The following is a 142339-nucleotide window of genomic DNA, read 5'->3' as shown; positions in this document are numbered from 1 at the left end:
GTGTCCTGTGCCCAGTGGAGTTTGAGAAGCACTGCCACCAAAAATTCCTGCCGCCCAGGGGCCAGAGAGCATTTGCAGGGACAGCTGTGGACAGAGAAAACAGTACAAGGTCAGCATAAAGGCAGAAAACTAGAGGGAGAAGCCCTGAACACCACGTCCCCGTCCGGAGTGCGTGCCACCTTCGGGATGACACTGTGCGCACAGACTCCTGAAGTTCCTGCCCAGCACCGGGAGTGCTCTTGACTAATGGGGTCTTGGTATGTCGGCCATCAGCTGCGACAACAGAGCTCACTCCCCGTCCCCCAGCGCACACCATGTTTAGCTTGGCTGCCCGGAGCCCCTTGGCCGCCAACAGAAGCCACCACGGTGCCCCTGAGCTGTGCGGCAGAAGAAATTAATTCCTCCAGAGCTGAAGGAGCTGGGCGGGCGGAGGGGCCAGCGCTGGGCTGGTGGCGCACACTGCTTTGGCAGCAGCTGTTCCATTTGGGGAACTAATGAGACTCGAGGAAAAACATGCCGAGAGATGCCAAGTACTTGTTTGCTTGTGGAGCTTGATAGAGCCTTGGCCAAATTGGACAGTGATGCAAAAATGTCCATCATTTTTTGTTCAAATTTGCGGCTCTGTCTTGCATTTCGGAAGAAGGATTAAAACTGCTTCTGTCCCCAGGTGACCCCTTGGCTCCACAAAGACTCAGGGAAGACAGACACCTTACAATGTGGGGGATTCCAGAAGATCATTTGTCTGGCCTCCCTACTGACCACGAACTCACCCCCACCACGCCCTGACCTTATCTCCTAAATGTTTCTTCAAAATTGCTTGGCTCTATGCCACCTTTGGCCACCAAAGCGTGTCTCTTTGCAGCAGGTATAACATTTTAAACACCACAGACCCAGGCAGGCAAAAATATAATCTCTTTTACTTCCTTATAACTGAATTTTATTATTTTCCAGAGCCCCCACTCTACCTGGCTGCAGGATAAACTTGGACAATTCAGGAAGAACTCAGCAAATTCAAGGTTTCATTGGTTATTTCATGGTCTGCTCCCTTCTGCCTTCTCCTCTAAGTTGCATCTAATTTCTGGGAGGCTCACATAGCATCATGGCATTGCCGGGGGCACTCTCTGGCCTTTGGTTGTCCCTTTGGTATCCACTTTGTCTTGCCTTGAATCAATATCGTCGTTACTCCTTGTTGACATCACGAGGACTTAATGCTTTCTGGTTACCAGTGAGTGATGACCATTTCCCCTCATTCCGCCTGCAAGGCTCTCAGTGCCCTGATCATGCTGAGGTTGGACATAGCGGAGCATATTCTCCTCAACCTGAAAGATCTGAGGGATGCTGACGGCTCAGTGAGCCTGCCCCGACTAATCTGCTCAGACAACACCTGTGGCCACCTCTTATGCACCAGTCCAAGCCAGGCTGGGTAGGAGCTTCCTTGTGAGGCCTGACAGCTGAGGCACAGGTCCTCTCTGCTCTTGGCCCCTCGACCTACCTGGAGTTTATTTATTCAACCTCTACCCTACCCTACCCTAAGAGTCAGGGAAGACGGGAGAAGACAAGGCCTCTTCTAAAATATACATATGGCAGATTGGATTTCCCAAAGATGGAGGCAACAACGTCTCTCATCCCACATCCTCTCCTTATAATGTAATCTTGATATTCCATCCATAGAGTGGTGGGGTCTATGTCCCCTTTTCTTGAAGCTAAGCAGAATTTTATGACAGCCTCCACCAATAGAGTAATGCAGTAGAGACACTATGTGACTTCCAAGGTTAGATCATTTCAATGTTATGTATTTTCACCCTCTTCTCTTGGGACACTTGCTCTTGGAACCCAGACCCCATGCTCTGAAAAAGTCCAAGCAGCCTATGGAGAGGCACGTGGAGAACAAGGTCCTGTTCAGCCATAGCCCAGCAGAGCTTCCCCACAACAGCCAGCACCAACTTGCCAGCCACATGAACGCACCATCTTGAAAGTGGATCCTCCCCCCAGCCCCCACCCCATCAAGCCATAACCCAGCTGATGCCACCAGAGCAGAGAGAGGCCTTCCACACCAAACCATGCCCAAATTGCAGAATAGTGAGCAAATTAAATGAGCGTTGTTGTTTCAAGCCACTAAGTTTTGGGGTGGTTTGTTATGTAGCAATAAATAACTGACACAATATTTACCAGCACCTAATTCTGTGGCCTCTGCTGTTTCTGTCTCTTCCCAGGGAGATGTTAGCACTTCTGTAGTGATGAAGCTGCCTCTTCATCCACCGTTTCCAATTTTTTGATTTGGGCATAAACCTTACACCCCAATCTCTTTAGGACTTAAGCTTTTGAAACCATTAAAAAAAACACTGGCTCTTATAAAGCAAAAGCCTTGCCTTTCAAAATTATTATCAGATGCCAAGAGTTTCAAAAACCTGTTTTGAAACTCAAAAGCTGAGCCTGGTCTTTTTTCTTTCTCTGTGCATTTCTGCTGTCACAGCCTTCCCGGATAGTGGTAAGTGCGGAATCCTGCAGTCTTGGGGGCAGGGATGGTGGTATAAGGAATTTCCCGAAGTGGTGGAATGTACTGGATAATGTCCTGATGATATTATCATGCTATTTTTTACCAAAACAGATACAAATCTCCAGTGTGCAAGATTACCCTGTTCCTTTATTTTCTTTACATCCACTTAAATCCAACTCTGGGTCCCCATCCAACTGTCCTAGTGGGAAAGTAGACCTAAGTCATTATCAGAACATCTTCTCTGAGTACCACCCACTAGCCCTGAGGGGCACATAAAAGTATGGTGGTCTTGGCCCAATCTCAAGGCAATACTGGTTAGATTTTGGCCCATGCAATCTCTACTGCGATGTATGATACATTGTCCAAGCCAGTCAGCAAATATTCTTTTGTAAAGGGCTAGATAATAAATATTTTCAACTTTGCAGACCATGCAATCTCTGTTGCAATTCCTCAGTTCTGCCGTTGTATTGCAAAAGCAGCCAAAGGCAAATTCGTAAATGCATGGTGGTGTCTGTGTTGCAATAAACTTTTATTTATACAAACAGGCGGCAGCATAGTTTGCCAAGTCTGGATCCAAGCCCACACAAGTCCTTTGAATTCTTGTGTTTCTCTGAATCTGCCTCAGGGAGGGGGATCAAAATCTTTGCCAAGGCTGAAAACCCTGCTTCTTGTGGTTCAGAATCACAGATTAATTGTACATCTACAAGATGTCGCTTTTGAGGGAGGTGGGAGTACCAACACATCAAGTGACCTACCGACCTTCACCCTTCCCAGACTCTAAGATTATGTCCTCTCTCTGACCTTGCCTTTCAGCGCTCTCCTTGCTCCCCATCTTCCTCCTCCTCCTCTCTCATATCTTCAGTGAGTATAAGCATTTTACACTAGACAGAAAGACTACTGACTTTAAGCAGATTCTTCTTTCAATCCTGTAAACCCCACTCCAAGGGGTTAGGAAATGCAAGACTTAGCAATCCACTTGACTTGGGAAAAGGGAAAAATAAAGGTTTTATACAATTATCACAAATTAACATATCAATCCATTATCCTGCCAAATATTGTAGTACACTTAATCTGTTTCTTCAACTTTCTCTCACACAGGCTGTGAGTTCCTGGAGGACAGAGACCAAATTTTACTAACGCTGCCACTCAGCTCAGTGCTTGGCACACTGTAAGTGCTCCGTAAATATCTCCTGAATTAAATAAAGTACATCCTGCAGGACTATCTGGTGGTTGAGTTCCCAGAATCATTCTCAACAGCATATTTAACACTAAAATAACTGAAGGCCTCCATATTTTTGCAATTTTTAAAATAGTAGAAAGAAATTCTGGTGAGTGCTCGTAACTGAAGTATTAAGTAAATACAAGACAATCTTAGCTTGAAGGCAGATGCCCTGCACACAGTAGGAAATGCATCTGCAAAATAGAGGAGGATAAAAAAAGTAAATTTAATCAACACGATGATAGACATATCAAGGAAGGCATTCATGTGGATTGTGAATGCAACCCTGGGCCCTTTCAAAGACCTTTGAGGTTAAAAAGATGGTTCTCTGTGACATCAGTACTGCCAGTTCAAAACTAGAGTTTTTTCTTCACCTTAATGCAGATACATCACCTGAACTGCTCTGCCACTTGGCTGGCCTACTTATGACCCTCTGGGGCTTTTATGTGAATTGGAGAGAATAAAAGGAAAAAAAGGAAAAGATTTACTTAAAGGAGGCCAAGTGTGGTGGCTCATGCCTGTAATTCCAGCACTCTGAGAGGCCAAGGTGGGAGGATCTCTTGAGGTTGGGAATTTGAGACCATCCTGAGCAAGTGCGAGATCTCATCTCTACTAAAAATAGGAAACATTAGCTGGGCATGGGGCACACCTGTAGTCCCAGCTACTTGGGACGCTGAGGCAGGGAGATCCCTTTAGCCCAGGAGTTGGAGGTTACTGTGAACTAGGCTGATGCCGTGTCAGTCTAGCCCAGGGGACAGAGCAAGACTCTGTCTCAAAAAAAAAAAAAAAAAAAGAAAAGAAAAGAAAAGAAACAATTTGCTCAAAAGAATTGAGAAAGAGATGGAGGAGAGAGTGCAACATAAGAAAGCACATGTATGTGGTGTGTGCAACAGTGAAATTCCTGAAGTCGCACCAACTAAGGCTTGTGTTCAAAGACAGAGGACAAGAGGAAGCATCCAGTGCAAATAATCCTCTTGCAAAAGGGGAAAAGGAGAGAGTAAGGGAGAAAATGAGTCAGACAATCTCAGGGCAGCCACTAGGAGGTGCTGTGGGACTAATACAGCTTGGCAACTGTCTGGAGTTTTGTTGGGAACCAGGGGAAAATGACAAATGACGGTTAGTGTCATCCAGACACCTGCTGTATCACATCTCTGTTCTCGCCTGGTGCACTATCTTGTCTTACTGATGCCCATTTTGCATCCAGTTGTGGCCCTAATTGGGAAATCTATTATGAGCCTCCAGCACTGAAGAACAGTCTTAAGGTCAATCCTCATTATTAGTGTCCCCTGCCTGCTTCTTGGTCTCTTACCTCAGGCTCTCACTGGAAGCTTGCTCCTTTGGTTGGCAGTCTGTCTACTCTCACACCAGTGCTTTGGGCCCTGGGTCACATACTGGCTGTGAGAATCCTGCCAACATCCCCATCTCCCTGGTCCAGTTTGCTGCCTCCTCTTGCAGGGGGAATTGCCACAGCCTGTTTATTGATCTCTCCATCTTCACTCTGGCTCTTCATCTTCCAAATCTTGGCCACAGTAGTTCTTTTTAAATGAGCATTAGATGGTTAAAACCCTCCAACGGCTTCCTACTGCAATTGGAATGAAATTGAACATCTTTGCCATGGTCCACGGATGCCCAGATTGCCTGGATCCTGATCACATCTCTAACCACATGGCCCTTCTTTCTGTTCTTTATTTATGCCAAGTTAGTTCCCATCTCAAGGCCTTTTCATCTGTTGTTTCCTCTGCCTGGGAGGTTCTTGCCCAGATTAATTCATAACTGACTTCTCTTCATTCAGCCTGAGCTCAAATATGATCCCACTACCTTGTCTGTAGCTACTTCTTGGGTCAATTTCTAGCCCTTTATCATATTTTATATTCCTCATAACACTTATCACTCTCTGAAAATATCTCTTTTCTTTATTTGCTTATTTGGTTATTCTCTGACTCCAAGAATGTGAGCTCCAAGAGGGCAGAGACCTTGTCTCTCTTGTTCAATGCTATATCTCCAGCCCTGGAGCAGTACCTGGCCCTCAGAAATGATGTCAAATGAATGAATTGGTGCTGAAGGGTCTGACGTGTGTGGTGATTTAGTTACCTAGAACATCTGAAAGCAACAGAATCAAACTCACCTATGTATTCAGTAAGCACATACTAGGTACATACTGGATACCCAGCTCCTTAGGCAGTGCAGGCCACCATCATGCCACAAGTTGGCCCTGGACCTTACTTGACTCTCGTGGGACACATCTTTGGCCCAATAATATCTATAGCTTTGCTGGCTAATGGTCTCTGTATTAACTTAATATCCTGCCCCGAGGACGCTGGAGGAGTTACTGGAAGACACAGTGTCCTTGGGAATGGGGACTGATCTGGTAACCAAATCACACACCCAGCTGAGTGATCACGCACCTTTGGGGTTGCACGATGGGCTGTTTCCATCACTGCGCCTCTACCCTCAGCTCTCATGAGACATAAATCAGTGGCCTGAATCCACCACCTCCTCTGACTTTTCTGAGTATGTTCATCACATTGATATGCGTCAAACCTTTCAGCCCCACTCAGTAGAAAGGGGAGAAGGCAAGAAATTGGATGGTAGGAACAAGGAGCAGCAGTGAATCAAGGAAAGACGAAAGCACAGGGACTGTTCACAGAGCTCTTTCTCCTGTGCTCCAGGAAAGGTCTATGAGCTCGTCTTGCCAGGCTGTGTCTTTGTGTTATCTGGGCACAGACACCTTTCCAGGGAGGGGCCTGAAGTGGAGGATGGCGGGGAGAGAGAGAGAGAGAGACCCTTGCAATAAAGGTCCAGAGAATGTACTATTTGACCTTCTGCCCTTTGGATGGATGGATGGATGTCTGAGCTCACTGCTCTGGTCTGTGGGCTGGACAGAAGTGAGCACCTACTGCTGTCTGCCCAGCCCTCCTCTTCTTTCAGAAACAACCACCTCATCTTTTGAGAAACTGTTCCTCCTCATAAAACTCATTTCTTTCATGAGAACCCCCCTAAAGCCATGGTCTCAAAAATGTACTATTGCACACCTCATCAATAAAATGTTTTGAGTATGAAACCCCAGCACATACATACATGTGTATATAAATTATACGCATGTCATACTGCATGGATATATCGAATGATTATAAAACATCCACAAAAGTAGCATTTTTTAACGATGAAATGAAAAATGAAGAAAAAGGAGTTTAATTTTTCTCCCCACACCCTAAAGAATGTCCCTACTTAGAAGTCCGTTGCCCTAAACAATGAAAGTCCTCTAAAAAAAATCTGAATATATGTAATTTATGCAAAACAATATTCCTTAAGGGCATTCTTAATTACCTAACCCCCAATAAACAATCTATGCAAACTAGCATTTTCCTAAGTCCCTAAGCCCCAATAAACCACTTTTGCCAACAAATATATTCTTAAATATCCAACAGTTTAGCAGCTGAGGGTCCCTAAGTGTAGTCATGGAACACAGCATCACCTGGGAGCACATCTGAAATGCAGAATCTCAGGTCCCGTCCTAGACCTGCCAAATTAGAATCTTTATTTGGATTAGATCCTCAGGTGAGTTCTGGGTACATTAAGTTTGGCCATCACTGACCTAAGATATCATTTCCCAAAGTTTCCTAATTATACGACTCACCTGCAATGCATGAACAAATCTACAACCTCCACTCCCACCTTAGATTCACTGAACCAGAACCTTCTGTGGCAGGGCCTCGAACTAGCCATCCTTCCTCCCTTCATCTCACTCCATCACCCAGGCTAGAGTATAGCAGTGCCATCATAGCTCACTGCAGCCTCAAACTCCTGGACTCAAGCAATCCTCCCACCTCAGCCTTCCGATTAGCTGGGACTACAGGTATGCGCCATGGCACCCAGCTGGAATCTGTATTTTAGAAGAGACTCAGTGATTCTCAGATCAGGCAAGTTGAGAACTGCTGTTCTAAGGAGGTTCTAACCATGGCAAAGCTTCTTCCTTCCTTTTTCGTCAATGAGTCTAAAGAGGCAGATGCAAAAAGGAAAGTATCAAGCCAGACAGGTAACAACCACCTTCCTACCTGTGCACTCACCTGGCACAGCCCAAGACTACGAAGTAGGAGATGATCACAGGTCATGGACACTCTCTAACCTCCATGTTCACTGCAGACAGGTCAAGGCTCCCAAGCTCCCTGAAACCACATTTATTTCAATGATTACCTCCACTTGCAAAGGTGGGAATGGTTTTCTCTTGTAATCATTGATTCATTGAAGTTAAAATGGATATGACATGAGCTTTATGTAAAGCATCTGCCCTATCTTAAATATAATGAAATCACAAATCAGGGCTTGCAAGGAATAAATTATTGGAAGGAATAAATTATTCACAAGGGAAGCTTCAGCTTTAGAAGTTTGACCTGGGGTCTATCGTTTAGTGGGCGGGATTGGTGAGCATATGTTGCTTGTTTGCTCTAATTGGATGAATCTGATCTCCCCAGACACACCTGCTATTTAGACCAGAATAATTTAAGTGGATAAAGTGAAATCCAGCTAAGCCACTGTCTGAAATAGCACTCAGCTGCTGCTGCACCAAGGAACGTTAAGATTCCCAACTTGTAAGCTTTGGAGTTATGAAGAACGTTTCCTCTGAAGATTTTCCTTTCCTGATCTATTGTCTCAATTTTACTAGACCAGCGGTCCCCAACCTTTTTGGCACCAGGCACAATGTTTCCATGGATGGTGCGGGGTGCGTGCACTGAGCTTGGGCAGTGATGCGAGTGATGGGGAGCGGCTGTAAATACAGAAGAAGCTTTGCTCGCTCGCCCGCCACTCACCTCCTGCTGTGCAGCCCAGTTCCTAACAGGCCACGAACCAGCACCAGTCCATGGCTGGGGATTGCAGTACTGGACAGTAGCATCCCCACTTCAAAGGAAAGGAAAAATGAGGACAGGCTAACCACCTTACAATAATAACAGCTATCACTATTGAGTGCCTACTATGTGCCAGGCATTGTGCTAAATGTTGCTTGAAATATATACTAGTATTATACCCCCATTTTAACCTCTGAGCCTCAGAGGGGTTAGGTAACTTGCTCAAGATCATGTAGCCAGGAAATGGCAGAGTCAGAACTGGAATCCACATCTGCTGATTCCAAAGTTTGGGTTTCTAACCTCTCTTTTATGCTGCATCCTTTTCCCAAAACTCACACAACTGGAAATTCCAAGTGCTGTTCTCATGTGATAATAACTTTCTGGAAGCCCACCCTTCGGTCAGCAAAAATGGCAATTATCGAGTGCTTACTATATGCTGTGCACAATGCCAGCTGTGAGTACGTAATCTCCACCTTCAAAGTGTTCACAGAGGAGAGGAGATGCTATGTGAGCACACAAGTGTAAATTAAATGTTAAGGCACAAAGAAGAAAGCAGACAATGCTCTCTGGATTGGAGGTAACTGAGACAGCTTCTTGGAGGAGACAATGCCTGAAAGATGAGAAAGCAAGTTCTGGGGAGAGCACAGGCTACATCTGGTGGTCAGCTGTGCCAAAGCCTGGGGCTCACAGGAGTCCAAGCAGCTCTTTGTGCTGCCACGTCTGGGTAGGAGAAGCAGGACCGAGCACGGCTGCTAAGCCCACTATAGTGGCATCTGTTGTTTTGCCTCCCCAGAACTCCCTGCTTATTCTGGGAATTAGTCCCATCCCAGCTCCATCCATAAGATTTCCCTAAGAGCTGCCAATTTCTTTGACCTCAGGCCACAATTGATTGGTTCTGGGATGGCCATTTGCCCCAAGCTGGGCCAATCAAAGGCCAAGGATTTTTTCTTGTAATTTGAAGCCACAGAGCAAAAGGTGATTGCTGTCTGGTTAATACGACCACAATTTGAATAATTCAACACCAAAGGCCACAGTGTTTCCTGCCACATACAGTCGACCTGTACATCTCGAGAGAACTAAGTTAACACTTGGAGAGGGGCAAAAATAAGGAAGCAATTGCCCAGCTTCCAATGGTTCACTAGGGCCAGCTGCGTCACAGCCCTTCCCGCAATGTGGCTGCTCCACCCTTGCTTGGATTCCACGTGCCGGTAAATCTCCTATTGGCCTAGGCAACTTTGAGTTGGGTCTCTGTTACTTTCAACCAAACGTGAATATATATTCATGCTTCTTAGTTTCCAAAAAGATTGATCAGTATCAATTCTGGCTTCTTCTGTTCCTTCTCATTTGATTCCATTGAGCACAAAGCACGTGTCAGACTGAGCTATAACTTGGATAAGATGATTAAGACTTGCTCCAGGGCACTAAAATTTAGATTTTAATATCAATGGATTGAGAGCGCCTTGGAAAGTTGGGGAAGCTCTCAAACTTAGCACAAAACAAACAACTCTTCATGGCGATGCTGTCAGTCAAACATGAGGTGAAGGATGACACATCATGCTGTCACTTAATTTTGGTGGAAAAATATGTGCCAAAAGAAGTGACTCATTTTTTGTTTGTCCTAAGATTGAGTGCAGAGTTGTGAATATAATCAAAATTATGTTAAGTACATCAAATGTAATGGAAAACTTAGCTTTTTCAATTTTATAACTCCATCTTTCATCTTTTTCCTTCACTTTTTCCCCACTGTCTACAATGAAATTTTGGTCCCCTTTTAAAGGAGATTCACTTTTTAGTGGGCTGACCCTAACTCAAATTATCTCTGGGTAACAAGGACCTCCTGTCATTAAAATCAGCAGGTACCAGACGGTACATGAGGGGAACTTTTTTTTTTTTTTTTTGGTGAGACAGAGTCTTACTCTGTTGCCCAGGCTAGAGTGCTGTGGCGTCAGCCTAGCTCACAGCAACCTCAAACTCCTGGACTCAAGCAATCCTCCTGCCTCAGCCTCCCAAGTAGCTGAGACTATAGGCATGAGCCACCATGCCCGGCTAATTTTTTCTATATATATTTTTAGTTGGCTAATTTTTTCTATATATATTTTTAGTTGTCCGGCTAATTTCTTTCTATTTTTTTAGTAGATACAGGGTCTTGCTTTTGCTCAGGCTGGTCTCGAACTCCTGACCTCAAGCAATCCTCCCGCCTCAGTCTCCCAGAGTGCTAGGATTACAGGCGTGAGCCACCGTGCCTGGCTGAGGGGAACATTTTGTGATATTTCCCCTAGAGGACAAATGGACAGTTCAGCCAGTACTAATCAATCCTAGAAATCCACAATCCCTATCCTCACAAAGCTCTCAGTCTAGCTAGAAGATTCAATCTTCTTCGAATCAAATTACTTCTTCTGTGGCCAGAGCCAGCAAAGAAGGAAGAGATTCTCCCAGGACTCCCACTGCATTTCTGATCCCCTCTGCCTTCTCCCACAGGACCCCAGGTAGAAAGGCCTGACAGCTCCTAGAAAACACCCTCCGTGGGGAGGCATTTTTCCCCCATAGATACCTTCCTCTAGAGCAGGGATTGGCAAAGTTTTCTGTAAAAGGAGCAGATGGCAAATACTTTAGACTTTGCAAACCACACGGTCTCCACTGCAACTACTCAACTCTGCTGTTGTCCCTGCACATGCAGCCATGGACAATACTGTGTTTCAATAAAACTTTATTTACAAAAACAGACAGCAGGCTGGATTTTGCCCTGGGGCCGTATTTTGCCAACTCCTGTGCTAGGACATTTTGGGAACAGGGATGTAGTGGCCTAGGCCTGTTTGCTCTCGGAGACTCCTCCCCCACTCCCTTCCCCTACTCACAGGGGCACTACCCCTGCAGCCTATGTTTCCTGGGCTCCTGACTCAGTTAGTGTCTGGCCATGGTTGGAGGAAGGAAGAACAAAGCAAAGCCATTTCTTCCTCCTGCACCCCAGACTCGGATGGCTTCTCCAGCAGCAGCTCTGTCTTCTCTGAGACTCCAGCCCCAACAAAACAAAGTGCCATTGTTCCAGCTTCTTGCAGAAAACTCCAAGTCCTGGGATCTGCCAACCCGACCACCTTCCTCTGTCCCTCCAGCCCTACCAAGGGTGGCAACTTCCTGCATGGCTTCTCCGGCTCTTCCTTCCCCTGTGTTACCAACCTCCTGTGCATCTACATTCCCTTGATTTTTTAAAAACTTAGAGTAGTTTCTCCTCCACCCCCACCCCGCTTGGACCCTGGCTGATCCAGGAAGCAACAATTATGCCCTTGCTCTCCAAAAGCAAACAGTTTTGAAAAACATTGCAGGCTGGGGCCCTGAGAAGGTTTTAGAGATGATATCCTTTCCTGGCTCTATTGGAAGAAATAATGAGTTTAGCAGAGAAAACACTTTGCTTTGAGAGTGAACCTTTCAGCAGTACTCGACCTGAGCTGATGGATGGTGCGTGCATGGAAGATTGCTCCTCCACTCAGCCGCCCTTGAAGGAGGCAGCAAGGGAGTGGGAATGTGAGAGGAGGGGGTGGCGAGGGTACCTGTCCACAGGTGACTGTGTGGACACTCCACCACAGCCAGCTTCTTTGCAATGCAAAAAATAATAATTCTGATAATGCTCTATGGCACGCACTATAATTAATAAGATAATAATACATATATAGAGACTAAGTGCTTTGCATACTTACCTTGGTGTTTCCTGAACTTGCTTATTAAAATGACCAATTCCTGGGCCCACCTCAGTTCTATTCACTCAGAGATGAAGCTGAGAAGCTGCATTTTCATAAACACCCATGTGATGCCGTGGATCAGGTAAGTCCAGGTGAGCTGTGTCATCTTATTTTACCTCACATCGTACTTGTGAAGTAGCAAATGCTCTTACTCTCATTTTACAGATGAGAAAACAAAAGCACAGAGAAGCAAAGGGCTTCAGAAGGGTCACACAGCCAGGAAATGGCAGAGCTGGACTCAAATCCAGATATGTTGGGCTGCAAAGCCCAGAGCACATGTCCCGGTTTATCAGCCACCTCCGACAAGCCAAGTTCCTTTTGGACATCTCAGTCCTCACAACAGCCCCCTGAGATAGGGATTATTATCCTAGGAAGGACCAGAGAGTGGAACAGGGGTTTGAACCCGGCTCCACCCACCTCTTGCCCAGGCCCTCTCCCACCCTCCTGTCAGTCCTTGCGTCTCACCTGCAGCCCTTGCTTCTCTGGACTTTCAGGTATATTTCCAGCATTTGTTGGAACATGGGCTAGTGGGACGTTGTGGGCGCCCCTCCCGCTCTGCGTCTAGGTCCTGGGGCAGGAGAGGAAGGGAGGACTGTGTATCAGGTGGAAACCTTTAACCAGCACGTGATGGGCACATCTGATCCTCACAAGCCCATGAAGGAAACATCATCAGGAGTCCACCTGGGTCAGTTTGGGCTGCTAGAACAGGATACCATAAAGTAGATGGTTTAAATAACAAACAACTGGTGGGGCAAAGGAGATATATATATAACCTAAACATTTGTACCCTCATAATATGCTGCAATTAAAAAAAAACAACTATTTCTCACAGTTCTGGAGGGTGGAAGTGTGAGATCAGGGTGCCAACATGGTCAGGCTCTGGAGGGGGCTTTCTGTCTGGCCACCTTCTTGCTGTGACCTCAAACAGCAAAGGTGAGGAGAGGGGAGGGGAAGAGGAGCGGGGGAGAGAGAGATATCATCTCTCATGTGTCACTTTTTATAAGGGGACTAATCCTATTCATGGGAGCCCCACCCTCATGGTCTAATCACCTCCCAAAGGCCTCACCTCCTCATACCGTCACGTTGTGGATTAGGCTTCAACGTATGAATTCTGGGGGGGACACAAACATTCAGTCCATTGCAGATTCTCATTTCCCAGACGAGGCAGCAGAGGCACAATCTGTTAGGGCACTTGCCCGAGGTGACACAGCCGGAATCCAAACCCAGACAGACTGGCTCCCAAGCCCACTCTTAACACTGTGTTATAATATAATGCCTGGAGGGAGGGAAAGAGGGCTCGGGCCAAGTCTTAGTACCAGGCTCAAATAAAGGAAGCCAAGGTCAGTCTCAAGCTCCCCCCATGTCTCTCTCTGTCTTTATGGTGGTTTCTGAGCCTTTCATAAAATCTTTCCCAAATATTCCAGCCTCGTCTCAGCCACACTACCGAGGGCATTAGGATTAGTGTCTCCTAGGCATTAACTCAAAAGAAATGAAAACATATCTCCCTTCAAAGACTTCCCATGAGTGTTCATACCAGCATTATTCATGATAGCCAAGAATTATAAATAATCTAAATGTTCATCACGTGGTGCATAGGTAAACAAACTGAGCTACATACACTCAATGGAAAACAACTAGTCATAAAAAGAACAAGCTACTGATACATGCTACTACACGGATGGATCTCAAACTCATTATGCTAAATGAAAGAAGCCAGATGCAAAAAACCCACATATTGTATGATCTTATTTATATGAAATGTCCAGAAAGAGCAGATCTATGCAGATAGGAAGTACATTAGCAGTGGCTGGAGCCAGGGGTGAGGATGGGAAGTAACTGTAAATGGGCATGAGGGACCTTTCTGGAATTCTAGAATGATATAAAACTGAATGGTGATGATGATTAGCAATTCCATAAATTTATTAAAAATCATTGAATTGTACACTTAAGATGGGTGAACTTTATGGCATATAGATGATGCCTCAATAAAGCTGTTGTTTTAAAAAACAAAAGAATAGGATCTGAAACTAAAAGGAGAATCACTGTCACCCTTGAATCCAGCCATGTGGCTGCACCTTCCAGAAGACACCAAGGGGAAGACAAACCTCCAAGGACAAGCGTTGGGGACAGCAAAGGCTGATTCTCTCCATGCAGAGATGTTCGCACCAGTGGGGGGCCCAGGCTTGATTTTCCTGATGAAGGTTAACACATCCTCCTGTCTTCTCTTCCCCCTTCCTGGTGGACTCCCCAGTGGCCCAACTGAGCAATGTCTTCCAAGTCTCCCCACTGGTGAATCGGTTGGTCCCTCAGAAAGCAAGGCCCCGGAAAATACTTGCAGTGTGTGTCCAGATGCCGCTCTGCTCACTAGGAGCAGGTGGCCAGCCCGGCAGGTAGACATCCGAGGGCTCAGGGCTGGTGCTGCAGGTTTCTCGTGCAAGGTCAAGCAGAAAACAGACTGAAAAGTGTCCACTGGGTTTCAGACACTAAGATCACTGGCAACCTTAACAAGGGTGCAGAGCTTACATCCTAAAAGGGGAGTGTGTTAGTTATCTATTGCCATATAACAAGTGACCGCAGAATTTAGCAGCTTAAAACATCTACATTTATTATCTCATAGTTTCTATGGCTCATAGAGTCTGGGCCTGGATCAGCTGGGTCCTCTGCTTACGGGTCTCTCCCAAGCCACGGTCAAGGTTAAATCTGAGGTCACATCCGAAGGCTTGACTGGGGAATGATCCACTTGCAACCTCACATGGTCATCAGTAGGATTCAGCTCCTCAAAGGTTGTTGAACTCAGAGAACTCAGGCTGCTCTCAATTCCTTGCCACCTGGGTCTCTCCATACTGCTGCTTGCTTCACCAAAGCACGACAGCTGAGAAGGCAATACTAAGAGCTGGCTTCCGAGGCACAGTCTAATCACACAAGTGACCTCCCTTCAATGTCATCATATTCTGTTGGCTAAAAGCAAGTTACTCAGTGGGAGGGGATGTCACAAGGGCATGAATACTGGGAGTGGGGACCATTGGGGGCCCTTATGGAGGCTGCCTGCCACAAAGACAAAGTCAGTAAGCCAGAAAAATAAGTAAACTACATTGTATATTAGATATATATGAGGAAAATATAATAGCAAGGAATAGGGAATATGGGAATAAAATGTTAAAGAGTGGTCAGTGAAGACCTGAGCAAGTAACATTTCAGCAAAGAGAAGAAGGAGATGATGGCATGATCCTGGCCAAACTCTGGGGACAGAGCCTTCCAAGCAGAGGGAACAGCAAGTGCAAAGGCCCTGGGGTGGCAGGAGGGTTGGAGTGGTGAAGACCAGCAACGAGGCTGGACTGGAGCCAGGGGAGGGTGATAAGAGATAATTCCAGAAAAGCAATAGGAGGCCAGAGCATACCTGCCTTGCGGGGCTCTGCAAGGACGCTGTCCTTCACTCTGGGTAAGACAGGGTTTGGAATAGAGGAGTGAGCACCTGTCACGGGGTGGAGAGGCCCCCCCCTGAATTCTCCTGCTGCACTCCACCTCCTGCTTCTGCTGGAAAGGGCAACAGGAAAGGCTGGCCAGGGTCCAGACAACCAGCTGGGATGGGGCAGGCAGGAGCACATGCAGGACAATACACTTCCAGAGGGTGCCTGGGTTGCCTTGGCAACAGGGGCTTCCAAAAACCTCCCCAGGGACTCCCTGGGCAGCAGCAGGCCTGGCTCATTTCTTGTAACCCAGCAGCAGGAGGACATGAAAAAATCAATTTATTGGCACAAACGGTCCTTCGGGTTCTTGCTCTTATTCTCTTTAGAATTCCATTCAACACAGAGCTTACCAGCTCTCAGTGTGGAGTGGATTCACGAGCATTGCTCTTGGTGAGAATGGGCCTCTCGTGAAAGGGACTGGGTGGCCTCCCCCACACTTCATGGAGTAAAGAGCCAAGGCTCCACGGTCACAGCTATGGGTGCAAAGGGTTTGGAAATGTATCTGGGCCATCTCTGTCTGAGGCCTTGTGGGTTCTCCTGATTTGTACAGAAATAATGCACTTAGGAGGAGCAGGGAGCAACAAGTTTAGGGGCACCCCCTTATTCTAGGCTTTGTGGTGGGGGGTATCATGGGAGAGAGAGATTATTATCTCCTTGTGCAGAACATTGAAGCAGAGAGAAGTTAAGTAACTTGCCCAAAGTGACTTAGCCAGATTTGAACCCAGTTTAGATCCTGTCTTTTCCATAGCCCTCTATAGCAGAGTGAAATTTAAACCCAACAGATGCTTCACAAAGAATCTCTTGCCTAGTCCAAAGTGAAAGTCACATGAGGGTCATAAGCAAACTCATCTGGGACCACCCAAACTCTGTTTCCTGCTCGTGCCCCTCCCCCATGCACACAAACACAACCCTACATGCAGCCAAACGTCTCCAGGTGGGGGAAGACACCCCAGACCTCCTCCCGCTGGGCTCACGGCTGATCAGACACCTCGGCTGAGCTTCATAAATCATCACTGTTGCCGCCTGATTGGATGTCTATCAGACAGCTCCTCACAAATGCTCACAGACAGCGAGACAATGCATCACACCGTTCCCAGCTGGCGTCTCCTCGGGGCTGTCATGCCCCTGGGCCCCACTTACCTGTGTGTTCCCCTCTGAACCCCGCACAGCTCTTCCCCCTGCCCCCGTGTCTTATAACAGAGGAAACAGATCACACATTAATCCCAGAAGCTGAAGACAACCTCTCATTCAGCAAACAGTTACACCCAACAGACCCAGGAAGGGTACTAGGACCCCAGAATGAACCAGACACAGGCCCTGTGCCTCAGTTTCTCTGTATGAAAGTGGGGCTAGTGATAGCACCTACCTCACAGAGTCACAGCAAACATTAACTGAGATAATGCGCTTCGCACATAGCACCGGCATGTAGTAGGTGCTCAATAACCTGAAGTTCTGGTGTACCTCCTTAGAGGGGACACCTTCGCACCATTTATACTTTTTCATAGGGTCCCACCTGAGGCTAAAGGTGCACATGAGCAGCAGAGCTGAGGTTGTGGATGTAGGACTTTGGCAAACCTCATCACCTCTGCAAAAAGGGCTCCTACCAGGTTCAAATGCAGTAATACATACCAAATGCATCACACAGGGTCTGTCACTAATTATGTTTTACTCTTGCTATGACTTTTTTTTTTTTTGAGACAGAGTCTCGTTCTGTCATCCCAGCTAGAGTGAAGTGACATCATCATAGCTCACTATAACCTCAAACTCCTGGGTTCAAGCGATCCTCCTGCTTCAGCCTCCCAAGTAGCTGGGGCAATAGGTACACATTCCACCATGCCTGGCTAATTTTTTCTACTTTTAATAGAGACGGGGGTCTCACTCTTGCTCAGGCTGGTCTTGAACTCCTGACCTCAAGGGATCCTCTAGCTTCAACCTCCCAGAGTGTTAGGATTACAGGTGTGAGCCACCACACCCGGCCTTGCTGTGACTTTTGACTAGTATTTATTAGTCACTGTCCTAAGCACTTTATGTGCATTAACCCACTTAATCCTGAAACAACCCTATGAAATGAGTATTATTATTTTTATTATTTTATTATTACTTTTATTATTACCAGAATCTTTTGTGCTCACAGATATGAAAATGAAGATGCAAAGAGATTGATTTGTCTATGGCATCTCCTGGAGTAAGTGACAGAGAAGGGATTTGAACCCAGGCAACCTGATTCCCAAGCTCTCAGTCTGCACCACCATGCTCAGTTATCTGATTATTTTTACACACCCTGCCTACCTCACTACATTGCACAAGGATCAAATAGAACATGATAAAGCCCAAGATCAGTTGAAAATTTGAAAAATCAATATTTCCAGCAAAAACCATATACAGTCCAAAATTCACCTTGAAAATCACTTATACTATCCACAGAGTAAGGATGGTTCTGAGTATTACTGTAACCAACTCTCCGAGCCAGTTTTTCTTCCAGCAGTGAAACAGAATGCTGATGCTTCAGTTAAACACCCTAAAAAAATGCCTGGTGGAAGGCTGTTTTGTTTGATTGCTTTGCTAGGTGATATACTGGCCAAGCTTGCATAGCTTAATTCCCACTAAGTTAAACAAGTGTGTGACTCGGCTCCACCACGTTATGTGAGGACGTGCCGAGTAAACTGTCCAGTGTGATATCAACACTGGCTGACACTTACCTACAGCCGTTATCACATGCCAAGCGCTATTCTGTGTGTTTTACTTAGATGTGTGGGTGCATTTAATCCTCCCAACAGCCGTAGGAGGTAGGTACTGTTGTTATCATCCTCATCTTACAGGTAGGTAAACTGAGGCACAGAGTTTCAAGCATTTGCCTGACATCACCCAGCTGCATCTGACCCCAGATGCTCTGGCTCCAGGGTCTGTGCTCCCAATCTCCCTCCAAGGGTCCCAAAATGAAACGTGATTATGACTCCCCTCTCCTCCTTCCAAGCCCCCAGCCACCTTCTTCTAAGATCCAGCTGCCTCTGAAGAGCCTGTTGGGTCTCTGGGAAGAAACAGTCTTGCTGAATCCTCTCTGAAAGCTAATTCAGCCATTTACTCTCAATTTGTAGCGGATGCTGTCGTCTCTCAGATTTCAAAGAAGATGAATGCATGGGTCAAATTGGATTAAAAAATTTAATTGAATAAGACAGAACCAGACAGCTTGATGGAAGACTTTGATCCGATAAAGGGAGAGGAGAAATGTGTGCTCCTAATGCCAGGGTGTGATGGGGAGCTGTCTGGACCTTGTCTAGCCTATTCTCATCAGCACGAAAACCAGTTATGCCAATTATGGGTGAGATTGCCCTGGGGTGGTGTGGGGAAGACTGTTCTGAGGCACTTTCCAGATCACCATGTCCCCAAAACAGGCCGGCAGCCGACGCACCTTCCAGTCCATCCCTGCCTCCAGACTGCACCGCATCTGAGTCCCTGAAAGTCATGGATTTTGTCTTAGACTTCACAAAATCCCTGTGTCCTGGCCATAATGGGAAACCTACAAAAGAGATATAAAGGGAGAGAGAGAGAGAGAGAGAGAGAGACACACACACACATGCACACATACACACACGCGCTGGCGCACATTAGAACAGTAGCCCACAGGGAGATCCAGCCTGCAGAAATGTTTAGTGTACACAATGGTTTGTTTGTTTTCTAATTAGGAGATTTCCCATTTTAAAATCCACATTTGCAGTTTCTCTTTAAACACTGCTGCCCAAAGTGAGGTCCACAGACCAGTAGCATTGGCAGCAACTGGGAGTTTATCAGCAATGTGGAATCTCAGGTCCCACCCCAGATGTTCTGAACCAGAATTTACATTTTAACATTCACGTTTATGAAGCATTTGCTGTAAAGCAGTGGTTCCCACCCCCGACTGCACATAAGAGTCACCTGAAGAGCTTTTAAAAATTCAGGTGCTCAGGCCGCATGTCATCCCTTAAATTCGGACTCCCTGGGGGTCGGACTCAAGCATCAGCATTTTTTTTTAAAGCTCCTGGGTGATTCCAATGGGAGGCCAAGGTTGAAAACCAATAGATTAAAATCAGAATATCTGGCAACCCGTGGGAAGAGCAGTCAGAGCTGAGGAACTGTGCTTCAATCCCACCGCACTCTCCTCATGCACTCTCTTAACCCGCCAGGTGCCACGTGCCTGTGATCTCGCGCTTATTTAAATACTTGAAGTCCCTGAAGCTTCTCTCTTCCTGGACCCTCTCCCTAATTCTCCCTCTCGACTTCTTTTAGTAGGACATTATCAAGAGGCAGCCAGGCCATTTCTAACAAAGCAAATATGCATCCAACACATGACCAGCAATTCCTCTGCTAGGCTCACATCCGACAGAAACAAATGCCCACGCCCACAAAAAAGACTTGAACAAGAACGTTCAATGGCAGCTTTATTCATAATAGCCAAAACTGGAAACAATCCAAATAACCATCAACAGAAGACAAAGATAAACACACTGTGGTATATCCATTCAATGGAATGCATCTCTACAATAAAAGGGAACTATTGATCCATGAAAAAACATGGATGAATCTTAAAAACCTAATGTTGAGGGAAGAGTGTACACCAAAGCATACATGTTTTAGGATTTGGTTTATACAAAATTCTTTTAAAATGCAAAACAAAGAGATGGTGATAGAAATCAGTAGTGGTTTCATCGGCGTGGAAAGGTAAGGTTTAACTGGAAAGGGTCACGAGAGAACTTTCTGGAATGATGTAAATGCTCTGTATCTTAATCTGGGTGACCACTACATGGGTGTACACATTTGTCAAAACTCATCAAATTGTACTTTTAATATCTGTGCATTTTACTCTATGTAAATTATACTCAGTAAAGAAACAGATTTTACCACTAATTTTTTTAAAGCTGTGGGGCAGTAGAATGTGTGTGAGTTTAAAAGTTTGAGTTTTGACTCCTCCACTTTCAACCTGTGAGACCTCAGGCAAGGGAGGTAAAGAGGTCTTTACCTGTAACAATGGGAATAATTTTCCCATGGTAAACACAATTGCTTAGCTGCCTAATTCTTTTACCAACCCCCTTTCTCCCTTGCCAGCTCTGACTAAAGAGGGATAAAAACAAAAATTCACTTTTCCAGCCTCCCTTGCAGCTAGGAGTGATCATATGCCCAAATATTATAATATATAGATAAACATCTGCAGGACAGGGAGAATTCTGAAATAGATTTTACATTTCTGATTTAAAATAAATAAATAAAAGGAACAATTGAAGCTGGTGCCATCCTTCCCTCTCTCCACGTCTTGCATTGAAAACAGACATGGTGCCTGGAGCAGGGGCAGCCGTCTTGTGACCGTGAGGTAGCAAGTAGTTAGAAAAAGCAGAGAGAACTCAGAGATATTGTCCCTGACACTGCTGAAATGCTGACCCAAGATCAACAGCTGTTTGCCTCCAGACTTCTTACATAAGAGAAATAACCCCAGTTTGCTGAAGCCACCATGAGCCAGGCTAAGCTCCCTACAGCTGAAAGCATCCCTAACTATTCACCACCAATTTTCAGGAGTGATATCATCTCTGTGAAACTCTAATACTATGTACCAGGCACACATTAGGAGCTTAATACATGCAAACTCTCTCCTCTCAACCCCCTCCCCAGGAATATGGACAGTTTAACAGTGAAAACATTATAATGAGTTGAGGTGAGGGGGCTTTGTTCCTTAACGAGTGTACATGTAATATATGTATGTGTAGCAGCCAGAATAATGCCCCCCAAAGACATATATATCCTAATCCCCAGAACCTATGAATATATTGTGTTACATGGCAAGAGAGAATTGAGTACAGATGAAATTAAAGTTGCTAATCAGCTGACCTCGAGATGGGGGTTTATTCTAGACTATCTAATGCAGCATAATCACAATGTTCTACACATTTGGAAGAGGGAGGCAGAAAAGAGAGTTCAGAGTGAAACAATATTGAAAAGTCAGCTGGACATTGCTCTTTGTAGAAGGAAGGAACTTCGAGCCGAGGAGTGTAGACTGCCTCTAGAAGCTGGGAAAGGCAAGAAAATAGATTCTCTCCAAGACACTCAAGGAACACAACCTTGCTGACACTTTGGTTTTAGCTCAGTGAGATGCATTTTAGATTTCTGAGCTCCAGAACTGTCAGATGATACATTTGTGTTGTTTTAAGCCACTCAATGTGTGGTCATTGTTATAGCAGCCATAGGAAACACACACAGCATGATTTGGAAGCTGATGTAAACACAATAAACAACCCCCTTTCCCACTAGGATGAAAGAAATTAAAATATTCCAGCCAGAAAAACATTCTAAATCCTGATCCAGCTGGTGGTTACACAGGAGTACACATATGTAAGTTTTCTTTACTACAGGTATATTATTCTGTATCAATTAAAAGGCAAAAAGCCATGGTGAATGCCATGACTATACCTTTTTAGGCAATTCCCCCCTAAATCCAGCCAAGTAGAAGTGGTCAAAGTGCTGCTTATAGCAGAGGGGTTGCCAAGCCCCTCTGCAGACGTGGGGCAGAAGGCAGCACGTTTAAGAAGCGCCTGCCCTTGGACTCCCCTCTCTGCGTGCCTCTCACTTCTTGCTTTCACACCAATTCCTCTAATATCTTTTCACAAGCATGTCTGCACTCTGACCTTGGATGACGATACAACTTTGTTTCACCAGCAAAATCTTCATTTTCACCTGTTGCCCCAGTGTAATTATTCACAGCATGTCCTGGTTTGGATGATAAATTACACAGCCCCATACCTTGAACAAATTGTTGAAAACGTGGCGTTTGGGGAGGTTAGTACCCAGAGGAAGAACTCACTGCCCCTGTTACACCACACCTCAGTGCTTCTGAGTTACAGCAAAACAAACAAGACCAAGAAATCCCACACACTCTCTGGGTCTGACCACACTCACCCTCTCTGCCCCACTGACCGCACTGGCCCCCTCTACACAAGGATGAGCTCAGAACAGCCCGGGGGGTGGATCTATAAAACCTCACTTACGTCCTGCTCCAGGCCCAAACCAAACTGCCCACTCCATCCTCCCTGGGCAAAATCTGTGTGCTTAAAAGCATCACGTGGGACCCATTCAAGGTAATTAACAACCTCTTCGAGGTCAAAAACCAGCCCCGCCCTCCGGATCTTGCCCCAACCTTGAGACTTAGATGAGAGGCGGACAAATTTGGTCTCCACTTATCTTTGGGCTGAACTTTTTTCTCCAACTGGCTGAATGACATCCTGCCTTTTTGGGGATCAGAAAATACAATCTATTTTGCGTTCACCAACTCTGGAGTCCATGTGAAAGTCACCTTGCAGGAGCAGTCTGGTGAACTTGGCCCAGGGCTGCCCCATGAGGACTGGTTTTCCAGTGCTATGAGGGTGAGTAGACTCTGGCCTGTGGCTCAGCCACCTGCTGAGGCTAGAGACACACAATAGTATCTCCATGTGGCTCAGTTGACAACCTGCATCAACAACCAACCTTATGTGTGGAGGCGTCTTCAGATGAATCCAGTCTCCAGCCTTAAAGTCTTCCATTGGAGAACCCAGACATCATAGAACAGGGACAATCTATCCCACTGTGCGCTGTCTGGAGTCCTGGCTTGCAGAAACTGAGAGACAATAAAATATTATTGTTGTATAAGCCACTATGTTCTGGGGTAACTCATTATGCAGCAGTTGATAACTGATACATAAAGACCCTAAATGATGCCATCTCACGCAGCATCCAGACACACCTCTTACGAGAGAACTGTGATTGGTACTGTTTGAGGTGTGTAACCACTTCTGAACCAATCGCTGAATGCAGGAGAAATCTGTACTATGATTGGCCCAGCCAATGGCCAAAGTGAGACACCATGATTGACAACTCCACTTGCAAGGGAAAGAGGGAGAAAGGGGTTCTCCCAAGGAAACAATGCTGTGTGTCAATGTCAAGTACAGTGACTCATTGCTTGGCCATCTCCCTGCCTTTCCAGCTCCTAATAGCTGTGGTAATGTCTTCTGCTGATGCCAGAACTGTTATCCCACTACTATTAAAGTTATCTCCACTGATGCCTCCTGTTGATAACTGTGCTGGAACTTCTGATGCCAAGGCTAGTCTCCCATTAAAGCTGGAACCCTCAACCCACTGATGCCTTGAGCTACATTGTATAGTTATTTTGTTTCACTCCCAGCCTTAGGAATCAAGTATTATCCTCAATGAGATGCATGGCAGACCCTGGGCTATATCACCAAAACACTCAACTCCTGCACCAATTCCTGTGTTTGAAACCAACACAAGCTCTGCAGTGCACCCTTTTATTTAAAAAAGTGATTCTTAGCCTTGGATGCACGTTACAACAACCTGGGAGCTTTTAGAAACAATACAAATGTCCATGCCCCACCCAACAAGCCAATTACATGAGATTCTCAAGGGATGAGGCCTGAGCACTTGTGTATTTTAAGGCTCGCACAGAAAATTCCAGCGTTACAGCCAGAGTTGAGACCACTGGTTTGGAGTGAGGTCTGTCTGTGAATCAGTTACACTTTCTGAAGGTCCCTGAGGCCACCCTCGTGGCCACCATAGCTCCCGCCCTGTGCTCACCCACCGCAAGTTCTACCCACTCCTAAACATCTCCAGTATCTGTCCACTTCCACCCAGTTCCAGTGCCACAGCTCAGCACAAACCACCATCATGTCACCACTTGCCCCAACCACTGTGCAAACCTTCTAGCCAGCCCTCCCCCTTCTTTCCCTGGCCCTCCTCCCCACTCCCATTTCTGCCTCCTTGCAACGTGTCTCCATAACAACCAGAGTGCTCCTCTTAAAACAGAAATTGGGCAATGCCATGCCCTTGCTTAAAAACCATTAAGACTTCCAGTTGGACTTAAAATCTAACTCCTTGCCCAGACCTTCGTGGGTCTGCCTGATTCAGTCCCTGCCCCTGCTCCAGCCTCTCCAGCTCATACCCTCTCCCCACCGGATCACTGTCTCCAGTTATCTCAGACCACCTGACCCAACGGAACTTTCTGTGATAACGGAAATATTCTCAATCGGTACTCTCCCACACGGTGACACTTAGCCACATGCACCTACGGATCACTTGAATTGTGGATAGTGCAAGTGAGAAACAGAATTCTAATAGCATGTCATTTTACCTCATTTAAACTTAAATAGCCACATGTGGCTTCTGGCTACCATATCGGATGGTGCAGTACCTACATTTCAAGCATGCCAAGTTTTTTACTTCCTTAGGGTTTTGGAACTGGGCATGAGAGAGACGTGGTTCCTTAAAGGAAAATCAGGGGGAAAATTCACTAAGACTAGGAAATGGTAGAGAGGCTAATGCAACAGGTGCCGACATCAAGGAGGGAGAAATCAGGGGTGTCTCTGAGAGCAAATGATAGGAAATGGTGAGAGGATGGCTCTGAAATGCTGAGCCCTGGTTACAGTGGCGCTCAAATGGGACTGTGCTGCAGGGTGACATGGAAAAGCAAGTTGCAGAGAAATCCAAGCTCTCTTAGTCTCTTTAGTGTTGCTGTAACAGAATACCCAAGACTGGATAATTTAAAAGGAAAAGAAACTGTGAGCTAATGAATAGATGGATTTTTTTACTGTGGTAAAATATGCATAACATAAAATTTACCAGTTTAACCATTTTTAAGTGTAAAGTTCAGTGCCATTAAGTACATTCACACTGTGGTGCAACCATCACCACCATCCATCTCTGGAACTCTTTCATCATCCCAAACTGAAGGTCTGTCCCCATTAAAAATAACTCCCCATCCCCCCACCCCCAGCCCCTGGCAATCACCCATTCTCTGTCTCTATGGATTGGACTACTCTAGGTGCCTCAAATGAATGGAATCCCACAGTATTTGTCCTTTTGTGTCTGGCTTATTTCACTTAGCATAATGTTTTCAAGGTTGATCCATGTTACAGTATATACCAGTATTTTTTTCCTTTTTAAATCTGTATAATGTTCTATTGTATGTATACACCACATTTTGTTTATCCATATATTCATTGATGAACATTTGGCTCACTTCCACCTATTGACTATTGTGAATAATATTGCTCTGAACTTGCGTGTACAGGTATCTGTCTGAGTCCTTGCTTTCAATTCTTTTGGGCATATACCCACAATCGGAATTGCTGGGACCATATGGTAATTTTATTTTTATTTTATTTTATTTTATTTTTGAGGAACCACCATACTGTTTATTCATGGCAGCTGAATAGGTATTGTTTTAAACTCCTAAATTTGTGACTCAACAATAAAAACTAATACATTTAGCTACTTTCAGCCCTAGAGGCAGTAACTGCTTCCTACTTGTTATTCCCATATTGTGTAGTTTTCTTTGCCTCTCTTAGTAGTTAATCCCTGCTACTAGTTAATTATTCTTTATAAAATTTTCCCTGTTCAAATTACTGGTGTGATTTATATCTCCTGAGTGGTTACTAACTGATACAACCTTCAATAAACATTGTGTTCTGTGTAGAAATTAATTTGGAGAACTAGTTCTGCAATTAGCCCCTGACATACACAACTGACTCGGTGTTGTGGTTTGGATATTTGATGCCTCCAAACTCCACTTTGAAATTTGGTTGCCAGTGTTGGAGGTGGGACCTAATGGGAGGTGTTTTGGTCATGGGGGCAGATCCCTCATGAATAGATTAATGCCCTCCCTGGGAAGAGGGATTGTCAGTGCATTCTTGCCTATTAGTTCCCAAGAGAGCTGGCTGTTAAAAATAAGGTGGCATCTCCCTCCCTCTCTTGCTTCCTCTGTCATCATGTGACCTCTGCACACACTGTCTCCCCTTCCCCTTCCAACATGAGTGGCAGCAGCCCAGAGCCCTCACCAGAAGCAGACGCTGGTGCCCTGCTCCTTGTACAGCCTGCAGAACCATGAGCCAAACAGAGCTCTTTTCTTTATAAAGTACCCAGCCTTGGGTACTCCTTTATAGCAACGCAGAATAGACTCTCCAACATCCACTCCTTTTCAGTTGCAAGTTCACAACAGTTTTCATTTGTTTGGGTGTTTTTTGGATACAATTCATATTTCTAACCCCTGCAACCTTCAATATTCCTGTGTTTAAAGAGTATATTGGAAATAAACAATAGTAGCAGGGTGATCTAAATGAAAAGAAAGAGATTTTTGTCATGGAGTGAGTAAACTTAAAGTTTCATTTGGGTTTACAAAAAGAAAAAGAAATAGACCCTGAGTGTTGTCACTTCCATCATTCTGTTTGACCAGTCGGAGTTCTGATTTGTGTTGAAAATTTAAAACAGCAAAATGGTGTGAGTCACAAGGTGTAATTGGTTTTCGGAACATCCAAATTTTGATTCACATACGAAATATTTTTTTCAAGGTTGTTTCTCAGTGTGAAGATTCACATATTAAATATTTTATTGAATTTAAATAATATGTTTAAAATAGTAATTCATACTTCTTTTTAAACCAATCATTTATATCAAATCTAAGTATGAATCAAGAAAATAATGAGTATTACTGATTATTAATGATCCTTACTGAAAATAATTTTGTCACATAAAGGAGAGAGGTGTTAAAAAAATAATCTACCCTGCGTTTGAAATACCAAGTGTATCACTGGGGAGGGGGACCCTCTAACGGCAACATGAGGTTTGTACTGCTATTGTTATAAATACTACCTTGTCTTTATTGAATATACTAAAGCAATTTTAAATCAAACAGAGATTCAGAAGAGGTCTAATTCTACCTTCCAAATCCCTTTCTCTAATACTGTCTTCCCTAACTTAATTTCCCAGCAGACTCTTCGTTTCAAGCTTTGTGGGGATTTTACAATTCCTAAACTCTTTTCTTCCTGTCTGTTTCCTCTAAAATAAAATGGACGCCCTGAATTCTCCCAGAAAGGAAGAGATGTAAGAGTAGGGGACCTTTTCCTTGACAAGGAGTTTCTAGCCCTGGTCCCTTTGGGCAATGGTCTGTCCCTGCCGAGACCCTCCTCCTGCTCTCTGTGCCTGTCTGAAGACCCTGAGGCCATCAGCCCGGTGCCCTAGCAGGCCGTGAACTTCAGGGCCACCACACGTGAACCCTAGAGCGCAATTCCCAGACCACGCCCCCATGTATTGGCCGGCTACCATGGCAACCAGCCACATTAGCCCCTTTGCTGCTCCCTCTGCAAACCCCACAGGACCCCAAGGAGGGTTATCGATCCTCTTCCTACTTAACCCCTCTCCTTCCTGCCAGCGCTGCGTGTTTACTCCGCAGGAATCCGAGCCGAAAGGGGCCCGTGGGTCACCGACGCCCCCAACTCTTAACCAAGGGAACACGGCAGAGTCAGCTTGGGGCTTTTTGGAAACGGCCTGACCCGCTGAACTGGCATCTTCAGGCCTGGGGTCCGCGTCGTGCATTGCAAAGCTGTCCCACCACGTGACACTCGCACACAGCCCTGGCGAGAACCGCGCCTTTGCAGAGCAAGCCCAGGGAGTTTGCAGAGGGAAATGCCAGGGGACTTCAGGCTCCAGATGGTCGACCCCACCTGTGCACAGGGGCACCACCATGTGATACTCTTCTTCACCTATCAGATCGGCAAAGGTCAAAAGTTTGATGATCATAGACACTGGGCTCATCCCCTTCTATGAAGTTTTTTTTTAAGTTTATAAAGTGTTTCTACGAACGGATAACGAAATACTATTAGATGGGACCAATACTCCCATCTAATAGAAAAAATGGCAGAGGAGATGAACAGAGAGTTGACAGAAAAGGAAATCCCATCAGTCCTGGCCCCGCCTATCCTGGGGCTCTGCGACCACGAATTCAACCAACCAGGCATCAAAAATATCACAGGGAGGGGGAAAAAAACAGTAAAAATATACAAATAAAAGGCAAAACAGTAAACAGCTATTTACGTAGCATTTACATTGTATTAGGTGCTGTAAGTAACCTAGAGACTAAAGTACATGGGAGGATGTGCGTAGGTAATATGCAAATACTATGCCATTTTATATGAGGGACTTTAGCATCTGCAGATTTTGGTGTCCTGGGAGGCGCAGACGAGTCCTGGAACCGATCCTCCAGCAGATACCAAGGGACAACTGTACAAATGATTCTTAACCCTATGAAAAGATGATTATTTAATTCACACCAAAAAAAAAAAAATCTAAGTAAAACAACCCATCCAAAGGCTTGGTAACGCACTGATAAAGTGGTGGGGAAACAGGCTGGATAGAAGGCAAATTGGTACAACCGCATGCGGAGGAATTTGATAGCATCTACAAAAATTACAAATTCTTTTCATCTTTGAGCTATCAATTTCACTTCTAGGAACTTAACCAACCAATATAATTGCACACAAGTGGAAAGACTGAAGGACGAGTATTTTCACTGCGGCATTGTCTGCATTAGCAAAAGTTCGGGGAAAAACCCATTTCCCAACAAGACAGCAGTTAAATGAATTATAGCACAGCTGTACAGTGGACTCCTACTCGACTAGGCAACCATCTAAATAAAAGGAGGGGTCAGATCAATGACACAATCCCAAGGCACTTTATTAAATGAAAAATAATAATAAGATGTGAGACAGTGTGTGTGATTAATGACAAAATTATTTTCAGTAATGATCATCTATTAATAGTTAATCATCATTATTTTCTTGACTCAAAGTTCAGATTTAAAATAAATAATTAACAATTTTAAAAGAATAGATTTCTATTTTAAAGATATTCAAATTTGACACACATATGTAGCATATATTATACACTTATATGTTACAGCTAACTCTAGAAAGACACACACATACACACACAAAAAAAAAATGGTTATAGTGGTAACCAGTAGTTTTGTTTTTTCATTGGGAGAGGAGGAGTAAGGTTCCAGGCGTTAGGCGTGAAGAAGAAACTTGGTTTTCAAAAGTCTGTGCCTTGTTGTACTGTTTGATTCTTTTACCATGCAAACATTACCTACTCAAAGCAAACAAGATGCAAAATTAAATAAGAGGAAATAAAGGTTAAACAGAACCACTTGTCTGCAACAATGTTCTCGCTTTACAGGTGGAAAACTGAGACCACATAAGAGAAAGGCCCCCACAGTGCACAGTTTCCAGCCCCCAGGGCAGTGGGGACACTTCCCTCTGAGCTCCCAGAATCCTTTGTTTTTCCTGGGTTGGAGCACTGACCCCACCATGTCACCATCATTTCCATGCTTTGCCCATCTCGCTGCCTTCAGTACTGAGCCCAAGGCATCACTAAACCTCTGTCATTTTTGTAACAGTATTTGCAACCAATATTCTGCAACCAATATTTGTTGGGGACTGAGCATGGTCCAATACACTGGAAAACCTCATGGTCAAGGTCCTAACCAGGGGCTTTGATAGGGCTGCCACATGCAGCCACACAGAGTGTGCACTACATAATTTAAGGCAGTGCCATCATTAACATAGACTATTATTTAACTGGTGCCCCCTGGATTTGCACAGTGCACAACTTATCTATTAAACACATATAGTGCCCCTGCCCTTATGTCCAATAGTTCAGTAGGGAGGATAAATTAAACGAAGCAGCATATATTTCTTTTAATTGGAATCAAAACAATGCAGGAAAAGAACCGGTGTTAGGAGAGAGAACAAAAAGAGGGACCTATTTTGGGTTTCATATAAGCCATTTTGAGAAAGTGATATTTAAACCAAGACTTTGTATTAGCTAGGAATTTTATTTAGTTGTTAGTAACAAAAAACTGACTTAGTAGCTTTAATAAAACAGAGTTTCCTTTTTCTCTCATTCCACAGAAAATTAGAAGGTAGGCAGCCCAGGCCAGATTTGGGAGCTCCACCAGTTATCAGGAGCCCCGCCTCCTTCTGTCTTTCTGCTCCATACTCCTTAGCATGTAGCTTTCATCCTCAAGGTTGTCTCACAGGCCAAGATGGCTGCTAGAGCTCCAGCCACTGCATCTGCATCACAGATAACAAATCAGGGCAAGGACATCAGAGAAATAAGGGAACCCTCTCCCACCCACTTCAGGAGCTGACCATAAGCGGCACAGAATAGTCCACTCCCATCTTATTGGCCAGAAATTGGTCACATGAGCAGAACACCCTGCTAGAGAGGCTGGGACATGTAGTCTCTAAAGAGTTGCCCAGGGTCAACAGTCAAGGTTGTATCCCCAGACTTCAACAAATAGTTAGAGTTAATGCTCAAAAACCGGGCACAAGCACAATTCACGTTCACAAAGATGTGAAAACATCTGTGGAAACAATGTTTGCATGGTAAAAGAATCAAACAGTACAATAAGGCATAGTGCCCATCAATACATGAGTGGATTCATAAAGTGTGATATATGTATACCATAGAGCACTACTCAGCCATAAAAAAAAAAAAATGGTGATCTAGTATCTTTTGTAACAACCTGGATGGAACTGGAGACCATTCTTCTTAGTGAAGTATTGCAAGAATGGAAAAACAAACACCACATGTACTCAGTACTAAATTGGAAACTAGTCGATCAACATTTACTGTGCACGTATGGAAACAAAACTCAGGGGAAATCAAGTAGGTGGGAGGGGGGTGAGGGGAAGGGTAAATTCACACCTAACGGGTACAATGCACACTGTCTGGGTAAAAGGCACACTTATAACTTTGACTCAAACTGTACAAAAGCAAATTATATAACCAAAACATGCATACACCCATAAAATTCTGAAATTAAAAAAAAGAAGGCTAGGCACGGGGACTCACGCCTGTAGTCCCAGTTACTTGAGAGGCTAAGGTGGGAGGATCACTTGAGCCCAGCAGTTTGAGCACAGCCTGGACAACATAAGTAAGACTCCATATCACACACAAAAAAATTTAAATAATACAAAACATCTTTTTTAAAAATGGTAGCTATTACAATTGTGGCTATTGCCAAAGACAGTGGATGGCTCATCGGGAATTGCTCCTAGTATCCTAACTGACACCACCCCACGACACCAGCCAACCACAGACACATCCCTACCCCAACCACAAACTAGAAATGGGAGTTCTAGGGTGGGAAGAGCCACCCCAGGGAGCTAACAGACCTCCCGGGTGCCTGGCGAGAGCCTCACACACTCTTTCTGCTTTGCTCTCTTTGCTCAAAGAGTGAATCAGCTCGACCCCAAGGCAGAAATGCTTACTGTTCTGAACTTTAATAAAACCCACGCTAAGGCTCCAGGAACCACCACCATTTAGCTCCCCATCGATTTCTAAGCCTATTTTTATGATTCCTCTTCCCGATGAGTGTCATATATATTTTTGGGCCGTGTTCCTCCCATAAATAAGTAAATACGTAGGTAAATACTAACAAGAGCTAGCAGTTATTAAGTGCTTGGCCTGGTGCCAGGGACGGTGCTGAGGGGCTCTGCCTCCATTCCTTTATCTCACTTTCACCTTGACCCCATGAGGCTGGCACCATCACTGTCCCCATTTTACAAAGGAGGAAACTGAGGCTCAGAGAGATGAGGTCACTTCCCCGCAAAAGGGGCAGAGCAGGGATATAACCTCAAGTCTCAAGGCTCAACCGGAGCCTCGACTGCTGAGTTCTGAGCAGCCCACGTGGACGTGAACCCAAACTTCATTTCACATCCCAAGTACCTGTCTTCCTTTGGTCGCCACTAATTAAGTTTATGGACCGGATGCCAGGCCGGACAGAGAATGTTAAGTGCCCAAACTGAACCCATTGGTTTGAAAATGCCAATAGTCCTTCATTTCTGCCAACCACCACCACCAGCCCGGGGCCAGCTCACTCCCAGGCCTGGGAGCCAGAAGAACATAACGGATGTACTGTATTAAGCGATGCGTTATGGCATTTGGGAGTGACTTGGGCTGGGAAGAGCTCAGCAGTCAGCGTGTGAATTACAACTGCCTGAACGAGGCCCCACTCATCCATTAATACCAACGAGCCAGTTCCAGAAGGAAGAGGCCAGATGACCGGCCCTCGCAAATCTTGCTCATCATAGATTTGATGACTGGTGTGCTGCGGCCGTCACGGCTACATCATCACTGATATAAAATAGTTTGTACTTCTGCATAGTCTCCCTGAGTTCCACCCCATCCCTTGCCCAATGAAGACCCCACATGCAAAAGCCAACACACCTGGCACAAAAGACACAGCCTTCAGAGCTTGAGAGACTCTGGGTCAAATCCTGGCTCCGCCACTTACCAACACAGTGACCCCAGTGGATCATCTCATTTCTCTGGGCTTCAGTTTCCTCGTCTGTCAACTGGGGCTCATAACTTCTACTTCTCTTTCATGGTTATACTGGGAAACAGAAGATGCCGTGTGTGACTATCCCAGCTTGCATCAGGGCTCAGCACTTGTTAGCTGTTGCTATTAATTGTATCATTAGATGACCTGGGTCATTTCCACATCGTTTCTCCCAGGGCACTGGGGTTTGCAGGATGGCAGCAACCATGTGGCCAGAGAGTGATGCTCAAATTTCAGTGGGCCAGGGTTGCTTGTTTAAAATGCAAGGATCCACAGCCTCAGTTGTGATTCAAGAGTGGGGCTAAAGGCTCTGCACGTTTGATAACCAGCTCGGAGTTTAAGATAATGGTGCTTATTGGAATCACCGGGGAAAGGGGTTTTGGTTGTTTGGGGGTTTTCTTTGTTTGTTTGTTTTTAATGCCTGGATCATAACCCCAGCAGCTCTGATGTACTGGGGCCCTGGCAACCAGGGTTGAGAACCGCAGCTATTAGCCAGTGGTTCTCAGGGTGTGGTCCAGGAACCCACAGCACCAGCATCACTGGGAACTTGTGAGAAAAGCAAATTCTCCTTCCTCCCTGCCTCAACCTGCTGAATCAGAAACCCCGGGGATGGGGACCCAACATACCGGTTTAATAAACCCTGCAGGTGATTCTGATGCACACTCACGTGTAAAAGCCCCTCCCCGCAAGGCCCGGTAACCCTAAATCGCATGATGGGAAGAATCTTTTGGGGAAGGGGATTCCGAAGGGCTGGAAGGGGGCCTGGGAGTGTGCGTTTTTAACAAGGGTCCCAAATGAGTCTTATCTTCAGGAAAAGCGGGGACAACACGGACTTGAAGAAACACCACCTAGGGAATGAAAACCCACCCACCTCTTACCACCAGCAAACTCAAACCTCATGGTTTGTACTCATCCGTTACAGAAGCAGCTAGAAAAACCCCATGAATTGCACACATTTCCCCTGAAGAGCCTCTCTAACTCATTACTTTTGCATCTAAACCACCATTACCGCCATCTTAACCTAAACCAGAGATTTTAACATGTATATAACATACGCTGAAGTCCAGGCTGCACCCCAGAACAATTTAATGAGAACCTCTCAGCATGGAACCAGAGATCAGCGTTTTTAAAGCTCCCTCAAGAGTCTAATGAGCAGCCAGCTGAGGTCCCTGCATCACCTCTCCCCAGCTTTTCCTGCTCTTGTTCCCTTCCAGTTGCTTCCACACCTGGTCTTACTGAAATCCAAAGCCAATATCCTTACTCACCTGCTCAAACCTGTCAATGGCTCCCTATTGCCCCAAGATGGAATCCAAAATCTGCTCCTCAGCCCACCCCTTCGGAGCCTGCCTGCCTTCACAGACTCATCTCCCAGCCTCCTCCTCCTCCGGCCACCCCCCACCTCCCGCCACCTCCAACAGGAATGCCAAGTCCTCACACATGCACTCTCTTGTCCTTTGTGTTGGAAAAGTGGTAAAGTCCGACACGAAGCAGGTGATGAATATATATCACACTGTACCCGACAGTTAATTAATTAAATCACTATTATGTGCCTAATATGTCCTGGGAGATAGAAATACAATGATAAATTATACACAATCCTTGTCCTTGAAAATTGTCAGGTGCTGTCACAGGAGACAGACATGCAGACAGGTAAGGGCAGCGTGGCGCAGAGGGTAGAACCCTGGCTCTGGAACAGCCAGGTCTGAGTGCAAATATCACCTCCCCAATCTACAAGCGGGGTGATCTTGGCCAGTTACTGCACCTTATGCACCTTATCTCCTCATCTGCATACAAAGGAGCTTTCAATTGTACATACTTTACAGACTGGTTCTGAGAAGTAAAGAGAGAAAATGTACACACAATACAACACAATGCCCAGAATAGATTAAATACTCCATAAAAGGACAACGTCAGTATTTTTACTATCGGCTCAGTTACAGTGGATCCTGGAGGAGGAAGGGGTCAGTTCTGTTTGGAGGAATCAGGAAAGGCTTCATGAAGGTGGGGAGCCTCTTGCAAAATCTTGGAAGAATGGCTGTTTGCCAGGCCGTCTGGGAGAGGCAGGTCATTTAAGGCAAAGGATAGGGCTGGAGCAAAGGCATGAGACAGCCCGGTGTGTGTGTGTGAGGAAGGGCACGCTCTGTGCATAGCAATAGATAGCATTTATGGAGCATTTACCATGTGCCTGGCATTGCTTTAGGTCGGTGGCTCTCTGTCCTGGCTGCCCATTAGAAAAACCTGCAGAGATTTGTGTTTGATCTGTTTTAATACGAATGCTGGCCTTCATCCCTGGAGATTCTTATTTAATTGGTTTGGGGTAGCCCAGCCATCAGTATGCTTTGCAAGCTCCTCAGGTGATGCTTATATAGATCCAGGCTTGTAAAACTCTGGGCTAGGTGTTTCAGAAGTATTAACTCATTTAATCTCCATGACAACTCTGTGAAGTCGGTGCCAAGGCTCAGACTCAAAGATCACACAGCAAGAAGTTGTAAGGTTGAATTAAGGCAAATCTAACTTTAGGATGCTCTCTCTTAACTACTAGGCTACAGATGGAGAGGAAGGTGTTTGGGGCAGTTTGGAGGGGAGGGGGAGAGGAGACAGCAAAACAGAGAAGGCAGGCGGGGGGTGGGGAAGGTAGATGGGCAAGTCACAGGTGCCCTGTGGCAGCTCCTCTGATTGTCAGCTTTGCATTCCCATCTCCTTTGTCCGGTACCAGTGTGGGTGCAATTTTCTCACAAGCATCTCATGTATGTCATTCTAGGGATTGGGACCTAAACCGCCTTGTCACTATCCCCTGTCTTCATTGAGAGGACACCGAAATTTTAATGTAGTATGGACCACCTAGAGATTGTATCAAAATGCAGATTTTGATTCAGTAGGCCTGGGGTCGGGCCTGGGATTCTGCATTTCCTACAAACTGGGTGAAGCCAATGCTCCTGGCCTGCAGACCACACTCAGAGTAGCAGCGAATAAAAACGCAAGTATAATGTGCCCGGTCTGCCTGTGGGAGCCCATGCATTCTTGAACTTAGACAGAGCTCCCTCCTTTCTGCCCTAGGAGTGGCATCTGCACCCTCTGCCTCCTCACCAGGCTGCAGAAATGGCTGGTTTAATTTGTGCTCCCCTTAGGTGATACTACAGTATTACCTCAGTAGCAATTCTCAGATTTTAGCTTGCATTAGAATCATCTGGAAAGCTTGTGAAAAAATTCAGATTTCTTGGCTCTATCCCAGAGTTTCTATTTAGTAGATCTGCATGGGGTCTGAGAACCTGCATGCCCACCAAGCTCCCAGGTGATGGTGGTGCTGCTGTTCTGGGGACAATAATATCCCCAGTATTACAGTAATATCCCCAGGACAGCATTTTTTAAATCATGTCCATTGTGGTTAGATGCACTAGCTTACTTGCCATCCCAATGAAAGGGGCATTTGGTACGGAGTCCCTGGCTTCAAGTCCTGGCTGTGCCACTAGCTCCTTTCATGACCAGACAGTTATGGACTGAGTTGGCTGAATATAATGGACAATCCAAATAACAATGGCTTATTCAAGACAGGGGGTTATTTTTGCCTCATGTGACATAAAATGCAGAGGAAGGTGATCTAGGGCTATTGTGGTAGATCCCATATGTCAGCGATATTCCAGACTCCTGACTTTGTGCTCTACTCTAACATGTAGCTTCCACCATCAAGATCGCCTCATGGGCACAGAATGGTCACCTCAGCTCTGGCCTTCAAGCTTCAATTCCAGAAGAAGAAAGGGGGAGAAGGCAACAGGTTAGACTCTCCTGTAAGATTTTCTGGAAGCCACACCTAACAGCTCCCACTTATATCTCATTGGCCAGAACTCAGTCACATGGCCAGCCTTCTCTGAAAGGGAGGTTGGGGAAAAGCAGTTTTTAAAAACCTGGACGGACATATTATCATTAATAACAAAAGCTGGGTTCTACTCGTAAGGACAAAGAAGAAAATGACTGTTGCTAGTTCTAACTATAGGTAACTAGTAGTCCTTAGCACAGTGACCCTGGGCAAAGTGGGAAGGAAAGAGGCCTGGCCATTGTCCTCATGCAGCACCCCAAGTGTGCTCAACCTGCGGAAATGTCAGAACATACCCTGTGTTTATCCATCTCTTCTCCATACACCTATTAAAAATATTTCTGAGTACCTGCTATTGCTAAGAATTAGGGATACAGCCATGAGTTAGACAGCCGTCCCTGCTCTGCCTACACTCTTGAGCTTATGGTTTAGCCAGGAAGACAGTAACCATTAATGCTGCAAATGTTCAACAAAGTGCTGTAATGAATGTGGACGTGCTACGTGTTATAAAGAAAATGTAGGGGGTGTAATTTAGACAGGAGGAGGGAGAAGAAAATTTCTCCAAGAATTTATTATGAAACTAAGTCCTGAAGGAGGAGTCAGCTATGCAAAGTGTCGGAGGGAGTGCATTTCAGGCAGAGAGAACAACAAGTTCAGACATGGGCCCTGAGGCAGGAGAGAACTGGGCTCATTCTAGGAAATGAAAGGTGGCCAGGCTGTCCAGACATCATCAATGAGGACAAGGCTGACGTGAAATGAGGCTGGAGAGGTCAACAGATACCACAGCTTACAGGGCCACGTAAAGCCTGGGAAGGAATCTGGATCCTATTCTAAGGGCAGTAGGAAGATATTGGCACGTTTTAGGCAGAGATGGGGCAAGGTCGACATGATGCCATATACATCTTTACAAAGATTTCTCTAGATGCTTTACGAATAACAGATTTTAGGGGGCCCAGAGTAGAGGTAAAGAGCCCTGTAGGAGGCTGTTACATCTGTCTGAATAGGAGCTGAACAGGGTTTGGACTGGGATGGTAGTGAAAAGTAGTCACATTGAGAGTTATCTGGGACAGTCACCCATCCATCCATCCATCCATTCATCTATTAACCTATCTATCCACCCACCTACTCATCCATCCATCCATTCATTATTCTATCCATCCATTCATCCATCCATCCACCAACCCATCCAACAAACATTTATAAAGTATCTTTAAGCACCAGCTTTAAATATGTTGGGTAAATAAGATGGTTCATTCTCTCAAGGAGTTTACAAGTTAGAGATGGAAAAAGAGACACACAAACCAATCATCACAGTTCAGTGCAGGCCATAACAGCAGTGAATTCCAAGAGATGTGGGAAGAGACTCTCACCAGTGATGATCTGTTTGCCTAGTGCCAGTGAGAGGTGAAAAACCACCACGTGATTCACCATTCTGCCTGCCAAGGGTGAGGACTTTTCTGGGCCACAGAGAAATAAACACATCTGGGGGCAATAGCAAGACAAGGGAAATAGCCCTGAAATTCAGCTTGGGGATAAAATAAAAATCCCAGGAGATGCTAGGAAGTAGACACATCCAGAATGGATGGAGTTATCTCGTGGATCTATCCTATGGGATCCTTCAGCATGAGTGTAAAGACTCCTTGCTGGCAGCCCATTGGATCTATTGGCTGGATTCCAGCTGCTCCCAGAGAGAAGGATTGGCTGCTCCAGACACAAACCACAGAGGAACAAGCTTGGGTTTTGGAGTCAGACTTGTTTCAAACTCTGCTCAGCTGTGTGCAAAACACTTAACTTCTTTGAGCCTCAGCTGTTTCAACTCTAAAATGGTAAATAGTGCTGAGAAACCCTGGAATAAAATAATTGATGCCCAAATTCCGTGACTAGCCCATTGCTAGTGGACCAGAGAAACTGAGAGGGTAGATGCACCTAGAGTCAAAAAGGCACATGGCATAATGGTCAATGGGATAGACTCTGGAACCTCACCTCCTGGGATCAAATCTTCCAACTTTCCCTTCTTTTTTGTTCCATTTCCATCTGGAAAAACACATCCAGTCATGGCCCCATAGCTGAAGCAATACCAGTATATTCTCCTTTGACCATAGCTCCAAGACCTTCAGAACATCTTGCCAGGCTCTTCTACAGATGAAGGGTTATCATCCTCCTGTAGATTTGGTAACTTAGGCCCAAAGGAATTCAGAACCTTGGCCAAGCATGAATCCGCATTTTACAAAGGGAAAAACAACCTCCAAGGGTGTCCACGTCTAATGTAAGGCCACAGTGCTAGTAAGTAGATGAGCTGGGATTTGAACCTAGGCCTGTCTAGCTCCAGAATCCTTCTTTCATGGAGTTCAGAGTCTACTGGAAGGAAGGGAGGAGTTGAAGCAGACAATAGATAAGTAGATGAGCAAGTCAGCAAAGTGATTATGAAAATAATTATAAGAGCTGTGAAGAAAATAAACAGGGTGATACGACAGAGAGGAAATGGGAAGAGAGTCTCTTTCAATGGGGAGATCAGGAACAGCCTTCCAGAAGAGAGGTAGTAATTGAACCCTAAAACCATTCCTGCTAATGCATGTAATGCATGCAGCATAATATTTGGCACCTGGAAGTTCCCAATAATTGGTAGCTGTTAGTAAGGAAAGTAAAATGCTTTCCCAAAGATCACTGTAGAATCAAAGGGGTAGTGTGTGCTTTGTGCTACCTCCAATATCTAGAGCCTCTCTCTCATTATATGTGGGGAGGAAGGAGAAAACTCGGGGAAGTAGGGACTTGACAAACAAGAGACCTTGGCAGGCTCAGAGCTACAGCACCTGGGAGTAGCTGTCTCATTCAGGGCTTGGCAACGCCCCCGCAGAGTGGAGAATGCCAAGGGGCTAAGAGTCATCTCTGCCTGCCACGCATTAGCTGTGTGACCTTGGGCAAGTCACATCTTCTGTCTGGGCATCTGTTTGCTCATCTGCAAAATGAAGTTTTTGGTCTAGATGGGTTTTTAGGGTCCCTTCAGGCTCTAACTGTGTGTCACCCCAGCTCTGACCAACTCCTCCCTCCTTCTGCAGACGTGGTCCCACAGTGCCCTCTATTGGCCATCCAGTAGAGAACAGGGACAACACAGACCTCAGATGTTTGCAGCGGGAGGTGGGGGGCGGGGGTATAGGACAAACCAGGCCTGCCAGCTGCCCCTCATCTGTGGGGGACTTAGAACCCTTGGCAGTACAACCGGATCAGCACACAGGATAAAAGCCAGGAAATCTGACTCCCAAGAATCACAGAATTTTGGAAAGAGAGACTTGAAGAGTATTTATTGCAACGACAGCAATATTCACTAACATTTGTTAGGGCTAACCATTTACCAGGCATGAGCTAGATGTTGTACATAAAGTCGTTAAGCATCACAGGTGCACAGGCCTAAATGATGAGGGCTTCCCCCGTGAAGATCAGTTGGAAAGATTATGACAGCCAAGAGGACAGCATGTACAAAGGAGGTGGAGGAGGAAAGCACGTTGGTGAGTTCAAGGAAGCAAAGGAAGTGGAGTCAATAGTTACTAGATACTGGAGGCTAAAGAATTCTAGAATGTTAAAACCATTATACCGGATGGAGGTACAACCACCTTGAAACACTGCTAAGCAGAATCTGTTAAAGCTGAATACACACACCCCAAGAGAAATGGGTCCATGTGCTCACCAAAAGGCATGTACAAGAAAGCAGCGTGCTTTCCAATAGCTGAGAGCTGGAAACAACCCACACGTCCATCAACAGTGGAATGGATCAATAGATTAGGCTCTATTCTTCCAATGGAATAATGTCAGCAATTAGAATGATCAAAGTGTAATTAAACACAACATCGATCAAGTTCACAAAGATAATGTTGAATGTAAGAAACCGGGCTCAGGAGATATATGATTTCCTTTATACAAAATTTAAAAACAGACAAAACCACTCCACGGCACTGGAAGTCAGGATAATGATCGCTCTCAGGAGGGGTAGGAACTGGAGAGGCAAGAGGGGGCTTCTGGGGAGCAGCTACTGTTCATGTTTTATTAGCTGGATGCTGGTTAGGTGGGAGGGTTCATCTTGTTAAAATTCATAGAGTTGTACATGTAAAATATTAATATGGGCATGGTCTGTGTATTATAAGCCAAGAAAATATAGTAAAAGCATTATGTGGCCACAAAGTGGCATCACCTTGTTCATCACCGTCACACTTTCTGTCACCACCAGCAGGAGCAACGCAGACATGACTATTTTGAGAACAAGACCCTAAGTGCTACTTTTCCCCCTGAGGGGCTCCATCTGGAGAGGGACACTTGACAAGGTACAGCAGTTCCATGGAGCCCCTGCAGAGTGGACAGTGACTGCCACAGGAGCTGGCTCGCTGGGATCTTCAGAAGGAGACCAAAGGAGGAGTTTTCTCCCAAGTCATCTGTGAGTTCTGAACCTGCTCGGCATGTCAACAACAGAGAGATGCTCTCCCAGGTTCAGCGGCCAAGTTTACCAGTGAGGATTTGTCTTGAAATCCATAAACTGGATGAGAGAGGGCAGTGCTGGGGCTGGGAGGTTTGACATCCACAGCCTGTCAACAGCAGAGTCATAGGTCATCAAGTACCGCAGAGAAGGCGTCATTATGTTAATATACAGATGACCCGAGGGAAGCTAAGTGGAGTTCTTGAACTCTCACATCAGCCGCAGTCAGACTGAAATATGAATTTCTTAATTCTGGGTTCAGTGCTCTCTGGGTGTCAGTTTCCTCGTGGACACAAAGAGGAAGTTGGATTACACCATCCGTAAAGCTCCTCCATGTCTCCCAGGGCCGAAGATTCTTCCAAGTTCCTGTGGAGGGTGAAAGAATCTTAACAATGTCTCAGGAAGAATGGATTTACTATCATTGAGCCTTGTCAGAGTTAACCAGTGGCTGCCACCACACACATACACAGACACGTGCATACACAGACACACAGGGACATGCACGCACACCCATACACACACGCGGGCACACACATCTTGCTACAATTCAGAGGTAGGTTTTTATTTGTCATTGCGGAGCATCAGGGGTCATGCAAAGAGGCAGTGTGGCAAAAAGAAACAGCACTCGAATTACATTTAAGCCAACCTGAGTTCCAATCTTGGATTCTGCCACTTCCTAACTGGGCACCCTTGAGCGAGCTACCTAACATTCCTGAATCTTCCTTCCTCGACTGTTACATGGGAAATTCAAAGTGCTGGCTCACCTATAGGCACTAAATACATGGTAAAACGTGTTATCTGTATGACATTAAGGAGCTCTCTAAATCTCTCTGTGTCTCAGTTTCTTCCTCTGTAAAATGGAAAGACAGCTCCTATCTCAAAGGACTATTGTGAGGATTAAGTTAGATAAATTTTAAACGTTGGGCAACTGGTTTCTACATAGTAAGTGTCCATAAAGTATTATTCTATGTGCTGGGGGAGGGGGCGGTCCCTTCCACATGCTCCCATGAGCCCTATTTCTGGCAAACACAAAGATTTTTTAAAATGGCCTGCTTGTGGTGGGGAGGCATGGTAAGAAAGAAAAATAATTAAAAATGGGAATAACAGTAATAGTAATGAGGATGGCAATACTGCTGCAATTGTCACCTGTATCAAAGTGGCTCCACCTTCTCATCTCTATTTCTACAGCAACCCCCTGAGCTGTTAGGGCAGGAACTACTCCCATTTTACATATAAGGAGTGGGGACACTTTCAGGGGTCACAGAGTAGGGGGTGATCAGTTTTAGACTGGACAGGGGGTGGGGAGCAGGAAGGCTTCATAGGAGAAATGGGCTCAAAGTCAAGACCTGAAGTTAGCACCCCCAGTGAGGAGAAGGGCCTTCCGGGGAGCAAGAACAGCATGTGCAGAAGTAAAGCAGGGTGAGCTGGAACAGCTCAGGGTGCCGTGAGAAATTCAGTGGTGCCGGAACGCAGGTGATGAAGGGCATAAGGATAAGAGCTAAGGCTGGACGGTCAGGCAATGCCTCAGGGGGCGGGGGACGTGGTCTATTCACTAAGTATTTAAGAAAGAGCCACTGTCGGGATTTAAAGAAGGAAGAGACTTTTGCTTCAAACCCTCACTAGCTGCAGAATGGATTGGGAGAGAGGAGCCTGGAGAGAAACCACTTAAAAAGCTATTACAGTGGCCCAGGTGAGAGATGATGTAGCCTGAAAAAGATCAGAGCCAATGGGGTTGAAGAAAGTGGATGGATCTGATAAAGCTTTAGAAGAGAGACTCTAATATGATGAGGAAGGAAAACGCAAGGGTGATTTCCAGCCCTTCACAGGAGAAAGAGGCTGGAGGGGAGATTATGAAATCAGTTAGGTCGGATAGAATTCATCATCTGGGGTCCCCATTCCAAATTTCCTTCAGGTGACCAGCTCCACCTTTCTTCCCGCCCCGTCATGCCCACCTGGTCACAACACGCCTCATAAGGGATTAAGGATGGACATGCCACTTCTCTTTTCAGGACTTCAGTTTCCATGTGTAAAATGAAGGGATTAAACTGACGGGGATCAAGCCCTTCCCTCTCCTCCCAGGCTGGGCTGAGGTCGCCCTTCTCTGGGTCTCGCAGTGTCTGTCTCTGCCTTACACCGTGTTGCTTTCGCTGCCTGCAATCTGCACGCCCTGCTTTCCCAAGCAGACCTGAAGTTCCTAGAGGGCAGGGCTGCCCCATGCCCTTTGCATCCCCCACCAGCTGCTTGCAGGTGCTCCCTGAGGACTCGGGGGCCAGTCTTCCTGGAAGTGAGTCATGTTTCTTCTTTCTGCCTCCGCATCCTTCCCCAGAACTTTCAGGTGCTGGGTTCAGGGCCCCCAGGCTGGACTTTATCTTGCCCCAGTGCCCAGCTGGGCAGCACCAAGGATGCAGGGAAAGCAGGCTGATGGGAGAGGAAACATGGCTGGAGTCCTGGCTGTTAGGGAGTTGGATCCAGGTCCTATGTCTTGCAGGTATGCGTGTGTGTTTATGTACATACATGTGTGTGCATGTGCACACAGGTACACACATGAGTATTGGATGTGTCTCTGTGAGTTTTCCTCTGTATTAAGGTGTATACGAGGTCTGCCTCTAGACGACCATGCATAAGTCAGTGTACACAGGTTAGCCTCTGTATGTCCCTGAAAGTCAATGCCTGTGTATGTGTGAGGGCATCTTTGTTGGAAAATTGGTGTCTGTCCAAATGTGAGTATCAGTGAGTATGTATATGCTGTGAGTGGGCGTGTATGTTATACACATATACATATGCATATCTACGGATGCTGCTGTGCATGTGTTGTGTTGTGTGTAAACGGAGGCAGAATACAGTGTCTAGTTATAAGCATATGCTCCAATGTCTGGCTACCTGGGCTCAAGCCCTGAATCCAGCATTTAAAAGCTATAAGGTCTTGGGTAATTGTCTTTTTAAAGCCTTGATTTACTCATCTCTAAATTGGGGATAAGACTAGTAGCTACCTTCAATGTCTAATGTGAGGGTGGAATGATACAGTGCCCATGATGCACTTAAAATAATGGCTAATAAAGAGGGCATGTTTAAAAATGTTAGTTGTTACAAAGTTCTTCATAGAAATAAATATCCAAGTGGCTGGGCTTGAGGGTCCAGGTGAGGCTCTCTGTGTGTGCTAATGTGCCTTTGAGCACATGAGGTTGACATGTGTGTGTGTTAGAATGTGTGCACTGGTGTGGACGGAAGGCTCAGAGTGTACAGGGCCTGAGTCTGGGGGTCGGTAGGTGTGTGTGTCTGAGTGTGGTCTGCCCGTGAGTGCCTCTGTGTGAGTTTGTGCTCTACCAGGATTGTGACCTTCTAAGGGAAGAGGTTGTGTCTCATTCATTATTGTACCCAGGTTCCTGGACCTGGGACATAGAAGTTGCTCAGCAAATTTGTGTTGACTGAATGAATGATATGAACTGGACATTCAGAGATTGTCACTCAGATACCATGCCCATTTGTAGAAAACAAAAGATGTAACTAGCTAGCTGGCCAGCTAGATGACAGTTGGATAGGTAGATAGATAGACAATATTTAGATGGGAGATAGATGGATGGATAGATAGATAATATGTAGGTAGCTAGACAATCAGACAGATAGATAGTTGAAGTTGGCTCTGGTTAAGTAGAATCCCATGTACTGTACTCAGGAAGTTCCCATGTCCCACGGATTGCCAAAACTCTGCCACGGGGTAGCCCTGTGGATTAGCATTGAGTTGCTTTGAAGGCCTACAGAGGAGGGAATCCCAGAATGAGAGAGCTAAGCCCCTAGCTGACATCAGCAAGAGTTTATTTCCTTCTAATCTCTCTATGTGCACGTAGAATTGTATTTAAAGGAAGAGTTCCACTACCCAAAATGTCTGAAAACCTTGTGATAGCCCAACCCCTTTTCTTCTACAGAAGGGAGAAGCTGAGCCTCAGAGAAGGGAGAAAGTTAGAACTTCCTGACCCCTCAGGCCTGTTCCTACCACGCCACCTGCCTTGGAATAATGCAGTAGGTATGAATCCTCCAACCTACTATGGAATCATCAGAAACAGGAAGCAGTTCCTCCCAGGAACCCTTCTTTTTTAGATAAGCCACTATCATAGTGGCTCTCTGGGCTATGTGTCCAAAAGTCAGCCCCGTTTGTTTGAGACTTGTCCCACCAGGTCAGCCCCACTGGCTGTGGGCTAGATGGTCCCACTCATTTGGCCCAAACGACTGTATCAAGGGAAGGACTCTGACCCAAGGAGTGAAATTAGATCCCCCAATGCACTTTGGCTGTGGGATAGCAAGATGCTAGTCAGTCTCTGGTGGCCCCAAATTAGGAAGGGATGTGAAGCTGGAATGTCCATATTTAATCAAGGGATGAGTGAACAGGGAAAACCGGCTTCCGACAAGGGAACATGAAGGAGACATCCACAGATAAGCACGCGCAAAAGGCTATGTGGCATCAGGAAGAGTGACAGATGAAAAGACAAACTTTGGTGCCTTGTGGCTTTCCAGCACCCCCTCCCAGAGCTTGTGCAGCCAGGATGTATCTCCTGCCCTTGGACTTTGTGCTCTTATAGCCTTATAATTAATTCTCCTTTTGCCTGAACTAGCTGGAGCGGATTTCTGTTGCTTGCAACCACACCATCTCTGAACAAGGCAGCACATTGGAAAGTCTCCTCCCAGCAGACACACAGGCTCAGCACCCACTGGTCCAACCCTGGCCCCTGAAGCTTCCCAAAGGTCAGCTTGGCGAGGCCTGCTGTGTAGCTGTGGGAACGGGAGGTGTTCTCTACTTGTGGCATCTTTGTGGAGGGCCTTGTGAGGGCTCCTTAAAGGTTTGCAGAAAGGGACTTCACCCCTCTCCCAGGCTTCGTGGCTACTTTCCCATAGCAGAATGGGTGCGTCATTTGCTGCTGGGACTCCCTGCTTATTCCTTGAGAGGAAGCACATTACTCTTTCTCTGTGGTGGCGGTGTCTCCGGGTCAAAATCAAGCTGTCCCTCCAGCATCCAGCATTCAAGGGTAGGAGTATGTGTTGTTCTAGGCAAGTCACAGCATGCCTGGAATGTAGTGGGGGACAGGGGAGTGATGGGGACCAGTCTGCCCTGGAGAATAGTCTCCAACAGTGACCCCTTTACATGTTCCCGTGGCGATTGCTGAGACCATGATGGAAACATCGGAGGAAGCAGAATGAACGCAAAGGTCAGTCTGTTCAATTCATCAGCAGTCAGAACAGGAGATGCTTGGGAAGGAGGCATGGGAGGGACCCCTTTTACATGCTCACCCCACCTCCAATGGCAGGACAGCCTTTCCCTGGATTTATAACCATGCACTACATTTCCATTAAAGGCTGGAGCCACAGAGGTACCCAGCAAGTTTGCTTTGGAGGTGCCACTAACAAATGAGGAAGCCAGCCCAGGACAGGCTGACGGGTGCCCCATTATGAGAAAAAGAAGATTACAAAGGCAATGAGAGTGTTAAAGAAAGTAAAACCTCTTCCCTTTCCCTAAATCTAGCCTGGCCTTGAGTTTGTTAATACCAAGACTGCATGATTGGAGAGGGAACCAGCAGTGCTGAAGGGTGACTGGGAGCCATTGCCAGAGGGAGGGTCACAATCATCAAGGCCAGATGCTCAGCTGAGCCCTCAGAACAGCCAAGCCAGGAGGACAGTCAGGAGCATCATGGGCCAGGCCACCAGGAACTCTGAAACACAAGAGAGATGACTGTCAAGTGTTGGGCCTTGGAACTCGGCAGCAAACGCCAGGTGGCCCCCTTGTCTTTTGCTGTACAAGGATGAGAAACACAGAGCATCTTAACTGTCTGGCCTGGGCTACAGCTCTGGGAGTCGTGTGGTGGATACAGAGCTATCTAATCACCAACCACTTTTTTCATTTTCCTCTGGGCACACAGGAAGGCAAATTTTCCCAGCCTCCTTTGCAGGTAGTGGGACCATGTGACTGAATCTGGCCAATGAGATGTGGCCCAGATGCAGAGGATCAATGATAGCACTTGCAGGGAATACTACACTTGGCAGAAGTTACCAGAAGGTATTAGGAGCCTGAGTTCCTAACGACTGCATGGGGCAGGACTACACCCCTGCCCCCCCAACCCCCCAGTGATTTGGTGGGAAATGATACTTTTGTGTAAAGGCACAGGAGACTGGGGACTGTTTGTTACAGCAACTTGCATTAGTTATGCTAACACTACAGAGGCAGAAAGACAAAGAAATTTAAAAGCATCGCCTCTGATGCCTATTAGCTTAGAATCTCAATTCTACAACTAGCTGGGCAGTTCTCAGCAAGCTGTTAAACCTCTCTGTGCCCGAGTTTCCGAGCACACAAAACAAAAATATTACTAGCACCTATGACCTCACTGAATTGTTGTAAGGTTTAAATGAGTGAATGCACATCAAGCCTTTAGAACAGTACTTGGCACATGGTAAACACTGTAAGTACTGGTTTTGAAAATTAGACTCTTTGATCTGGTTCTGCCAGGTCATATCTCTCTGGCTGTATAATCAAGTTAATGAAGGGCATGGATGTTGGATGATAGTTGCCTTGTATCGGGGCTAGGAGAAGTATGTGCACCCTCCCACCACACTACCAAATTATAAGATCTCTCTATGCTCCCAATTTCAAAGTAACTTGCTGATGTCCTAGAAGTGGGGAGAGGAATATCATAATTTCCAGAAACATAGAAGTGTGCGACAACCAGTTTATAGCTATAAAACATAGGTTGATGTTCAGTTAATTCTAAAACATCACAAATGACTGTGGGAGACAGCAAACAATGAAAACCACAAGTGCCCTCTTGTGGTGGTCTACTACCTCAACATCAGAATGATGTCCCCACCTTCCAGAGGAAGCACATTTGCTTACGTGCTTGTCCCATTTGTGTAAAGAATTGTGGGTCTCTCTGCCTACAGGGCTTATTCCCCTAAGTTTGCATATCTGACTCCTTTTTGCGCTTCCTCTGAAAGTTTTTCTGGCCACTTATCCACTCTGATACTCACTCTTCCTTCCTACTTTGATAGTAAAACCACCGAACGTTGGCTAAGCACGTGGCCACCCAGAATAAAGATTGCATTTCCCAGTTTCCTTTGTAGCTAAGTGTGGCCCCGTGATTAGGCACTGGGCAATGAGATGTAAGTGAAGGTATAAAGAGCCAGATTCCAGGAATGTTTTTTAACTCTCATTGGTTTCTCATTCCCTCCATCCTGCTGCCGAAGAAGCAAAGGCTGGAGCTCTGGCTGCCACCTTGGACCATGAAAGTGAGGGACACACCTCCAAGACAGTGGAGTTGTAAGCTGGAAGGAGCCTGGATCTTTAAGGACTTGGTGGTGTCACCCTACTAGCCTTGGATGGCTTGCCTCTAGACTTAATTTATGTGTAAGAGAAATAAGCTTCTCTCTCATTTAAGACATCGTTACCTTGCCAGTAACCTTTTATTTCTAAACTACTTTGTTTGCTTTTTATTGTCTGTTTCCCTACATTGGAACATAAGCTCTATGCGGGCAGGTGGCTGGTCTGTCCTGTTCACCATCACATCTTCAGGTACTAGAACAATGCCTGGCACACAGTGGGCACTCAATAAATATCTGTCATGAAAGGACTGTCTCCTCTGCTAGACTGCGAGCATCTCAAGAGCCAGTCTTGGTTGTGATTCATGTCAGTGTCCATCACGGTCGTTAGCATAGCATCTGGCACATAAAAGGGGCTGAATAAATGTGCACTGAATTGCAGAGAGGAAGGAGAGAGAGTTGGGAGGGTGTGGGAAAGCCATGAGAAGATGGTGTACCTGTGGGGCGGGGGGTTCCATTCATGACACCAGGAGACTGGGCACCTGTGAACAAGAGTAGAAGGTGAGGATTTCCTCAGTACTGCTCCGGTGACTGCAGCCCTGAGGCCACAGCTCCTCCAAACCTGGTCATCACGACCACTGACAATGCACATTGTGGAGGCATCTATCACCTGGCAGGCACCTTTCTAAACACACTGCACGCATTTTAAACTTAATCCTCTTAACAGATTTTCGAGGAAAGTATTCTCATCCCCATTTGCCAAACAAGAAGACTGAGGCTCAGCGATGTTAAGGGACTTGCCAAGCTGACCTTGCCAGTCAGTAGCAGAGCTGGGATTCAAACCCCCATGTCTCTGTTTAATTGCCCCCACCCAGTTACCCTGCGATACCACATGAGGCTTCACGCTGAAGGCTCAGTAAAATGTTAGGACAACTCAGTGTGGGTTGCTGTCTCGAGTTAGCCTCCATTTGCTCATCCGGAGAACGGAAGTGGTAACAGCACTTACCTTGAGCTATTGTAAGTATTCAAAATGACAACGCATAGAAAGGTGTTTGGCACAGTGCCAGCCACAAAAAAATATTATTATTGTTACTATTTTTAATATTACTGCATCTTAATTTTTTTAGGGGTAAAAAAATGTTTTCATTCTTTTAAGTTTCTTGACTTCTCCATTCTGGTGGAAATAAAAATGATGACAGTACTGCTAATCTGTGAGTAGGACGGATGAAAATTTGAGGAACAATTGGAAAGCTTCCCCTGTATCATACTCCAGAATACTCTAACTGAATTTTTGGAGAACACACTCACTCGCTAGGAAACAAAGCTGCAGTTAAGTGGGAGTTAGGACTTAGACTTCACCCCACAGGGACTGAGTTCTGGGGACCTGGGAGCAGGTGCTTTGGAATCAGGCTGAGCTGGGTTCAATCCTAACTCCAGCCACTCCCGAGCAGGGTTATCTTTGGGTGAGTCACTTAATCTCTCGGAGTCTTGGTTGCTCACCTGTAAAATGGACACAGTCATGGGAGGACTAAGGGAATTGATGGATGCAAGAGCTTAGCTTGGCCTCTGGCACACAGGAGGTCCAGCACAAATGGCGTTATTATTATTACCCAAAGCACCTCATGGAATAGATTCACCTGTGCAGGCTAGACTGAGGGGGTAAAAAAGCCCTAAAGAGTTGAGCTGGTGACCCCAAGCATCTGTGTCAACACTTGGCCAGCTGGTCTTGTCACCAGGCCTTGGTTACTTACCTCTCCGGATGATGGGTCCCAAATCTAGAACCCGGGCTAAGTCGATGGCCAGTACTTCACTGCGGACTTGATTTCTTGAGCAAGACTGCGGGAATGGAGAACTCTCATTACATCAACATTTAAATGCACGATTCCCATCCACACTGCTCCTGCAACAGGCAGCTCTGGCCCAAGAACTGGGCCCCACCCACCCTATGGCCCTAATTTGGATGCTGTGGTTATCTCAATCTAGAGAATTCTCACTGTTATGTCAAACAAATCTGGGTTTGAAGCGCCTCTCCATTTTCTTCTAGCAAATGACTTCACCTCTCTATGATGACTAAATAGTACCCACCTGATTGTGAGATTAAAATTGGGTATGTCTGCCATACACAGACCTTTCGTAAGCACTTAACAGATGCCAGCTGTTCACGGGAGGGGCCAAACGGCAGTAAGAACACGAGGGGGTGGGCACTGGAGTCACCTCTCGGCTGGGGCACATCCCCACTGATGCTTTCTAACTGTGTGTGGCCCCTGGGCAAGGACTTCTCTGAGCCTCAGTTTCCTTCAAATGGGGCTGATAAAAGAATCTACTTAAAGGGTTGTGGTGAGAGGTAAATTAGGTAAAAGTTTAGCATGGCGCTTTACACAGAGTAAGCACCGACAAAGTCAACGATTATTATAATCATTTAAAACATGTCTTGTGCCAAGGGAATCTAGCAGACAGTTTTCTTCAGATCTGCCTCCTGGGGACAAAATAATTGTTTACAAATGGGCTTTTAGGAAGCCTAAAGTCCATCTATTCATCCTTTGTTCTTTTCTCCTTCACGTTCATCATCCTTCCTTCCTTCCTTTCTCTCTCTCTCTTTCTTTTTTTCTTTCTCTCTTTCTCTCTCCCTTCCTCCCTCCCTTCCCTCCACCCTCCTGCCCTCCCTCCCTCCATGCATGATCCCAATAACTATATACGGAGGGCCTATCAGTGCCAGGATCCAAGCCAGGCTCTGAAGAGTCCAGTCCAAAGAGACACTCACAGGCTCGCACTGTTCATTACGGGAATCGCAGAGACGGATCTCACAGTGCAGGAACACTAGGTCATAATGTCCAGCAAACATGAACATCTGAACTGAGAACCGGCTTTCCGAGGACCTCCCATTCTCCTCCACGTGGATAGTTGAATCATATTGATTTGGGCAGCTGGGTGTGGGTGACAGGGGCAAGAGTGTAATTTCTAAAACCAGCAGCAAGAGCCCTCCAGGTTCCCTCCCTCCATTATGACAACATGGACTTTTTTCTATTAATGTTCCCCCAAGTTTTCTCCAAGATGTTATCCATAAGCTCACATGGTTTAGATTATTTGGGGCACAGTCTCTGGAGTGAAACAGACTGGTTTTAAATTTCAGCCCGACCCACTTTCTAGCTAAATGAGCATGGGCAAGTTAATTATCCTTACTGAACCTCAATTTTCTTATCTGTAAAGTGGAGACAGTAATATCCACTTCATACGGATGATGGAAGCCTTTAATGAGATAACCCACATGTACTGCTCTGCACAGTGCTTGGCACAGAGCTAAACTCAGTGATAAATATCAGCTACTATTATTATAATGATTTGAATCATAATCTATAGAGATGCATTTTCCTCTGTTCTTGTCAGTTACCAGCATTCAATAATATTTCATCCCATAACATTTGTTATATTGTTTTCATATTGATCAGTGTTAATATCTGTATAACAGTTCATCATCGCTTAGTTGATCCCCTTTTTCGAACAATGAACCTGTTGCCAAAGTTATCAAGAATACTGAAATGGAAAATAATTGACATTTCTCTACTCTGCCCACCTATTTGGTATTTTTTAATACTTTAGTTTAAAATTTTGGGAGTGACATTTCTGGGTCCAAGGGTGTGGTCATGACGTGTAATACAACTTACACAATTGTCAGGCATGGAGAGAACGAACATTTTCCCCCAGACCTTATTAGGGCCAAAAGATAATCCCAGAGTCACCCATTACCTGTTTCTGATGATGAAATACTTCACAGGGTCAGCCTTGTCTTCACTGGGGGTGGCATAGCAGTTCCTCAGTAGCAGGTTGAACCGGGAGGTGTCCCCTCTCTCCAAGATGGCGCCCACATAGAGCATGGATTCCACTGACAGCACAGCCTGGGCCCCTTCGTAAGGACTCGTGTAGTTCTGGTCTTGGAAGAGGGCCATCCTGACAGTGAACTCTCCCTCCCCATTCACACTGACATTCAGGGAACTAAGACAAGGAGAGGCACAAGAGTGCAAACATCAGTTTCTTACCAGAGAAAACAACATAAATCAAGCCCTGCACTTACATAAGGCACTTGTGGAAGCAAAGGCACCTCTTTGATCCCTAAACGAACTATTTAATCATTCATTTAAACTGAGCATTTATTAACTTCTAGGCACTACGCTTGGCAGACAGAGGAGTCTGTCTGCAGCATTTCCTGCAGGACAGGTCACAGGTGTCTCCCTCACTCGAGGAATAACTGTGAGTGCACGGCTCCATCTTCTTGCCCGGAGAATGGGGCTTGCGACCAGGTCTGTGGGTTCACTATTTTTAGCAGCAGATCTCTTCCCTCCGCTTCACAAATGTTAACAAGATAAATGGCTTTCATTTTCATTTTTGATAAACCAGGGGCTCCAACATCATACAGTCTGAAAACCATTAAATAGAAAATTTCTAATTCTTCTGATCTTGCCATTCTGTGAGTCCAGGAGGCAACAAGAGAAAAGGCACTCTGGATTCTGGATTTCTGACACCCAGAAAGTCCCCTGGCAAGTCTAGGAATGCTAAGGAACATTGATTCAGTGGGACCCCATTCCAGGCACAGAGATACAACAAAACAGATAAAAACCCCTGTCAGGACTGAATCCTACACAAATTGCTATTTGGTTCTATTTCTGGTGGGGATGGGGGCATTGTTTATCCAATCAAAGCTAGTCTCTGCTCAAATTCCACATTTGTAAGGAAGTCTTCCTGACCCTCCACCCCACAAATACTGGGTCTGGGAGCCCCGTTCCCCGCCCCTAAGGCATCCCATGTTTCTCCTGAAAGTATTCATCTCGCTTATAAATATTGACTTAATTAGTTGTTTAATACCATTGTTCTTCAAGGTGAGTGAACTTGTCCTATGCTTTTGTTCCCTAGCACATTTAATAAGCACTATTTCATGTTGCTGCATTGCTTCCTAATAATAATCTTTAACATCCACAAACATTCTGTTTGCCTTGTTCATGTGGAACGTCCTTAATATGAGATCAATAAATATTTGTGGAATAAACGATTGAATGAATGGAAGCTCCCAGAGGAGGTCAGTAGCATCGTGTGGACATCATAAGCTGTACTGGAAGTGAGTGTGACCAATGTCAGGGCTATAGGTCAAAGGGCAAGCAGCACCATACCTCACGATGGGCTGCAGGGCAGTTTGGAGGCTGACTTTCATGTCCAGCGGGTAGGCACATTGGAAGTTGACGTTGAGGATGATGTCTCTGATGATGAAATCGTTGACCAAGGAGACGGTGTTTTTGTAGATGGCATGCGTTTGATTTCTCTTCGGCACAAAAACAAACCATATATATATATGTATATACATGTGTGTAGATGTATCTCAAACTCAGATCTGTCTGATTCCAGAGTAGGTGTTCTCAATCATGCAGCCACCCTGCCTTCTGCTCTCAAGGGAGGTAAAGGGACCTCCTCCTCCAGTGGCACTGACACTTTATGAGAAGAGGAATGAGGACCCAAGACCGAAAACTGCAACAATAAATTATTGACCCTGGGGAAGTCAGGAACCACCACGCTTGCTCCTCTGTGCATCCACATCAGCCCTAATTAAAATAATCTCAATTATAGCTTACATTTATTAAGCTCCAGTGTCAGACCTGTGCTAAGCTCCTCACATGGCCCAACATGTGTAATCCCACATAACCCTGGAGGCCCAGAGTAGCTAAATGACAAGCCCAAGATCTCACAGCTTCTATGATGGGTACCATCAACCCAATTCCCACACTCTGGCAGCAGTGGTGTGAATGCCACTTACCTCCAAAATGTTCCCACAGGCACCAGCCTGGACGGGGCTGGTCACAGACACCCAGTCCCTGTCCTCGCTTTGCACATTGCTGCTGCAGTTTCGGTCCCGCAAGTAGGCAATGACCTCCTTCCCCAAACCCAGGCCTCCCAGCAAACACTTGTCCAGCTTCACCTGGATCTCCTTGGCCCCGCAGTCCAGCTTAGGCTGCAAATTGTGGATATCTGCAAAGCAGAGAGGGGGCAGGTGGAGTGGACGGCGGACTGGAAGCAGTGGGCAGAACCCACATTCCTTGCCCTTTGGCAATGCCACCATGCCCACCAGGAGGTTGGGTAGACTAGCAGATGCCTGGGACCCAGATGGAATTCACGGCCAGGTTGGTGGTAGGGAGGGTTGGCAGAGCAGCCCTGGTCCAAGATTTTCAAGCATCCTGTGTGCAGGCTTGGCTAAGGTTTTCCTGTCTGGTTCCCCTTGGGAATTGGGGCTTTGGGGAAGCAGGATGGTCCTGCATTCCATACTACAAGGGCTGTCTGGAAAGTATCCAGCCATGCACTATGTTCTCGATATATTAACAATGGCTGGGTACTTTCCGGACAGCCCACATAAAATCAAAGCTAGATATATACTCCTTTGTAAAGCCAGCACATCTCAACAGGATCAGAGCCATCATATTCATTCATTCATTCATTCATTCACCATTTATTCAACAAATACTTCTTGAGCATCTGCTATCTGCCAGGCAGTGGGGATACAACACTTATCAAAACTGACAAAATCGGCAGGGCGCGGTGGCTCACGCCTGTAATCCTAGCACTCTGGGAGGCCAAGGCAGGTGGATCGCTCGAGGTCAGGAGTTAGAGACCAGCCTGAGCAAGAGCAAGACCCCGTCTCTACTAAAAATAGAAAGAAATTATAGGGACAACTAAAAATATATATATATAGAAAAAGTTAGCCAGGCATGGTGGCGCATGCCTGTAGGCCCAGCTACTCGGGAGGCTGAGGCAGTAGGATCGCTTAAGCCCAGGAGTTTGAGGTTGCTGTGAGCTAGGCTGATGCCATGGCACTCTAGTCCGGGCAACAGGGCGAGACTCTGTCTCAAAAAAAAAAAAAAAAAAACCTGACAAAATCCCCACCCTTACAGAGCTAGCATTCTAACAGGGGAGACAGATAGTAAACTAATAGAAACACAATTTCCACTGAGCTCATGAATGCATTGATTCCACATTTACCAACCACCTTTTCCAAGGGCTAGGCACATTCAACACGGAAATAACTAAGACGTGGACTTGGCCAACTTGGTCTTGGGTAAACACCAACACACCAGCCACTTATTACAATTCAAAATGATGAAGGAACTGACAGAAGTGTGTTCCGGGTGCAGGGGGAGCCCACGAAAAGGAACATACAGCTCTGTTGGTTAAGTCAGAGAAGGGTTCATGGCTGGAGTTTTGCAGGTGAATAAAGCAGGTGAGGACATCCCAGACTAAGGGAACAGCAGGGGCAAAAGCGTGGAGCGGGGAGAGAGGGGATGTTGTGTTTGCAGAAGCGCCGAGTTCACAGGATAGGAACCTACGATGGGAGAGGGTAGAGGTGTGGGAGAGGGAGAAGGATGTGAAAGCCAGATCCCAGAATGATCGTGTCTGCACACAGTGGGGGCCCACTGGACAGCCACCGCTCTGCTGGGCACTGCTGAGGACGTGAGGCAGGCCACCTCTCCCCCAGTCAGCTCAGGGTGCCCTTGGGGCCCATCCAGGTACAGGGAGGGCATCCGCAAATCCTAACGCCTGATTCTGTGATGGGCTTTGAGCCCCAGAAGACAATGCCACCCCTTTGGGGTCTCATCCACCCAATGAGCAGAGACAGTCTTCGAGGAGAGCAGGCCGTTTCCCACCCTTCATCCCCCACGCTGCTCCTGCTGGGCACACCCAAGCTCCCCCACACACCCTGCAGCTCCAATTTCCAAATATGTCATGGTCCTTCTTGTCCCTCTGCCTAGAACACTCTCTCTCCAATAGGGACCTGGACTGTGCTCAGAGGGAGGCATATTGTGCCAAGGGCAAGGTCAAAGGCCCTCATTAGAGTCCAATGATGGAGGGAAATAATCTCAGTGGGAAGCTCACCCAACCCCAGTTGAGCTCTTCTATGGCATTTCTACCCAGAGCCATCTGCCTCTGCTTGCTCACCTCCGGGGATGAAAAACTCATCACCTCTCAAACTGGCCCATTTGAACTGCTCTGATTTAGTTCTCACAATAGCCCTGTACGGTGAGTATTTTTATTATCATCTTATCCCCGTTTTATAGATGAGGACATTAAGGCTCAGAGAGGGTAGATGAGTTGTCCCAGGAGTCCACCATGTCCCTGACATGAAGACTCTGCAGCTACCTGGTCGCAGCTCCCACGCTTGCAGAGTTCTTGTCTTTGGTGCCTTTGTCCCTCCTGGGTAAGGCCTGCCCATGCCACCAAAACCATTTTCTGAGGCCGTGGCTCAGTGGTCAACATGGAAATTTGTTCCAACTCTGCCCTCCCATCCTTGCAAACCCACTGGTTTTGTAGCAAGTGGACTGGAGAACCCACGGTCCCCCAACCTCAGGTCCATGCCCCCCGCCTCCTGCCCTGCCCACTCGGGATGGCAGCCACCTGCCCAGAGAGCCACTCACCAGAGCCGTTGAGGTTCTGTCTGCAGAAACATTCCCAGGTGCCATTGACAGAGAGGAGGCACTCCTCCTCAGGGCGGCAGGCCCCCTCGCACTTGTCCTTCACAGTGGAAGGGTCTGGGGCATGGGCAAGGAAGAAGAGAATCAGGATGCAGAGCAGGGTGGACTTGAGGCCCAGCATGGTGGCTACGCCCCTGGAGTGCAAGTTCAAATCCCAGCTCTGCCACACTCCAGCTGTGTGATGCTGGGAGAGCTCCTTGACTTCTCTGGGCCCCACTGGGGTAATTAGATAGCACCTATCTCAAGGAGTTGGGAAGAGGGTCATTTAAAGTGCTTAGGATGGCAGCAGGGGCATTGTGACCACTGTGTCTTCACTGTTATTTTTGGCATTATCCATTTTTCTTTTCAGAGAAGAAAACTGAGGCTCAAAGAGGTAAGTTAAACTGCCTATGTAGAATGGAAATCTGAATGGGCCTAATAAACCAGGAGAATGTGCCCTTGAATTGGAATTTCTGGAATTTACTTGAGATGTTGGAAGGCCTGACAACCCTTGGGCCATGTCACCACCGGGCAATACTGGCCAGAGCCGAGTCCAGGCTGCTCTGGGTCGTCCCCCCTTAACCTGCTCCACTCACTTTGCTGAGCCCAGGGGCATCTCGCGGGGCCCCTGCCACTCACCTGTGCAGTATCTCAGACTACACTGGGGGGTGCCCTGCAACCAGTACACGTAGTACCCGCCCGGACAGGCCTTCACCAGCACCTCCGTGTTCCAGAAACAGCAGTTGTTACTCCAGTGGGCACAGGCAATGTGGTTGACAATGCCGTCCCCAAGGACGGGGTGGGTCCCGTTCAGCCACAGGGGGGCGTCCGTCTGGCATCGGTACACCTGGACACAGGTCTCCGGCATCTGCACTCCTCCTTCACCCACAAAGCGGTACCAGCCGCTCAAGTCGTTGTCACACCCCCGGGTGTCTTCTGTGTTCTCTGTGCTTCGGAAAGGTTCATCCAAGAGGGTGTAATTCTGGCAGGGGTCAAAACAGCCAGAGGCTCCACAATGCAAGTCCAGTCCATAGGAACCGGCTTCGGTGGCGTTTCTGGAACCTGGGAAAGCGACAGGGTATGCCTGGGTTGACTGAGCAAAGCCACGACCTACAGAGTTTCTTCCCCGCCACACTCTACTTTGGGTGCACTGAGGACCCTAATGAGGATAACAGGCACACAACCCATTAATTAACATCAAACTTCATCACCTGGCGGTCAGAATGATCAGTGAAGACTCTGGTGTTTTATGGGCATTAAAGACAGTGGAGCCACCAGCCTGCACGACACCCCCTCCCCTTATCAGAGTCACACAGTGCTTCCCTGTGCGGCCACACACGGCAGCTTTGTTTGACCAATATTTGTTTTTCTCATCATAAATGTAATGCAAGCTCACTGGAAAAGAACTGTAAATATCATTAAAATGAATCAAGCAGAAATGAGAGTTGTCATAAGGCCATCCCACCTCCAGGAGTAATCATAAATTTGTTATAATTTGTGATGCCTTCAAATTCTTCCAATGCATATTCTTAACATATAGATTTTTTTTAATTTAAAAATGAGCTTAATTCTGTACAATGTTTTTTTCCGCTCTTGCATTTTTTAAATAATATAGCATAGATATTTTTCTATATCAGTAGATACAGTCTAACCCCAGATTTCTCAACCTCGGCACTCCTGACATTTTGGCTGGATCATTCTTTACTGTTCGGGGGAGGGGCTGTCCTGCGTATTGTGGAATGTTTAAGAGTATCCCTGGCCTCTACCCACTAGGTGCCAGTAGCACCCACCAGAAGTTGACTCTAGGCATTGCTAAATGTCCCCTGGAGGGCGCAAAATCACCCCCAGTTGAGGACCACCAATCTGATCTAACAAGACTATTTCTGATCTACCGTGGTTTTTTAACAGTTTCAGGGACTGTGATGTATGATGGTGGCAGAGATGGAGGAGGAAGACCTTCAGGTCGGGCAGGCTGGGTTTAAATCCAGCTCCACACCTGCTGACTGGGTGACCGTGGCAGGTGATTTAGCTTCCCTGAGACTCATCTGCAAAACCACACCTGTGAGCTGTGGTTCCCAAAACCCCATCCATTCCCATGCTTGAGTGACATTTGCCACACTTGTGTCTGCCTGTCCGAGCATTGACTTAAAACATTTCTTTCAATGATTCTCTTTAAAAATTAGTTTTATCTTAAGGAATAATATCTGTGATGACATAGGTATCATGTACTAGGTATATTTTTAAATATACATGAAAACAAATGTATAGCCATTAAAAATTTTTAAGAGGTTGCCATGCACCCCCAGAATCATCCTGGAGTATATGCCCCATTTGGGGAAACAAGGTCTTAAAGGATTGTGAGAGGATTAAATGAGATAATACATGTAAGATGCCAAGCATGGCACTGGGTCAAGCTAGTTCTCTTCTCTAGTTTTGGTTTGTTGAATACTGTGGGTGCCCGGATAAGCAGCTAAATACACATTTGGGGTCACATTCTTATCATACACATTAGATGGGCTTTTTAAAAAAGAGATTTTCAGGCATTGCTCATGCATGTGCTTACTTTAAGGAAAGAAATCGCTGCACTTGTTATTCTTGGATTATTTCCTACATGCCCTGGATTTTGTCATCAGAGGCCCTGAGCTCGGTTCTCCCACCCACCACAGGGCTGAAATTTGCACCCTCATCTTGTAGAAACCTTTCTAGAAGTATCTGTGTTGTCTGATTCACAGATCTTTGGAAGAGACTGGAGAGATCTCTAGCTCTCCAGGAGAAGGACAAGGCACTTGCCCATATGGGTGGCTGGGTGATTTATTCCTCATCTTCTCCAGTCCAGGCTCTCTGATCTCCCCCAGATATGGGCAGGGGAAGTTAACTGGCTCCCACTGCTCTCTCAGGGGAATTTCCGATTTGGCTCTTTGAGAGATTTGAGAGATTGTGACATGTTCCCCGTGACTTCTAGCTCTGAGTCTTGACTTCAGACCTCCTAGTTCCTCTTGCTGACCTGAACCCCTGCCCTGCACTTCCCCGCTCACTCGCCAGGTCTTGGTGGACATCTAAGAGGCCAGGTGAGCAGAGAACTCACCGAGCTGCACTGTGGATGCCAGGGTCAGAACGCAGGTGGCCAAGGCCAGCCACAGGAGGTCAGAGCTCACCATCCTTTCCACAAGGTAAGGCACGCAGGTCACTCCACGCTGTACAGACTCTCCATGCAGCTACGGGAAAGGAAAGTCCCAGATAAGATCAGCGGCCAGGCCCACATCCTCAAAAACAGAACTGTTGTCTTCTTCCACGAAGAGCTGTATTGTTTCCAAGCAAGTGTGACTCGCAGAAATGGGAAGGGATAATGGGTGTAGGAGACTTGCCAAGGGGTTGAGGTTGACAGCAAGCAAACCAAAGGCAAGCTTAGAGCCAGCTGGTACTGCAGAATGTCCCAGAAGGGTCTCAGGATAGTCCCTGCTTGGGTGAAGGTGGAAGCTCTCTGGAGACTGGGTAGAGAGAGAGGGTTCTAAGTGCCTGTGAATACCTATAGACAAAAGTAATGGCTGTCCTTTCTTAGTTTTAAGCATCAGGTACTGCTAAGACCACTCCCCACTGAAGTGTCCTTTATGCATGTAGATTTCCACGATGGTAGGACCATGTCAGACTGAGCCCCATGCCCCTTGCTCCTAGTGTGGAATCTGGCACACAAGGGGTGCTCAGTAAAGTTTTAAGGGATGCATGAAAGAAAGAAGCCTGCCAACATTCTGGTGACATTTACTTTTCTGGGAAACTCCCTGAATGGGAAAATCTTTGGCTGACTTCTTACAGTCTCTGGAAGATCTTAGTTGATGATAGAGATCTGTTTCTGGCAGGGATGTCATGAATCTATTATGAGAGAGCAGGGACAGGGGGACACCCAGGACCAGGAATTCTTAGAGATGAGATCCCAAGTAGAGACCTGTCTTCCTGCTGCAGGGGTACCCCAGGCAAGGGTGATGGTGGCATCTACAGCCCAGGAGCACCAGCAGGTGGCTGGAAGCATGACTGAGTTGGACATAGAGTGGTATCTGGAGCCCCCGACAATGGCCAGGGTCAAAACTCCTTGCTGGGTTCTGAAAGTTTCCAGAAACAGACAGCCCTAGCAAGTCCAGTGGGTCAAGAGGGGGAACCCCTAGGATTCAGAGAAAGCCAGCTGGAATTTGGAGCAGGACTTACCTGGGGTGAGAACACAGAGCGTCCCTCCTCTGGCCAACCATGGGAACACAGCCTGCTGTGGGCCGTCTTTTTATTGTGATTTCCCACCCATGTGGCTCTCCACAATTGGTGCTGAGGTTCCAAACACACTCTGGGCTTGTTGGGTGTAGGTGAGATAAGCTATTTACGCAAAGGATGGTGAAAGAAAGCCCCTCCCCCCCATGTAAACCCTTCCAGAAGTCTCGCCGTCATACAAACGCGTCCCTGTGAACAATAGTCATGTGTGCTGGATGCTGAACACACTGGGCACCGCTGAGCACTTTGCCACCAGGACTTCTTGCATCTAATCCTCATAATAAATCAATTAAACTGGTGCCATATTTATTACCAGAAACCAAACATTAATCAAAAGGAAGCTTAATACCCAAAGGGAAGTGGAGAGAAATCAAACAGGGGCTTGTTTGCACAATGGATTTTCAATCGTACCTTGTGTTCCTAGCTAATCACCTTGGAACACTTCTGCTTCTGTCTAGAGGCCAGTTAGAGAAAGAGAATAAATAAGGAAGGGGGATATGGGTGCTTCCCATGCTTGGCCCATAGAATCTACCCAACTTCAGATACTGCACTAACACCGAGGAGTGGGGGAGGGGCTTATCTGGTGATGGTGACCAAGGACAGACACAGCCCCAGACAATATAAGCATCAGAATAGCCTCTCCTCCAACCCCTTTTGATACGTGGGCTTCCCTGGGGATTGGCAGGTATGGAACTGAGAAGAGGCTGTAGAAGATCTTGGACTTTTACACTCCAGGCTGGGACTTGGCCTTTGTGGCTTGGTAGACGTCGTGGGCTTAATAACAGAGTCAAAACTTTTGCAGAACAAATGGCCACAGCCTCTTCTCTGTTACTCTGGGACTCCTTTAAGGAATCAACGCTGCTGGGGGCAGGAAGCATGGGGGTTTTGGCACTAGTAACAGCTTCTAGCAAAACCTCAACCTGGCAAAAAAAAAAAAAAAAAAAAAAAAAAAAGGTGCTACAAGCCACTGTCTCTACTCCTAGTGCGGTTGGAGACAAATCTCTGAAATATGGAACTTACGACAACTGGGCCCACAGAATAGCCCAATGATCCACTCAGTTTGGGCTTCTCCTATAAACACATAAATAGTTGTTTCTGTCATCCATTCCACCCCCCATCCAACTTCTGATGAGGCGAACATCCTCCCTGCAAAGTCAGTTCCCCATCTCTCTTCTGACCCATCCCTTCCAACCTTAACCATGTGGCTAACACATTACTGGTAAGGTCATCTCATAGCCAAGGCCACTGGGCACTTTTTCTGCCCTCTTGTGCCTGGATTTGATTCCTCTGGGTGCCCTTGACTTCCCTGTAACAGTATTTTCTTGATTCTCCTGTTCCTATCTGGATATACCTGCCCTAGTGGTGTAGGATCCTCTTTCCCCAGCTGTCTCTAAGAATGCTGATAGTAGGTCCCATTTGTTTGTCACTCCATGTACTTTCCCTGGCAGGTATCAAACTGCCTCATGGTTTAAGGTATCACCCATAGGCTGGATAAGTTCCAAGTCTATATTTCCAGCTTTGACTACTGCTCCTCTGAACTTCTGCTCCCCCTACCCTGCTGCCTGTTGGATCTCGCCACTCAAGCTGAGATGCTCGAAGCACCTCAAACTCAGCAGGTCCAAATCTGAACTCATCAATTTCCCTAACTCTCCCCCTCCTCACTGCAGGATCTACCTTAACTAAAGGCACCACTGCCCACCCGCTCATCCAAGCTAGAAACTCGGTTCCTTTTTTGCTAAGCTCCATCCTTTCTCCCTAAGCCTCATTTCTGATAATCATCAAATCTTGCCTTTCAATGTTCCAAATACTTCTCTTCTTTTTCCTTAACCCTGAAAGGATGCAAAGGAATCAAATATTTCTTGAATCTATCCTTTCTTCTTCAATCCCACTTCACCAGTCTGAATTCAGGCCACCATCTCTTAGGACGGTGATTGTAATGGGTCCACCTGCTTTATTTCTGATCCTCTTTGTTTATGTTTCTCCCCTGCAGCCAGAAGCCACAGAACCATCTCTCAGCATCATCCTCCATTCCCAGCACTCTATGCTCCCTGTGATCTGACCCACCCTGTTCACAGGTGCAACCTCACCTACAACTTCCCCACAACACATTCTCTGCTCAGCCAATCTGTGGTCGTCTGAACTCTTCCCCACCTCCAAGCCTTTGCATATGCTGTTTCCTTGGTCTGGATCACTCTGTGCCCAGCCTCCTTCTACTTGTCACCTTTTCCAGGAAACCTTTCCTAACTCCACAGGCTGGCTGGTGCTCTTCCTCTCTGCTCCTGAGCCTCCCAGGGCTGACTAGAATCACACTTACTTGCCAAGTTATCTGTCCGCCTCGGAAGGCTGTTAAGATCTTTGTCGACAGAGATCCTGTCTCTGTAGTTCTAGCCAGCACCTAGTAAGTACTTACTGAGTAAAGAAACAGACAAACTATGAATGATCTAGGCCTTTTCCAGGGAGAATTGCCTCAAACTTATGGATGTTTGGGCAGCAGTTGAACTCGGTGGAAAGACACAAGATCCTGCCGCAGGACCTTTGCACTTGCTATTCCGACTGCTAATGCTCTTCTTCAGATGTTCCCCTCGATCACTCCCTCACTTCTCTTAGCCTCTGCTTATCAGAGAGACTTTCCCTAATCACCTTATGTAACATAACAGCCCCTTCGCTCTATCCACCTTGCCTTGTTTTTATTTCCCCCCCCCACAGTACTTGTCACTATCGATCACATTTCACATACTTACAGTTTAAACGTATTCCTCTTTTAATAAGCTTTCTACCAGCAAGGGCTCTACTTTGATTATTTGCTTAATTTCCATGTTACCTATAAAAGTGCTTGGCATTGAATTTATGCTCAAAATATCTGTTAAATATATTCAGCTGAATAATTGATAGAAAACAAGAAAAAAAAAAAAAGGAAAAGAAAAGGAACCAAGGGACAAAAGGATTAATTCTGATGTGCTTTCTTCTAGCTCTTGTCTGTGGTCCTGTTTGTATTTTTCTTGGCTCAGATTTTTCCTTTATGTTCTTTTGTACCCAAGTCAAAGTATAGATGAACCTGCTCACGGTCAGGCGGGCTCCACTGACCATGGACTGACCACGGACAGGGCTGAGATCAGCCCGTGGTTTTCCTGCGTAAAGCTCTTATGCAGAGGCAGCAGGCACGCGCGTTCAGTGCGTGTCTGTGTGTGATAAGAGGCCCCGTAACTTAAGACGCACCCGCCCTAGCTGCCCCCACTTGCTGATACACACGTGTGGTTTTCCCCAGGGTCAGATGGTTCTAATAACTCAGCAGAGCCTTGGCCTTTCCTGTAAATCCTCAGCTGGGGCCCAGGGAAGCAGCTGGCATCAGGGCAGAGAGTTCTCAGAGGCATCAGGCTCCCTTTGTCCACTTGGCAAAGGAGTCCTGAGACCCTCAGGATATCTGGGTCTTCTGGGGCCAGTGGCCCCTGGTTTCTGGCTGAGCCCCTGGCAAAACACCCTTAGTGGTGGGGGTGATGGGTTTGCTCTCCAATGCAGGATTGGGAGGGAGAAGTCCAGGAGGTGCCACGCACCTGGCATTGCCTTGCTTATTCCATTTCACCTCTAAGGACTGCGAGACTCCCGAAGGCAGGGGACTGTGTCTGTCCTGTTCCCCAGTGCTCCCCCAGCACCCAGCACAGTGCCTGGCACACAGGAAGTGCTCAGATAAACGCTTCTGGAGAATTGAATGAATCCTGTGAGGGTATCACGGTCATCTCCACGAACAGAAGCAGCAGCCCCTGTTACACTCTGCATTTCTGAAATGCCTGACTTACTTGGAATTACTTGTTCAAGTTCTCTCTCTCCTACCAGACGGTAAACTCCAGAGGGGCAGGGATGATGTCTGACTTGTTCTATATCCTTGGCATCTAGTATAGTGCCCGGCGCACGGCAGATGCTTAGCAAATATTTCTTAAATGAATGAATGGATGTATGGATGGATAACTGAATGAATGCATAAGGCTCAGAGACACTGTGCATCTTATCTGAGGTCACAGAGCAGAACCTGGGTTGAACCCAGTCTCTCCGAGCAGACTCCACGAGGACGGGGCCGAGAGCAGTTTTTTCCCACCACGGGATCCTGAGCACCCCAGACAGTGCCTGCATCGTAGGTGCTCAGTAAATAGTTGTTGAATGAATGAACAAATGACTTCAAAGATTAAGCTTTTAAAATCATTATTTTGCCACACTCTTTAAGGAGACAGGGACCTCATGTACAGACACATCACAGGTCCCATTTGGAGCAAAAGCAGCTTTTGAAGACATGCACTGGTTTTGACGGCGAGGACTGAGGGGGAGAAAATAAGAGCAGGCCGACTGAAGCGCGAGCTCGCTTGCCTGTGGCCGCAGCACTGGCCTGCGTCACCCCCTGGCCAGCAGGAAGTGAGCTGGTGGCCACAGAGCACAGGGTTTCCCGCCGTCCGTCACTGAAATGTCACGGTCAAGGTGGCCCAGAGAATCAGAGGCAGCCAGACTGTCAGGAGCTCTGAAAAGAAAACAATTATAGGGCCATTGCTAGCACTGATGTGCTTTTGTGCAAATCAACATCAGATGTTTCCTCTAGACTGACCAGTTAGAAAAGGACACCCTTTCTGGCTAGTCCCTCAGAAAAAGGAAGCTTCCTCCTTATCTGCCCTTAAAAAAGGTGCCCTCTCTTAGTGAAGAAATGGAAAAAGGTGCCCTCCCAGGTAGACCAATTTGAATAAAGGCAGTCCTTCCTCTGGCACTAGGCTTGATATCCCCTCAATAGAGCACTTTTGTGCAGTGTCCAACATACTCGGACCATCCTTAGAGACCCTGGAGGAACAAGCTTCTTAGGAACACCCTGACTCTCCAGCTCTGACCTCACCAGTACTAGGCTGGACTAGCTCAGGTCAAATGCCGGATCAGTGTAATGACCCCCTTGGATCCAGGTGCCAGAAGGAAAGAAGGGCAACTGTTGCCAGGATTTGCCTTTCACATAGATTTTCAGACAATTCAGTAGGCACAAAAATCAAGGACCAACTAAGGACCATAAAAATATCCCAGTCCCCGGCCTTTGTGGTCAGAAAAGCAAAGAGGCAGAGAAGCAGGGTTTCTGGTTTGTCTATCGTGTTCACCCCAGCCCTAAGCATGGTTCTTGGCACACAGTAGCGCTTAACAAATATTAAGACACCTGTTGAGTGAATCCGGGAAAAGGTGTTAGAGGTAAACCTTCCAAGGAGCAGCAGGAAGTACCCAAGATGCAGATCTGCAGTGTGTGCTTTGGGTACAAGCTTGTAATAAGTGTGGGTACATCTGCACATGCAAATGTGCATGCGTGCAACTGCAGCTGTCTGTGCATCTGTGTGTGCAAATATGAATCTATGTGTGTGACCTCGTGTATGTGTGCAAATATGTTTGGATGTCTATGTTCTTCTGTGCCTGTCTGGGTATGCCTGTGTCCATGTGTACATACACACAATTGTGAGATGGCACAAGTATGGGTGCATATGTACAGCCCCAGACTGAGGCGTTTCCATAGATATGGTCACCTCTTCAGAGCTTAGGCCATGCAGGCCAGGCCTTCCAGCACACCTGGGGGTCCACAGATAGAAGCCCCCAAGGAGGGTTCTGGGGCAGGTCCCTCTGCAGAGAAGACTTGAACTTACCCAATCTGCTGGAAGCAGCCCTTGAGACTGCGGCCTGGACACCTTTGGGAGGAAACAGGGATCAGTGGAAAGAGAAAGTATGAGGCTGGCTTGAGAGAAGCCCCTTCAGTCTGCTCTTCTCCTTGCAACCAGAGTGATCTTTTCAAAACCCAAATCCGGGTCATCTCACTCCCCTGCTTCCAACCTTTCAGGGGCTTCTCCCGGCTTTCAGGAGAAAGGCCCCATGTGGTCTGGCCCCACCTGCATCGGCTCATCCCACATGGCTCTCCTCCTCCTTTCAGCCTGCCTGTCTTTCCCTCGGCCTCTCTAGCAAGCTGGGCTCCCTCTGACCACAGGTCCTTTGCCCAAGCTGTATCCTCCGCCTGGGGTTCCCTCCCTGCTTCCCTGACCCCTCTTACTTACTGTACTCTCAATTTCCAAATCTCAGCCACATTCTTCCCCACTCCCCCAGACTGGGCCTGGTTCCCTATTTTAAGAGCTCAGTGCTCCTTATACATTTTCTTCATTGCACTTAGGACAATTGCTATTATACGCACCCAAGTGGAATTATTTGAATAATGTCTCCCCCACAGATCCCTAAGTTCCATGTGAGCAGGGCTTGTCTGTTTCTGCTCATCACAAGGTCCCCAGGCACACGGGAGGCATATTGGTGCAATGAGTGAATGAATGAATGACTGGGAACTGGTAAAAGGAAGGCAGCTTATATTCCACCTTGCTCCAGAGGACCCACTTGCTCCCAGTTCTGCAGATCCCAGCACCATCCCAAGGTGCCAGGCTCTTTCATCCCTCCTCCTCTCCAGAGATCATTCCCAGCCAGGAAGGTCGAGGAGGGAGTGAGTGGCTCTCTCACCTTTCCGTGTGATGGGGCCCAAGTTCAGGACCCTGGATTGGTCTATGATGCCCCCGCTTCGGAATCTGGTCCCCCCGGAGCAGTTCTGCAGGGAGAGGGCGATAGAGAAAACCTATGAGGGCGCCGGAGTGTGGTTCTGCCCTGCAGAGTGGGCTGCACACCTCAGAGAGTTAGGAGATGTCTATACCCAGGCTCATATCCTAGCTCTGCCGCTTGCTAGATAGATAGATGTGTGCTCTCAGGCAAGTCACTCAAGCTCTCTGAGCCCCTCTCCCCGTGTAGTGATATGTCCCCGATAGAGTTGCTGTAAAGCATTAAAAAGTTAACACACACAAAGTGGACATAGTGCTTAAAAATGGCAGCTCCCGTGGTCAGAACACAAGCTTGCAGGTAAGCCGGAGCCTTTTCCAGCCTGCTGCAATTCACTGACCCCTGACCTCCCAGCAGCTGGGCTTCCTGCCTGGCCACGCCCACCTCACCCTGTCGCTCATTCTAGCCCTGTGCCAAAAGGGACACACAGCAGGAATGTTGATTTGTTTTCTTTCGGACTTTACCTCTTTGGCTGTGGGAGATGGGCTTGGGGGGCGGGGGGGGGGGCGGTGACTCACAGGCTTGCACTTTTCGTTCACGAAGTCACAGAGATACACTTCACAGTGCAGATAGACCAGGTCGTAGTTTCCAGTAAACCGGAACATCTGGACGGAAAATCGGCTCTGAGGGGACTCCCCGTTCTCCACCACTTGGATGGTTGAGTCCTCAAGGCGTGGACATCTGGGAGGGTTATGTCACATAATGTCGCTGTTTAAACAAAGACTCCGGAGGCAGACTTCCTGGGGTTCACATATCGCCCCTCCACCTGTGTGACCTTGGCAGCTTACTTAATCTCTCTGTGCCTCAGTTTCTCCATCTGTACACAGGGGTAATTGTAGCCCACATCATAAGACAGTTGTGAGGATTAAATTAATTTTTTAAAGTGTTTAGAACATTATGTGGCACACTGGAGGTGCTATATATATTTGATACTAAAGCAAAAATATTATCATCACAGAGTTGAACCCATCCAAAAGTCAGCAATTTCAGATTTCCTAGAAAATGGCATTTGGGGGTCGTTAACTACTATGTGCCTGGTATAATTTTAACGATGGAAACCTCTGAGTACTGACGGCTACTGATCCGATTGGAATGTATGCACCCATCTGTGCACAGAAACAATTGCACAAACACACTTACGAAGAGAAATTCAAAACAGCACATGCAGAGACCCTCACGTGTGCTGGGCTGGGTCAGGATACATGGGCACCCTCTCTGCTATTTCACACTATTTGCTCAAAGTCGATTTAGAAGAGAGGCTGAATGCTGACAGCGAGAACTGAGAAAGGAAGTTCTGGGGGTGGCTTTCGCTCTCAGCTCTGTGCCCCCTACAATTCAGATCTAACCCCAAAAGTGCAATCCCCGCTGGCAGAGCAAAAGGCTTGAGGTTAAGAGGACCCACATCCTGAAAGGCAGCCAGCATAGTCCATGGTGGCCCCACGCACTCAACCCAAGCCAGGCATCCAAGCATCCCCTCCAGCCACTTTCTCTGTCTCCCCAACTTGTCTCCTTGTCTTTTCACGCCTAGGGATGTTTTGACACCTGTCCTAAACTGGCATTCCTCAACCCAGCTCCCACACACACCGGACGGACACACACACAGACACACCCCACACTGCTTCCTGCTTCTTTGTCAAAGAACTTGGAAAGTTTTCCACAATGTGCCCACTGTACTTTTATACTCAGGAAAAACAAACTTAAAAATCCCAGAGCAGTGGGTACTATTTACCCCATTCACGTCTGAGAAAATGAATAACCAGAAAGATGAGCTGACTCGTGTCTCAGAACTAAGAAACGGCAAAGCCAAGATTTGAACCCAAATCTCTGTGATGTCTGAATTAAGATCATGCCAATACTTCCTAAATTTCAGTTCTTTTCTTCCTTATTGAGATAACCACCTTTATGAACGTTTTCCTGTGTATCTCAACATCTGTATTATTATTATTTACATACTATTTTTCTTTAAATCCATTTATATTTTCTACTGAAATACATTGATTTTCTAGAATAATCTTTAGATCATCAGCACAAATGGTAAACCAGTGTCACTTGCCATAAGTAGAATAGAATCATACAAATATATACATGGTTAACAAAAGAGTTCTTTTAAATTTTAATTAAATGCTTAATTGCAAAAGGTTATAAAATAGACTTCTGCTTTCTTTTTGTTGCAAAGCGAGATTCCAAATAACAGAAGTTAATATCAGATTAGCACCCAACTAATCTGATATTAAGGGTAAGTTCCCCTTGATGGAACCAGGCTGATTCTGAGAGAACTGAAATGAGAAGAGGTCACTGTCTCTCAGAGAAGCTCTCTCTCTCTCTCTCTGATCATACTATAATATTAAAATGCAAATGACTCTCTTTTTTCCTCCTTTTTTTATGGCCTCTTAATCATTAGCATACTATATATTTCACTTTCATTTAATTATGGGTCTTGCCCCGTTAGAATATAAGCGTATGGGGGCAGAGGTTTTGTCTCTTCTATTTACTGTGCTATCCACAAAGCCTGGCACACAGCAAGCTTCCAAGATACCTGTTCAACTTGTAGATGAAAATGTGAACCACTTTCTCACGGTGAGGTTCACAGCCATCTAATGCCTCTGGAGTAAAAAGCAGAACACTTGCATCCTCCCAGTTTCAAGTGGCCCTTGGCTAACTGAGCCCATGCCTCCCTCCTCCAAGCCAGGTGCCCAGCTGCCTGCTGCCCGGGGCACACTTTTGATCAGGTTTCTTACCATTTCCTAAGTCATAGACCACCCCCCTCAGATCTCTGGGGAAGTTTGTGCCTCCCTCCTCAAAAATTATGTTTTTAAATCCATAAAATAAAATATTTAAAAGATCATAAAGGAAACTAATTAAATTGAAGTATGGTTCTCAAACGTTAAAACATTTGATATACAAGCATGCATTATATATTTGCATATATATTGTATAAAAATATTTGCAAATACATATATATTTGATAATGCATTAAATAATAAGTTCTAGTGAAAATTCTATTAATAGTAGCATAGTCACTAAGTAACTACTCAGTACTTCCTAGTAACTGAGAAGTACTGATGAGTATAAACGGTGTCACCTGTCCTGCTAATACTTCTGCGTTTTGTTGCCTATATTCATCCTGGGTGGGAATGCTAAGTTCCAGCTACAGGGCAGTGAAAATAAAGATGTAATTTTCCCCCATCCAAGTCAAAGACTCCTCTGAAGTCTACCCATAGGCCCCCAGGTAGGAACCTTGCCTTACCTGTCCTGGATGATGAAGTACTTCAGGGGGTCCGTGGCGTTGCTACTGGGTGTGGCGTAGCAGTTGGTCATGAGCAGTGCAAACCGGGACAGGTCGCCCCCATCCAGGATGATGCCCACGTAGAGAAAGGCCTCGGTGGACAGCGTCACGGAGGAGCCTTCGTAGGGCTGCGTGTAGGCAGGGCTCTGGAAGAGCGCCATCCGCACGGTGAACATGCCCGTCCCGCCCACGCTGATGTTCAGGACACTGCAGGGGGGAGAGGCTGGTGAGAGGACCAGGCTGAGAACATCCACAGATGGGCGACCCTTTCTGGTCTGCATTCCTGGGCAGCCTGTTGCAGCTATTTGCACTTTTATACGGCAGTAGGACTGGAACCCACCAATCGCTGCTTTGCAAACTGCGCACGCGCAGCTCACCTCCAGCTCTTGTTGAAATGCAGGTTCTGATCGGTGGGTTTGGGGTGGGGCTCGGATTCTGCATTTCTAACAAGCTCCTGGGTGATGGTGATGCTGCTGCTCCCTGGGTCACATCCTGAGTAACATGTCCAGACCCTCACTTGGTGGCCCTTGCTACCCCTGTTGCCTTTAAGATGGAACAAACAAATTCTGGAGGGAATCACCTAGATTCCTTCTTTGGTCTCCATTTAGAACAGGTTAAAAGGGATGAGCTATTACGAGTTCTACAGCCCCGAGTCCCGGCTCCATTGTGAGGTACCAACACCTACATCAGAAGATGGGGTTTTACAAATGAGTTATTTTTAAACACACTGAGAACAGCCACACGGATGTAGACTTCACTGGCCAGTCCCACACAGGACACTGTTAAGACGGAGGCCTCGTGAAATAAGGTACATGAGGAATACTCAGCAACGTGGACGTCCATCTTACAGGTCAGAACCGGGGTATCAGTTTGGACTAGGCCGAGATTTCCAACTGGAAACAGAGAGAGATTGGAGCACACATGTGTTGCTCCCTGGAGCCCACTTGGCCAGGTGACTCCAGCCAGAGCCTGCAGTGAGCAGCCTTCTCCCTCCAAGTCAGCCACGCACCCTCACCAGTGCCCAGCACTCTTTGCTGACCTTGGCTGGCCCAGAGAACACATGACTACGGGCAAGCCTCAAAGGGAAGGTCACATGACTATGGGCAAGCCTCAAAGGGAAGGTCACGGTAGAGTCCATGCTCCGGGCCTGATGTTTGAACCCCAGATCTACCACTTACGAAACTTTGTAACTTTGGGCAAGTTACTGAAACTTCTCTGAGCCTCAGTTTCCACAGCAGTATAATGGAAATAAGAACTATAATACCTGCACCTCCTAGGGCATCTGTAAGATTTCAACGAGCTGTTCCACACGGAGCATTTGATACCATGCCTGCCATCCCATAAGCTCTCCATAAATGCTAGTTCTTATTGCCACTATTATCTTTTCCAGCATGAGCATTATTGGCCTGTGATTTTCGATTTTATTTAGCAACAAGATCCTTTTAATAAAAATAATAAAACCTCACGTGACACCCAGTATGGGTGGAGCTTCTCTGACTCACCCCTGCAGGCTCTCTGCTGTGGAACCTCCCCCCGTCCCACACCAAGACACTTCCAAAGCCCACAATGTGCAAACCCCTCTTTAATCAAATTCCTTCAATTTACAGAGAAGGAAGGAAAGTGAGGTCCAAAGATGGACTATGATTTGCCCATAGTCCCATTGCAACGCTGGACTGAGACCCCTCCTTTTTTCTGGTCCAACCATCCTGCCCCTCTGAAAAGCTAGAGGCTCTAATATTATATTTGATAGGCTTCTGCAGAGCATCTGTTGTACTCTAAGAAAGACAGTAAAGTATTTATTGATAAACCCATTTCACAGATGGGAATACTGACACCCAGGGAGGGCATATCAACTTCCTAAAGCCATCTGGTGTGTGCCAGAATCTGGATTTGAATGTGGACTCCAGGATTTCTAGTTGGGCTCTTCCTCTGGGCAGCCCTGGCTCACAGCCCCCACTCCCCGTTCCCTATGGGTGGCAGTCAACAGGGAGACTGGAGGCCTCGTGAGTAAGGGGTTGTGGGGTGGAGCTGTCCAGGGGCCCTGGGGACTCTCTCTGGCCGCACCTGACCATAGGCCGCAGGGAGGTCATCAGGCTGACTTTCATGTCCAGAGGGTAGGAGCAGGCAAAGTTGATTTTGATGTTGCGGTCACGGATGATGATCTCGTCTGCCAGGTAGAGGGTGTTGCTGTAAGTGGCGTGGGTCTCATTCCTCTGTGTGGGCAGGGTGGGGGATAGGAGGAAGGGGTGTGAGTGAGGATCTGAGTAGGACTTCAAAGCCAAGGCCATTAGTCTCTGGCCACCTGCGAGCTGCCCTCCCAGTCTCTGTGATAAAAAGTTATAGCCGCAACAACCATTCATGAATACGGGGCACGTGCCAGGCACTGAGCTGAAGGCTCCTCCTGTGCCATTGCACTGGTCCCTTTGGTGACCCTAAGAGGCAAGCTGTGACATTCCTGCGTCTGGGATGAGGAGACGGAGATTCGTAGTAACTGAGTGACTGAGTGATGCCCACAGTATGTGGGACCTATAAGCCTGAGCTCTTTCTGTGACCCCAGGTTTCCTAAAAACCGTTTCCAAGTCATCATTAATGGAATCTCAAATGCCATCCTTGGCAAATGACGACTAATGAATGTGTTTCTTCCTTTCTTTTGCTTTCCATTTTCCTTTTGGGGGTGAGAGAGGTGGGAGAAGCAACACTGCACTCACACAGCACGTGCCCCGGGCTCCATGTGAGGAGGCCCCTGCGGGTGAGGCCCTGGTTCTCCCAACCTCACTGATACAGACCCTGTGTCCCAGGACCACTGGAGCCAAGCAGACCTGCTTCTGAACCCAGTGCTCGTACCTACTGCCTGGGACAACCACTGCCGTCTGAGCCCTACTTTCCCCATCTGTAAAATGGGGAACCATCACCACGGATCACCCTCTTTATCCAAAGCTAACATTTATCAAGTGCTTACTATGGGTCAGTCGTTGTCCTAGTCAGTTTAACACATTAACACATCCAATTCTCTCAACATCTTTATAAAGTAGGTACTATTACTTTTCCACTTTACAGTTGGGGAAACTGAGGCACAGCCAGGCTAACTAACTCACCCAAGCTAACACAACTAGTAAGTGATGGAGCTGGGGCTCGAACCAGGCAGTGCTCTGACTCTGGCCCCCCACTGGCCAGGACATACCGTCATCACCGTCCCACAGGGGCCAGCCCTGGCTGGGGTCACCACAGACACCCAGTCCCGGTTGCCTCTCTCGTTGAAGCCCGAGCACCGGCTGTCACGCAGATACATGAAGACCTTCTGGAAGCCCAGACTCTTCAGCTGGCACTTGCTCAGGGACACCTTTATGTCATTGGCCCCACACTCCAGCCTGCGCTCCAGGAGGGAGATATCTGAAAAGGTCGGGGAGGGCAGGATTGGGGGTCTGTGTCTGCAGCTCAGGGGCCCAGCACGTCCCCAGGGTGATGGGGACACAAGACTGGGTTCCTGGCATCACTGTATGCACCCAGCGGTCAACCACCCAGTCCCATGTTCCCCTAAGGATGGGTTGCATACAAAATGCGGGAGGCTTGGGGTCTTTCACTGTCCCAGCATTAAATAACATTGAATCTCAGTTTTAAAAAGAATTAACTGCAATTTCTTTCCATCAAGGAGATAGTCCCAGCTTGCTGCTAATGTCTTTAATGTCATGTGCTTGCTATTGTCCCTGTTAACCAGAGAGCAGACCTCAGGCTGAGAGCTTGGGACAGGCAACAACATCCAGCTAGAATTTATTTTTTTTACTTTTTTAAAAAAATTGAAGTTATTTTTTATTTTTAGTATTTATTTTTTAAAAGCATCTTATCGAAGTATTACACAGCTGCTGGAATTTAATAGCTTCTTTTCACTGTATTTATTTTGACAGTGAACCTTCTAAGGTAAGCGTTACCACAGTCAGACACAGTTGTGACCATGAACATCCAAATTTTATGTAAAAGAAGAAGGGATTCAGTCCATTGGAGGAAAAACAAGTTGATAATAAAGATCACAGCAAAGGTAATACTTAGATAGAGCAAATTTGTAAAATTGATACTTGGACATGACTCAGATCATGACTGAAGTCTGGAAGATATTATCCAGCCTCAATAATTGTAGATGTGAGAAACCTGAGGCTCTGGGAGGGCTGATTTCTTGCTCAGGGTCCTGAGCTGGTCTGTGGACTGGCTGCCAGGCCTGTTACGATGCTGTAAGAACATGGCTCAGGTAGCTTTTGGCTACCAGGTGGCAGCGATCTGTGTGCCCACTGCGGTGTGGGGGCCTCAGAAAGAAGGCTGGGGGTAAGGAGGTCCCTAAAGCTTTGGAGCCAACTAAGGACACTCAGAGAGCCCCAGAGAACTGCTTGTGAGTTTGCACGGGTATTAGTGAACCTTCCCTATTTACTAAGGTTGGATATGTATTCCCTGGGTCACACCCCCAGGGCCGCCACCTTGCACACGTGAGTGCTTCCCTCCCGCAGGGCTCACAGGTTGCCCAACTCGCCCCATCCCCACTGGCCTCACCGGTGATATTGAAGTCCTGTTTGCACTGGCAGTGCCATCTGCCATTATCCGATCTGCAGTCCTCGTCTATACTGCACTCATCGCACGTGCCCTCCACGGAGCTGGGGTCTGCAGGGTCACAGAGACAGAAAGACAATCAATAAGGATGCACCCCAGTCCCTGGTAGTGCCTGTCTGGGCCTGGGACTGGGCTGCGGGGAGGCGCCCGCTCACCGGTGCAATACGCCAGATGACACTCGGGGGGCGCTGTCAGGTTGTAGACGTAGTAGCCCCCATCACAGGCCTTCACCTGGACGGGTGCGTCCCACAGGCAGCAGCTGCCGCTCCAGTGCGCGCAAGCGGTGCGGCTCACGATGCCCTCCTCGCTGGACGGGTGCGTGCCGTTGAGCCACATCGGCGCCGCCGTGTTGCAGCGCAGGACGGGCACGCAGGTCTCGGCCATACTCACGCCGCCCTGGCCCACGAAGCGGTACCAGCCGCTCAGGTCAGTGTCGCAGGCATAGCCCGCCCCGTACTCGGTGCTGCGCCAGTACTCGTCCAGGGTGCTGTATTCCTGGCACGGATCGGCGCACACCAGCGCGTCGCCCTTGGGCAAGCAGTCCAGGTTCGGCCCGCAGGAGCCCGGGGAGCACTCACAGTGCCATCCGTCCCCCACGTAGCCCGCGGGGCACACGCACGAGTAGTTACCCTCCTCGTTGACGCAGGTGGCCAGGGCGTGGCAGTGGCTAAGCCCGGACTCAGAGCACTCATCCACGTCGGTACAGCCGAGCCCTGGCGTCTGGCGGAAACCCTCCCAGCAGACGCACGTGTAGGAACCCAGCGTGTTCACGCAGCTGCTGCTGGCTGAGCAGTTGTGCGCCCCTGGAATGGCGCACTCATCCAGGTCCTCGCACACGAGGCCGTCACCGGTGAAGCCCTCCTTGCAGGAGCACGTGGTGACCACCCCGTCCTCCATGCAGGTGGCATTGCTGTGACATTCAGAGCACCTCTCTGCAGACAGAAGAGCCCAGCCTCAGTATGTGGTCAGCTAGACCAGTGGCCACCCAGAGATTCCTCCAAGGCCTCCAAGGGAACCCATGTCCTTTAAGACGTATTTCCTAACTGACTCCCTCCAAAACAAACAAGCAAACAGACTTCCCCAATGATGTCTAAGCGTCCACCATTCTTCCACCTTCTTCTGTGTTAAGCACTGGCTTCAAGCTGTATCTTTTAAAATATCTACGCTCCCACCTCCGGAAGAATTCTGCATTCACAGAATTTCTGATACTGTGGTAGGATTTATGGTGAACCTGCCTTCCCTGCCTTTGCACATTTTATGCCTTCTTCCCAGATCCCCTTCCCTGCCTGGAGAACCTTCTTCAGGGTCCTGTTCAATGTTTCCCCTCTCTGAAAACTTCCCAACTGCACCTGGCAGGGCAGTCGCACTTTGTCCCTCCCTTACAAAAATAACAGTTAAAAAATGAGCTTTTGTTTATTAAGCACTTATTACATGCCGGGCAATAGGATATGCACTTTTCGTTCATTATCTTGTGGAATCCTTCCCAATGGCCTTGTAAGATCAGTGTTTTATTTATCCTTATTTTAAAGATGAGGAAATGGATATTCAGAGTGATTAAGCCACTTGCTCCATTGGTAAGCAGTGGAGCCAGGATGAAAACCCAGATGGCAGGACCAGAGAGTGTGTGATTTTAACCATGACACCACAATAGTACGTGCTGTGCCCCCAAAGTACTCCAGGGTGGGCTGAGGGTTTCAACCCTCTGTAGGTTGAAAGGGAAGGTTTGGAGCCACCTGGGTGTGTTTAAATCTCCAGCGTGATTGGGTATGTTTCTGGCCTTCCAACAACATGCCTGTGTGCCTTAGAGGTGTTCTAGCCCCTTGCCTCTCAACGTGTGACCCACGGACCACAGCACCAGCATCACCTGGGAGCTTGTTAGAAATTCAGAGTCTCAGGCCCCACTTCGGATCTAGTGAACCAGAATCTGCATTTTAGCAAAATTTTCAAATGATTCCTATGCACTTCAAAGTCTAAGAAGTGGACTTAGAATAAAGACTTTGAAAATCCCAAGTGTGATAGGAGAGGGGCTGAGACTGCCTCCACAAAGGGCAGCATTGTTCCCTACACACACACATACATACACACACACACACACATACATACACACACACACACACATACATACACACACACACACACACACACACATCACTTACTTGCTTCCGAGCTGTCAGTGGCTACAGCTGTGATCAACCAAGAGGTCATCACCACCATCAGCATCAGAGAGAAGGACCGGGCCATTCTCTCTGCTCTTCAAAGCTACTGATGGTCCTGGGAACACCTGCCCTAAGGCAAGGAGAGGTTGGTCCCTTGAGTTTTCTTTTCTGTCTCTGATGCCTGAAGTCCTGTGAACAGAGATGGATGGGACAAAGGCATAATCTAACTCCCCTTCCCACGGTTGGGAGGGCTTTGCTTGTATTCTGTACAGCTCCAGGAGGTGCCCTTTATATAGAGAGACTATAAAAATTGTGCCATGATGCAGCCCTGGATTTGGTGGGGATTTCCCCTCTGGAGCCCCACGTTTACCCACACCCACAGCTCAGCTGGGGCTCCCCAAGTCTCAGCATCTTGCACATTTTGAAGAACTGAGTCTCTCATTTGGAGCAGGAAGTAGCACAATGGGGTAGTGCTCTGGACTCACCACCTTATTGGAAGCACCTTTGGATTTTTAGCAACCAACTCCTGATTCTCTTCTGCCTGGAAGCTTCCAACTTACCCAGATCCACGTATTCAATCAAAAAACATTTATTGAGTAGCTACTATGTGCCAAACAGGGAGCTAGGTGCCAAGGAGAACAATGAACGTGACAAAGTCTGTGCAACTTCATGCAGCTCACGCGTTGTAAAGAAGTGGCTTGAGATAACCAACACGAGAGGTAATTAACCTTCATAATGCATTGTAATGTTTCTAGAGTAGTCACATGTTATTTCACTCAATGTTTACAGCAGCAAAATAGGGTAGCATGGTGCTTAAGTATGCGGGAGCTGGAGCCTGCAACTGGGATTCAAATCCCTGTTTTACCAATCACTAACACTGTGATTTGGGGCAAGGTATTTCAATTCACTGAGACTCAGTTTTCTTATCTGTGAAATGGGGATCATTGCTTACCCAAACTGAGTATCTACAATGGGCTGGGCTCAGTTCAAAGATGTCCTTGTGCTCAAAGAACTTGTGTTCCAGAGCAATATTTTCGAGACCTTTGTGACCATGATGTACCATAAGAAAAGCATCTTATGTCATGAACCAGTGCAGTAGCGCCTGCATGTGTGCACACATGCATAAGTAAAACAAAAGTTTTATACAACAATTCTTATCCTTACTGTGTGCATTGCTTGCTGATATATTCTATTTAATTAAAAGAAAATTCTGGATATAACCCACAAAGGGAATGATTTCATGATTTCAGTTGTGACTTATAGTTTGAAAAACACTACGATGAATAGTAATCGACTGCATATTGTCACTGGGATTAAGTAAGACGATCCATGTAAAGCAGGGCCCAGCACATAGTAAACGCTCTTGTTCATTGCTGTATCTCCAGTGCCTGGTACATGATAGGTGTGTAACTAACCTTCATTGATGGAATGGAAGAATAGTGGTCATTGTTATTAGGAAAACTTAGTCTCAAAGAGAGGAAGACTGACTTGCCAAAGATCATAAAGCCAATATTCAGCAGAGTAATGACCCAAATCCAGGTCTCACCCCAGTGTCCATACTCTTAATTTCCTCCCCATCCCAAATAGAATGGGAGCCAACAGAAAACAGGGGAGAAGCTGAACTAGGAGAAGGCAGCTACAGACAGCCTTACCTGAAGCCAGGAAGGTAGAATGATTCTGCTCACAAGTGTGTGCTCGTACATATGTGTATATATACACATATGCATTTGCCCCAGGCTGACAGTCTCTCCTCCAATTATTCTCTGGTTCTGTTTCTTGAGATTGTTTTTTGGGGGGTGGAATATTTTTCCTTTTGGCATAATATTTGCCATTTCCAAGCTGTGAGGTCGTTGTTGTGCTTTTTCCTAATAGTTAGAGATCCCAAATAATTGACATTAGGGGTCACACCTATGCCCGGAAATACAAGGACTCTGTTTTGCATCTTTTGGCAGCAAGAGATTAGTTAGAAATTAGGTAATTTCCTTAGTTAGATATTAACTAGCAAAACAGTGCCAAGGTGCTGAGCTTTTTCTTGGTCACTGACAAGGACAGGGTGAACCCAAGGAGCCAGGCAGCAGCCAGTATCTGAAGCCAGGCTGCATGAGGACAAAAAGGATGTTCATTGCCCCTGCTGGGATGTGCACCTGTCCTGGAGAGACCACCTTTCTGAAACACTCCATCCTCATGGGATCAGCCACCACCCGTAGTCCAGACATGAGCAAGAGGGGAGCTGATAATGGCAGAAGGTCAAAGCCAGAAGATAATTCAGACATCATTGAACCTGACCTACTCTGTGAAACAAGAAATCTGAAGTCTAATGAGTGGAGGTCCCTTGGAAGGTGGAATAACTTTGTGATTAAATAGATTGACTTTGGAGTCAGTCAATCTGAATCCTGGATCTGCCGTTTATTGTTTGCCAGTGGGCTATTTTCTTAACCTTTCTGAGGTCAGTTTCCTCATCTACGAAATGAGAATACTCATCTTCCAGAGTTGTCATAGTTTAAAGGAGATGATGCAATTAAAGACACATAGTAATGATTGTGTTTGTAGAAGTCCTGCAAATGCTAGTTTGCTGTTGTACAGTCACAGAGCTAGAACATGACAGAGCCTGAGCTCAAACCCGTGTCTCCTGACCCAGTTCCACATAGTTGGCAATCCAAAAATCAGTGTAAGAGTGGACATTATCATGTTAAGAAAAATCAAATGCTTGTGAACTTGGGCTGAACAGGAAATATAACCACGACCCTGTGCTGACTTTTCTAGGACTTTGCTCATTCTGTCTCATTCAGGGGTAGGGAGCCCATCGTCACTGGTGCAGTCATCTCCTTGGAATAATGTCATGAGAGTGGAATTTCTGGGTCAAAGAGCTCCCAAACAGCACCCCAGAGAAATTTTTAAAAATTACTTTACAATCCCACCAACACTACTCACGGGTTCTGAGCATTGGTAACTTTCTTTCATCGTTGCCAAAAAGATAAGTGAGAAATATCTCATTGTTGTTCACTTTTGCAATTCCCTGATGAAAAGAGAAATTATCATCTCTTCATTTATTTACATTTATTCTTTCTTTTTTTTTTCCCTGAGCTAGTTGTTTATATCCTCTGTCTTTTTCATGAGGTCTTGTCCAAACCCTAGTCTGGGTGTCTTTAAAGATTTAAGGAGGGTGAACCCCAGGCAGCATCTGGAGTTGTCTGGGGCAAAGACCTAGGCAGGAAAATGGGGAGTTTGGGTTGTAATCTATTAATAAGTGTAATAACCATGTTTTCCAGTTTCTGTATTTGATGCTTTCACATCTTGGGGTCTCGTGACCCGCAGGGACTGCCCCTCCCAGGGCTAGCTAATTACTACAGATAGCAAACAATTTATCTGTGAATGTGCCTTTCTTCTTGTTCTCTTTACTTCCTGACCAACCAACCCCAGTGCTGCCCTGGGGGCTTCCTCTCCCAGGACCAGACGTGCCCCCACCTCTTGGGATCTGCGGTATAACAAACTGTCTTTTCAGTGGCGTCTCCTGGTTTGTTGCTCACCAAGATCCCCGAAGACATTCACGTTGCCAAATTCAATCACTATTTTTCTCTTTATCTTACTTCCAGGGTAGTACTCAATACATAGCTGTTTTTGAATGAACCTTAATCTTCCAGCTGTTCCTTCTTGAAACACTCTTCTCTCTTAACTTCCAAACATGGGGAGAGGACTGGATCTTAATGATCTTGACAACTACCGCTTACTGATGGCTTCTCTGTGCTCAGTGTTGCCTCCATTGTCTCGAACAATGAAATACAGCAACCCGTGGTACACAGAAGACTGAAGTTCAGAGCGGTTGAGTAACTTCCCCAAGATTACACAGCTAGCTAGTGCTAAATACAGACTAAAACCCAAATCTCACTCAGATTTATCCCTGCGATATACTGCATTCCTTGTAAAGACTATTCCATGACAAGGCCTTAGAGGGACAAATGGTTTTCGGTCTTTTTCGAGAGAGTGAAGCTAAGGGGTAGTGAGTTTTGACAAACTGATCAAACAGAACACAAAGGGTTAGAATGAGAGGTTGGTGTGTGTTGGAAAAGGGCAGGAAATTAGCCAAAGCAGAAGACCCTCCCAACAGAAGAGTATCACCTGTCCCCCCACCTATCTGAGTCCCCATCTCCTGAGGCTTTAGTTACACCTGTGAGACCTGCAGGTGGCACACCCATTCTCTGGCTCGTGGTCTTCCAGGGGCTCTGTTCCATGTGATTTAGTCCCAACAGCCCCCAGGGACCCCTCCTTCCACTGCCAGCCACATGGTCTTAAGGCTGAGGCAGGTGAACCTTGCATCGTGCCCTGAATGCTAACACCTGCCCCTGCCAGGGCACCTTGTTCCAGTGAGTACCAGAGCCCCAGGCTGTTCCCAGCTTCCTCTGAATGTGGATGGGCCAGATTGGGTGAAGGGGTGGGTGGTATGGTGGGAACTGGCTCTGAAGGCCTGAAAAGGCACAAACAGTCTTTGCCTTACATGAGAGGTGGGGAAGGGAGAGCCCCAGATGGTTTGTGGAGACCTTGGTCCCTAAAATAATACAGCCCTTCTTTTCTCAAGAGAAAGCGTATCGTCACCTTACCAAAATGACACAAATCAGCAGTGTGAGTCTGTGGTAGGCTGAATAATGACTCCAAAATATCTCCACGTCCTGAACCTGTGAACGTTGCCTTACAAGGCAAGAGGGACTGTGCAAGTGTGATTAAGGATCTTGAGATGGCAAGATTATCCGATTATCCAGGTGGGCCGGGTGCAATTACGACGGTGCTTACAAGAGGGATGAAGAGGAGTCCGAGTCCGAGGGAGTAGGAGATATGAGGATGAAACACAAAGAGTGATTCTGGGACAGAACCATGGGCCAAGTAGTGCAGGCAGCTGCCAGAAGCTAGAAAAGTCAAGGCAAAGGAGTCTTCCACAGGGAACCAACTCCGACATCTTGACTTTAGCCCAGTGAAACTGATTTCTGATTTCTGGCCTCCAGAATGCAAAGAGAATAAATTTGTGTTACTTTAAGCCACTAAGTTTGTGTTCATTTTTCAGAGCAACAATAGGAAACTAATACAAACTCCAAATTGGATCTGTGCACAATTGTCAGCAGTTCTGCCTTTTGGGATGACTATGGAATCATGCATCTCTCACCTGATATGGAATTTTCCATTTGATCCACAGGCATTTATTGAGCATCTACTATGTGCTAAACAGAGTTCTAGGCAATAGGAATATAGCAAGGAATAGATATGTCCACTCTCATGGGTCTCACATGCTAGGGGGGAAGCAGCAATATACTATTGCACATGACAATAATAAGATGTTGCCAAATATTGACCTCCAGGAAGGAAGAGGTGGTGACATATGAGCTGAGATTTGAACAATGAAAAGGACACCCCTATGTGAAGGCTGGGGGTGCGAGGAGGCGTGTATTCTGAAGGGAGTGGACTTAGGCAGAGGGAACATGAGCAGAGAGAGGAAATTTGGCTCAAAGAATAGATGGGAAGTGTGGCTGGAGCCCAGAAAGTGAGGGGGAGAGCGGGAGGAAGAGAAGACACCTGTGGGGCCAGACTTTCAAGACCTTGAAGGCACGACAAGCAGACTGGATTTTACTTTAAAAGCATCAAAGATGTTGTTACAGGGTTAAACAAGAAGATGGTTCAAGTGCTCGTGGCTATGGCTTTTTAAAAGATGGCCCCAGCAGCTGTATGGGAACATGGAGGTTTGGGGAGGAGGCTGGAGGGAGGAATAGAGTGGCAGCAAAGAGACCAATTAGGAGATTTCTGCTGCTGAGAAGTGGAGATGAAGTGGGTGGGGTCACGTGGAAGGAAGTGGGTGGAGTCATATGGACTGATAAGTCACTTTTATGGTAGTAAAAGGAAAGAAGGCATTTGAGGATGGTTCTGGCATTATTGCTTAAGTGAGCGGGTCACTTACTGAGATGTGAAAGTGTGGGGACAGGTTTGTGGTTGGGTCATTTTCTTACTGTGCCAAAATGCAGTGTGAGCAAATCAATCCACCTCATTTGCAAGGTTGAGCCAAACTCTGGGGACCCTACCCTGGTAGGAGGTGATATGCATCGTGGTTAAGTGTGCAGTCTCCGGAGTGAGATTGCCTGGGATTTTATCTCAACTGCTTTCTAGCTGTGTGATTCTGACTGATGGCTCAACCTCTCTGTGCCTCGGTTTTCTAATCTATAAAATGGGGTTAATGAAACCTAACCTCCAGTGATGTTGTGAGAACTAGATGAACGCCCAGCATGCTGTAAACACTGATTCCGTGTTGCTGGTGTGGCTTCCCTTGCAGCGCGGTCTCAATTTCAGGCCAAACAGCGCTTCTAAGGCAGCACCAACCAGGAAAAAGAGGTAATGGAGTAAAACAAGACCAAAGACATTCAGGGGCTTTATTATCCAACCCCCACCTGCTCCAAAACAGTCATATATACTTTTATTGGAATAGATCCACTCAGAAAAGATGCCAGGACCTGAAAAGTTGGCATCTTTCCTCCCGGTATCGGAGAAGCTAAAGTTCTTCCTTGACTTTTGGTTTCTTCTCTTGTTTTGGAGGTGCCTTTGGCTTAGCCAACACCACCACCTCCTCAGCCGTTTCCTTCTTTGCAGCCTGCTCCTCCAGCTGGGTCACATTCTCCAGCTCAGAAAACTGCTGTTCTGGTAACTCTTTCTCCACAATAGGTATCTCCTTTTCCTCAGCTAATACCTCCTCTTCCGTCACTTCATTTTGCTCAACAGACAACAGCTATTAAGGAAAAGGTGGACAGTAGGGAGGGAAGGAAGAAGGGGATAAAGAAATAAAGAGACAAGAAATGTGTGATAATTGTAATTGTAATTGACAAGGCTTCTTTTTTTGGAAGTGCCCAGAGAGAATCAGTCTTTGGCTTGCAGGGTCCTCAGAGATGCTACAGGTCTGTTTGGCTTGGGTGGTAAAGTGCCCAGTGTGGCTTTGCCCGTCTGGTAAGAGGATTTTTGGGGAAACCACTCTTCCCCTCTACGCTAAGTCCACAGGTGTGACGGCCCCACCACTAGCTCCAGGACTGGGCAGATGAGCAAGGTTTAGCAAATATGATTCCTGTCCAGGAAATTGTCTAGGACTTCTAAGAAGTAAGTGCTTTCTTTCTAAGCTGGGAGGATGTTCTTTTGGAGCTCTGGGGTGATCTTTGACCCTGTATGGGGAAGCAACTGCTTGAGAATGAAGCCCACATGGAGGAAGACAGACACGGGAAGACAGAAAGCGAGGTTGACCCTCTGGATTCACTCATGCCTGATGTTCTACCAGGTATGTGGGATAAATTCCCACTGTTGTTTAAGCCAAAGAGTGGTGTCTCTGACATTTGCAACTCAGAGTCCCAACTAATATCGATGGAGCCTTCCAGAAGATGACCTCACTGAGGCATGGTTAGGGGAGGAGGAAGATTGTGGTCCCATCCATCAGGAGAATAATGCTAGAGGGTAGAATCCCATCAAGACATCTGGCTACCTTCTTAGGAGAATGGGCCAAGGGAAGCAACCTTAGGAGCTGTGTGTTAACTCAAAGCCTTTCCAGTTGTTTCTAAGTCTGCTATTTCTGCTTGCTCATTGTAAGTGCCCTTGAAATAAAGGTGACTAGTAAAGTCACCTTTACTAGATGGTTGTTCATCCATCCTCAACTATCTCTAGAAAGCACAAGATTATGGAATCCTTGGCACACACTCTTGTAGTCAATTGAGTTCCTGGTAATTCTGTGTGGGACAAAATAATCCAGGGTTTTGTTGTTGTTACCCCTTACCTCATCCTCAACCCTGGCCTTGACTTGGCTCTCCAGGAAGTCAGAGAAGCCCATCAGGGTATGTTCTCCCTTATACACTACGGCCTAGGAAGAAAACAGAACAGGGTCAGGGTGGGAGCCTCTGGCAGCAAGGTGCTCATGGGTTGCTGCATAAGTAAACCCCAGGTCACATTCCTAACAACCTGGGTTCGTTGAGCAGGTGCCTAAACCTCTCTGAGCCTCCATTACCATGGCTCTAAGATAAGGACAATGAAAATTCCTCCATTATAGAGTTGTGATGTAGCGGATCAGAGCATGGACTGTAAAACCACATAGCCAGGGCTTAAACCTTGGCTGCATTATGTAGCTATGTGGTCTGGTTGCTTAACTTTCATGACTCAGTTTCCTCAGCTATAATGTGGAGACAGTAATAGCACCTACCCCATAGTGTTGTTATACGAATTCAATGAGTGAATACAGGTAAAGCGCTTAAAAGAGTGCCTGGCTCCGTAGGGTGCACCATATGCATTTGCTATTATTATCATTATTCTAGGAGGAAGAATAGTTATTATTTTACAAAGCATCTGGCACATGGCCAGTGCTCAGTCATCACTAGTTCCCTTTCCTCTTGAAGCTGCTTACCACCCACTGGTTCTCCAAGCTCCTTTTCAGGTAACTTTAAGATCGTGGCACTTAGCCCATCCTCTCAATCCAGCCTCAGTTTCCACGACTCCCCCACGTGCATCTTCTGCGTCAGGAGGACGGCATCTCTCCTTCATCGTGCTGTGGTCATCCTTCTGCCCACTCATCCCACCTGTAGTGCACAGCCCCTCCGCTAACCTGATTTAAATGCCCACCATTCTCCAGTGTCCCGTGTCTGCCTGGAGACTTCCGGTCGTGCCTGCCCTCCGGAATCTTCCCCTCTTGATTCCAATTGCATTAGAAATGGACCCACACTGTGAGGACTTCTCCCCCACACTCAGCCATACTCTTCTGAGCAGCAGGGCCCTAGGCTCACACTTCTTTGATTGACACCCTTCCCCACATGCCAAAGTGGCCTGGAGAGTGTGTTCCATCACCACTGGTGGCGGTTGGTGACTACAACCCCAAGGTGCAAAAGACATTGTCTCTAACATGCATCTTCCTTCATCTGGTAGCACCCCGTCCCCCACAGTCACGTGGGAGATCCCCTCCTCCATATTCCATTTAGTCTGGGTAGAGCTCAGCCCCAGTTCTAGAGGGAACCATGTAACCCAGGCCTGACCATCAAGACACCCACATCCACCTGGCCACAGTGACTGGGTCCAGATGAGCAAACAGCACCCAGTTATAGTGAGTCTTAGAGCTTTCGTGGAAGCTACTGGAAAATACTCTTTGGCCTGGGACATGAGAGGATGACAGGTGCTGAAGCTGAGAATGAAGCTGGCTCGGTAGAAAGCACAGCTGGAATAAATCGGGTCCCTGAAGATAACATAACATTCTCAGGCACACAAGTCCCGAGAGCTTCTCACTTGTTGAGAGTCTGTGGGAAAAAACCTGAAGAATGGGTACCGGTCCGGGTACGTCAGCTCAATGTCGTTTGCCGTGATGTCGATCATGGCGATGGTGATCGTGGAGTGGTTTTGATACTTTCTGCCCAGCTCCTCCAACAGCGGGAACAGCGCCGTACACTTTTCAGACCAGGGCGCATCTGGAAGAGAAGGGCCATTGCTCAGGCCACGCGGAGAAAGACTCTGAAAGCCGCCCTGTCCCCCACACACCTTCACGTGTGCTGCTTGGCAAACTGCCCTCCCTCTTTCTTTTAATCACATATTAGGTTATTTGTACATATCAGCCATAGTACCTGATGGTTATTAAGTAAATTAGAAAAAAAGTTAGCCTAATCCCCTTCCATCCAAACACTAACACTTTTAGCATTAGCATGTTAATGTTTCCTTCTATTCTTTTTTTTTTTTAAATCATTATTTTAACATAGTGTTCCACTCCATTAGAAAAAGAAAGTCAAGGACGGTATTTATGCTAGAGGATTCCTTCTGTTCCGCCAAAAAGCATGTACGCCTGTCTGTATGGGCATGTGTGTGTGCGTGCGTGTTAGTTCTAGCACAGGGGTTTTCCAACAGCGGTTAAGCTACTTGTTCAAGGTCACCCAGTAATTAAGCAGAGCGAATGGGATTTGAAGACAAGATGCTTTGACTTGTGACCATTATAGCACAAGCATAGTAATAACATAACAGAATATGAATATAAACATAAGATATCTTTTAGTCCAGGGGAGGAGAACATGCCCAAGAAGTGAACAGATGTGCCCAAGAAGTGTGACAAGTACAACTATCCCCTGGAAAGGGAACCCCGAACTTTCTTGTGGGCAGGTCTTTGATCTTTGAGTTCAGCCCAGGCACCTGGACCTCGGGAGAGGAAACCAGGGACCAGCTTCAACAGGAGGGAAAGCAAACCTTACCTGTTTGTCCTTCCACTGAAGCTCAGGGCTCAGAGTTTCTGGCTCTGTGGGAGGAATGGCCTCAAGGACCCCAGACACTCCACACCGGGATGATCACCCCCCATTTACAGACCGAGTGCCTGCGTGACCATCCCCCCTGCCGGCAGCAGCCCTGGCTGTCCCCCGGAGCCCAGCGGGTCCTGGGTCTGAACTGGAGGGGGCATAATGTCTGCAGCCCCAGGGGGCCAATCCTCCAGCCCTGCTTCCAAGAAAATGAGGCTGATTTTGCCTTTTTTTTTTTACCAGAGCCAAATGGGCATTCTCATAACTTCTCGTGTCACGTAAGTACAGAAAGGCTGCACCTAGCCTCTCATTGAAAGGCAGCAGATTGTGATAATTCAGCCACACAGACCTTAAATGCCTCGCTCTGAGGATAAGAGCCCATGTCAGTGAGATTTTAAAAGGTCTGTGTGATGCAGTCCAGCCCTTGCTTTACCCTCAAGGAGGTGATGGCATCAGAGCTTTCTTTGAACTTTTTTGCCGCGCTACTTACTATGTGATGCGGGGTCAGGTAATTAACCTCTCTCAGGCGGGGTTCCCTGACCTGTGTCATGGGGAAAGTTGCCACACTCAACAGACCTGTTGTCACACACCTCATCAGAGCAGGTGTGTCAACAGCAAACTCATGCCTGGCTCATCGTAAGTGCTCATTAAATGTTAAAAGAGCTGTCTGAAGTTAACTTCAGTGTCACCTTCCTCTGTGTCTCAGGGTGGGAGAGAATGCCTTTGGCTTTGGCTCTCACATGCAAATTAGAAACCCTGGGAAAAGGGCAGTAGTCCTTAGGGGAGCAGTAGAAATAATTATAATGATAGAAAAAATAACAGCAACAATAGTTGTCATTTAGCAAGTGCTTGCAATGTGCTAGACACTGTACTAAGTCCTTTACGTGAAGAATTGGGGTCCCCACCTCACAGGGGCCATTTGATAAGTCACATAAAACCAGAAGCAAAGGAATTCTGTAACCGTATTTATGAGTGTAGGGGCTGGGGCTGGACTGCCTAAGTTCAAATCCCAGTTCCAGCACTCACTGGCTGCAGGATACTGAAGAAGTTTCTTCACCTCCCTGAGATTCTGTTTAGTCATCTGTAAAGTGGGAGCAATAATAGTCGCTACTCCGAAAAAGATGTCATGAGGATTAAATGAGATAACATATGCAGGGAGACCTAACATGCACTGCAGCACCCAATCAAACCATGTTGGTCATCAGCACTATTGTTACAAATAGCCACAGGCCTGGATTATGTGAAAGGCATTTCATACAACATTCCAAAAATTGGATTTTTGAGGACAGAGTTGCATTATTCTAGCTGATAGCATCTTGATCCCATCTTTTGGGTATCTGAACACTACCCCTGGCGTGGTGCATCAATGGGTTTTGGAGATTTCAGGGCCCAAGAATTTAGGAGCAACACTTGAAAAGTAATGTGGGGACCCATTGCGTCCCATCCCTCTGTGGTGGTACTTACAGAACATCACAAATACGTCCCTTTCCTTGTCAAAGACGACTATGTTGAAGTTCTTCCCCACGAGCTGCTTAACCGGTCCCTGGTCCCAATATTTGGGAATGTCTTCGCTGGATCGATGTTTCTAGGAAGCAAATTCAAAAGATCTAATAGTCTCCAGAAAGAGGTTCAGAACTGGGGCTTCCCACCCTGATTGAAAACAACTAAAGGTTTTTCTCTTATTTTTTCACAAGAGCTTTGGGAAAGACTTTGAAATGGTGAGATAGATCATGAACTTGATGTCAGCCTGGATTGACCAGGGCAAATGGGTTCCAGAGGGCTGGGGAGGAGACAGAGCTCCGAACTTACTTTCTTTCTTTCTGTCCCCAACCCCAGGCTCTGGAAAGGACTTAAATATTCCTTCAGTGGGAGCATAAAGTGGGTGGGGGCTGGGTGTGGGAGCTGGGAAATGGTGAAAATGATGGAGAACTAGGAATGGGTCCTATCAGGGAGACCTCATAGGTCCTGGGAAGGATGCTCATTTCTGTTCCAAGGAAAATGAGGAGGCTCCAGTATGAAGACTTCTATTCTCTTGGGGATACACCAGCAGAGCACTCAGCTGAGGGTGACAGTAGGAATGCTATGAGGAAGAACAGACTCTGAGATTAAGAAAATGAGCACACTAAGAGAGATTTATGCAGAGATGCCAGGATGTCTCTGAGAGTCCGTGGAGGTTTGGTTTTTGACGTCATGAAGCCAACCAGCCTCATGGTGATGTTGTTTATCTCCAGCATTGGCCTGGAAGCAGTGGGGACGTTAAGTGTGTTCAACCAGAGTTGGAATTTTGCCTGTGAGTACCACAGGGTGTACGGGAGGTGGTGGCTGGAGGGGAGAAAGGAGTTGAGGAGATCATGATGAAAGCAAAGAACTGTGGAATGCAGGTCCATGGACGGAGCACTAAAGAGATCATGCAATGGGACTGGGATAGGGGAGGCCGTGAGAAGAAGGCTGAGGAATTATAGTCATGTGGGTACTGGAGAAGGGAAATCCGGCATTCAGAGGGGCTACCCTCCCTAGGGTGTGGCCATGAGAACAAGTGGCTGAGATGGCAGGAACACTCCCACTATTGGAAAAGAGAGAACAGGGTTTTAGATATTGACATCTCTGGGAATGATGGCCAAGTGGGGTAGGGGGCAAGTCTGCTATCAGAAGCTTAAGTCCTCAGGGGGAAGGGATGTGGGCAGGGACAGCAACCAGGGCGTGTGAGCACGCAGTCTAACATCCACGAGCACAGGAGGCAAGGAAGCGGGGCTTTCCAAGGTGGAAGAAGGAGAAACGGCTAGGAAGTGACGAGGAGGACGGCAGCCTCACTGCTCAGCCCGTGATGATGTGCGTCTGAGACAGCTTCCGCGTGAGCAGGCTGCAGGGGAAGCCACGTCTCAGGGGGAACAGATGGAAGGTAGTAGAAGCACTCAGAGGTCAGGGGACCACAGAGTTTGGTTTGCCTGGAGAGTCTCAACTTACTCTTGTTTCAGAATATCTTTAAAGAATGCCCCTTTACTCTCAAAAGTGTCCCAGTTTGGAAAAATAATAATAATTAATATGGTGGCCTTACTCAGCAGGATAGTTGAAGATACAGCAAGTGCTAAATAAACAGTGCGTGATGCTGCATTACATGGCTACCTTTCTGCAGCTTCTCCTCCCTGTTGGCAAAACAGGCCCCCTTCTAACCTCATCCAGCCAAGAGGTCCCTAAAGCCTTTGAGGCTAATCTCTGATTGATCTATGGTTTCCATTCCTTCCTGGCCCCCAAAGCAAGCAACTACATTTGAGCCAAGTAAATCTTTAACATCAAAGCTGATAGGAGGACAAAAGCCTCCTTTTTAAGAATAAGGTGCTTATATTTCTACTGGAAATTTCTGCAAAGGAAATGCCTCCATGTTACAGCTAAAACATTAATAGGCTCAGGATAGGTCAAAAGTTGGATAGATTCAAGGTGGGGAGATGGGGGGATTTCCCTGCATTGAGCCAAGAGGTTGATCTCTATTCTGCCTCCCCATTCAGATACCCAAAGCCAGCAGAATTACAAGAAAGGGATGATTTTGAGGTTCTGGATAAACCTTGTCCAAGAACAAACTTACCTTGGCATTTCTACTCAGGAAGCTGAGGATAAATTTCCTGAGGGTTGTGAAGGTTATCTCATCTGAAGGCATTTTGTACCTGGTATCGGAGCTCAGGTTTAGGAGTTGGACAGATGGGATATTGAACTCTGTGATCCGGAAGTACTCAAAGACACGTCTGTTTCGGGGTTCATCTGTGTTCACAAGGATGAAAAGGATCTGCCAAATTAAATGAAACTTGTGTCTCTCTGGGTCCTTCACCAAGGGAGGGAAACTGCTGGAAAGCTGTGGACTAAAGGAATGCAAATGGCGAGGTCTATGCTGCGCCTTTCTCCGGGCAGGTGCAGCCCTGCACCCAAATGCACCACGGGCGGCAGCCACCAACCTGGTTTCAGCATCCTTGTGCCATGCACCGTCCACACAACTTTAGGAAGTCAGGAAGTCCTGAGCTCCCATCCTGGTTCTATGCCCTCATTTCCTTCTCTGTAAAATGGTGATTACAACAGTACCTACCATAGAGGGCTGCTGTGAGAATTAAGTAGGACAATGTATGTAAAGGCTTGGTTCAGCGACTCACAGGTAGACAACGTTCAATACCTGCTGACTCATTTTTATTCAAGATTATTCTATCAAGGAAATCCATGATTTCATTCACTTATTCATTAAACAAATATTCACAGAGTGCTTACTATGTGCGAGGCATTTTACCAAGCCCTGGAGATACAGCACTGCCCAAAGCAGGCGAAATCCCTGCACTCAGGAGCTTAAGTTCTAGTGGAGACGATAGACAACAAATGAGCAAACAAACTTTTAAATTCAACAGCATTGGGTGCCAATTAGACAATAACACAGGGCTTTGTTGTAGAGAGGAAGTGTCCAGGTCTGGAGATTACATAGGGTGGTCAGGAAGAGAAGGGAGGAGGTAGTATTTCAGCTGGGACCTGGGTGATTGTAGCAAGTCAGGGAACAGTGTGGTCTTTTCTCCCCCTCACCTTCAGGCCAAATTTTATCACACTAGTCACCAACTCCTTGGTAGAGCGTGGTCCATCAAGAAAACGGGCAAACACCATGTTCCCATAGTTATTACTTATTACAAAGATGAATGAAGAACGAGGGTAGATTTGGCAACAAAAAGAAAGAGAGAGTGGGCAGAAAGAATGGAGGAGACTGATTAAAAATTAAATAGTAAATAATATGTAGCACTGATATGCAAATCAGGAAATTGGTATGCAGATCTTTCCTGACTTCATTGATAATAAGAAGGGCAGGTAAATGACCTCAGGGTCTGCAGGTCTTGGATGCCCATCCGAGAGCCCCAAAGAGTGGTGGCACATTGTACGAACCTTGTTTTGGAATTCCTTTGATGCCAGTTTATAATGCTGAATTATGATAGGGTAGGACTCCGAGCTTTTGGAGACAAAGAGCAGCATGTGATTCAGGATGTTCAATTCATAAATCAGATCCTTATTCTGAAATTAAGGAAAACATGTCATCCCAAGCACACACAGCCGCCCCGGCTACCTTCTCTTGGGTAAATTTTTGCTCGCTGACCTCAATGTTGTATTCAAGCACAAAATCTGTGAGGTGCTGTTTTATGACTTGAAGGAGATCCTGTTTGTTGGTATTGTCATTAATAAGCTCTTGGCGGTTCATAATCTTTCCCTTAGACAAAAGGAGAAAAATGTTGGAGGGCATTAGCTTCCATGATATGGGCACTTAATAAATATAAATAGTACAATTTTCCTTTTGGATAAAAGAAAAACACTGAGAGAGAGATGGTAGCAGGTGTAGTCCATAATTTAGGTACTTAATTAATGGCTGGGCAGATTAGTCTGTGGATGGAATCTGGGTACCTAGCAGCTATGAAAATCTCAAATCTGTGCAGACAGGGAGTGTAACTGACTGACAACCCCAGCTGTCATGCTCTGAAATCCATCAAAATAATTGTGTTGAGATGAAGCAACTTCTCACACCCTACTCTCAGCCAGTAACTGAGGGCATCAAGGATATCAAGGCAAGCCCGTTCCTGGGAGATTTGGAACTTCCCTGATAGATGACTTTGATAAAATTTCTTAGAACTCTACTGCAGTTAAAGATTCTTCCACTCAACCCTCCTTCCTTCCAAAGGGTCAGACCTTCATCATGGTCCAATGGCTCTCTCAGTCCCCCTAACTCTCTGTTTTCCTTCAGAGGCATTGCCCCTAAGAATATTTTGCAGTCTAATCCTGCTTGGTAACTGCTTCTCAGAAGGACCTGGACTAACACAGGGAAGGATATAATTCTCTGTAGCTCAGGGTCAAGTCAGGAAGTAAAGAAGAAGGAAGCAGCTACCTAATCCATCTCCTTCTCTTCATCTCCACCAATCCCACCCTAGCCCAAACCTCTCACCTGGATTCCTACAGTGCTCTCCTGCTGGACTTCCAACTTCTCCCCTTGCTTCTTTACAATCTACACTGCCCCCGCCCCCCACACGCTTTAGCCAGAGTGATGTTGTTAGTACACACATCTGATTTTATGTCATTATTTTCTTGCTTAAACACCTCATAGCCCCAGCTGTCCTCTGGATAAAGTCTAAACTCTTTGATGGTCATGACAATGGTCTAATACTACTTATTAGAGAGCTCATGCTATGCCAGCCACAGTTCTAAGCATATCATATGCATTAACTTATTTAATCTTCATAACATCTCATTGAGCTATGCACTATAATTTCCCCCATTTTACAGGGAGGAAATTGAAGCACAGAGAAGTGAAGTAGCTTGCCCACAGTTACTCAGCTAGCACAAGGTGGAGGCAGGCTTCAAGCCCAGGCAGCCTGACTCCAGTGCACCTGCTCTTACCCATTCAAACACACCAAGAGGACACTGGAAGAGGATCTGAAAAGGATATTATGACTTTGAGCTTGGCCATGTTGGGACAGCTGGTACTGCGTATAAAGGTCTGGAGATTAGAGAAGTCTGGCTGGAGATGGGTATTTACAAGTCATGGGTATACAGTGTAGGTGGTAATTGCTGATGGAGGGTAGCAGGGGAAGCATGGACCAAAAGGAGAAAGGGGGTGGCAGTGAGCCTTGATGAGTGGCATTTACTGGTTAAAGAAAGAAAGAGACGCTTACAATGGTGGATGGCAAGAAAGGCCAGGGAAACATCAAGAGACTGTGATTTCACAGACGTCAACTAGTCCAATGCCATTGAGCTCACAAGTGGCAGAACCAGAATTTGCATCCAAAGCCCATGCGCTTCCCACTACTTTGAACTAGAGACCCCTCTCACTAGCACTAGGATCAAAGTCCTACCTTTTTGAACACCAGGACACTGTCAAGGGTGACATGGAAACGCCCAACAGCATTCTTAATCGCTATCACTCCAAACGTCAGCTCTGGGAAGTCTTTGATCGTGTCGTAGAACAATTCTGCTACTTCTTCCTCTAAATCCTGTTTAGGAAAGACCATTTCGTAAGGCTTTGGTAGAAAGCATGTGTCTGGCTTATTTAAGGGGAAGATGGAAATGGTAGCTGATTTGTCTTTTCACTTTCCCAAGTTGTGGGGATTTGCTGGGTCACCTCAATCCACTTGCATGGGTATTCCACATCCAGAGTGCTTTTCTGGCTATGACTAAAGCCAAAATAAGCAAATCCTCAAAGATCAATGGAGAGAATTGATACACTTGACCTTTTTCAATTATGAGATTAAAGGCTGTTCTGACCCAGGGATTGAGACAATTTTTTAAAACATTTCCTTCTTAGTTGCTTTCAGAAAAGGCAATTAATTTGACCATATGTAATACCAAAGGCGAACTTAGTATCAAGATATGGCTACAGTTTCAGCCCTCATTCTTTAGCTTGAAAGAAAATTAAAGCCAAAAAAAAAAAAACAAAACCAACTCTCAAAGAAGTGGCAGGTGGGGGTGCGAGAGGGACATATTCTCCCCATGTGTATATATAGTACCAAAATTCTAACTTCTACTGGGGGAGGAGAGGAGTCATCAGTTTACAGTAAATGAGTCAAGACACATGAAAAACGCATTCTCCAAAAGCAAAAACAATTTGCAAATGATTTATAAATACAAAAAATCAATAAAAAGCTATCATGAGACATTGCATTATTATATCTAAGTTATTTATATTCTTCCCCAAATATCTTCCCCTGCTGCACCTATGATGAGGGTTAGTGTATTTTTAAATGAGTGCATGTTTACAATGTGTTGTTGGTTTTAATATATGGGGAAGCTTGGAGAGAGGTTAGGAAGAGAGACTGGCCTGGCTCAAGCATGGCTGGCAGTTTGGTGGAATCCTAGAGAACAATGGCTCTCAAACCAGAAAATAAGATATCCTTTTATTCAGTGTCCCCAACCCCCGGGCCCGGGACCAGTACTAGTCCGTGGACTGTTAGGAACCAGGCCACGCAGCAGGAGGTGAGCAGCAGGTGAGTAAGCTTCATTTGTATTTACAGCCACTTCCCATGGCTCCCATCAATGCAGAAGCTGCGCCTCCTGTCAGATCCGCAGCAGCATGGGATTCTCATAGGAGCTTGAACCCTACTGTAAACTGTACATGGGAGGGATCTAGGTTGCAGCTCCTCATGAGAATGTAATGCCTGATGATCTGAGGTGGAGCTGAGGTAGTGATGCTAGCGCTGGGGAGCGGCTGCAAATACAGATTATCATTAGCAGAGAGGTTTGACTGCACAATAAATGTAATGCACTTGAATTATCCTGAAACCATCCCCCACGCCTGTCCATGGAAAAATTGTCTTCATGAAACTGGTCCCTGGTGCCAAAAAGGTTGTGGACCACTCTTCTAAATGGATCCCAAAAAGATTGGTTTATGCTATGAAAACTCATTAAATGTGTATGTCAATCTCCTCTCCTTTCTCTCCATTCCTGTCTACATTTCTAGCTAGCTTGTCTGACCACTTCAGCTTTTATTTTTTTCTTTCTGCATTTGGACCCTGGAGCTTTCCCAGAAAACCAGCTCATTAGATGGGTAAAATTGAGGACGGGAAAACCCAAATGGAAGAGTCTCCTCACCCCACCCGCTCCCAGACACAGTACTTCTCCCCCACAGAGAAAGCCTCCTCCCGCCTCCAGACCCCCGTACCTGGAAGAAGCCAATGATAGCCAAGTGCCTGGATTTCACAAAATTGGCCACCTCCATGCTGTTGTTAAACAAAAATGCTTTCTGGCTGATTTGTCTTCTCAACCAAACGACCAAGGCAGTAGATTCAACCACTCCTGGAGAGAGACACAGTCAAGTGGATCCCACAGAAGTGTATTCTTGAACTGGAGCAAGGTCTGTCTTCCCCAAGTGTAATGAGGCTCGTCTTGGGCTCCCACCCCTTGAAGGCCAAGGTTGCTTCCTTCATTCCCCCAAGCTCCAAGGCATGAACACGCACACTAGCAGTTAAACGTTACTGAGCGCTTACCAAGGGCCAGAAACTGTGCTTTGAGTGTTTTGCGTGTATGAAATCTTCACAGCAACCCTATAGGATAGGAACTCTCCTCATTTTGCAGATGAGGAAAACCAGGTTCAACTTGCCAACAGTGACCAAACTAGCACACCTGGGGAATCAAGCCTAGGAGATAGCATTTCCAGCCTTCTTTTCTTATGTGCCCTCCAGGGTGACAGGGAAATGGATTTATTTTTTTTTAATTTAAATAAAATATAAAATAAAGGCCACCCAGCTCTGTAACCTTGGGAAAATGCCTTCCATTCCTTAGCTGAGATCCCAAATGTCCTCTAAGACCACAGACTCCTGACTTCCATTTCTTAGCTATCACATGGGAGGTGCCAAGCACACGGAAGTCTTAGCTTCTAAAATTAGGACATGTATATCTTATCTGGGAAGACATAACGGTCTGCATACGGATGGACGTGCGTTTCCTGCGATCATCAATTTCACATGATGTCAAGTAAGGTAAAATAGTATTTCATATCAATGTTTGCTGTGGAATAGAATGGAGCATTTTAAATGAGTTTATGAGACAAAGCAATATTTGTTGTGAGTGGCTTTGAACTACATCCACAGATCTTTAGGCATTCACTCACTCATTTATTCCTTCACTCATTCATTTATTTGACGACTATATATTAAGTGCCTGTTATTATCAAGTTCTATACTTGGTCCTGGGGATATAGTGGTGAGCAGAAACAAACACATTACCACTGTTTCACAGCTCTCATTCTGTTGAGGAAGACAATAATCAAGCAATTACACACACAAGTGTATAATCACACCCAAAGGAAGTGTTTGAAATCAAAGTTCTATGAGCCCCTGTAGCAAAGATGCTGACCTAGACTGTGAAGTCAAGGAGGGCTTCTTGGAGGAAATCACATATGAGCTGAGAACCGAAGGATGCATTGGAGTTAACCAGGAAGCAGTAAGGAGAGGGAAAGGCCCAGGCAGAGCAAACAGTCTGTGCAAAGGCCCTGCGGCAGGACACATTGCTGTGCAAGGGGCTTGGTGAAATGCACCCTGAGTTACTAAATCAACTGCAAAAGACTCTACTTTCAGTATGTTTGCTTACATTTCCTAAGAACATCAGGCCTTTTAAAAAACTGATAACAAAGTATATTTACATGTAGAAAGGTACAAAAATTATAATGTATAATTTGATGAATTTTTATAAAAATGAACACCTGTGTAACTAGCACCCAGATCAAGAAACAGAACATCACCAACCTCAGTAGTTCCTACTGTGTCCCTTTCCAGCCCCGACCAGGCCTCCACCCAGATGTAACCACTATCCTAGCTCCTACCAGCAGACATTAGTCTGCCTGTTGCTGAATTTCATATAAATGAAATTACATGTGTGTTGCCAGGTCTGGTTTCCTTATGTTTGTGAGATTCATACATGTTGTTCGTGGAGATTTATTCCCACTGCTGTGTAGTACTCCACTGGATGAGTATTCCACAATTTATTCATCTGTTCTCTGTTGATGAGCATTGGGTTGTTCCCAGTTTGGGGCTAATATGAATGAATTTTCATGTATGTTTCTGGGGGCACATTGTATGCACTTCTGTTGGGTATGCGGCCAGGAGCAGAGTTTCTGGTCTTAGCAGAGGCCATGTTCAGCGTTAGCAGACACAGTTAAGGCCATTTAAAACCCACAGTGAGTCAGGCTACGGAAGCTCATATGAGGCTGATGTGATGGCTTCAAGAGACAGAAGGAGGAGCTTCATGTGCCCTCGGACCGTGGTCCTCCACCCTGCTGTCCTCCACTCCCCTGAGATTTCAGCCCCAAAGCCAAGCTTCTATTTCCACAGTGTTCCCAGCCACCTTTACAGAAAAAAAAAAAACAGGCACATATGGAAACAAACTGTTTCTGCTATAGGCATTCGTCTGGCAAACGTATGTTATAAGTACGTGCCCTGAAAGGAATCCGTTTTAAAATTCTGACAGTATCAAAAAAGGTGAACAAAAATCCTCCAAATGAGTTTAAATTTCAGGTCATCAGAACCATTGCTGTGATGTCACTTTGTGCCACCCTCTCCCCATCCACACTCCAGCCACATGATTATCTTGCAGGACACCCACCAGGCTCGGGCACCTGCCTGTCCCTCGGCCTGTGCTGCCCCCTCCTCGGCTCTTCAAGGGCGGTGCCTTCTGCTTTTTTGACCCTCAAGTTGCTCTTCTCTTAGCCTCCCCCTACCCAATTGTTCTCAATCTTGTGACCTGTTCTATTTCCTTCACTGAGTCTATCACTTTATGAAATTAGTATTAATATGATTTTTTTGCTAGCTTGTTCAATGTGAGCTCCTAGTAGCTCCTATAATGCCTGGCACATACTAGGTGCTTAAGAAATGTTTCTAGGATGAATGAATGAGGAGAATGAATCATTAGGTAAGCCGGCTTGAGGGAACTTGATCTTGGGCCGTGTTCTGTGGGATGTGTGGGCTCTGTTTGCCCCTCTGGACTCCACGGGACTGAAGTAGTGAAGAACTTAGCAAATTGTTTATTTCTGAGTGTCTGAAGATCGGGCACTGCCCTTGGCAGGCACGATGCCTCCTCTGGTGCCTGGCTCGGAGCCAGAGGACACAGTGACAACTGAGGTGTGAACACTGTGTCAATGATTGACTAGAGCCGGAGCTAGGCTGCATGTTTTCAGGCACAAGCTGTGAATGCATCATTAATAGAGGACTTAGAGGCAGTTCCAGTCTCCTCCCTCCAGGTGGCCAAGGCCAGATCGCTCACCCTCAGTCCTTGGAGATTAGAGAACAGGATGGGGCTTTGACCCAGCAAGGACTACATCCCACCCGCCTCCACAGAGAAGTTTTCGTAAAAGCCACGTCGCAGGACATCTGTAAGGCACTGTCTCCTCTCTCAGCTTAGAGGAGCCCTGTTAAGTGGGCAGGACTGGCATTATTCATCCTGTTTAGAAAATGAGAAACTGGGCGTTCAGGGCTAAAAGGCTTGTTCCCATAGCCTGCGCTTGTCCTAATCTCCAGGCAGCCTGCGTCCCAGCCCCGGCTCCAAGTCGGCTTCCCATTGCCTCTTTCCCTGGTTGGAGTGACACTGAGGAAGGGGGGCAACAAGCATGCCCAGTAGAAATATGGGTTGGCTCCTTGCCCCATGCCCCCTGCAGTGGGCCCTTGCAATTTCATCCCATTCAAACTCAAATTCTATTTATTAAGAACCTAATTGTTCCAGGCACTGGACTAGAGTCAGGAAACTAATAGTTTGAAAATAATCACAAACACATCTGCCATTTTCTTAGAGTATAGCTCAATGTAGAGCAGAGCTCAGCAAACCACAGCCTACGGGCCAAATCTGGCCCACTGTTTGAATTTATAAATAAAGCTTTATTGGAACACAGCCACACCCATATTTTGACATATGGCTGCTTCCCACTCCGTCAGCAGAGCTGAGTAGTTGCGACAGAGATTGTCTGGCACATAGAGCCCAAAACATTAGCCTTCTGCAGAAGACTTTTGCTGACCACACCACTACTAGCTGGGGAGTTTTGAGGAAGTTATTCTGCCCTTCTGTGCCTCAGTTTCTCCATCTGTAGCACCTCCTACACTAGGATGTTATGACATACGAGAAGGGCCTAGAACAGTGCCTGGAACACAGAGTATGCTGCAGGTATGTGTCAGACCCTGTGCCGTGCAAACATCATTTCATCTTCCCAACAATCCTAGGAGGAAGATATCTTCACTGTCTCCATTTTACAGATGAGAAAACTGAGGTGCAGCAAGAGGAAGTGATGGCTTCACAGGCACGCAAGTGAGGATTTGGGTCCAGAGGGTTGTGCTGCCAATTCCGGCAGCTTCTTTAGGGGACCCAGGAATGGGGGTGAGATCAGCTCCTGCCCTTGTGATGCCCTCAGTAGAGGAGGCAACGGGTGGCAGACACAGTTCTGTGTGGTGAGGGCTTGACGGGGGAAGGGCAGGTGCTATGGGACCGCAGAAGTGGAGCAGGCACCCCGACCCGGGATCAGGGGAGACTTCCTGGGCGAGACAGTGATGAAGGTTCCTTAGTGGCAGAGGAGGTCCCAGGCACTGGCTCCTGTCCTGCTTCCCTGAAGTGGGCTCAGAGGTCAAAGTTCCTGGGGACCTTCTCTGCCAGCCCCACACACTGTCAGCTTGTCGCCTCTAAGTGCAGTCCAGTCTCACCTGTCCTTCAGCAGGGGAGGCTACCCCAGCACTGAGCCACCCCATGGGCAGATACGGGCTCCTATGAAGTAACCTGGGGCTTCTCACTTCCTCGCAGCCCTCCCCAAAGCCAGCACACCGCGAAGAGCTGCTGGCTTGGTTTCCGTGGGTCCCCATCGTCGAGGATCACACTCAGTATCCGCAGGAAGCAGCAGGCTCCATTGCTTCTCTCACTGTTCCTGCCTTTTCTTCCCATCTGTCTTCGTGCTCCCCACACGCACCACCTTCCCACAGGCCGGCTGGGGCTGGGAGCCGCGGCCCTGCCACGTCTCTTAGGTAACGGCCTCGAGGGTTTCTCTTTGGCAGAACCTCGCTGTGGGTCAGTCGTGGGTCTCTTCTGCCCTCTTGTGTCCATTCTGAGAACTGCAAGGCATCTTGCAGGCGCTGCGCTTAGGGTTCTTGCAACACTCAGTCCCGCTCATTGGAAGCCGGCTATGTGTTGGACTCTGTGAAAGGCAGTGCATTTCTTCCGTTTCCGGAGACTCAGTATGTATATCCACACACAACGATACATATTGTTATATATATGTAAAACACATATACAACGGGAACCTTTTACTAGCGTAGCAGGGGCTGTGCTGGCCACTTCTGTGTTCATCTGTTTTTACTTCCATCCATCCATCCATCCATCCCTTCTGCATCCATGCATGCATTCATATGTGCAACTTTTTCAAAATTAGGACCTACGATGAACCACACTGCAGCCCATAATTCTCCAAATATCCTAGACATCAGATTAGGGCTCGACACATGATAGGTTGTCAACAAATGAGTGTTGATGAGGTGAATGAGTTAATGAATGAATGAAATGAATGAGGACAGAAATTAAAGTGTTTAGTAGACACCTCATCCCAGACTTTTCTTGTTCCTTTATCTCCCAGACTCCTTTTTGGCTGACTACAGCTTTGCTGGCCTGGGACCTTGTCAAAATCATTCTAAAGTGGCAGATTGGGGGTGGGAGGTAGAATTAGGAACTTCATGTCTGGTCTCCAGTAGTTGATAAGCCATCGCACCCCACCCTCCCACCTCCGGGTGCCTCTGGAGCCCGTCAGCTGAGATGCAAGCTGTGGTAGAGGCGGCTGTGTATTCACCACAACCCATTTTCTTCATGAGACAGAGCTGAACCATATTTCTCAGCCTTTCTTGCAGTTGAGTGGGGCCATGTAGCAGACTACAGGTCAATGGGATGTGAATAGACGTGATGTTCCCCACTTTTAGGCAAGGACAGTAAACAGCACCCATGGCAATCTGCAGCCTCCTTACCCCACTGCTGGCTGGATGCAGAGGGAAGGGCAGGTGGCTCCGAGGCCCTAGAGAAGGGCAGAGCTGCTAGCTGGCAGGAGCCTGGGCCCCTGAGAGGCCATGTGGACCAGAGCCTCCCACTCCACCCTCTGGCTGCCAAGCGAGCTTTGCACGAGTACGTGATAAACTTGATATACAAGCACCCTTACCTTTGCAGCTGATGGGCTCTGACCTGTTGCCCTCAAAAAAAAGCTTCAACTCCGGGGCCTTCTTAACGTTAAACTCCTGCTGAAGCTCCTCCTCCACGGTGATGTCCACTTTGCCAAAGCCAACCCCGTTCTTGCCTTTGCCCACAATCTCCACGGCTTTGCCCAGTTCCTCAGCCATGTTCCTGGATTGCTTTGAGGAAGGGTTGTCTGAAAGAGCCAGGGTGAAGACAGAACTCGTGAGAGCCTCTTCCCCCGCCCCATCTCCCCAGGTGGAGCCTGTGCTTGGCTTTCTTAGCTCTTGGGCCTTTCTTGTTCTCAGCTGTTAACCACTAAATTTTCACAAATGTGACAAGATGTGAGACACAATGGTTCATGAAATTGGACAGTTTGGGAGATGTACATCAGGATTCTTTGGAGTCAGTACCATTGGAAACAAGACACCTTTGGGCACCTTAATCTCTCTAAACTCCACTTTTCTCTTGTATAAAATGGGGAAAATGTTAGCAGCTACTTCATGGAGTTGTCAGAGTCAAATGAGATTTATTTAACAATCAGTTATAGAGTGCTTATTATTTTCTAAGAATGTTACATGTCTTAAGCCATTTACTCCTCCTGACAACCCTGTGGGGTAGGCATTATTATCTCAATTTTATAGATGAGGAAACTGAGGCACAACAAAATGACCTACTTGCCCAATGCCATCGCATAGCGAGAGGCATAGCCAGGTAAGGGCCCACTGGATCTGGCTGCAGAGTTCCTGTTCTCTGACCTCTGCTGGGCATGTAGAACACTTGGCATCGTGGCCAGCACGTGGTAACCACGTGGTGCTTTATTACTACTACTATTATTATCCTTGTAAAATTTCTGTGGTGAGAAATCACCGCGGGGCAGAGAAAGAGAGCGAGAAATAGCTCGTGGGCGCCATCTGGTGGAACATCCTGGTGCTAACAGGGCAAACTGGATCCCTGCAGTTACGCTGTACTGTACGGAGTATGGCAGGGACTCAGGCAGGTCAGGAAGGCCAGGTGCGGGAAGAAGGGTGGGGAGAGGGGAGGTTACGATGCTTTCCTGCCCCCTCTGAGCCCACCCCCGGGGGGGATAATCGAAGAGACCTGACGCTGTCCATGGAGAGATCTGACGCTCCGGACTCCTTGGCCCCTCACATCGCTGGGTGATGGGGTGTGGGCAGGGGAGCCCTTCTCTGAAAACAGCCTCAGAAAGCTGGCACGTGACCTTGGCAGTGGGAGAGGCATTTCTGGCTAAAAGGGAGGGGACCAAAGGGGCCCAAGTTTGCTTTTCTTCCTCCGGATAACATTGTGAGACTGCAGGTCCCTCACTGCCCCTGGTCTGAGGCAGGTGGACCGAGCCAGGGCAGGGGGGTCATTGATTCCCTTTCAAGCCAGAACACTTTATCTTTTTCAGCCACCCCCCGGTGCCCCCTGTCCATCTGGAGCACTTGGAGCAAGGGCAAATCACCTCCACTGCTAAGGGCAAGTTCCAAGTCTAACAGAGAGGTCTTTTGTAAAGCACAGTGCAGAGAGCTGGGCCCTAGGACAGCTGGTACAGGCACCACCGCCAGTCAGCACACCTGCTCCTGCAGTGGGACCCGAAAGTGAATGATCGCTTTCATTAAACTCCCAATCAATGGACAGGAAGCGGGGACTTTGCGCCTCCCTCCCAGATCGATGCGCCTCCACTGCCTGCTGTATCCCCATCATTGCCTCCAATGCCTCCCATCCATCATCACCTGCAGGCACTGGCCTCCCGCCCGCCGCTCTGGTCCGCGAGCCTCTCCCCGGCTTCCTTGTGGACTTGGCCATGCTGGGCTCAGGGCTGCTACTGATGTAGCATCCAAACCTAAGTTTCTAAGGACAGATGTTCAGGGCAAGAGAAACACTTGCAATTATTGTCTAAATGATGGAGCAAATTGGAGAGGTTGCACACACATCCCAGTGCCCCTGAGTGTCTGAAATGGAAGTAACAGAAAGCAATTGTGACAACTGGAATGCTGGAGTCTGACAGCTAGACAGACAGGCCCTAAGGACAATAGAAATGGGGATGCATCCATCCATTTTCTTCATTTCTTCATTTATTTATGCATTCATGTATCAACAAATCTTTTTCAGGATGTGCATGTACCAGGCACAGTTCTAGGGGTTGGGGATATCACAGCAAACAAATAAAAATCCCTGCTGTCACTGGGGAAGGCAGAAAGTAAAATAAAGAAGTGGAATATATGCTGTGTTAGACGATCAGTGCTATGGAGAAAAGAGGAGAGTTGGAGGTTAGAAGCGTCAGGGAAACCGCATGTCGAAGTGGGGAGGCTAAAGAAGAGCTCCTTGAGAAGCAGCATGTTGATAAAGTTGGAAGGGGATGAGGGAGCAAGCAATGTCTGGACGGAGAGCATTCCAGGTAGAGGAACAGCACGTGCAAGGGCCCTGAGGTTGGCTATGTGGGACATGTTTGAGGAATGACAAGATGGCCATCGGACGTGCAGCAGAGTGAGCAGGGGTGGAGAGTGAACGGTGGAGGGTCTTGCAGGCCATTGAATGGATTTTGACCTTTCCTCCAAGAAATGTGGAGTGGTAACCGAGGATTTGGAGCAGAGGCAGACACGATCTGACTCGCTTTTTAACTGGATTTCTCTGAATGTTATATGAAAATTAGAGATTAGACCAAAGGAGAAAAAGGGTAGATACAGGTAGAGCAGTTGGAGGCTACCGAAGTAATCCAGGTGGGAGGTGGGGATGGCTTGGGCCAGGCTGATGGCAATGGAGGGATGAGAGGTGGCCTGAGTCTAGAGAGATTTTGGAAGAGGAGTTGACGGGATTTGTTGATAGATTCCGGATCCTTGAGTGCGGTCTTTTGACTGAATCCAAATTTTACAGAATTAAAAAGGGATTTTAATAAAGCGATTTGTTATGTGAAGTTTGGATTCAGCTGAGGGGCTGAACCTGAGGGCCTGGGGGTCCCACGTGGCCTTGAGGCCGCAGATTCCCCACCCAACTCCAAGGCTGGCTGACTCCAAGATTCATGCTCTAACTGACCACACTGGCCAGCTGGTCTGAAAACTTGTTTCTCTTCCTTGGAACAGAGTGACGGGGGTGTGTTTCCCATATCCCCTGCTCCAGGTAGTCCCATCAGAGCAGAACCCGTAGAGTTCAACTCACTGCTTAAAACTTATCGTCTTGTTTCTGGCTTCTGTCTTTTAAAAATTTGCAAATTGGTTTTACTTCTGGGGCTCTGGAACTTTGGATCCAAGTTTGTAAAGGTGAAGTGAACGCATGCACCCCCCCAGGTCTCGGTGCCTGCAGGCTGCCCTGGTCAACTGGAAATGCCAGTTTGGTCGGGGCGTGGAGTCGATTCAGATGTATTTTGGCACTTGGGCAGAGCACCTGTGGGCCGTGGATGGGCAGAAGGGCCCTTTGCTGGGAGGCCCAGAGCCCCCAAAGGCTACGCTCTACCCAGCTCATTGTCTGCCACCTCCCGGATGCGTGGTGAACGTGAATTCCTCAGGCTGTCTCATAAAACAGAGGCAGTTATGGTGGTTTACAGTGACGGTGGCCCAGGAAAGGTGTTTTTATTTTTTTTTTAAATGTCTCTGTGCCTCACTTTCCTCACTCATATAATGGGGTTATTAATCGATTCTACACCTTGGAGTGTTCCTACATTATAAGACAAGGTGTGTAAAGCTTTGGTACAAAGCTTGGCATAGAAATGCCCAATAAAATAAAAAAAAAAAAGAAATGCCCAATAAACATTGGCCTTCATGAGGATGAGGTGGAGAATCTCTGGTCTTGCCCTGACCGGGTTCTCTCTGGGAAGATGAGATGTCAGGATCATTAGTAGTAATAGATCTTCTGGCCACTGGTGAAAGGAGAACTGTGACCAGCACCAAAACATCCTTGCCAAGGCCTAGGCCTACTGTAAGGCTCTCATGTGGGTTTCAGGGTAGGCAGATGGGACCCAAGGTCATGTTAGAATAGGCAGTGGCTCCCTGACTGTCTGCCTGGACTGAGATGTGTTAATGGCTAATGGACCTAGAATCAGTGTTTGCCTGGGTCTTTAGCAGATAAGCCCAGGTTCCATTTTCTGAGACTGTGAGTCGGGGGCGGGGCTGATGGATGGGGAGGCGGTGAGTGCAGGGGCTGGGGATTAGATCCCAGCACGGCCAGCTGGAGTCTGCCTTCCTTTGGAGCAGTGGTTCTCAATGGGGGACATTTGGCCATGTCTGGAGGCATTTTGGTTGACACATCTGGGGAATGGGATGCTATTTGCTATTGGCATCTAATAGATAGAGGCCAGGAGTGCTGCTAAACATTCTGCAATTCACAGGAAACACCCCATCCCCCCCAAACAAAGAAATTATCCAGTTAAAATGCCAATAGGGCTGAGGATAAGAAACTCTACTTTAGATCCAACTTCAGATAAGCATGAAAAAATATTAAGAGACTAACCCTCTCCCCATTCCATAGGGCCATTCACAGTCTACAGAAGAGCTTACAGCTGATAGGGACTTCAGGATAGTCATTAATCCCTTCTGGTTCCTTGGAGGGGCCAGCCACCAATTTGTTACTCTTCAGCAACTCAGTTTTTGCCACACTGGCACACCCTCACTCACCCCAGGACCTTTGTACTTGCTGTTGCCTCTGCCTGAAATCCCAGATAGCTGCACAGGTTGCTCTTTCACCACCTTCGGGTCTTTGCTAACATGTTACCTTTCCAGTAAAGCCTTCCCAGGACACCCTATTTAATATTGCAGCCACACCTCCCTCCATCCCCTGCACTCTATATAGATGAGCAATATATAAAACTCTTCAGGCCCCCAGAAGCAAGGTGGCAGGCTTTGTCCTACTCCACCCCACCACGGGGGGAGAGGACACTCACGGAAAAGCACCATGAGGAATCGGGTCTCCTTCAACATCTGGGTGAGGCCGGCAGGCGTCAGCACCAGCAGGTTGTGTTCCTCCAGGATGCGCAAGGGCGTGGTCGCGTTGATGAGGGGAACGCTGGTGTCCTCCTCCGGTAGGCTGTGGACGGCAAAGGCACAAGAGGCCACTAGCAGCAGGGGCGTCCAGAGTAGCTCCATGGCTGCCCTGCAGGGGCGGGAGAAGGAACAGAGCCCTTATCAACACAGATGGCAGCCCCATGGCATCACACCACCCCCCTTTCCTTGTCCAGCCAGTCCGTGTCGAGTGAATATGGCCCGAGCACTGCCCAGTGCCTTCCCAGCAGTGCCCACAGCTTGGCAGCAGCACTGGACAAGAGGCAGCTTTTGGCAAACCTCAGGCCCAGTTGCGAGTGCGTGGGGAACGCTCAGAGCAGCAGGGCCCCACTCGGAGCGGCAGGACACCAAAGCAGGCACAGGCCACTTGAGCCCCCTGGCTTCCCAGACACTAGGTGAGACCTTTGCAGAGATAAGGTCCCATTCCAGAGTCGTAGGGTGAGCCTCTAGATCTCAGAGAGGACTGGTCCAATCCCCCGTCAAAGCCCTCTGTCACCAGGCCCCTGCTTCATGCTCCTCCAGATCCAGCTTGAATGCTCCTGTGATGGGAAGCTCACTATCTTGCAGTGTACCCTATTTGAGTTTTGAACACGTTTTCTCAAGTGTAAATATTTTCTTCCAAAAGTCACAACTACAATACGTGCTTGTAAAAGTTCCAAACAATACAGTAAACACATGTCAAGCAGAAAAAAAAAAAAAGTCTCTCCCATAATCCCACCACTGAGAAAGCTACTGTTAACAGTTTGGAATGAACATTCACAAATGTTGCAAATGGCTGTGTGAACATACCTTTTGTAAACATAATTGGAATCGGACTGTGCAGATCATTTGGTGCTTGGTTAGCTCTTCTTAACCCTGGATACACATTAAAATCCCCTGTGGAGATTGTAGGGCACTACTAATGCTCAGTCTCACTTCAGACCAATTTATTCAGAATGGCTTAGGAAGGGCCCAGATAGCTACATGTTTCAAAAGTTCCCTGATGATTCTTTTGTTTAGTTTTAACTTTCTATTTGGGAAATTTTGAACATATACAAAAATAGTGAGACAATAAAATGTACGCCCCAAGGTACCCATCACTCAACTTGGGTCACCATCGTGACCAATCTTATTCCGTTTATATTCTCGTTGGCTGGCTGCCCTGGATTATTCTGAAGCCAGTTCCAGGAATCACAGCATTTCACCCATAAATATTTCATTATGAATCTCTAGAAGATCAAGATTTTTAAAAATAACACATGACCACAGTGCCATTATCATACTTAATGAAATGAACAATAAAGTCTTCACATCATCCGATATCCAGACAGTGTGCAAATGACCCCGACTGTCTCATAAATTTTAAGTTTGTTTAAATTGAGACCCAAATGAGACTCGTGTATTGTAATCGGTGCTTGTGTCTTCCAAGCCTCTCCTAGGTCATCCTGTCATTTGGTTTGTCGCGTGAGAACCACACAGTCAATTTAAATCAACAAAGGCAAGTTTAGATAAACACGAAGGGCAGGTGGATGGCCTGGTTTTCTGGAAAGCTGAGTGATGCATGTAATTCGAATCTGTGTCTCAGCCAAAGGGCTCATTACTGCCAGCCCAGCTTTAAGGGTCCCTAAGGACCCACAGTGTCCCAGGACCTGCCAGGTAGCATGCCATTTGCCAGCCCTGGCAGAGTCTGGTACAGGGTGATGACTATTAGATGGAACTTTTGTTTTTAGAATTAATTTACTTGTTTGCTTATTTGTTCATTGATTCATTTATTTGCAAGTACAATAACCATCTCAAAGTTCTTTTTCTACTTGGAGACATCAAAGTACTAGAGGTTAGTTTTTATTCTACAGAAAATCACTAGAACAACCGTTTCTTCATCATGCACACATAAGGTAGTGAGGACCCCCCAGAGCCTTTGTGCACCTGGCCATTGACGGTCCTTTCCAAAACTTCTTGGTGCCCCAGATCCCTTGCCTGGCAGAAGGAGGCCAGATCTGCAAAAGCGCCAAGGAGCCCTCTGAACCTCAAAATTCAAGGTTGTGAGATCCTCTCTGGGAGGTCTGGGTGGCATTTCCTGGGCTGGTGACTTTGAGTGAGCTACAGAAACTTCGGGGCAGCTGCTGCAGGCCCAGCCCAGCCAGGGGGGACAGTGGGGGCCATAGTGGGCTCACCTTCAGGGGACAGAGTGTCCCCCAGGGCTTCCTGGTCAGTTCGTGGGGAAGGGGCAGTGGGAGGTGCCAGGTTTCCTGCTAACCTGGACAGAATGGATCGTGAGCCTAGAATGCTTCCAGTGCTGCGGGTGGCACAGAAGGGAGACCAAGCCCCCTGGCTGGTGAGGGGACTCCTGCCGTCTGGCTTCCCGCTGGCCTCACAGACCAGTCACAGCTCCTATTCACTCACTCACTCACTCCTTCATTCATTTGTTCATTCTCCAAGTATTTTTAAGGTCTTGATGCATGCTGAATGCCATTCAAGGTGCTAGGAAGATAGAAGTGACCAAGACAAGCTTCCCTGTTGCACCCTAGCAGTGGGAAACACAGTCAATGAGATCAGTAGATAGAAACCGCATGTCAGATGATGGTAAGTGCAGGGGAGAAAAAGTAGACAAGGGAAGATTTGAAAGCTACAGGGTAAGGGGGCAGTGTGGACATTGTAAATATGGCGACCAAGGAAAGCTTTGTTCAGAAGTTGACATTTCATTGAAGGAAGCAAAGAAGTCAACAACTGTGTCTGCATTTCTGGGGGTGGGGAAGGAGTAGTCTCTTCCTCCCTCTTGCTCTTTCTCTTGAGACCCCCCCCCCCCCCACCAGCCCCAGCTCAGCTCTGCACTGTCCCAGGGCTCCCTGTGGACTCTGGACCCTGCTCTGGTCCAGCCCTGGCACTGTGCCCTCAGCCACCCTGCCCCCACCCCTTTGCTGTCTGGGCCAGGGACCTCAGTTCTCCCTGTACCTGCTCCTCTAGCCTGGCCCCGCTGTGGCCCCTCTGTGGGTCCCCCATCCCCTGGCAGACTCTGCCCAGCCTTCCAAATTCCAAGTTCAGTTCCAACATCAATACCCAAACCCCCACTCAGGGCAGGGAGCGTGACAGTCATGGGAAACTGATTAATCATAGCCAACATCCATGCTGAGCTAAACGGCATACCCCCTCCGCCAGCACTCCACCCAGAGAGGAGCCCCATGTCCCAGTCGCCGCTGTCCCCCTGCCCCCCGCCAGACAGTGCAGTGACCTCCTGGCCGACCCCGCTGCTTCCCTCCAGCCCACCCCCCACGCAGCAATCGGAGATTTCACCCTGAAGCAGGAATTCGATCCCATTGTTCCTCTTATGCAAAGGCTCCCGTGGTTGGCTGTCACACACCAGCCAAACTGTTCCCTGCGGTCTACCAGGCCCCACTGGCTCTGACCCAGACCCCATCTGTCCTCGGTATCCCCATCTGACCCTGTTCCCCTCTGCACCCTCTCCTGAGGGCCAGCCATGCCAGCTCCTTCCCTGTCCCCAAGCACACCCCGTCCTGGCCTTTGCCCCTGCCTGGAACACCCTTCCCCACGTCACCAGCCTAAGATCTTTCGGGTCCCAGCTCAAACCCCACCTCCTTCTGGGACACCGCCCTGTCTCACCTCACCCCTGCTCCTGGCACTCTGCCATAGCACCATTGTTTGCTTGGTATTTTGTATTATTACTTCTGAGTGTACCTTGTTTTGTTTATTTTTAAAACTTTTAAATGTAGGTGCCATTGTTCACATCTGTTTTCCTGCCTCCTAGAACAGCGCCTGGACCAGCTCAATGAATGTTTGAACGAACAGCCTCCTATAACTCTCATAATAAACCCCATGGTCCATTTCAGCGGTTCTTAACCATGACTACGCATTAGAATCTTTTGGGGAGTTTTTGAAAAACTACTGATGTTCAAGACCAAACGCAATAGGTCCTGATTTGATTGGTCTGAGATGAGGGCGTCTGGGTATCACTTTTTTTTCACATCTTCCTAGTCAACCCTGATGAGCAGCTGTCTGTACCAAGCCCACGCTTAGATTTGGGACAGTGGCGGAGGGAAGGCCTCCAGCGCAAGGCCCGTCAGTCAGATTCGCCACTTTCACTAAAGCTCATACCTGCGGGAGGCCGGGTCACTCTCGGGCAGCCGGTTGAGTGAGGCTGGGGCCCCAAATTCTGTGGCTCTCAAGGAGCGAAGAGCAGGCTTGTGGCTTCCCTTGTGATCAGAGGACTCGTGGGCAGCTGGGCGCTTTTCCAGAGAAATCCAGGGGCAGAAATGAAGCCCCTTCCTGGGCACACGGAGTGCACAGCAGCCTCCACAGCAATGTTCTGAGTTCTGGGGTTCTGGAGGACCAGCGGTGACCCTGGAGAAGAATGGGCCATTGTTGAGTAAGAGGGGGCCCTGCCCAGCAGCCCTTGCTGAGAGGACCTTGCCCGTGGACAGCAGGGGCTGGAGTTTTCGGGGAGGGCCAGAAACAAAACTTAGGTGGGGTGTTGGGTGTGGCCCACAAGGGCCCCGAACTCAGTGCCTATAGGTTGGAGTTTGAATCCCAGCTCTGTCCTGAATAGCTGTGTGGCCTTGAGTGTGTCACTTACTCTTTCTGAGCCTCAGTTTCCTGTCTTATAAAATGACATGTAACTCAGGGGTGTTGTAAGGGTTAAACAAGACGATCTGTGAAAATGAGCAGTGCAGTACCTGGAAGACTGTACCCCTCGCCCGGCACCACCGGGGCTCATCTCCTGGTGTCCTTTCCCTGTTCTGCCCCTATGTCAGCGCCTCTGTACCTGCAGCTTCCTCTGCCGGGGGAAGCTCTTCACCCAAGTACAGTCAAGGTTCACTCTCTTAGGTCCTTCCGCTCTTTGCTCCAATGTCCCTTTCGCAGTTGGGCCTTCCCTGACCACTTTGTTTCAACTTGTAACTGTGAGCGGCTGCAGCGAGTGGTGAACCGTGAGAAAAACTTGGCAGGCGGCCACTCTCATTGGCTGAACATGCCCTGACCAGCTGAAGCCTCTGTGTCCACTGCTGGCTTCTGGTTGCACCCTCTCTTGGCTGCATTTGGGGTGAAAGTTCCTTGTGGGAGACCAAGTCAGCAGCCTGCCTTCCCTAACATCCCAAGGAAAAGCGGCGCTTTCAGGCTTTCGGACATGCCTCTCAGCTGAAGCAGAACACAGAGCCCTCTTGCATTCCTGGGTTCAAGAACAAGGTAATATGGAAAGAAACTTTTTTAGCCGAAGGTGTCAGCTTTCCCTGGAGCCTTTACTGATTAAGCCAACAAGGGCCACGGCCTGAAATGGCCTTGGGGACTCGAATTATCAGCTGCCAAGGGGTCTGAGTAATCCATGGGTGGGAGACAGAGGAAAAGGCTTGGGGTAGAGTTCAGGAGAGTTAAGGGGTATCAGGGAGAGGGAATCTCTGAGGCCACAGGCCCAGGGTTGGTGGTCACGGCAGAGGCTGCAACCTAGGCTTTTTTGGGAAGTGTGACCTGGAAGTCAACTTTCCTGCCCAAGCCTTACTTTATCGACAAATGGAGAAAATAACATTTACAGCACAAAATTATTATAAGGATTTAATGAAATACTGCTTATAAAGCACGTTCAAAATGCCTGGGACACAGTAGGCCTTCAATAGACGGCAGCTGTTACTGTCTTTCTTGTTGTGACACATTTGTCAACTAAAATAAACTCTTAAGGCCCCCCCACCCCACTACTGACTGAATGGATCCCCTCTTGACCAAGGGGATACCCTAAAACTGAGTTGCCAGCCATGAGAAGGGAGGTCAGACATGCCTCATCACGTCCCCCTCCCTTCTTGGAGACATCCTTTGTAACTCATTAACAGGCCTAAGGCCGCGCAAAACAAACCTGCAGGTCCTTGATTTACGCAACAAACATATGGCCAGGAGCTTGTCTCTGATTAACAGACTTCCATATCTTAGCTTAAAACATTCCAAGGCTTTAGACAAAGATTCATTTCTTTAACCAATTACAAGTCAAAGAGTCTTTAAACCCATCAGTAACCTGTGAGCTCCAGCTTTGAGATATCCCACCTTTTCAGGCCAAACCAATGTACGCCTTCCATGTATCGATTTATGACTTTACCTGTAATTCCTGTCTCCTTGAAATGTATGAAACCAAACTGAAATCCCGCCACACCGACTCCACTTGCTTAAGGCTTCTTGAGTGTAGCTCTGGATCATGGTTCTCAAATTTGGCTCAGAATAAATCTCTTAAAATTATTTTACAGAGTTTGGTTTCTTTTCCATTGACAAGATTGGCACCCAGACGTGGGGCTCAGAGAAGACGCAGAACCCCTGAAGGAGTAGCCTGAACTTGGCGCCAGGTACCACATGGCCCATTTTGGGCCCCCAGACTCCGACTTCCTCCTTGGGTGGAACTGACAAGTCCTTCCAAGCTCCAGACCTCCCTTTGGTTGCTGGTCTTGGTTTACTCTCAGTTGGTTCTTTTCCTAGGAATTTGTTGTTGGGGATCCTAATTTTGATTTGGAGGTGCATTCTAAAGGGTCTTTTCCATTGCCTCTTCCTCCAAAATTAATCTCAATTGGCTTTTATGTGCATTTGTGAAAGAGGAATTGTCTTGTTTGTAGATAAATGAGAGACTGAGTTCCTCAGCTCTGAAGAGAAAAGGCATTTTACTCTTCCCAGCTGAAAGGCACTCCCTGAGTGGGAGCTGCTTGGGGCAATTCCCCATGGTGCGAGTAGTTCTACAGGGAACCCCCCAACAAAGTTAATTAAAAGAAGGCTCATCCAGGAAATGCATGTAAGAACTGATCACTCAGTGTTTTGAGCCCTCTCAGAGGTACTAGACCCCCAAAGAGTGAAACTGGTATACATAAGAGGGTGGGACCCAGTCAGCAGTGAAACACTGCGGAGCCCCCACCCACAATCAGCACACTCTGATCCACTACTACTAATTGTAAACCCTAGACTACAATTTGGTCGCTTCTTTTAAAGAAAAATGGGAAACAAATCCTTTAAAAATGAGGAAAGACAAGGAAAACAACTCCCTCCGGGCACCCCCAGTTGGTTTATGGTGTCTCTACTTGCAAGTATTTGTATAAATGGAAAGGTTTTCTGGGGCTCCAGCTGGTTTTAGTCAATTCTTGTGCACAAGTTTTTAATAAAGGGCAAATTACATCAAGGAAAATTCAGACCTCAAATGGCCGACCTGCCACTATAGAGTTAAAATGTTGAGTCTCTCAAAGCTCTCTCTTTTCTTTTCTGGCTACTCTAAAACCGGCTAACTTTTTCTATTTGTGTGGAGAAAAACTCCTTTTTTATGGTATCTTCATTTGAAAGGCTACCTGGAGATCCCATAGCCATTTCTATCTAAAATGTAAACCTTGAAAAAAAAAAAAAAGCTCATTTTAAACTGAAGAGGAAAAGGGTAAAAGAGGTTTTTAAAAATCAAATTGCCACTGAGACTGCTGTACCCAGAACTTTGACCCACAGGTGTAATTAGGTTGCCTTTCAGGGCAACGAAAGCTTTGCCATGTGAACAAGTTCCAGTTTTATCAGAAGAAATTTGTATCCAGTTGGCTTCTACAAACTGGTGAATTATCTGTAAATGTTGCGTTACTATATTCTTGGGTTTAGTTGCAGACTTGTAGCAAACATAAGCATTGTTAACCATTTCAGCTAAGGAATTTAGAGACTGTTGTTGTGTCACAATATTTTAGTCTCTTTAGTAATTTGTCCTCAGGTGGCTGGTAAATTTCTTGTTATGTCTGCTTTGCATAAACCCGATAACTGAAAACAATTATACTCAGGAAGTTCTAAGTCTATGGGAAGCAGGGGACTTTTTTATGACTGGGATGGATATCTGTACCACGTGGCCTGGAAAGGCAGAACCCCTCATGTGGTATTTGTTTAGGCTTCTGTGTGCCCCTCCTTGATCTGGAGGGTCTAAAGTAATTCCATCCCTCGGAATTGGCCCTTACAATCTCACACGCCCCCTCTTCTGCGATAGTCCCTGGGCCTACAGGGAGGATGCTTTCAGTCTTAGTAACAGGGCATTGGCAGTGAATAACAGATTGGGCCCCGTGGGATTCAGTAGCTTTAAGTCCTGTAGATAGCAGGTAAACTTGTTATTCACCTAAAACTTGTCATCACTCTGGGAAATAAAACAAGAGAATCAGTAATGTTGTAAATAAAAAGGCATACAAAATTTATTTCAGTCCCATGTAATTAATTTCTGTTCTGTTTGAGGTTGAGTCAGAGATACTCAAGGACATATTAGCTTTCTTATTAAAATCCTGGAAGTTTGTTTTGTTTTGGTCCAATGGTATATAATTTCTCCAAAGTTATCAGAAACCTGTATTCAAGAGAACTCGTCAGTCCTTTCCATGACTTTCCTTGAAGAAGCAAACTTTGGACTAAGAGGTTAAAAAAAAACAACAAAAAAAAAACACAACAGACTGATAACAAGAACAGCTGCAGGTGGTGGTGTTTTCTTTTTCTTTTTCTTTTCCCTTTTCTCTGTGCAGCCAGCTTATCCAAGTCCTTGAAATCTGTCCAGCAAGAGTTGAGACAGAGAGCTGGAGTAGAGAGCTCGTACCCCTGCCATCCACTGAGGGTTCTTCAAGGCTGAGAATAATGAAGTCTTAGAGATAACCAGTTAGGCCACATGTGTAATTAAACAAAGGGTAGTTGTGTTGTGAGTTTTATTTCTCTTATTTTCTGTTTGATAGTTTATTTTCCTCTGTTAGATAGGTTATTAAGACCTATCTAGTTAAGACCTAGTAAGACCATCTTTCATCTAGTTAAATAAAAATGTATTGTTATAATTAATGTCACCTGTTGCTTTCTACTTTTCTCAGTAGAAGTACTAGGATTTTGTAAATTGCATGTGCAGCTCACATTCTATTTCTACCGGACAGAACTGTCCTAGAATTGTCTTCCCCTTTGTGAGGCCAGTTCAGGATTGGCCAAAGCCTTATTGGAGGGTTCCTTTTGAAGGACTGAGCCTCAAGTAGTGGGCTCTGAGTGACCAACCTCAGGCCCACTGGGACCCACAGGCAGTGGGAGGTGGAAGGGATGGACCTAAGGTCAGAGAAGAGAAATGAGCAACCTCACCCAGCAGAACCGAGACTGGAGGCCAAGAGCCTACTCTGCAAATCAATGCGTATCACAGTCGTCACCAGCGCTGAGATCAGGCTTCTCCTAACCTTGACTTTCTTTCCTCTCTTTGATGACAGACAGGAGGTGAAAACATGAGGCTGTGGTTGAGAGACCTGGTCCTTCATGCACTGAAGAACTCCCGGGGATTCTGCAGGTCTCATGGGCAGCCAGCACCTCCACCTGTCCCTCAGGAGATTGTGGCCACCTGGGAGGCCATCAGCCTGGGGAAGCAGCCCGTGCCTGAGTACTTCAACTTCGCCCATGACGTGCTGGACGTGTGGAGTCAGCTGGAAAAGGTGAAGCCCGCTCTGGGCTAGAGCCCCTCTTGGGCATCTGAGGTTGTTCTCAGGCTCCCTAGTGAGAAACAAGGCTATGAGATACATTCATGCGGAAATATGGGCCTGGGAATTTTGCTAGTCCTAAAGTTTAAGCTGTTAGCATTTAAGCCTTAGGAAAAACAAAATTATGACCAAGGATTATGAGCTGTAGACACGCTTGCCCAATCCCTGAGGTATCTCATATTCCTGAGCCCAAACCACACAGTGACATGGTTACATCCCTTTTCGATTCCCTTCCAATTGTTCTGACCAAGTGAAGGAGGAAGTTTTGCTCTGCTGTTGCTCTGGCTTTAACCCCACTCTGACCTTTCAGGCACTTTGTTCTAAATAAGGAGAGCACAGGGCTCAGGCTCAAAGCTTTGCACGGATGATAGCAGATACATAAATTTAAATAAGATAATCTTGATTACATGTCTGCACATATGCTTCTTTCCTTCCCCCCCCCCCCCATGCATCTGTTGCGTCTCTCTGTATTTTGTGGTTATCTTTTATTTGTGTCACATGATGCTAACTTTTCAGTTATAGCAGGAGAATCTAAAAGTTTATTTCAAAGAAATTTACTCGTGTTAATTTTAAGATGAGATTGTTTAAAGAAAAAAATATGAAAAAGATAAAAGATAGTATTAGTAGATATGATAAAATTATACCATCAGCGGATATGGTGAAACTCATAAAGGTGGTGTGAGTATGACTGAGACATAACAGCTGGCTTTGCAGTTGGATGGACTTGGTTCACCCACGCACTTGATGTGTGACCTCAGATGAGTGCCCTAAATGCTCTGGATCTCAGTTTTCTCATCCATGAGATGGGAGTCAAGTCATATACCACTCAGAGTTGTGAGAATTAAATGAGAAGTCTGTGTAGGCAATGGAGCCAGAATGTTCCATTCCTGACTGTCTAAAAATCTCAGCTCTTTTTGCCACACCAGGGGGCATCCTTAGAAGAATTCTTCTAATGATTTAAAAAAAAAAAAAACAGGATGAGATCATAAAAAAGGATAGAATAAGGACTTTCAAAAATTCTCTGCTCCATAAAAGCAACAACCCCAGAAAAATTGGGAGAATGAACTTTTTTAGAACTCTGGAAACTAACCAGTGATGTTGGAAATGCAATGGTATTTATTAAGGCAATTAGATGAATCTCAGTAAGAACAGTGAGCTTTGTGGCACTTTAACTTGTCCCAGTCCCAAACCCTACTTTCCAGCTACGTGGTAGACTTGAAAAATGACAGCCCTCGTTTCTGGTGCAGCATGGCAGCTCTCGGAGCAGAACAGAGTTGGAGCTTTTTCAAAGTTTTATTCCTGAACAAATATCATTATTTGATTTGTCTGATGGTTCTTTAGAAGACCCGATTTGTAAAAACTATCTGTATTTGAACCCACTCAGAGCTCAACCAATGAGAAAAGCCTTTTCCCTGGGGGCTTTGCCAAAAACAATCATGGGCAAATGTTTTAACTTTGTGGTTGCCTAAATGGTGCAAACAATAGTCGGGGCAAACAATAGGCTGACCAAAAAGCTAAAAGAGAAAAGTTGTGGAATGGGATGTCTAGAGGAGCTTTGAAAAGCTCCAGTGTGTTACTATAAATACAGAAGGCAACATACTTAAGTAAGGCTGTGTGCATTCCCATGGCTTTGCATATGCTTAGGAAAGACCTGAGAAAGCCCTAGGCTTTCACCTCTGGCTGACCTTGAGGTTTTGAGCAAGTGTGAAATGAAAACTAAGGTGCATTTGTCAACCGCCTGGCTGAGTGTTGAAGGTGTGCCCCAACACATACAAAGACTGGGAGATGTATTGATTGCAGGCATTGAAAGAAATCTCTGTGTAATCATAGCTGACCACTAAGCTAACCAAGTAGTGACCTCAGTGGCACACACAACAAATAACACAGACTGTACAGAATTAGTTCAGAAAAGTCACTAAACAAACAAACCGCAAGAAGCAGCAATAACAAACTCAGGTGGGGGGGGGGGATCTGATTTCCAGAGTTATCACATTATGTGATTTTAAATGCGTAGTTTTTAGCAAAAAATTATGACATGCAAAGAAACAAGAAAGCATGGTTGTGGTTAGCAAAATAATATATTCTCCCCAAGATTTACACACCTTAGTCCCTGAAACCTGTGAATATGTTATCTTACATGCCAAAAGAGACTTTGCAGATGTGATTATATTAAAGGTATTGAAAAAGAAAGATTACCCTGTATTATTTGGGTTGGCCTAATATAATTCCATGGTCCCCTATAAGAAGAAAGCAGGAGGTTCAGAGTCAGAAAAGGAGAGGTAACAAAGAAAACAAAGGTTGGAGTGATATGGGTCATGATCCAAGGGATGTGAGCTGCCTCTAGAAACTGAAAAATGCAAGGAAATAGATTCTCCCCTAGAGACTCCACAAGGAACACAGCTCTGCTGATGTCTTTATTTTAGCCCACTGAGACTGATTTTGAACTTTTTATCTCCAGAACTATAAAGTACATTATTGAAAGAAATTAAAGAAGATCTACATGAATAGAAGCACCTACATAAATAGAAAGATATCCCGTGCTCATGAATTAGAAGAATTAATGTTATTAAGATAACAATACACCCAAAATTGATCTACATATTCACTGCAATCTTTATCAAAATCCCAGTAGACTTCTTCACAGAAATTGACAATATGGTCCAAAAACTCATATGGAAATCCAGGGGACTCAGTGGCCAAAATAATCTTGAAAAAGAAAAAAAAAACAAAAAAAAAAAAAGCAAAGTTGGAGGACTCACACTTCCCTGTTTTAACACCTATTACAGAGTTACAGTAATGAAGACAGTGTTGTGCTGGCATGAAAATAGACATGGATGAATAGGATGGAATTCAGAGTCGAGGAATAAACCCATAAATCTATGGTCAACTGATTTTCGGCAAGGGTGCCACGACAATTCAATGGGGAAAGAGAACTGTTGTTCCAACTAATGGTGCTGGCACACCTGGGTGTTCTACTTACATGAGAAAGAATGAATTTGGCCCCCTACCTCACACTGCATACAAAACTTAACTCAAAACGGATCAAAGATCTAAATGAAGGAATAAAAACTATGGAATTCTTAGAAGAAAACATAGGTGTATATCTTCATGACCTTGTATTAGGCAATGATTTCTAAAGCACATGCGACAATAGAAAAAATAGATTAAATGGACTTCATGAAAATTAACAGGATGGTATTTGTATATCAAAGTGAAAAGACTGTCCTTAGAAAGGGAGAAAATATTTCCAAATCATATGTCTGATATGGGTCTAGTGTCTACAATATATAAAGAATGCAAACTCAACAATAAAAAGACAAATAACCCAATTAAAATACAGGCTAAGTATTTGAATAGACATTTCTCTGAAGAATATAAACAAATGGCCAATAGACACATGGAAAGAAGCTCAACAGGGAAATGCAAAATTCCAGCCACAAGGAGATACACTTCAAACCCAGCAGTATGGCTAAAAACAAAAACAAACAAAAGATGTACAATAGCAAGTGTTGAAGAGGATGTAGAGAAATTAGAACCCTCAGACATTGCCAGTTAGGAATGTAAAATGTAAAATGCACTCTGGAAAACAGTTTGGAAGTTGCCCCAAAAGTTAAAGATAAGAGTTATAATATGATCCAGCAATTTCATTCCTAGGTATATATCCAAGAGAATAGAAAACATGTGTTTACACAAAAACTTGTACAAAAATGTTCATAGCAACATTATTAATAATAGCCCCAAAGCAAAACCAACCCTAATGTCCATTCACTGAAGAATGGATATTCAAAGTGTGGTCTATCCACATAGTGGGATATTATTCAGCCATTAAAAAGAATGTGGCACCAATACGTGCTACAACACAGAGCAATCTTGAGAAATTATACTAAGTGATAGAAACCAGACATAGAAGGCCACATATTGTATGATTCCATTCATATGACATATCCAGCACAGACAAATCTATAGAGACAGAAATTGGTTACTCACTGAGGCAGGTGATGTGGGGAACAGGGCAGATAGGCACAAGGATGAGAGCAAGACTTCTCAAAGCATGTCTTTCCATATTGTTTGGTTTTTGAGCCCTGTGAATGTATTAACTATTGTAAAAATTAAAGTACATTAAAACAATGACAAACAAACAAACTGCTCATCAATGTCTTCTATTTTTTTTTTCTGCCTGCACCGCGGTCTAGGCTGGGCACCGGCCCCCGAATCCTGCATTCTGGTGGGTCAGTGGTACGGGAGCAGAGGTCAAGTGGAGCTTTGAGGAGCTGGGGAAGCAGTCCAGGAAGGCAGCCAACGTTTTAAGCTGTGCATGTGGCCTGCAGCCTGGGGACAGGATGATGATGGTGCTCCCACGGCTCCCGGAGTGGTGGCTGGTCAACGTGGCTTGTATGCGGACAGGTCAGCGTGCAGGGCTGGGATTCTCAGTTGGGGCCGACACAACCTGCCAGAGCTTTGCAGTGTCCGCAAGGTTTGGGAGATGGAAGAAAATGAACTCTATGCAAAGTTTTTCTTACTTCCCCTTTGTCCAACAATCCCAAACTTGATTGTGTGGAGAGACCAGACAGCAATTTAACTGATGAAAAGCAGACCAGTGCAAGGCAATAGAGAGTGGTGAGGACTGTAGCAAACTGGAGATCACATGCTTCATCACATGGGGGCAGCTATTTGTTACCTTTAACCAAATATTAATATTTCTATGGAAGAATGAGTGCTAGTGTTACCAGAACTTCTGATTTGTAATATAACTTTGGATTTGTAATCCAAACTTTGGATTTTTATTTTTTTTTACAAAAGTACCCTCTAGTCTTTTAAAGTTGGCAACTAAATCAATTTTTAAAAAACCCAAGTGGGACAAACCAAACATATTTTCTGCTAGTTGTGGTTGGGGAGCCTTGCTTTAGTTGCTAGAGAGAACTTACGCAGTTAAGGATGAGAGACCTTCATAACCAACCTACACTAGTTTCACTCTTAGACTTTATGACTCTCACTATCATAGCATTGTCCACCTCCCAAGAGAAGGAAGAGAAGGACAAAATAACCATAAGATTAGCCCTTGCGGGGGGTGGCGGGGGGGTCTTCCTGTGGTCATGAATGTCCAGGGCAGAGGACCATTGATCTTCTTGGAATGGTTGCTCCAGCCCAAGACAGAGGACACGTAGCCCAGTGAACCTAGTGAGCTTCTGCCCACCCTGACTTAACGCATTTATTCAAAAGGCTAAGGGTTTTAGGCTAGTTTCACAAAAAAGTGAGACAGCTCATTAAGGTGGAGAGCTGGTTTCCCCATCACCCAGAAACTTTCAACCAGTTGGAATGTTGTTCATCCCCTTCCAGTTGTGTTCTCATATATATCTGTAAAACACCCGAAAGACAGATGTTTTCACAAATAATGTTTGCAAAACAGTGGGGTACAGATTCACACCAGAGATCTAGCCTTTCTCCATGAACAAGTGTTATTCAATCATTCTGTGAATGGACTGTCAAACAAAAAAAGAGGCACATTTATATACTTTTTGCACAGGATATAAAAGTAAGCACCAGTAAAGTGTCTCCGCTCTGAGGAAAAGGAACAGACCCACAGGTTTGGAGGGTTCTCCACATCCTGCCATGACATATAAGGTTCACTTAAATGAGGGCCAAGGCGCAAGGAGCCCTAAATTTTTCTTGAGCACTTACTATGTGCCAGGAATTACGTTGAACACTTGGCATGATGAAAACATCCCTTTGCAGTTTTGTTTTTTTTTTCATGTCACCCAAATTTCCCCAATTCCTCCAATTATACAGGTTCATCCAGGTCTATGATGTCCAAATAAAATAACTCAAAGCCACATCCCATGTTACGATGCCAACTGTAGCATTCTCCCCAACAGCTTAGAAAATACCCAAGCTGGAGGTCCTCACATTCTCTCATCTCCATGTTCTCCTGATAGGGACTTGTCACCTCTCTTCCTGTCTGTGGCATCTGACTTATTTGTCTTGCTGACAGCTCTGACTGCCTACCACCTGCTGGGGTCTCAAACTTGAGCACAGCCCCCAGTGGACCAAAACACAACTCCAGGAGGAATACACTCCTCCTGGGAATGACTGAAACATAGAGATGGGATGAAGAACCACAATCGTTCAGCTCAAAAAGTCTTCATGCTGGGGTTTAAATGCTGCAAAAGTTTGAGAGTGAAAGGCAACAAGAACTTAGGTTTGGCTGCCATGCTATTTGGGATTGGTCCTTGCTTCTGTCTTCTGTCCTCACTAACTGGCAGTGGCAGGATGACCGATTCTTTTCATTACTGTTATTATTTTTATCTTTATAGATTTGGGGGTACAAGTGCAGTTTTCTTACATAGATATAGTTAGTAGTGGTGAATTCTGGACTTTTAGTGTACCTGTTACCTGAATAGTGTACATTGTACCCAACAGGCAATCTTTCATCCCATCTTTCTCCTACCATGTGGAGTCTCTAAAGTCTATTATTCCACTCTGTATGCCCATGAATCAACCTAAGTGTCCACTGATGGATGATTGGATAAAGGTACGGCATGTGTGTGTGTGTGTGTGTGTGTGTATACACACACACACACATACACACCCCATGGAATACTGCTAAGCCATAAAAAAGAATGAAATCATGTCTTTTGCAGCAAGATGGGTGGAACTGGAGGCCATTATCCTAAGTAAAATAAATCAGAAAGTCACATACTACATGTTCTCACTTAATAAGTGGGCGCTAAACAATGAGTACACGTGGACAGACTCTTTTAGTACCTCTTTCTTCTCTGTGAGAAGAGAATGTTGGACACAATGGAGTGTTTTAACCTGCATTCTGAGTCTCTCAAGAGGTTTTCAAGTATCTGATTAAAATTTGCTCCTGATTTCTGCTTCCTCACACCTGCCCCTTGGGAGGGGATGGGCTCAGCTACTCTCAGAGTGGCTTTAGTTGAAGTAATATGGGGGTCCCGGAGCCCCCACTTGCTATACCTCCCTCACCCCTGCAAGCAACCCACACCCACACAACTAGGATTCATGGTGGCATTTTGTTTGAAAGGCATGGAAAACCGTTGAGCTAGGTAATCTCTAAGGCAATGCAATACAATGGTCAAGAGGTTTACCTCTGCCTAACTTCACAATTCCAGCTCTACAACGTATTAGCTGTGTGATCTTGGGCAAGTTATTTCATTTATTTAGGTATAAAGGTCTAAATCATAGGGATATTTCAAATCTGCAAAGTAGCTATAATAATAGCATGTGCTTTCTCAGAGTTGTGAGAATTACATGAAATAATGCATGCAGAGTTCTCAGCATATGTAAATGCTCCATGAACATTTTCTGGATTTCATCCCTGTTGTTATTTTTACCTCTTCCAGCTCAGGCATTCCAACCCTCTCCAGCCCCTTCCCTCCCTCATCTCTGGCCTCTGCACTCGGGTCTTCCCACACTGTTCCGTCAACATCTTCTCTCTGTGTGATGCCAGGAACCGTCATGATTCCAGGCACCCCTCAGCTGACGGAGAAGGACCTCAAGTATCGACTGCAGTTGTCCAGGGCCAAGTCCATTATCACCAGCGACTCCCTAGCTCCGCGGGTGGACGCCATTAGTGCCGACTGCCCCTCCCTCCAGACCAAGCTGCTGGTGTCGGACAGCAGTAGGCCAGGCTGGTTGAACTTCAGGGAACTCTTCCGGTGAGTTGGGGCTCTCTAGGAGAACAGCACAAAAATGAAGTGAAGCATTTCCCCTTTAAGCAACGAGAGATGATGTGCATTGCTGATTCCACGTTGAGAGTGAATCAGAGGAAAGCTCACTTTGACAGCCAGACCCACCCGGGATGTAATCCTGGTGACCACCTTAGTGTTCAAGGTCATTCGTTCTGTCAGTGCTAGATTTGTCACTAGCTTTTTTGTGCCTCATTTGCCTCTATAAAGGCTACAGTGGTTATTAGAGCTATTAGTAGAATACGTGAAATAACCTATATGATGCATTTAGTACACAGCAGGCGGCCAATTAATAAAATAATTGGCATGCTCTTAGTGTATGCTGGGCACTGTGGTAGGTAAGTATTCACCTACATTCATTCATGCATCAAAGATTTAATGAACTTCTATTTTGTGACAAACATCGTGTTGGGTGCTCAGAACACCGTTACGAATAAGACATCATCTTATTTAATCCTTGGGAAAAAACCCTATGATGTGCATTTTAACTCAATTTTGCAGGTGAGGAAACTGAGACTTAGGAAATTGAAGTAATTTTCCCAAGATGCTAAAAAGTAGTCAAATCATGCTTGGAATGAAGCCAAAGCCACATTTTCCTTGGAGAAAGGCCCTGGTGGAAACCTACCTGGGAATTTGAAACTTTGTCCTGATTGGAGGCCAGAACCCAAAAGAAGCCTCTCAGGACACCACACTGTTGGGTCACAGATGCCCACCTGCCACATTAGCTGCAGCAGATTCACCTGATGCTGTTTCAGTGCAGATTCCAAGGCCCCACCTCTGAGCTATTCCACCAGACATATCTGAGCAAGGGCCCCGGGAATATGCACTTTAAAAAATCAGCCCATGTGATTTTGATGAGTTGCCAGGTTGGCCCAGATCAGTGTTTCTCAACTTTGGCTGTCATTAGAATTACCTTAGGAGCTTTTTGTAAAAAAAAAAAAAAAGAAAGAAAAAAAGAAAAGAAAAGAAAAGAAAAAGATTTTGATTTTATTTTGTTCAGGTGGGGCCCAAGCAATGCTATTTCTTCTAAAACCTTATCAAGGGACCTCAAGGTACAATGAGGGTTAAAAACCAGTGGGTTAGCTGATTCTCCAGATCATAGGAATTTGGTAATTACTCAGATCTCGAACCCCAGAATTTGGCACAGCCTTTAGAAAACAGCTCTAAATTATTAGGAACGGGGGTGCGGCAGAGCTGTGCCTACGTCCGCAGAGTTATGAACACGGACGTGTATGTTCCCCCAGAAAGCCCTCAAGCCTTGGTAAAAGAGCAAGGGCTCTTTTGAATGAGTCATTTAACCATGCTGAGCCTCAGTGTCCTCATGTGCAGAAGGGTTATAATGACAGCACCCACCCCAAGAGGTGGTTGCGAATGATGCAGGCCGGAGCTCTCAGCATGGCGCCTTGTACGTGTTTATGAAATGGTGGTTATACTGTGGTTATACGTATTACTGGCGCCACTAACTGCTTTAACTGTGGTAGCACTACCTGGTGTTTTTGCATTTTACAGAGAGGCACCTACGGAGCACAGCTGTGTGAGGACCAAGAGTCGAGACCCCCTGACCATCTACTTCACCAGCGGGACCACGGGGGCCCCCAAGATGCTTGAGCACTCCCAGTGCAGCTATGGACTGGGTTTTGTAGCCAGTGGAAGGTACAGGGGCAGCTTGTCGGGAGGGTCCAAAAACAAAAAGCGGGTGAAGGAGCCGGAGGAGGCAGAGAGAGGGAGAGAGTGGCAGATTTGACGTCAGAGAACCAACAAGGGGCAGCTCGGGTGAGATCTTGAACCTCTGGGCTTTGCTCTGAGTGAGGTGAAAAGTCACAAGAGAGTTTTTTTTTTTTAATTGTGACACAATATAAATAACATAAAATGTACCGTTTTAACCATTTTTAAGTGTACAGTCCAATGTCATTAAATACATTCACCTTGTTGTGCAACCGTCTCTCTCTAGGACTTATTTTATCTTTCCAAGGAGAAACTGTGTACCCATTGCACAGTAACTCCCCAGCACCTTCTCCTCTGGCCCCTAGCAAACTTTATTCTACTTTCCACCTCGATGAATTTGATGCTCTAGGTACCTCCTGTAGGCGGTGTCATATAGCGTTTGTCCTTTTGTTTGGAAATTTGGCTTCTTACACTTAGCATAATGTCCTCAAGGTTCATCCATGTTGTAGCATGCATCAGAACTGTCTTTCTTTTTAAGACTAAAAAATAGCCCTTTGTATGGATATATCACATTTTTAAAAGCCATTCACCTGCTAATAGACCCTCAGGTTGTTTCCACATTTTGGCTATTGTCAATCATGTTGCTATGAACAGTGGTGTACAAATATCTGCTCAAGTCCCTGCTTTTAATTCTTTTGGATATAGACTCGGAAGTAAAATTGCTGGATCCTATGGTAATTCTATGTTTAATGTTTTTGAGAAACGTTGGATATTTTGAGCAGAGGAGCGACATGATCTGATTTGTTTTTTAAAAGGCTCACTCCAAAGGCTGGGTTGACAATAAACCCAGCATTTGAACTAAAGAGTTCATTTTTGGAGTTGGAAATTTAAGAGGCTTATTAGATATCTCCATACCCTGAGTTAAAAGTGGAGTTCTCTTGAGTAGGCATTTAGAGATACATGTCCGGAGTTCATGAGAAAGATGCATGCTGAGGTTATCAGCGCAACGATGGTATTTAATATCGTGAGATTGGGTGAGATCAGCAAAGAGTGATGTACACTGAAAAGAGGAGTCTCAAGACTGAGTAACTGAGGCATTTCTGCATCGAAGGGGCAGACCAGGAGGACTCAGCAGAGGAGACTGAGAAGGAGCAGTCAGAGGGGAGGAGAAGATGCAGGAAAGCCTGTGTCCTGGAGTCCAAGTGCAGCAGGACCACTTTTCTGTCTTCTATGTTTGCAGGCACCGTTTCCCCTTCCTAGGATGCTCTTCCTTCTCTGTCTCACCTGTGCAATTCCTGTGTATCTTTTATGTCTAAATCAAGTGTCACCTCCTCAGACCCCATCTCCACCCTTGCTCTGGGTTAGGTGCCTATCCTCTGTAAGTGCACAATGCTTTGTGTTAACTCTATTAAAACATGCTCTCCGGGGGCTTCCTAGATGTTTATACTTATTCCATTATAAGCTCCTCAAAGCAAGACTAATGGTTCATTCCTTAATGCTAAGTCCAGATTAAGTGCTAAATAAATGTTGGATCTTTAAATAAATTAAGTGCCCTCATCATACTGCATTAAGATTATTTGCTTCCTTATACGTTACCCTCCTTAGACTGAGAACTCTTGAAAACATGGGATCTGTCTTTGTAATTCTGTATCCTTAGCCTGGGGCACAGGTATGTGGAAAATGTTCAAGAACTGCTTTGTTAAGACAATGGTTGACTTGATGGCTCTTGTACAGATTTGACAAGCTTAAGTGAGTACCCACTGTGGGCAGGGCTCCAAATAAGGTGATATTGATAATGTAACCCTTTTTATAGGTAGAGTCATCGTGGAGGGTTGCTGACTTTCTCTCATTTTTGGCAGGCGGTGGGTGGCCTTAACCGAATCAGACATCATGTGGAACACGACAGACACTGGTTGGGTGAAAGCAGCCTGGACTCTCTTCTCTGCCTGGCCTAATGGATCTTGCATTTTTGTGCATGAGCTGCCTCAAGTTGATGCCAAATTTATCATGAATGTAAGCAGAGAAAAAAAAAAACACCTCTTATATGTTGGGTATAAAATAAGATGAGTGGGATATAAATTTTGAGGTTGCAGGAGAAAAGGCATGAATAAGTTATCTTCAGGCATCTTTAGTGTTGATATTAACCAAAAAGACTTCCAGGATCTTCCACAATCTAGTTCCTGCCCATCTGGCTACCTTCAGTCATTGCCTATGTTCTAGCTAGATTCCTAGACACAAGGCCATCTCATATCTCCAAACCTTGGTATACCCTATCTCTTCTGCATGGGGTGCCTCTCTCCACCACTGTCTTCCCAATGCTCCTGTCAACCCCCTAGTTATTTGTCAAAACCTTAGGCAAGATCAGTCTGTGCCTCGACTGTAAGTGCTACCGTCCATGGTCCTTAACGTGAGACTTTCACCCAACTCTAGAATCCTACTGACTCCCGCTTAGCCTCTCAGGGTCTTCTCATGGGAGGGAGGAGATTTGGTGTCCCCAGTGAGGACACAGGGCACCTTTCTTCTGCCTTCCACATCCTAAGCGCCATTCCTTTGCATTGAGGGAAGCTGTATCACATGGTGACAGGCTGTGCCATCAGTTAGACCTAGGCTCTGATCCTGCATCTTCCATTTGATAGCTGTGTGGCCTTGGGAAAATTTCCTAACCTCTCTGAGCCTCAGTGTCAGCCTCGTCTTTAAGAAAGAAAGAGATAATGTAGTTCTATGTACTTGTGAGAATGAAATGATACAAGGCACAGGCGCTGTTATATAGTAGGTTCTTAACACTATTATTATTATCATCATCATCATCATCAAGCTGATCATCATCATTATTCATGTAGGGCTTAATGGGCCAGTGTCTGTGTCTTCCCCCTCCACTGCCCCAAGCCCTGACATAGTGTTTTTATTATCTATTGCTGTGTAGTACTTTACCCCCAAAACTTAGCAGCTTAAAACAGGAACACTTATTATCTCACAGTTTCTGATGGTCAGGAATCGGCAAATGCCTTAGCTAGATGGTTCTGGGACAGGATCTCTCATGAGGCTGCGATCAAAATGTCAGCTAGGTACCCCCAGGCTCATAGCTGCATTATTGACAGTGGCTAGAAGGCGGAAGCAACACAAGTGTCCATCAGCAGATCTATGAGCAAAGAAAACGTGGTGTATACATACAATGGAATATCACCCATCTTTAAAAAGGAAAGAAATCTTATCACCCATGATACAATAGGGATAGACCTCAAGGACACTATGCTAAGTGAAATAAGCCAATCTTAGAAGGAAAAATACTGTATGATTCCACTTACATGAGATACCCGTAGTAGTCAGATTCACAGAGACAGAAAGCACAACGGTGGTTACCAGGAATGGGGGTAGAAGGTGATGGGGTGTTATTGGGTAATGGGTACAGAGTTTATATCTGGGAAGATAGAAATAGTTTTGGAGGTGAAGGGTGGTGATGGTTGCACAACAGTGTGAAGAGACTTTATTGCACTGAACTGTACACTTTAAAATGAGTAAATTTTATGTTGTGTATATTTTACCATAATAATAATAATAATAATACAAGATAACAGCTAGTGGTGCAATAATCTCAAGGTTTGACTGATGCTGGAAAATCTGCTTCGAAACTCACTTGTGGCTTTCAGCAGACTTGAGTTTTTCGCTGGCTACTGGCTAGCGGCTTCAGTTCCTCACCGTGTGCCCTTGTCCCCAGGATGGCTTGAGGGTACTGAAAACAAGGTGGTTTGCTTCCCCCAGGGAGAGTGGTCCGAGAGAGGGAGAGAGAACAAGCCCATTCAAGATAGAAGCCACAGCCTTTGTGTAACCTAATCTTGAAAGTGATGTCCATCATCCTGGCAGTACACTACCTAGACCCACCTTGGTACAAAGTGAGAGGGGACCCCACAGGGTACAAACACCAGGAAGCGGGGGTCATCAGGGGACATCTTGGAGGCTGGACACTACACCGTTTTCAACTTCTCTGTTTTAGTAATGAAACTATAAAGACCCACTTCACCTGTCCCAGATCCAAGAAGTCCCATCACAGAGACTCTAAGAAGATCTTCCACTCTTTATTTTTGTTTAGACTCTCTGCACATTCCCAATAACCACCTTCTGCTGTGTCCCCACCATGTTTCGGCTGCTGGTACAGGAGGATCTGACCAGGTACAGCTCTTCTGTTCGGTGCTTTGAGTGACCTGGGCAGCGGTGCTGCAGGAGCGGGCAGGGATCCCGACATAGATGTCCTTGTGTCCCCGCCCGAGAAAGGTACCAGTTTCAGAGCCTGAGGCACTGTATAACCGGAGGGGAGACCCTCAACCCCGACGCCAGGGAGAAGTGGAAGCACCAGACGGGCCTGGAGCTGTATGAAGGCTACGGCCAGTCTGAAACAGTGAGTGCTCGCGGGCGGGTCCCTGCCCCGGGTCACTCTGTAGTCCCTCCTGCCTTTATGGCTGTCGTCTCCCTGACAACTGGGGGAGAAGCCGATAACAAAACTCTACCAGCTTTTCTTCCCTTTCGGTTTAAAGGTAATTTAAAGTGATTTCAAAATGACACCATAACCAATAAACCAGCTCTCATGGCCAAGGGTGGTGTTTGTCTCCACCAGGACAGCCCACACCTGTCTCTGCTCGGAACTCAGGATCCTAAGTCGTGTCCTCCACAGTTACCTGGGCAGAGATGTGGAGATCAACTGAGTCTTTTGTCTCATGTCAAGTTCTTCCTGTGTCAGTGCCCATTAGACTGCTCCCTACGTGTTTGTTGATTATAGAAGGAGGAGAGGAAAGAAAGAAAGGCAAGAAGGAGGTAAGGAAGGAAAGGAAGGAAAGAAAGAAGGAAGGAAGAAATAAAGGAAGGAAGGAGAGAGGGAGATTAAAAGAGAAAAGAAGGGAGAAAAAGAGTAAAGGAAGAAGGAAGGAAAAGGAAAGAAGGGAGGAAGGAGAGAAGGAAGAGAGGAGGGAGAGGAAGAAAAGAAGGTTGAGGGAGGAGAATAAAGAGGGAGGGAGAAGGAGTTAGAAGGCAGAGAGAGAGAAAGTCATGGCCCAGGAAAGGAGCTAAGGGAAAAGGTTCCTTCTTATTAATGCTAGTTTCTCTCCAGGTTTTAATCTGTGCCAATACAAAAGGCATGAAAATCAAGTCTGGATCCATGGGGAAAGCGTCCCCACCTTACGACGTGCAGGTAGACAACCTCTCCCAGCTGCTGGTGAAGGTTGCTTTGAAGAGGGGCGAGATAGCAGTGCGTGGCTAGCGCAGGTGTGGCTGGTGGGCAGCCTGGTAGTGCAGATGCTCAGACACACACTGTCCTGTGATCTCTCCACCAGATTGTGGATGATGAGGGCAACGTCCTGCCTCCTGGAGAAGAGGGGAATATTGCCATCCGCATCAGACCCACCCGGCCCTTCTGTCTCTTCAGTGGCTATTTGGTAAGACGCAGGGAACAGACATTCTCACAGCAATTGCCGTGTACCAAGCATTTCGTACCACACTTTATAAATATCTATTTGTTTAACCCTTGCAATAACTGCATGAGGTAGGTTGGTGCTGTTATTGATAAGGAAAGCTATTACTGATAAGGAAGATATTGCAAAGGTGAAGTGATGTATCCAATGTCACGCAACTACTAGTGCATGCAGGACATGGGATTTAAACATGGGTGTATGTGAGAGCACAAGCGTATGACATGAGGACAGCCTCATCATTTTAATGATAAGAAAACTGAAGTTCAGGGAAGGGAAGGGATTTACCAAAGGTCGAACTGCAATACTGTCTCAGAGCAGAGTTTTCAGAATTCTTTTTGTGGTTTTCTAGGAAGGTTTATATCCTGGGATTTCAGTTCAAGTTTCTGAGATAATCCAGTATTTACTGCTTCTCTATACCCACCTTGGCTAGTGTTTATGATGCATTTTCTTTTCTCTAAACTTTTCTCTATAAAACTCTCAACCTTGGCTGTGCATTAGAAACACTTGGGAAACTTCAAATCTTACTGATGGTAGAGCCCCACCTCAGCCTAATTAAGATCAAAATTTCTGACCATGCGGATCAGCTCCCAGGTGACGCAAATACCCAACCAAGATTGAGAATCACTGCTTTAGAGAAATTCCATCTCGTGCATGTACTAAGCTGTCAATCAGCTACAGAATTGGAAGAAGCAGAAAAAAAATTCAGTCCATTTGTTTTTAGAATGTTATATTTTAGTGCTTTTTTCTGTGACTACAAGAAAAATAATCCTTGCCTGTATTTTATTTTAAATCACAGAAACTTACCTACCAAAGACTCCAACAATATAGTAATCACGCCACGCCAAGATAATGTTAACATTTCAATGTCTTTTCTTCCAGACATTTTTATAAGCAATTGTACATCTTTGACCTTCCTAAAAAACTTACTCATTTGTTATTTATTGAGTGCCTTCTCCATGCAACGAGGTATACAGCAAGACCCTGGCACTCACAGAACTCACATGCATATCCTCTCGCGGTCTGAGATCATTCCATTGAGAAAGTACTAAAGTAATTTGTAAAGTTATTTGCTAGATGAGAAAATAATCACTTTCTTCAATACTTTCTTTCCATCACTAGTACCAGCAGCTAGTTTTCATTCCAGGTCATTTTTAACTAAGAAAAAATATTAAATCTCTCATAAGGGTCATGGCACATGTGAGAATTAATAGAGAAGGGAAGATCAGAATTGCTCTGTGAACCACAGGGGGTCAGCAGGACTGACAAGTCAAGCTCACTCTCCCCCACAGTGAGCATGAACATTTCCAGTTCGTGTTGGCCGTTCCCAAATAGCTGAAATTGCACATGTGAATTAAATTAATATGCCCATGTCAATTTTATATCCAATGTAAGGGATACACTTATATCCCTAGGGAAACAAACTGTCAAATGCACAGATGTTCATTATATGGTTGTTTATAACAGAAGAATATCTAATTTTCTAATACCAGGAAATTAGTTACGTAAATTATCTTACAGCATTGTGAACAAAAAAAAAGGGAGAAAAAGAAAAGAGAAAAAAAAGAAAAGAAAAAAGAACCCAAATTTCTACAACAGAAATTTGCTCAAATACATAATATTATAGCCACATGGGAATATTATGCAACTATTTAATATTTATTTAAATATTATACAAATATTTAATATAATATTACAACCACTTTTACTCCTGTGAAAGAGCTTTCATGATATGTTGTTAACGGAATTAAAATTGAGTTATAGAAATCTATGTATAATATGTTTCATATGTGTAAAATCACATATATACCATGAAAAGCTCTTTAAAATGATATTAAATTTTTAGCCATGGTTATCTGAGTAATGGAACTGATCTTTTTTCATTCTTCCTCTTTATTTTCTATTTATTCTATTTTTTCTATTTATGGGAGATGCATAATTATGTAATAGAGAAATAATAATAAGTGTTTTTTAAACTTTGCTTATTTCTGCAAGCAAAGAACACCCAGGATGTATTATACTTTCATACATAATTTGCACAATGTCACAAATGCAACTTTGTAAAATGCACTTTTAAAAATTAAGTTATGTCATGAGTCTTTTCATGGCACTAAATGTTTTGGGAAAATTTCATTGGTGTTCCTTTGTTTTTTTTTTTTGGTGACAGAATCTCACTCTGTCACCCCAGCTAGAGTGCAGTGGCATCATTATAGTTCACTGCAACCTCAAACTCCTGGGCTAAAGCAATGCTCCTGCCTCAGCCTCATGAATAGCAGGGACTACAGAGGCAGGCCACCACACCCAGCTAATTTTTTCTGTCTTTAGTAGAAATTGGGTCTCACTCTTGCTCAGGCTGGTCTCGAACTCCTGAACTCAAGCAATTCTCCTGCCTTGGCCTCCCAGAGTGCTAGGATTACAGGTGTGAGCCACCTCGCCTGGCCTGATTATTGATGAACATGGTGATTATGCTTTGTGTAGCATCAGCATGTTTGCTTACAAGGGTTTTGACTCTGCTGGGGGAACTTTGAATCTATCTCCCAGTGCCCAGCCTCATAACAAGCATCATTACCCCAAGAAAGTTAATGCCTCTGTCCATAGCCTGCTCCTCCAGACAGCTGCTTGCAAGCGAAGGGAGAGGAAGCCCTGCCCAAAGAGCCCCTTCACAGATTATTCTCTGATTTTTGACTATAAATGCCGTATATTTGTACTGTGTGAATATCTTCTTTAATGTTCTGTAGAGTTTTAAGTTTTCTGTGCACGTGTCTTACAGATTTTGTGCTAGATATATTTTTAGGTATTTATAGCTTATCTATTTTCTTGTTTCTCAGAATACAATTGTTGAATTGAGGTATAATTTACTTGCAATAAAATGCACCCCTGTTAAGTGTGCAGGTCAATGACTTTTGACACATGTTTACGCATGTGTAACCACTACACGGTCAAGCTATGGAGCAATTTTATCACCCCCAAAGTCTCACTTGTTCCCCTTCACAGTCAATCCTCCCTACTCCAGATCCTAGGAATCATTAAATAATTTGTTGTCACTATATAATAATTTTGCCTTTTAAAAAAACAAGCTCATATAAATAGAATCATAAAATATTCATTTTTGTGTGTCTGGCTTCTTTTAATCAGAAAAAATGCTTTTGTGAGTCATCCATGTTGTTGCATGTAGTAGTAATTTGTTTCTTTTATTGTTTTTTCTTTAAAATCTTGAGAATCAAAGTTTGATTTTCTTTTCTCTTTCCTCTACCCTTGCCCCCTACCAATGGGCTCTTTGACCAACCCTTCACTTTCTACCTTCACTGATTCCTGAGCACGAAGAGTATTAGTGTGTTCTTTTGTCCTCAAAAACAGGTCTGGGCCGGGCGCAGTGGCTCACGCCTGTAATCCTAGCACTCTGGGAGGCCGAGGCGGGTGGATTGCTCAAGGTCAGGAGTTCGAGACCAGCCTGAGCGAGACCCCGTCTCTACTAAAAATAGAAAGACATTATATGGACACCTAAAAATCTATATAGAAAAAATTAGCCGGGCATAGTGGCGCATGCCTGTAGTCCCAGCTACTCGGGAGGCTGAGGCAGTAGGATCGCTTGAGCCCAGGAGTTTGAGGTTGCTGTGAGCTAAGCTGATGCCACGGCACTCACTCTAGCCTGAGCAACAAAGTGAGACTCTGTCTCAACAAAAAAAAAAAAAAAAAAAAAAGAGCAAAAAAAAACAGGTCTGATGGCCCTGTGCCTACCCTCCTGTGTTCAACTTGCGTTCTAGGACCCCTCCTAAGGACGGTGGTGCATGGCTGCCCTTAATCATTTCCTGGTAGCTTTATTCCAATTAAAAGAGGGAGAACCTGCTTCACAGGGCCATAGCTTCCTATCCATTGGGGAATTCTGGCCAGCTTGGGCTTTGGAAACTACTGAACATTCTGTTGAAGGGCCTCTAGCCTCCGGCATGGAGCTGCTCAGGCAGTCGCTGGACTGAGTGGCTGTTCCCAGATGGTCCTTCATGGGCTTTCTTTATGTTTCAGGACAGTCCCGAGAAGACGGCCAGATCAGAAATAGGGGACTTTTACAACACAGGGGATCGAGCCTACATGGACGAGGATGGCTACTTTTGGTTCGTGGGAAGAAATGATGATGTGATCAATTCTTCAAGGTGGAGCTGTCTGCTCTTTCCCCCTCACTTTGAAGTTTCAGGATGGGAAGGGCCACTTGAAAGAATTTGTTTTCCTTTCCAGCTACCGGATCGGGCCTGCTGAAGTGGAGAATGCCCTTGCCGAGCACCCAGCTGTCCTTGAGTCTGCTGTGGTCAGCAGCCCGGACCCCATTAGGGGGGAGGTAACCAGTCCAGCCGAGAACATGGCCTCCTGCTTCTGTACCTATTAGCGCCCAACAGAACGAGCAGGAGGGCCCAGATTCCCCCATATCACCTCCATCCAGGTACCACAAAGTTGAAAGCCACTATCAGACACACATTCCTTTTGATTAAGCGTTGTCTGCATGTCTTCAGAGACTTAACAGTCTCGGGAGGGACACCGTGGGAAAACATCAACACTTTGGTGTTAAGTGGACACAGAACTGGATCCAAAAGAGGCTCACTATGGGATGGCAGATCTTGGTGGTGGGTGCAGGCTCTGTCATCCATCCTGCCCAATAAAGTTCATTTTCTGTTTGTAGATGAGGACAGAGTGAGCACATGAGACATGGTAACCTGGGAGGGATTGCCAACTTGAGGGATGGCAGAATATGTATCCAAAATGACCCTGGAGCTCTGACTTGGGGGGAAAGGTGGTACATGGGCAACGTATGTAACCTGCAATTCTGTATCCCCCATAACAATAAGATGAAATAAAAAAAAAAAAAAAATGACCCTGATACACCAGAAAGATAGGCCGAATGTAATAAGCTAGGCTTTCTCAGGGGAAATGCAAATTCCTTCCTATGGGCCCCAGAGGAATACACAGAACAGGAAAGATCAGCATATAGGCACCCCCGACGTATTTTGCACTGGCTGTAAATCCAATGTAATCCTGGAACACAACACAGTTACTTTATGAAAATTAGTGCAACATCAACCTGCATCCTCAGAAGCAGCAGGGCCAGAGACATGATTCTCAAAGTCTGGTCTCTGGATTGTTCAGAGCTGCATTGTCTGGGGTTCTTGTTGAAAAAAACAGATTGTAGATCTTGAGTCAGACTTGCTGAATCACAGTAACTGGGGACGCAGCCCAGTTGCTGGGGAATCTGCATTTTAGCCAGTAGCCCCTTGCCAAATGATTTCCCACTAAGGCTTGAGGCGATTAATATTGAATGAGGGAGGTGTGAGTCCCATCTATGTGCCAGAGAAGTCACACCTGGAAAAGTGGGCCCGGCTCTGCATGCCGAGAATTAAGTGAGGCAGTGACAAATGGCGTGTGCTCAAAGTTAATCCATGCAGAGTGCTTAGAACAGAGGCTGGCAACAGAGTGCTCAACTGCTAAATGTTTAGTAGTTATGGCAGTAAGACAAAGCTCTTCCTAAAAGCCAGATCTGTCTGAGTATGAAACGATAATGACTTTCCCACCTTTTGGAAAGTATGCAAGGACAGTGAACTACCCCTTAACAGAATATTGCTGATAGAATTTAATGCTTGTCTGAATAAGCAACCCAGTGGCCTTTCATTCCCATTAGAAACCATGTTCTGTTGTGTTTGAGTTTTGGACTCTTCCTACCCACCGGGGGAAGGAGGCAGCCTGTAGGAAAGATGTGGGCAGAGGGAGCCAAGGTACAGGATGTGTCCCCGGATGCCTGGAACAGAAGCAGCGCAGCTCAATGTTTGCTGATTGCAAATATTGATACATGAAGTCTCCCAAATGCCCAGCTTCCCTTGAAAGTGGCTGGGTTTTCCTCAATCCTGCTTGTTCGAACGAGTGCCTAGCTACCTTCCTACTTAAGAAAAGCTGAAAGTAAATCACCATAGGAGTTTGTGAAGCTCTTTTCTCCAAAGTATTTGCATTTTTCACTCCTAGTGGTACCAATCAATGTATGAGGAGTAGTTTGGGAAACAGGCAAGGGTCTGAAATCTTTCCACAAAAGTCAGTGTGCCCAATAGCTGATCCTGGAAAGGCAGGCAACGGAGAAATTGGTGCTATCCATTTTACTGGTAGAACTTCTGTGATGGGATGGTAAGGCTAGCTTAAGGAGAAAAGAATTGTTATGCAAATCTGATCCTTTCTGGTATTTTTTTTTTTTTTTTCCTGTAGGTAGTGAAGGCATTTATAGTCCTTTCTCCAGCCTACTCCTCTCATGACCCAGAGGCACTAACCCTGGAGCTTCAGGACCACGTGAAAAGGGTGACTGCTCCGTACAAGTACCCCAGGAAGGTAAACAGACTAGAACACAGGGAGCTGGGAACCATTAGATGGGCTCACACTGCCTGAGCTCCCACTCAGGGCCAGGCCCTGTGCCAGGTGCTGGGGTTATGGAAATGCATTTGACCTTGGCTGCTGCTTCAGCGTTTTTTCTCTGTTTCTTTACTGGGTCCTTCCCAAAGTACATTCAGTTCTTACTCTAAGTGACCTGTAAATCAGATACAGGGAGTGGGGCTGGAACGCCGTCAAAATGATCATGTGTTCCAGGCTCTAGCTGTTGTCCACATGGTCTTCTGGGAAAACCCTGAACCATTTGAGCCTTCCAATGAGTAGCAGAAGGTAATGACTCTTTCAAGACAAAAGTATTTCTGGGAAGCGATGATTTCTAAGTATTTTGTTGTTTTTGTTTGGTCACTAGGTAGCCTTTGTTTCAGAACTGCCAAAGACGGCTTCTGGAAAAATACAAAGGAAAAAATTGAGAAGCCAAGAGTGGGGGAAATGAGGTGCAACCCCAGAAAGGCCCCATAGTCCTCCAAAGGTTCGAAGAGGAGCTGGTGGGATCCCTGGTCAGCTGCCACTTGGAGCATCATCCCTGCAGCCCCATAGACATTGAAGGTGCGCAGCTTCCAAATGGGCATCTCCAGAATCATTGGATGACCCTGGAAGAGAGCAAAAGAATGTCCCTGACCCAAAGCCCATTGCCACTGTCCAGTGTAGCAAATGCTTGGTGGCTTGACTTCCCCTCTGCCTGGAGGCATCTCAGCATCTGCCTCCTGGTCGTACTTACTAAAAGCTTTCAGCCTCCCACCAAAGGACCGGTGGGGCACCTGTGGTCTCATTCCTGCCAGTGGGACTGTGAAGGCTTGACCCTTTTGGATGAAAGCATTTGGTAATAGTATGCAAGAGCATAAAATTGATCATACCTTTTAGCTCAGAAATTCTATCTTTGGAAATCACTATGAAAGAAAGACATCAAAATGCAGAAAATGTTTGGTGCACAAAGATGTTTACCGCAGCATTGTTTAAAACTGAAACACATACCCACACAAAATCAATGTCCAAAGAACAGGGAATGATTAATCATAATTAGTTAATTATGATTAGTTATAATAACAAATGATAATTTAATTATAGTAGACTAACTCAACATATTATGTGGCCTTTAAAAATATTTAAGGACAGTTTATCATGTCTTGAGAAAAATGTAAGCTCTATTAATTTTAAAAATTAGACTAGAAATAGATGGATACTGGAGAATTACAACTCTGAGAAATAAAGGAAAAACTGTGGTTAAATAGTAGTGTTTTCCTGAAGATTGAAGAGGGAGAGAAAATGGTTGATAGATTTGTTTTCTTTTCCTATCTACATTTCTGTATTTTCCAAATTTTCTTAGTAAGTAGATACAACTATTTTAATGAAACATTATTTTAAGAAAACGATCTCCCCAAACCATACTCTGCCTCATGTCTCCACAAGCTCACACACCATCCCCAAAGGCTAGTGTATTATGTCTGTGTTAGGGACTTTATTACAGGAATTGGTCCCCTCAATTATGGAGATGAGAAGTCCCATGACATGCTGTCTCCGTGCTGGAGAACTGGGGAAGCCAGTGGTGTGACTCAGTCTGAGTCTAAAGGCCTCAGAACCAGGGGGTCCAATGGTCTAAGTCCCTGTCTGAGCCCAGAGGCTTAGAACCATGAGCTCTGATGTCCAAGGGCAGGAAAAGATGGATGTTCCAGCTCAAGAAAAGAGCAAATTCCCCTTTCCTTCAGCTCTGAGTTATCTGGGCTGTCAATGGGTGGGATGATGTCTGCCCACATTGGTGAGGGCTGATCTTGACTTGGTCTGTGGGCCAAATGCTAATCTCTTCCAGAAACACCTTCACAGACACACCTGGAAATAATGTTTATAGCTATCTGGGGATTCCTTAACCCAGTCAAGTGGATACATAAAATTAACCATCACAATGTCTTGCCCAAAATGGGCACAAGGACCTGAAGCCACAGCCCAGGCTTCGAAACAGACAGGGGTGGCTCTGAGAATGCTGAGATCAGCCTGGTGCGGAAGAAGCAGATGGAGACTCAGCAAAGCCAGTGCTGCTCTGCCCACCTCCAGCTCCTCCGCTCCCTCTCCAGCACCTGCTCAGCACCGGGCTCTGGGAATATGACAGTAAGCAAAAGCCAACCTGGTCCCTACCAGTGGCTGCGTGAGTTCACCTGGACTGCCATAACAAAGTGCCACCCACTGGCTGGTTTAAATTACAAAAACTATCTCCTCCCGGTTTTGGGGACTGGAAGTCTGACATCCAGGTGTTGGCAGGGGTGGTTCCCTTGGTTTGTGGATGACCATCTTCTCTCCCATGGTCGTCCCTCTGTGCATATGTGCCTGTGTCCTAATCTCCTCTTCTTATAAGGACACTTGTCACATCAGATTGGATTAGGGACCATCCTGATGATCTCGTGTTAACCCAATCACCACTTGAAGGCCCCTGTCTCCAAATACAGTCACATTCTGCAGCGCTGGGGTTAGGACTTCAACATAGGAATTTGGAGGGACACAGCTCAGCCCACGACACCACCCCTGTGGAGTTTAGTCTAGAGGGGAGGTTGACATTATTTATCATAGAATAACGCAAGTACATGCACAACTGTGGTAAATGCCGTGAAGGAAAAGTACATTTAAGACATAGATCAGCGGGACTGATGAAGACTAAGAGGACCCAGGGCAACAGGGAGGAAAAAGACAAAACTCCTCCTGACAGCTGTACCAGAGGCAGCTGGCACCACCATCCATACAGCCCACACCTCCCCACCAGCACCTCCCGCCCCAGAAGTCACTGATAAGAACAACTACAGCTATCACCATCTCTTTATGGAGAACATACTCTATGTCAGGTGTTATGCTAAATGCTTGGCTGAAATCTAACTCAGATATTCTCAACCTTTACTCATTCCCACTCTGCCTTCACGCATGTAGCTCTAGTCATGTACCATCTGTACTATAAATCAACTCACTTTTAAAAGAAAATATCATCTGAGTGAGGAGGCTCATGCCTGTAATCTTAGCACTTTGGGAAGCGCAGGCGGAAGGATCACTTGAGGCCAGGAGTTCAAGACCAGCCTGGGCAACACAGCAAAACCCTATCTCTACAAAAAATGAAAAAAAAAAAAAAAAAAACCAAAACAAACCAAACATTGCCAGGCATGGTGGAGCAGCTACTCAGGAGGCTGAGGCAGGAGGATTGCTTGAGGCCAGGAGTTCAAGGCTGCAGGGAGCTATGATTGCACCACTGCACTCCAGCCTGGGTGGCAGAGTGAGACCATCTTAAAAAAAATTTTTAATTAAAAACAGTAAAAGAAAACATCTTCATTGCAATATAATATTCATGAAGATAACAAATCTGGAATGCTGTTAATTTTCTTCTAGTGCACATCAAAATAACCATAAGTATGAAAACCGCTGGTCTAAAATCACCTTGCAAAACCCACTTTGGGGAAAATTGATCTAGTTCATTCTCACTGTAACTCTAAGAAGAAAGTGTTATCTCCATTTAACAAATGGAAAGACCAATATGTGGTGGGGGTGGGTGGATTTTGCAAAGCAGCCCTGCTCTGTGAAACTTCCCTTTATAAAATCAATAAAAAGGGGATTAGAGACAACAACTGCCAGATCGTCCCAGAGGGAAGGAAGGTTTCAGAGAACGGAGAGCAGGGAAAGGGCACAGCCCTGGTGTAGTTCAAGGTGAAAGCTACCAGAATCTGCCAGAGATGTCACTGAACAAAGTTGTGAAACAGAACAGAGGAACAAACAAGGTATCCACAGAAATCAACCCTAGAGAAGCTGGGAGCCGGGTGGAGAGGGTAGGTGGGCATTTTGTTTCTCCTTCCCTCGCACATCCGGTAATCAGTGGGCTCCAAGGTGCT

At 46.2% G+C, this 142339-nt stretch overlaps 4 protein-coding genes across 10 annotated transcripts; 1 reads left to right on the top strand and 3 right to left on the bottom strand.

The window, feature by feature from the left end:
* Positions 1-41379: 41379 nt before the first annotated feature.
* GP2 (glycoprotein 2) lies at positions 41380-61310 on the bottom strand. 3 transcript variants are annotated; one of them, XM_069486870.1, is made up of 11 exons: positions 61193-61310; positions 60081-60210; positions 58756-58764; positions 56960-57073; positions 54313-54524; positions 53675-53823; positions 52260-52505; positions 51277-51439; positions 50267-50351; positions 49013-49057; positions 46206-46918 (listed from the first exon to the last, which is right to left on the bottom strand). In XM_069486870.1, the coding sequence occupies exons 2-11, from the start codon at positions 60151-60153 to the stop codon at positions 46860-46862; spliced, it is 1155 nt and encodes a 384-aa protein (XP_069342971.1). In that variant the 5' UTR covers positions 60154-60210; positions 61193-61310; the 3' UTR covers positions 46206-46859. The 3 variants fall into 3 exon arrangements, with proteins under 3 accessions (XP_069342969.1, XP_069342971.1, XP_069342970.1); XM_069486869.1 differs by lacking the exon at positions 58756-58764 and adding an exon at positions 57635-58057 and having other exon boundaries at positions 61193-61294; XM_069486868.1 differs by lacking the exons at positions 46206-46918; positions 58756-58764; positions 61193-61310 and adding exons at positions 41380-41585; positions 57635-58057 and having other exon boundaries at positions 60081-60225.
* A 4113-nt stretch (positions 61311-65423) lies between these two features.
* Positions 65424-79611, bottom strand: UMOD (uromodulin). Its single transcript, XM_069486866.1, has 11 exons — positions 79522-79611; positions 77870-78058; positions 75869-76645; positions 75657-75764; positions 74302-74510; positions 73185-73333; positions 71082-71327; positions 68353-68515; positions 67745-67829; positions 66895-66936; positions 65424-65750 (listed from the first exon to the last, which is right to left on the bottom strand). Exons 2-11 carry the CDS (start codon positions 77952-77954, stop codon positions 65689-65691), a joined length of 1926 nt encoding a protein of 641 aa, XP_069342967.1. The 5' UTR covers positions 77955-78058; positions 79522-79611; the 3' UTR covers positions 65424-65688.
* A 4648-nt stretch (positions 79612-84259) lies between these two features.
* On the bottom strand, positions 84260-112685 carry PDILT (protein disulfide isomerase like, testis expressed). 4 transcript variants are annotated; one of them, XM_069486844.1, is made up of 13 exons: positions 112466-112684; positions 111888-112133; positions 107681-107889; positions 102794-103000; positions 96788-96921; positions 94986-95123; positions 93242-93352; positions 93034-93159; positions 91712-91909; positions 89596-89716; positions 87143-87321; positions 85653-85736; positions 84260-84626 (listed from the first exon to the last, which is right to left on the bottom strand). In XM_069486844.1, exons 1-13 carry the CDS (start codon positions 112504-112506, stop codon positions 84393-84395), a joined length of 2028 nt encoding a protein of 675 aa, XP_069342945.1. In that variant the 5' UTR covers positions 112507-112684; the 3' UTR covers positions 84260-84392. The 4 variants fall into 4 exon arrangements, with proteins under 4 accessions (XP_069342945.1, XP_069342946.1, XP_069342947.1 ...); XM_069486845.1 differs by lacking the exon at positions 111888-112133 and having other exon boundaries at positions 112466-112685; XM_069486846.1 differs by lacking the exon at positions 111888-112133 and having other exon boundaries at positions 112555-112685.
* A 145-nt stretch (positions 112686-112830) lies between these two features.
* Positions 112831-139703, top strand: ACSM5 (acyl-CoA synthetase medium chain family member 5). 2 transcript variants are annotated; one of them, XM_069486850.1, is made up of 15 exons: positions 112831-112973; positions 114014-114109; positions 116984-117202; positions 121441-121651; positions 124716-124923; positions 126463-126606; positions 128478-128631; positions 130706-130785; positions 130888-131011; positions 131717-131797; positions 131940-132041; positions 136095-136222; positions 136305-136404; positions 138309-138428; positions 138835-139703. In XM_069486850.1, the coding sequence occupies exons 3-15, from the start codon at positions 116999-117001 to the stop codon at positions 138916-138918; spliced, it is 1740 nt and encodes a 579-aa protein (XP_069342951.1). In that variant the 5' UTR covers positions 112831-112973; positions 114014-114109; positions 116984-116998; the 3' UTR covers positions 138919-139703. The 2 variants fall into 2 exon arrangements, 1 of the variants encoding a protein (XP_069342951.1); XR_011235311.1 differs by lacking the exon at positions 138835-139703 and having other exon boundaries at positions 136305-136506; positions 138309-138326.
* The last annotated feature ends 2636 nt before the right edge of the window (positions 139704-142339 follow it).

The sequence above is a fragment of the Eulemur rufifrons genome, chromosome 14 (genome assembly GCF_041146395.1).
Source record: "Eulemur rufifrons isolate Redbay chromosome 14, OSU_ERuf_1, whole genome shotgun sequence".
In the NCBI taxonomy this organism is placed as follows: domain Eukaryota; kingdom Metazoa; phylum Chordata; class Mammalia; order Primates; family Lemuridae; genus Eulemur; species Eulemur rufifrons.
This window is presented reverse-complemented; position numbering and strand designations above follow the sequence as displayed.

Bases quoted from the DNA above. Each gene is read 5' to 3' on its own strand.
- UMOD (XM_069486866.1), bottom strand. From the start codon at position 77,954: ATGGCCCGGTCCTTCTCTCTGATGCTGATGGTGGTGATGACCTCTTGG. The intron at 68,516-71,081 runs GTAAGGCAAGGT...TAACCCTCCCAG, and splicing joins TACTTCATCATCCAGGACAG to ATGTCCACGCCTTGAGGACT. The intron at 66,937-67,744 runs GTGAGAGAGCCA...TTCCTCCCAAAG, and splicing joins GGGCCCCATCACACGGAAAG to GTGTCCAGGCCGCAGTCTCA.
- ACSM5 (XM_069486850.1), top strand. From the start codon at position 116,999: ATGAGGCTGTGGTTGAGAGACCTGGTCCTTCATGCACTGAAGAACTCC. The intron at 124,924-126,462 runs GTGAGTTGGGGC...TGCATTTTACAG, and splicing joins AACTTCAGGGAACTCTTCCG to AGAGGCACCTACGGAGCACA. The intron at 132,042-136,094 runs GTAAGACGCAGG...TTTATGTTTCAG, and splicing joins GTCTCTTCAGTGGCTATTTG to GACAGTCCCGAGAAGACGGC.
- PDILT (XM_069486844.1), bottom strand. From the start codon at position 112,506: ATGAGCCCCGGTGGTGCCGGGCGAGGGGTACAGTCTTCCAG. The intron at 89,717-91,711 runs GTAAGTTTGTTC...TTTGCTTCCTAG, and splicing joins TCCTGAGTAGAAATGCCAAG to AAACATCGATCCAGCGAAGA. The intron at 84,627-85,652 runs GTAAGGGGTAAC...TTTCCTTAATAG, and splicing joins AGGCCAGGGTTGAGGATGAG to CTGTTGTCTGTTGAGCAAAA.
- GP2 (XM_069486868.1), bottom strand. From the start codon at position 60,153: ATGGTGAGCTCTGACCTCCTGTGGCTGGCCTTGGCCACCTGCGTTCTG. The intron at 50,352-51,276 runs GTGAGTGTCTCT...CCATTCCCGCAG, and splicing joins GTAATGAACAGTGCGAGCCT to TCTTGCTCAAGAAATCAAGT. The intron at 49,058-50,266 runs GTAAGTAACCAA...TCTTGTTCACAG, and splicing joins GGGACCCATCATCCGGAGAG to GTGCCCAGTCTCCTGGTGTC.